Source organism: Cryptotermes secundus, unplaced genomic scaffold (genome assembly GCF_002891405.2).
Source record: "Cryptotermes secundus unplaced genomic scaffold, Csec_1.0 scaffold859, whole genome shotgun sequence".
Classification (NCBI taxonomy): domain Eukaryota; kingdom Metazoa; phylum Arthropoda; class Insecta; order Blattodea; family Kalotermitidae; genus Cryptotermes; species Cryptotermes secundus.
The window spans coordinates 1,876,743-2,020,921 of NW_019723915.1; the positions used below are offsets into that span (position 1 = coordinate 1,876,743).

Sequence of the window (144,179 nt, forward strand, 5' to 3'; positions counted from 1 at the left end):
CCCACCCCACTAACAATAAAAAAGGTACTTACTTACTTATGGAGTTGAACCCTTTTTGAGGAGAAGTCAAATCTGCAGCTACTCAAGAATTTTCCAGCATTTTATGGAACCCGAAGCTTTATTACCATATTCAAAAGAGCCCTCCACTGGTCCCTATTCTGAGCCAGATCGATCCAATCCATACCATCCCATCGTAACTCTCGAATATCCATTTTAATATTGTTCACCCACCTACGCCTTGGTCTTCGGCTACAATTAATAATAATTGAATAGGTCACGACAGTACTCTTAAATTAAACGTTTCCAAACACGTGTTTATATGGACTTTCTTTCTCCTTTTTGCATGTGGAACTCTTACCCAAAGTTTTCCCTCATCTTTCAGTTACATCGTCTATAAATTATATCTAAGAAAACTGCTTAATTATGCTCCATAAAAGGGATGTATTTGAAAAGTACGTTAAGATAATAAAATATTTAACATTCTAAGGAAGTCTGAATTAAAACACGCATATTAGTTTTGTGTTTTCTTAACCATAATTGCGTTCTAGAATCCGTCGTTTATAATCAGTTTGAAAATATACTGAGTTCCTGGCTACAGATTCATAGGTCCGGGTTCGATTCCCGGGGCTACCAGATTTTCTGAGAAGTAGTGGGTCTGGAACGGGGTCCACTTAGCCCCACGAGGATAATTGAGGAGCTATTTAAAGGAAATAGCGGCTCCGGTCTAGAAAACCGAAATTAAGGGCCGTGAAGATTCGTTACGCTGACCACGCGACACCCTCTAGCCGCTGAAGTTGGCATTAACTTCGCCGACAAGCAGCGGTCGCTAGGTCGGTATAGTTCGCTTGCGGACTAAAACCACGGAGTATGTTTGTTTCTTTATCTTCTCTCTTTAATTATCTCGAAAATTTGATTTCTACGGAGACTGCTCCTGCATGTAAGATGAGTGGTTCCTTTTTCTCTGCAGTGTCTGACCGAGATTTTTTTCCACCTAGGAATATTTAGCGAGATGCTTTGCAGAAACACGTGTAGATCTTCATGTCAAGTCGTGGCTAAGTCCAGATTTGAAAATTGACAGAGCTCAACGCGTTTTCGAAAAATTCTTAAATTCATCAAGCAATTTTCGAATTCAAACATACGGGCAAGCAGAGACACACACAAATACGTCTACGCTTACATGCGTTCATTTCATGCAAGATATAAAAGAAATGAGTAAAAAAGAAAAATGTTTATGTAATATTCATTAAATCATTACATATTTCTTCATTTCTCTTATACCTAAGAAAGGAACAATTTTTGTTGCAAGAAATAATCAAACCTAGTTAAAAAAAATAACGGTCTGTGTATGCCTGTTCCTTACAATAACTTAATTAATTGCTTTCGACATAAAAATACTTAAAATATTTGTTTTCCCTTTTTTATTGTCATTTTTGCCAGTATAATAATACGAATATTCCTTAAATAAAATTGTTCTCTCATAACGAGGCGTCATTTTATCTTCTGTGCTAATTTTGACAAGACCTGCGGAAATAAGATCAAGTCCAAGAAGTTGCGTATTTTAAATCTTAAAATAAAGCTTACGGAGACTCCTGGATCCATAACTATACGTGCGGAAAAGCAAACGGCAGGAAAAGAGCAATTCAGGTCTTTCTATATTATGTCTTTAATATTTTCTTATAACAATAAGTGTCCTGAGATATACGAAACACAAAAGTAACAAATAAGAAATGCTACTCGTGGTCTGTGTTTATTGGAGCCTAAATAACCATTAATGTGGGGCAGCCACAATAAATGGGGACCAATATGTCGGAGAGGAAAAGAGGTGCTTAATATGCTGACCGCATACAAGTCATCCAAAGGCAATTCTCACGCGAGAAGACCGTCCCAGAAAATGTATTTCCTTCTTCACTATGATGTCTCCATTTTAGTTTAGTCACAGGGTAAGAAGAATTCACCTTGAATATCATCTCTATTTCTCGACAAGTTACTATCAGTTTCATCAGTAACTGGCTACAAAGAGCCGAAATTTACCTGGTTTAAAATTATATGAATTTACAGTTTCGTATTGATATTTAACTTTATTACATGGACTGAAAAAATATTTAATTGAAATCGGATACATATTTTGGAAATTTCATATATATTTTTTATTGAAAGCTGAACAGGATGGGATAAATTGCTTCTTATTAATGTGACCAAGGTAAAATATTTCTTCCGTCGTTCTGTTTCGTGTGTTGTTCGGGTGGCTGTTTAGTGAGCGAGATAACCAGTCGCTGAATTAGTCGCAGTCGTGAAGGAAATGAGTCTGTTAATATCCTTGTCAGCAAGCCAGTTTGGTTTTTAATTAAGTCATTCATACAAGTAAATCAGTGTATTGGACAGTTCTTTAGTCACTGAGACACGTATTTCAGTGTCGTTTAGTCGCTCAGTCATTCTGTAACAAGTCTGTCAATTATTCATTCCTCAGTTTATTAAGAAGTTTTTAATTTGAAGAAAGTTGTCTTCTGGGTTTAGGCGCCGTGTATTCTTCGTTTTGGCCGACGTTTCGGAGGAACGTGTCGCCTCCATCTTCAGAGCAGTTGAATGGCTTGGAATGCAGAGAGCAGTATCTACTGCTACTACACAGCTACTACTCTCTGTATTCCAAGCCATTCAACTGCTCTGAAGATGGAGGCGACACGTTCCTCCGAAACGTCGGCCAAAACGAAGAATACACGGCGCCTAAACCAAGAAGACGACTTTCTTCATAGTCATCGCCGTGAAAACCTCAAAACTTACAAAGTTATTTATTTATTTGTTTATTTGATGAATGTGTTATGATGTTCATTAGCGAGTTAGTGGGTCGCTCAAAAAATATGATCACACTATCATGCAGTTAGTTATGCAGCCATTTCTTTGGAATAAGTGAGTTATTGACTCAACAAGTCAGTTGTTTAGTCTGTGAGTTAATAAATTGTTCTTTAACTCAGCCAGCGTTTCTCAGTAATTCTGATCATGCCAGAATCAAGAGCGGTTATCTCATTTTGAGCGGTTCAGACTGTACGCCTCTCTCTTCTCGTATTCGCCCTGCACTCAGGCAAAACAAACAGTAGCAGAAGAATGTGTCTTTGGTAATTACAATGAGTTTTACTGCCTTAAAGACACACTCGGCTTACCAAGTAGGGACGCTTCTAAAGACAATAGCGTCGCGACAGCCCACTGCGGAAACCCTTTTAACAATTCACTTGTTACTCGGAAGAACCCATACAACGCGGAGTGAATTATTTTATTCAGAAATGCGTACGAAAAACTTGCTTTTTGAGAATTTAACTTCGTTGTGTAATGGGATGGTATTCCTTGTCCTTCACAAATACTGGATTCGATCACAGTCCTAATTAATTGATGTTTTAATGTTCATCTTCAGTCCCTTCACCAAATTTCCTCAACAATCTCTTAGACTGAGACGTATCTACTTCACCCCATGCCTTCAAAACCGACGTTTCCAGCGCTGTTCAGAAGCGCTTTGCTTCTTGGTTGAATAAAGTGCACTAAAGCCACTTCAGTTAGCCCTTTAAAGAGAGCTTTTACTGTATTTACCACTTACTTCAACAGCAAGAAATTCTACATTTTTTCATGGAGTCTATCTGTCGATCACCCTGAGAGCTATGCCGGCAGTAGTGTAGCTACTGGTAGGGTCACCAACGCCGGACAGGTCAAGGGGTAGGAGCCAGACGAAGAGGGATACCCTGGTCCTCCAGGTTGGGAGGTTGAGCGTGAGGCTAACAACCAGACATTCAGTCTCGGATCAACGGACTGAACGGAAATCGACATAAGCGGAGGAGCTGAAATGGCTGAGGATGTACATGATCTCGGTAGAAATGAAAGTGAAAGGATTGGGAAGAACAGAGAAGAACAGCGAAGAATGGAGGCAGAGTATTTAGAAGGCCAAAGCTCGCCCTGAGCTATAGTGCCGAGGGGAATCGATCTATCGATCTCATGTGATTATCATGTTAAACATTGACACTTCCTCTATAAATAAATAATCTATTGACCTCTTAATTCGAATAAAATATGTTTCCTATGATATAAAATTGAATTTTTAAATTTTATTTAAACTGGAGAATGTGAAATGTTTTAAATATTTGGATAGCTTGTTAACAGATGATGGAAGATGTACTAGTGAAATTAAATCCAGGATTGCCATGGCAAAAGCTGCATTTAGCAAGAAGAAGAATCTTTTTACCAGCAAATTGGACTTAAATTTGAGGAAGAAACTAGTGAAATGCTACATTTGGAGCATAGCTCTGTATGGGGCTGAAACATGGACACTTAGGGCAGTAGATCAGAAACATCTGGAAAGTTTCGAAATGTGGTGTTGGAGAAGGATGGAGAAGATCAGTTGGACCGATTATGTGAGAAATGAAGAAGTGTTAATTAGAGTCAGTGAGCAGAGGAATATCCTACACGAAATAAGAAAACGGAAGGCTAATTGGATCGGTCATGTTTTACGCAGAAACTGCCTTCTAAAAAAAGTTATTGAAGGAAAGACAGAGGGGCGGATAGAAGTGACCAGAAGACGAGGAAGAAGACGTAAGAAGATGCTGGATGACCTTGGGGACAGAAGAGGATACTGTCATTTGAAGGAGAAAGCTCTAGATCGCATCAAGTGGAGGAACTGTTTTGGAAGAGACTGTGGACCTGTCGTCTGACAGATTACTGATGATGATGATTTAAACTAATTTTGTGTAACTCTCAACGTCTCACAACCCTATGGGCCTTCACGGCATGTTACAGGGATAACTTTACATTTACTTCCTTTTTTTTACTTACTAATTTTGTGCTTCAAAATGTTAAATCCACTTTAATATAGTATATATTGGATCAAAAAACAAGCTACTAATGTTGACATTTTTGTTGATTTATTGAATACAGTGACGTAATAATAACAAAATGAGAAGCAGTCCAAGGGAACTCATTATTATTATTATTTACAATTTAATTTAGACAGAGACAACGATATCATAACAACTGAGGTTAAGAGACAAAAGAGAAACAAGACGCATACCCAGACATTTCGTGGCAACTCAGAAATAGTTCAGTAAGAACAAAGAAGTGTTACTTCGGGTTCGTAGAAGTGATTATGGTTGCGCCATGAGCTACTCTAGAACTGAATCCAACTGGCCAGAGAGGCACGCCGCCAGCTAAACTCGTATATTATTTAACAGAGGAATTTAATTTCCAGGGAACGCGACTGTTTTACAAGTAACCGTGAAAGAGTACTTATAAAGTAGTCAACCTCCATTTAAAAAAAAATGTTGGGGATGAAAAGTTTAATTTTTCATTTTCCGCGTCGTGGATTTCGTATGTACACAGAACAGAAGCACAAAGGAGCTAATTTTCTTCCCTTAATGCTCGCAGAAGCTTCAGAGGAGAACTCGTGAGCAGATAACTGGCCGCGCGGACCCTCGACTTCCTGTCATTGGCTGTCATACTCACGGTTGCTTGAATTTAGGGTTAGATAATCACAACTGGAACATGTGAATTGTGTATGATGTTTGGTTGAAAATGCCCAGCTGTAGCACTCAATCCTGCAGTGACGCATATAAATACTGCAATATAAATATATTCGAACACCCCTATCCTATCTTAACTCAACATAAGATGTTTCAGGAAAACTGTCATTTTCGTTTAAAGGCTTCTGTGTATATGCAAATGCTACCATGGATTTGAATTTAGTAGTTATGAAACATATTGTAACGAAATATGATCATTTGCTATGCAACGCTCGGTAAACACCACCTTAAAGCCGGAATAGTGAAGCCAGACACGAAATTATCCATTTGCTAGGCAACGGTGCATGCACGTTTCAGGGACAACGCGTTCATGAAGGGCAGTAGTGGAACCCTTGGAGACAATGATCTCATTCTGTTCTCTCGCAGTTATGAAAGGGAGTTCATCCGTGAATTCGAGAGATATTTTCGTAAGAGACTTCAGAAGGCAGTTCGATAGTCGGGTCGTAGGCAGTCACTGATTGTGAGCTGTCAATGTTGATTGTAATAGTAGAGAAATGCCAATGAACCCAATTATAAAATGTAGAAACCATTATTATTAGTCTGATCTGGCTCAGGATAGGGACCAGTGGGGGGCTCTTGTGAACGCGGTAATGAACCTTCAGGTTCCATAAAATGCTGAGAATTTCTTGAGTAGCTGCAGAATTGGCAGGTCCTCCAGAAGGACTCAGTTCCATGAGAGAGTAAGTAAGTAAGTTTTCTCTTTCTGGTGTCTGTATTATCACCCAGTATTTCCACATCATCAGTTTAGATCAGCAGTTAATGTGTCCCACTTAATTTACCTCGAACTTACCAGACGAAATTTTGCAGTTTCGGACAGGCACAATATTTGCACGTTTTAACTTATTGTCACGTGTTAGTGACTAGACACGAGGTTTGGAATAGTACTTGAATTTATTGAACACTTCTGAATCTTACCTGCGATTAGTCATAGCGGTCTCGCCAATTCACGCACTCGACTTTTCTTCTTATGCCTTCTCCAGTCATTGCCTAGTAACGGATTCCAACAATGACCTCTTCTGTTCACGTCGTCACCGACTGACAACTATCTCACAACTGACTGCCTCAACTGTCGCATCTAAATTCATGGCTTACTGACTGGCTGGTAAATAGCTGTTGACCTCCTCCAGCACACTGTTTACTGGTTGAGAGTCCCGTGGAACTTATCCAAGTACTTACTTTATTGTCTGACGTCTCTAGGAGCCTCAAGAGTCCCTCCACTTCGAGCTCATGACCGACGGCTTCTACTTACATAGCCTCCGCATGGAACTCCTAGAAAACACCGTTTCCAACACTTCTTCTATTTTTGCGTGAGTATCCTTTACCGCCGACATGTGTTTACCCCGCCGTTACCACGTAACGAATGAGTTCTTCTGGCTCCATTATTCCGGCTTTCAGGTGTCATATCATGTACAGAATTTGTACGTAGTATTGTTACCAATTTCTATATCAAATTCCTTACGATGAGTTAGAGTTGTTAATTGATTAAGCACCATTTATATCAACGTAAATTCTCAACATAGGGTTCATGTGATTGTCGCATTGTTTTGGGATCTACAGAGACATGAGTTTCCCCATCCCTTACTCTTTTATTTCTCTTATAAACCTTCTACTTCCCATATTTCTTCTCATTTCGTCTTTCTTTTTTTGAGTCATTTCATTCTTTTCTATTCTTCTTCATCCATTCATTTTTCTTTCGTTTTTATCTTCTTGCTTTTCAGATTTTTCTTCTGCCTACTCTCGTTTTCGTTTTACATTCCCTTCCATTTATTTTCCTCTTCTTCTATTCCTCTCATATTCCTCATACACGTTTAATTTCTTCTTATGATCATCTTCATCCACTCTCTCTTCTCTTCTGTTCTCTCGCCTTTTACTACATTTCTCCCTTTTTAGACATCTTTCATTTCTTCTTTCTTCGACTTTGTTGCCTTTTTATGCTAGCACGATTTCTTCTACTTCTTTCTCGTCCTATTACACTCCTGCGTTTCCTCCTCCGTCCATTTTACTTCCTATCTCTCTTGTTATTCCTCTTCTTCTCCCCCCGCCCCGGAACCCTGCACTGCCGCACAGTCAGCAATTTACAAATATTTGAATGCCTGACATGTCACAAAGCAATTTGAAAATTTCCGCGCAATTAACGCCTGCAATAAACACACTCCACGGTGTGAAGCTGATGAGTATGGCTGACGAGCGAACCGTGGTAAACGTCAGTTTTTAAATAAAACCTCATTCTGGAACAAATAATTTCGAAATTTTATCGCCTGAGGATCAAGGGTCTCCGGGTATTTCATATGCTCACAGTACTCGATTGAGGACTGTAAATACCCACATGTTAGGGGAAACAATTTTCAGTTTTTTTATTACGTAATATTGTGTCCATCAGCAATACCAGTGATCCTCAACATATTAGAGCCATGAGACAACACATTTGGTGGCGAAAACTTTATAAAAAAAAAACTTTTCGCGAGAAATTACGATTTCGAGCGAGGGAGGCTTACTGATAACATTCGCCAACAAAATTTGTTTCTCACATACCTTCTTAGGAGATACTCGTATTTATATCTATTTTTTTTTTCTTGTAACCAAAATGGAAACAGAATTTTTCTGTCATCCACAGTTTTTGAGTGACGTGTGTGTTTATATTAGAAGAGAAAGGAGCCTGTCAAATGCTTCTCCTTTGACCTGTAAGATTCTGCACGCCACTGCTTTCGTGTTCATGTTTAGAACCCTTCCATGCTTTTTCGGTCTTTCCAAACATCTTGTATATTCTGGGATTTGATATTCTCAAAACGGTGGTTGTATAGATTACTATATTCTGCGTTAAAACGTTGTGCAGTCCGATGAAAGTCAAAAGAGGTTTCGGAGAAAAATATCGCTTCCATCTTCAGGATGGAAAATCATATTGACAGAAGAGCAGCTCTGCTTGCTACTTGTTTTCACGTTGGTTTCTTGCTTGGCTTATTCTTCGGCCGTGAAGAAGGAGGCGACATACTTCTTCAAGGGCTATAAGGCTATGTAGTCCGCTGACTTTCACCGGACTACATAGCCTTATAGCCCAGAAGACAATACTCTTCATCTTGCTTATTGACTTCAATTTGTTAGTTAAGCGATTTCGCTGTGAACCTCGCGTTATTTTAATCTGAAATTCTCATAGAAGTAATTAAGTAGAGCGCTATCTTCGATGATATCATGCCGTGGAACTCGGTAGAAGTTCGTCGACGTTTCGAAGTAACATACTGCCTCAATATTCAGGGTTTAAAAGTAAGCCAATCAAGAAATGGCCATGCCATTGCTCAAGCGGTTAGTCACTGGCTTCCCACTGCCAGCGCCACTGCCCCAGCGCCACTTTGTCCACCACAAATTCCACTTGACCAGACACGGGTTAAGTGGGATTTGTGGTGGACAAAGTGGCGCTGAGGCAGGTTTTCTCCAAGTACTTCGGTTTCCCCTGCCAATCTTCATTCCACCAAATTCTCCATCATCATAGTCAGCCGGGGCAGGTACAACAGGCCAATCAGTGGCCGATGTGCCGAGTGGACCCAGCTGGACTCCACCCCCAACTTTTTCCCCCCCTTGGCACTATAGCCCCAGTTGGCCTAGGCCTACCTCTATGAACTTCTCCGTTAAGTTCGGTTTTTCTAGATCTTAGACATACGGTAGGACTCCTTGGGCGGGTGATCAGCTCGTCGCAAGGCCTCTACCTGTACACAAACACAGAAAAACGCACACAAACATCCATGCCCTGAGTAGGATTCGAACCCACGATCCCGGCTTCCGAGCGAGCGAAGACAATGCACGCCTTAGACCGCTCGGCTACCGTGAACGGCCCACCCCCAACTATGCGAATTAAAAAAAATCAAGAGACTAACAAGAAACAGGAAGAAAATTCTCAGAAAAGTCGATGAACTTATATCGATCTGTAGAGCGTTACGTCCCAGAAGATAATAGTCCTCGTATAATTCATTGCTCTCTCCTTTAATTGCTTGCACCTGGTGAATATTCCTTATAAATCTTTGTGAGTACGCACCGCTTCATGCTGCAGTGCCGCTTTAGGCTGAAAACCCACTGACGCAACAAGCCGCGCGCGGCCGTTATTTGTATTGCTTTTATGAGCCGCGCGCGGTTAAGTTTTGGAACGCGGCACACAGGCGGCAGAGCTGTCGCGCGCCTAATATGTACAACTAACGGACGCGCGCGACAAAGAGCGGCTAGCCGCTCGCGACTAGCCGCGTTAGTGGGTTTTCAGCTTAAGTGTGTCAAATACCCAAAGAGTTTCTTTCATTTGTGTGAAGACTTAAACTTTTAAATCTCAAAAACGAAATTTCACGCATCTTTAAAAAGGAACCAAAATAATTTTATTTTGGTTGCAAAACAGGGGATCAACAGAAGAGGGTAATGTCTCACATACACTGCATTACAATTTTAAGAGCTCTGAGAGTCTGATAAAATGGTCTCGTCATACTATTTTGTTCATTGTTCCCATCATATCGCGAGAAAGACGAAAAACAAATAAAATTATTATTATTTCTGTTCAACACATATAAACGGTTACTGAAAATCTAAAAGTATGGCGCAGTATCTAAACTTAAACATCAGGAATAAATATTGTTGTGCACAGTGAAGAGTTTCCGCTAGCGAAGCAGCTCAGATCGTAGAGTCTAAAAGATTGAAATGAAAGCGAACAAAATTGTAATAACGAAATTCAATGTGGTTTGTTAAGAGAAATTATTATACGATGACAATCCACTGTTTGAACCGTATTATTCAAAAACAGAGTCGCCTATTCGGTTTTCTCATTTTCTTCAAGCAAATGTTGATGTACATTGATGAAATAGGCCAAGACCTTTCCCAAATCCATCCCAAATTATAATTCATGCTCTGACCCACATAACTTCGAGGTTGATACAGCATTCTTAAATCAATAAAAGTCCAACTACAGAAAACTTCAGTGCATCTTCAGCTTCACAGTTATGGAGTCCAGGGTTAGATTCTTGTGAACAATATTAGAGAGTGTGAGATTTCGTTTTATACTTTCCAAATATTTCAAGAAATTGCTTTAATTGCCTGCAATGAAGTCAGATATTTTGGTCTTTTCTTATACGCGAAAAATTACACGATTTTGTTTACACGCCAGAATTATACGTAAGTACAGGAAAACTAATGACCTCACTGTACGAATTTTTCATTTATCACCTCATACGTGCCTGAAATCCAGTGATCACTTGAAATCGGGGATAACATGGTGTTTTGAATTTGTCTAAACAGCGTCGTGCACAGTTCACAGTTACGACTAACACTGCACATGACAGCTGTTATCATCACTCGAGCACACAGGCGGCCGATGTAAAAACCATACCAGAAAGTGCATACTGTCCGTTGTCACAGTTATAAGTATTACGTATGTACACAGATGAATAACTTTCCAGCTTACTTTCCTGTCCCAACAAAGTATAGCATCATCCCCTTTCAGGTTCTGAACAAACTGCCAGATTCTCATAGAATTTGGTATGTACGTTATCACTGATATCCACACCAAATCTGTGCTGTTTTTAAGATCCTACATACATAAATAACAATATGACAGACACACAAATGTGTGAGACAGGAACATTAGTAAGGTACGGTATTGAGTACTGAGTACAAATATGGGAGGGAGACAACTTCCGTTCACCCGAAGCACCCAGAAGACCTCAACTGGGTCATCGATTTCTCACCAATGTGGCTAGGGATTTTTCAGGCTCTCAGCAATACGCAAAGACAAAACCCGTCAGACGTAGCTCCTCTAAATATCCACTGTTTCTACTCATGCATACTCGGAGGATGTACATCAGTCAAATCAAGCTAGATGTGATAGACCCGTTGCTTGGCAACGACCGCGAATCAAGCAACTATATTAGACATTGCTAAGTAACGGCTCCGCAAACAAGCGTGTTTCCACGGCAACGAGAGAACACAACAGTAATGGATGAGTCTTTTCCATCGCGGTTCATACCGCCATGTCACTTCAGTTGCTGTCAGTTAAGAACTGTTGGGTTTCAGTCGTTGTGAGCTGTTGCTCTTAGAAGTTGATAGCTGAGGACGGGGAGGGTTCGGGAACCCAGAGACACAGGATCGTTGAAGACTGGCAGAATTGATCAACCCCTCCGGTTTACGAAGCATGTTACCTTAGATGGACAGAGAAAGACGTTGATAAATAGGCCTATAGTGGACAAATTTTCATCACTTTTCAAGAAGATTGCGCTGTGCTCAACGCTATAGTTTCCATCTGTGAATCCAGCATATTGTTCAACAATGGCAAAGGACCAAAACAGTACCTAGAGAACGATTAATGTATCCACGTACGCATCCGAAATTCACTGCACATATATAGGAACCAAAGTTTACGCAAATACTCACTTGTAACGTTTGACTCTCTTGATTATGACCAGTACTTACGTGGGAGCTAATGAGATATTACACTCCTTGTTACAGAGTATGAGATAACCATTTTTAAACAAATTAGATGGTTAGTATATCCAACTTGACGTGGTAACACATTCACTTCGCTGAATTTCTGAGGATATTGACTTAGTCCATCGTCCGTTATTCTAAAAGGTAAGAGAACACAATATTCGGAGGCTTGATCTGTCTCCATCCTCAGGTCATGGGGAGACACGTACTCTGTTGGGTCCTTGAAAACAGTTAATTTCGATCACTGGACAACATAAATTTTAGAATACCGGACGCTGGACAAAGTCCTAGAACAGTAGTTCTGAGTGTTATGCACCATCGACAGAACCGTTTAGAATCTTCACTTCTGATGACTCCAACTGAACCGTTACCGTCATAAGGCCGAAGCGGGAAGGCATCCTCTAACACGGACACCTCTCAATTCCGAATGTTCAATTCTGAGACCGAGGCTTTTTTCTTTAAATTCGCTAGTGGGGGGTGGAATCCTGCTGGGTCCACTCTGCACGGCAGCCACTGAGAGACCGAGGCTTACTTCAGCAAGGATTTTCTTACGTTGTTGGAAGATAACGCGGCACATTCACGAAAAGTTGGCATTTAGCTGATGTTTCGGTACTGCGTGGCAAAATTCTACATTTCCATTCTGTCAGTTATATTCTTTCTACAAAGACTCTATACCCCCCTGTTATGGTCTCTTCTACTATTAAAGGCATTTAAATCCTACAGTACAAAATGACTCTACACTGTCTCCCGCGAGTCCTCAATTGTTCGCCGTTAAAACGCATGCCTTATCTTCCTTTTTCTACTGTTGTAGACGAACCTGGAAAGCTCGTGCACTTAATTTCGAAGCGAGGACGCCAAGTACGTGATGTACTGTAATGAATGAATCGAATCATGGAAATGAGGACGTACTATCTAGGAGAACAATTTCAGTTCCGTTCGTTTTGATCATTTAAATTGGTTCTATGATGTTAAATTCTGCTCTTGTATGCTTCGGCGATACGAGCAATGGCATGGCAACAGGTTTCCCCCGCTACTGTTGCGACAGCACAATGCAATAAATGTACGCGTTATCGGAAACTGCCTGACAGGAGCCGGGAGGGGGCCGTGTGTGACCTGTAATGTGTGCGTTAGCTTCCGATCCAATTGTGGATAAAGTTAACGGCAAATCTGTGATGACAAACGCTTTAAAATTATAAATCAATTATTTAAGTTGCCACTGTTTGTAAATCAAATTACGAAATAAATTGTAATCGAAAGAGAGATCAAACGTTAGCATCAGGCCAGTACATATAATTGTGCATGAGAGAAGTTAGATAACATTGAAAATAGAACAGTCTTTGTCTGTAATTAGGTTTATAAGAGACTGGTAGAATTACAAGTAGTTACTATAGGATTCTGACGATGGTGTATAACACACTGATAAATTGGGTTTTTGGACTTTATCCATCGTCCTGGTTTTTAAGATACCTAATAAAAACACGACGTTTCGGAAACTGGATCTGTTTCCAGTGATTGAGGCTAGCTCTTTCTAACGGACCCAACAGAATAGGTGTTTTCCCTCACCTGAGGACGGAAACAGATCCAGTTTCCGAAACGTCGTGTTTTATTAGTTATCTTAAAAACCAGGACGATGGATAAAGTCCAAAAACCCAATATATCAGTGTGGTAGAATTACGTTTGTTAAAAATGTGCATCAACCAAGAAGTTTTCAGTTTGTAACACGATGCAATATTTGGCAGCACTGGAACTGATATGAGAGACAATGCGACAATGATGTCCACTTGAAATTTCAAGTGCATCCATGAAGAGTGTCCTGAAGTAGTTTACATGTAATTTTATGCATTTTGGTATAATTTTTGTCCGTTTTGAAAACGTGGTACCCAGCAGAGGTATGTGCGATACCTGCTCAGAGCATTGTGAATCTAGGTTTCATCACTAAATTATCTTGTTACTCTTAGCAAAGAAGGTTATATGCCGATGACAGCACATCTTAGAGAAACAAAATTTCACTGCGGATTAAGACGGCGTAACAGGCGGGCCAAGATGTTGATGCGAACTCTGAACATATAATTAGATTTCTGTCAGATATGAAGAATGCCGTCTTCTTGGATGTGACGCCGTATAGATCTTGTGTGAAGCGAAATTTTGGAGAAAAGTATCTCCACCTGCTCATGCTTGTTCCTCTCTCGCGAACTTTTTTACCCTGAAGATGGAGGCGATAAATTCCTCCGAAACGTCGGTTTACACACTATCTATACAGCGCCACATCCTAAAAGATGGTATTCTTCCTAGCTACCGCCGTGAAGACCTCAAATCTTACGTCTGCCTGATATTATCTTTCAAACTCTAATGATTGATAATGTTATTTTTGTCGAAGCCTGTCAAAATGTATTGTCGGTTTTCAAGATTTTGCCAGTTTTATTTACTAATGATTAAAAGAATAAGCCAGATAGAATTTTAATAACAATAATAGGCCTATATTCTATGGTTACAATTACTTTCTGTCATGCATACCATAATCCAGAAGATATTGTATTCGTATCTCACGTCTGCCCTACCGCACCTGCAACTGTGCCACAAGCGTGGGGCAGCTGTATACATTCATCACATCTGAACTGCATTACATTTTCTCTGATTGTTTAGTTATTTTTACAATCGAGGCTTCAACTTGAAGAATACCAACGAAAGAAGGTGACTGTGGATCTTACTCGTCCTAGCTTCCGGGCGCAGCTGACGAATGAATGCGTGCTGCTACCTCAGTTTATTAGAAACTTAGTTTCCTGCTGAAACATTGCGTACCCACCTGTGAAGTTAAGCAGTCTTTAATCAGCTCAGTCACAATTATTAAATTGGCGGTAGCGTATTTACCTTCCCTCATTATAATCTACTAAAATAGGCCACGGTCTCATCAATATTATTCAACTTCTATCATTGAAAGTGTGTTCGCATTCATTTAATCTTACATACAATTTCCTACACGAAATAAGAAAACTGAAGGCTAATTGGATTGGTCATATCTTACGCGGTAACTGCCTTCTAAAAGATGTTATTGAAGGAAAGATAGGGGGTGGATGGAAGTGACAAGAAGACGAGGAAGAAGCCGTAAGAAGATGCTGGATGACCTTGGAGACAGAAGAGGATATTTTCATTTGAAGGGGAAAGCTCTAGATCGCATTAAGTGGAGGAATTGCTTTGGAAGAGACTGTGGACGAATGAACAATACTTCAGTTGATAGAACTTCATGAAATAAACAACAAATTCAAGAAAATAAATTTCATAGTGAGGTTGTTAGCTAGCACCTCAGTTATGCTGAGGAAGTGGGCTATCAGCTTCTGGTCTCGACCAGAGAGCCGGCTATGCTGAAATGTGCCGTGGCTATGTTCAGCTCCCTACATATCAAGTCCTTCGTAATAATTCTTTCGTAATTTTCCTATCACTCAGTAGTCCCCTGCATTTTCAATTCAGGTGACATAGCGTTGTTATATAAAGTAAGAACATATCATTGAATAGGCCCAAATACTTTAACTCGATAATTAAGACATATTTCTCTATTTTTGTAAAATACTGTTAACATGCTGTACTGAAAAAAAAAATCGAATCCAACTTTGTCGCTAAGTAACTGCCAATATATCAACCAGTGGCAGAAAAAAACGTCAGTGAGATGTGAAGTCGGGATTGCAGTCCCAAACTCTGCCGGAGGACTTTGTCTAGCAGCACGGCTTGTTCTAGCAAAACAGCACCACGTATTTAGTCAAGCTTTGTTTTTCATAACTCGTAGAGTTCACAGCACATGCATTCAGCGACATGGTGATTTCAAACTGTCTCTTAGTGGTTATAATATATAGAAGTTAACAATGCTAGTGTTATCTGTTCCCCCCCCCCTTGGCACTACAGCCCCAGTGGGCCTAGGCCTACCTCCATGAACTTCTCCGTTCACTTCGGTTTTTCTATATCATACACATTCGGTAGGACTCCTTGGGCGGGTGATCAGCTCGTCGCAAGGCCTCTACCTGTACACAAACACAGAAGAACGCACACACACAAACTAAACATCCATGCCCTGAGTGGGATTCGAACTCACGATCCCGGTTTCCAAGCGAGCGAAGACAGTACATGCCTTAGACAGCTCGGCTACCGTGACCGGCAGAATTATCTGTTATTAAAGGTAAATTTGTCCCTGTGCTTAACTAATTAAGTACTATGTCATGAGGGTGTATGGGGGAGTTGATGTATAGATCCACATTTTCTTGACCTCGGCAATAGTTAGAGGTAAGTGGTCAGGTTCACACCCCTACTGCTTTACCCCCGGGGAAAGAGCTCCGTTGCACACTCCACAGGAGGATGGGTGGGCCCCAGAACCGGTCTGGACGAGATGGAGAAGTGAGAATTCTTGACCCTACCGGAACTCGAACTCCGACCCCTCGGTCGCCCAGCCCGTAGCCAGTCGCTATACCGACCGCGCTATCCCAGCCCCTAAAGATCAGAATTCTAAGATTTTAGGTTTTCACAGCAGCGACTATGAAGAATGCCGTCTTCTGGGATGTGACGCCGTGTAGATGTGTGAATCGACGTCCCTACGGCAGAAGACGGCATTCTTCAAAGATAAGAATGGTTCAGATTCTAATTTGGGATTTCAGTGGGCTTTATGACAGTGTTCAAAATAAAATCTATAGTGAGCAGGCTCGTAAGATTTGCATGCCATTTTCTATAGGACCTGTACAGACATAAAAGTTTGAATAATAAGTAGTCTGTAATATAAGTTGTGTGCAGAAGCTGATATTTCCTAGAAGCTAATATATTTGCACTGCTTAATGACGGTCTCCTTTTACATTTTAATACATATTTTAATTTGCATAGACTATCCTATGTCCACACAGGGTGCTGAGGTGAATGTTTGGACCGAAGAGAGATGAAGTGACAGGAGGCTGGAGAAAACTGCATAATGAGGAGCTTCATAACTTGTACTCTTCCTCAAGTATAATTAGAATGAACAATTCAAGGAAGATGAGATGAGTAGGGTATGTAGCACGAATGGGAAAGAGGAGAAATGCATATAGGATATTGGTGGCAAAGCCAGAAAGAAAGAGGCCACTAGGAAGGCCAAGACGTACGTCGATGTACAATATTAAAATGGATCTTAGAGACGTAGGATGAATGGTATGGATTGGATAGATCTGACTCATGATAGTGACCAGCGGAAGGCTCTTGTGAACGCTGTAATGCACATTTGGGTTCCATAAAATGTTGGAAAACTCTTGAGTAGCTGCGCAATTGGGGGCTTCTCAGGAAGGGCTCAGCCTGTGAGTGAATGCTTCTATGTCCACATGACCTTCGGAAAGACATCAACATGGTGTACGGTGTTCCGAGTCTCTTAGTGATGTGGCGTCCTTTGTTGTGGAGGAAATGCCATGACGCAACCAATTCCAGATAGCCACCTCATGGCACAGACTATTATTATTATAGAAGACAATGCCATGGCGGTATGATCGTTAGGCCTATATCTGTAGGGGAGAAAGCACCAAATTATGGCTGTAAAAACATTGAATTTAATGCGGATTTATGATCACAGCGATCCACTTATAGCACCTCACAGAATCCAAAACAATGAAATCAGTCTTTCAACAAGCAATTGCAAACAGGACCTACTGGTTTCTCAAGAATGACTCAGATCCATGGAGTTAGTCAGTTTTTAGTTGATTGGTTGGTCGGTCGGTCGGTATGTCTGTAGGTCGGTTGGCTTTTTTTTTTTTATTATTATTGCTAGTGGTGTGGGACTAAGTCCCTTGTACTGCGGCCACTTCTGGCCTATTGTACCAGCCCCAGATGATAGGTGAGGGTGATTGTGGAGCAATTGCGGGAATGAAGATTGGTAGAGGAAACGGAAGCACTCGGAGAAAACCTGCCCCAGCGCCATTTGTCCACCACAAATCCCACTTTACCAGACCCTGGATCGAACCCGGGCCGCCGCGGTGGGAAGCCAGCGACTAACCGCTTGAGCTATGGCGCGGCCTGATCGGTTGGTTAGTTGGTTAGTTGGTCCCTAACCTAAACAGTAGAACTGTAATAAAAATCGAATTCATTTAAGGAAGTTGTTCTAAAACGTAAAATGAATTCCCACCAGAGATAGTCGAAATGGCCGCCTTTAATGCCAGCTGTAACAAGGCTTGTATTTTGCTTCCCTCCGAGTTTCCCTCTAAGGGATAGGCACTGTAGCATTTCAACCTCAAGACTACAGAAGCGCCTGCATTCTGCAGTAATTTCTCATCCTTCCCGCTGTAATGGAAGCATTTTAAATTGTATCATGGTTCGTGCACAAAGTCTAACCGAATAGAGTGTTTTATTTTCTGCCTACAGAAATTATGTTTTTGTTATAATAATAAGCGTACTAAAAAAAGTTAATGAGAAAGAAGTAGACAGGTCCCCACATTCATTTCTTTTAAAATTAAAACTAATAAACGAACCGGAAGATCCCTGGAGGATGAATTCATATTTTATCATATTTTGGCACATGAACATAACCCCCCTGACCTGTTTGCCATCTTGCTTTGTACTGCGCATAACGTATTCAAAAATTAATCTCAACTGGTGCCATCTGCCAGTCGGAATGCCGTGATGACGTCAGCACAAGCATCCTCTCCTCTTCTTCCTGACAGCGTGAGATTGGGAACAGGTAGAATGTTGCCCATTGGTCACTGCAACACGCCTGCGTCACCCTGACAGCCAATAGTAAGAGTTGGGAGGTCACAGCAAATACTCTTATTCCTCTTTCATCCTCTTTTTTTTCTGTCAACAAAAATAAATTTCATATTTCATGACTGCAGGAACTGCTAATATTCAAAGTGCTGCTCCAGTTTCACGAAAAATGATAAGATGGCTGCAGCGATTTCTTGACTTATTCTTTCTTCCTTTACATCGAACCACCTGCCTTCACTAGATTTGTATTTCCTGTTTTCTCGCTGGCGCTAACCATCGGCAGACTGTGACACAACTCGCCCCAATCACAGCCTCTGCAGTGCCTTGTAGCAGCCGGAAACACTCTCACGGAACATCTCTTGAAATTGTCCTCATTTTCCCTTCTGTACTATACAACTTCCTCTTAATTCTCTCGTAAATTCTTCCCTCTGCTCTTGTTTCTCCAATTCTTGCGCCTTCATATTCTCTTCTGTTTGTTCTTGATTTCCAACCCCCCCCCCTAATCTTTCCCTATGTATGTATGTGCACTTTCTTCTCCTTCTACTCTTTCTCCGTTCCTTACCCTTGGACTTTCGACTTCTCCTTGTCTTCATCATAATAGTTTTCTTTTCCCTCCTTTCAGTACTTCTAATCCTCCTACTTTCGTCCTCTCTTCTCCGGCTTCTCCTCCCATTCCCTTTCTTCCTGCTATTCCTTATTCCATTCTTCGTTTCTTCCACCTTCACATCTTTCTCATCTTCTCTCCTTCTGTCCGCTTCTTTCTTCCCTTCTTTTTTTATCGTCGGCCTCCTTCCACTCTTTCTTCTCATACTCCTGCTCTTTCACCTCCTCTTCATAGATTTACTCATCTTCTCTTCTCTTCTTCCGTATCTTCTTTTGCTTTTTCGCCTTTACCTCCTCTTACTCCTCCAGTTTTCTCTTTTCTCCCTCCTTTCTTCTCCTGCCAATATCCTTTCTCTTGTCTTTTCTGTTCGTTGGTTTCTCTTACTCGTTTCTTTTCTCTTAAAATTAAACGTTTTTCGCTTTCGTCTCTTCTTTCTCCCCCTTTCCTTCTAATGATCATTTTCTCTCTCTTTCACTCTTCTTTCTCCTCTTTCGGTTACTTTTATTTTCCTTCTTAATTTTGTTCCTTTCATCATCTCGCAGGAACCCATAAACCTTCCGAAGGAAGAGAGACTTGCCTTTCCTTTGACAAGACCTGCAGCATTTGGTGTCATGAATACAACCTGCCAAATGCTTCTCTAAGCTAAGCACAAGCTGACAATAGGAATGTATCTTAGTAACATAAATATTCCTTGATATTCCTAAAGGAATTGTTTATTTCATATTCCTTCACCACCCGTGTTTCTTTCCCTTGCCTCTCGCATTCCTTCATCTCATTTTCTCCTTTCTTTGATAAAACATGCAATTAATCTACATCTTTTTTCGATATGTCACAGTTTCGAACATAGAGCTGCCATTTATGCATATATATACACGTACACATAGAAAATAATTTATGACTTTATGTGAGCGTCATCTGACTGCATATGTGTCATTCTCACCGAGAGGTATTTTTACATATTTCAAAATGTCAGAGTTTTGCCTATGTCAATTCGACATGGCCCGTGCTTTATTGAAGCGCCAATCCAGATTCATGGCAGACCACAAAAATATACCTCTCAATCATCATCATCAGTAATCTGTCAAGACGATAGGTCCACAGTCTCTTCCAAAACAATTCCTCCACTTGATGCGATCTAGAGCTTTCTCCTTCAAATGACAGTATCCTCTTCTCTCCCCAAGGTCATCCAGCATCTTCTTACGTCTTCTTCCTCGTCTTCTGGTCACTTCTATCCGCCCATCTATCTTTCCTTCGATAGCTTCTTTTAGAATGCAGTTTCTACGTAAAACATGACCAATCCAATTAGCTTTCCGTTTTCTTATTTCATGTAGGATATTCCTCTGCTCACTGACTCTAATTAACACTTCTTCATTTCTCACATAATCGGTCCAACTGATCTTCTCCATCCTTCTCCAACACCACATTTCGAAGCTTTCCAGGTGTTTCTGATCTACTGCCCTAAGTACCTCTCAATATATGGATTAAAAAGTTTTATAACGATTAGTGAAATCTAAGAAATTATTCAGTTCCGGGTTATCCTTGCATCGAGTTGTCCATCGTTGGCTGAAAGTAAGTGAAGCGGTAGGTCACGAAGGAGCTAGTAGTCTTTCGTCTCTCATAATTAACTACTTCCTCTGGATTCAGATAGTCAACAGAAATAAGATTTCTCTATTAATGTTTCCAATTTATCGTTGATTTCAACGAGCTGTTTTCGAATACACACACTTCGCATATGCAACAGAACACGATCTACTGTGATGTCCATGCACACCTCCTGGCACCATTATTCACATCAGTGACACACCTTTCTGGGAAACATAAAAGAATATGTTGCATGTCACTTGAAAGTGTTCTAGGAAATATGGCCCAGAGGGGCGCCTCTATAGAACGCGGTTCATCAAGAAATTTCTTCGGTAGTATGTCTCCCTCTTTATTTGCTCAATATGATTAATTAAATACTAATGTACTCTTTACCGACGATTACGTCATCAGTGATGCAATGCCCGTGAACTAACGCGCATTAGTCGCATCCCTGTTTACTATGACAAGCCTCTAAACGTTTCTTTTTATCCCAAATAATTCCCTGCTTTAGTGTAATTTTATTTCTTCGAATAGGGAATGCTATCCTTTAGAATCAGGTAGCATGTAACAAATAGTATTCCTGTATTAATATTTTCACGCGTTGAGTGTCTATAGACAGGGTTTGGATTGGTAATACGAACACGTGGACTCTTAAAACTCATAACTACAAGTAACTCCAGCGCTGCCACCAATTCACACACTCATCAAATCGCTACAACTCGCATTAATTCTTCTGAGTCTGCTGCGTGTTCACTGGTTCCCTGGTGACGACTTCCATACCCATAGATTCCTCAGCTTCCGTGTTCAGCGGCTTCTATCTTCGTTGGCTGGTGGCCATCTCACCTATTAACTAGACGCGCCGAGTCACAGTCTTCTAACAAGTCCAAGTCCAAGTCGCATTGCGGCTGACGGTCAGTCAGTCAGTAAGTCTTGGTATCGAGCACCCTCTTGGGGCTCATGACCAGATATTTATTGCTCCTCGACTGTTACCGTCTTGTTTCTGTGGGGCGCCCTCTCTGACGAGAGGACTGGTCTGGCTTTTGCATATGCTGCTGGTCCTTGCCAGCGCAGTGTTTCTCGGGTCCTAGTCCCTTGGGACTTGCGACCATATTTTACTGTCTCACATTTGAGACTTCCNACACTCATCAAATCGCTACAACTCGCATTAATTCTTCTGAGTCTGCTGCGTGTTCACTGGTTCCCTGGTGACGACTTCCATACCCATAGATTCCTCAGCTTCCGTGTTCAGCGGCTTCTATCTTCGTTGGCTGGTGGCCATCTCACCTATCAACTAGACGCGCCGAGTCACAGTCTTCTAACAAGAGCTATTCCTCACGTCTTCACGGTTCGCGGGTACGGACCCAGCAGAAAACACGTTTTCTTACAGCTGCTATGTTAGTTGCGACGGATCCGCAGAAAACCACTTCCCGGAATTGCTTCATATTGTCCTGTCGCGGAGACGCGTTTACTGTTGCATTGCCTAGCAACGTGCCTAGGCTTTCAGCAAATGCAGTACATCACAACACTTTCAGTTTGCCTTGATTTCAGTGAGCCGCTCTCTAATTATACAAAATTTTATAGGCCTACATGATATAAAATGTAGATGTTATCCAATTAGATCCCTAACTTGTATTTCAAATATTTTCTATGTTTTATATTTAGCAGGGTGCAAGCAAATGAAGTGTATCCCTCGGGATTAATGAGTTTTGAACTCTGTCTATTGACTGGAATTCTACAGAATACGATGTTTCGGAAACTGATTCTGTTTCCGTCCACAGGACAGGGAGCGGGAGACACCTGCTCTGTTGGTTCCTTTAGGAAAAGCTAACATCAATGGCTGGATGAACTTCAGTTTTCCAAGAAGTTGTACTTCTCAGAATACCTGACGATAACCAATGTCCAAAATCCCAGTAATTCCGAATGTTATACATCATAAAATATTTAAATCTGATAATAACATTTATAGTTGTGCTTGTAACACTGTACAGCGTACTAATTATAGTAGGAACTTAAGAATATGAAGTGCAGTAAGAAAAGGGAGGTGGAAGAAAGGAAGGAAAGAAGAAGAAATGGAAGGAAACACATGTTGCAGTGAAGAAAGCAGTGTTCTGGGATTTGGCACCGTGTATATGTGGTGTTAACCGACGTTTCGGAGGAACGTATCGCCTCCATCTTCAGGGTAGAAGAAAAAATATAAGAAATCTGCAAAGCGAAGAGACCATGAGCACACAGTCTGCTTTTACCGGTTCTCACGGTCTCTTCGCTTTGCAGATTTCTTATATTTTTCTTCTACCCTGAAGATGGAGGCGATACGTTCCTCCGAAACGTCCGTTAACACCACATATACACGGTGCCAAATCCCAGAAGACTGCTTTCTTCATAGTCACCGCCGTGAAAGCCTCAAATCTTACACATGTTGTAGTGCTTGTAATCTTAATTAGCTGTATTAACTGTAGGTTTATATGAAAATGAGCATAAAAAGTATGTGGATTATGGCAAAATAAGATGGAATGCATTTGAGTGTACCTTTCCCTAGTTTTGTAACTTACGGAAGTAAGTTTCCATAGAAATTACTTTATAGCTTATATTTCTCTTACATAATTAGCCAACTGAAAATTCGTCAGAGAGAAAATTATTTTCAAGGTGTTCATGAAATATATCATTAAATATCGTGCATGCGACAGCAGTATAATAAGCGAAAACGGTTTTAGCAGCAGTTTCATATCACTCGCAATTCTGATTGGAGCGCCTGAAGTTAGTTTTCAAGTTACACGCTAAACAGTGTAGTAAGAGAAATTGCCTATGTGGCACGGCGATTCAACCAATCTGTGAGATTCTTAGTACTACGTACCAGGCATGTTTGTAGTAATAAAAAGCGGTAATAAAATTCTGCAGTGAAAAGTGATATAAAAGGTGGAATGGAGATTAAAATGTTATTAAACTTATAAATGATTCTAATTGTAAGGAGCAGGATACACCTCAGCTGTGACGTCAATGCCTACCTCAGTCAGCATATTCAAGAAATTTGCGTTGGTATAAACGCGATTCTTGCTAGCACACGTCCCTTGTATCATAACCAGACACACTCATGGAACTAGATTGATTCACGAATCGAATTTCTTCTTGAAAAGCCAATAGTCGCTCAGCTGCTCAAGAAATTGCCAGAGTTTTAAGGAACCTGGAAGCTCACAAGAGCATATCACTGGTCCCTAATCTCAGTCAAATGAACTCAATCCACATTCTCACACTTTAACTGAGTATAGGAAAATTCAACGTTTATTTATAAAATAATTGGGAGCACGCGGTAGCGTAGTTTGTTGAGGCACTATGGTACAAACCGGAAGGTCGCAGGATCGAATCTCGATGAGGTGGATTTTTTCAATTTACCTAATCCTCCCATCCGCACTATGGCCCTGGAGTCGACTCAGCCTCTAACAGAAATGAGTACCAGGAATATTCTTTGGGGTTATAGGGCGGCCGGTGCGTAAGGCTGACAACTTTACTGCCATCTGTGAGCCGATTGTCTAGAAAATGTGGGAGCCTCAACATCTCGCAAACTTATGGGCCTCCACGGCCTGTTACAGGGATAGCTTTAATTTATTCTTCATAAAATAATTAATACCCACGGAAATATGAATGTGATTATTGAGAATGATGTTGGCTTATATACTGTTATGTAATAATTGTGGTTGTAAAATACAATGTGATATACTCATAATGTAAGACACAAATAACTCCTAGAAGTAATTTCTCTAAGCAAATGCTTCTTTCTTTAACTTCTACTTGTTGTATGTTAAACTATATACGTAGGTTTCTACTGTTCTGAACAAATATTAGCTCTTCAAACATGCATTGATTCCTGTAAGTTTTGAGGTTTTCACGGCGATGACTATGAAGAAAGTCGTCTTTCTTCATATGCAATGATTCATTCAGATTTTGTTCGTTTTTGTCATAATAAATACGTAATTTATGTTTATTATGAAAGAAGTTGTATCTCAAATTGTAGCCTAGCCATTCAAAATCACTTCAAAACAGATGCAAGTGATTCTGGACATATATTGAGTAAACGTATGCTTATAGTTTATGCATGATAATGTAAACTAGCGGAACTTACAATTAAAAACAATACACCTGCGGCAGTCTTCTCTTGAAGAGTGCATTTCATAACTGGCTACTGTCCTTATACGCCTCCTTTCTCTCCTTCTTCTGACTCTGCTGTTTCACATTCTTATTCCTCTTCCTGTTTTTAAATATTCGCATGACTCGATTTCACTGCTGAGAAATCTTTGCTGATCCATCTCTTTCTGTCTTTTACACCTCAGTCTCCAGTAGGAAGGTTCATTTGTTCAGATGTCTAGGTCACTACTACAAGTCCATCACTGACTATAGATATGATGTCTGTAACTGTAATAGCTACAGTTAGTCCACTAACAGACTCTGTACTGAGATAGTTGTCCCATGTGAGTACACTGACCGACTGTGTCCCGTATAGTCTATTAATTTTGGAGAGGGGATCTCCAGTGGCCCAAAGCATTCAGACGACTATTAGGTGCGTTTCGCAGCCCTGTTCTTGATCTAGCCCTTCAGAGAGTCTCGACCGTAGATCTTGAGTAAACTCCATTCCTACTCTCTGTGAAATCTAATCACGTAGAGCTAGTAATCTCTGTTCTGTGCTCGAAAAGAACTGGGCATTGACAAAATGTTCTCTTCTCTTGGCCTACTGACAGCGAGGTATTTCAGCTTCCGCCTCTATTCACCGACAGAAACAGCAGAATGCTCAACACAGGTCTCAGCTAGGCACGCAACCGCTGTCCAGCTGCAATCTTCCATTCTCTGAAAGGAATAGCAAAGTCCACAACACAGGTCTCAGCTAGGCCCGCAACCGCTGTCCAGCTGCAGTCTTCCATTCTCTGAAAGGAATAGCAAAGTCCACAACACTGGTTCCAGCTGGGCCGGCAATCAAGGTCCAACCGAAAACTCAGCTTCTTTGACCAAAGTTTCTATATTACTGACCCGCTTCCTGTTAGCCAGTAAGATTATTCTTGTCGGTGGTCAAGTTACCTAGAGCAAGAGACCTCTTTCAGTCTCCTCGCCAGGGCCTCAGAGATATTGTAGCTGCTTCTCCACGTCAGCAGAGGACCCCGCAATTGAGGCATTCAATGCAGGGTTAGGAGGGCGCCAGAAAAAATACCACGGGCGCCGCGTTGGGCAGGGCTGATCTAGGTACTTCTTCAGGAACAAGAGACAGGTTACATCAACAGAAATTGATACTGTAGAGTACTTCCCGCTGTAACTATTCGCTTGGCTCACAAGAGCCCGCCTGTATTGAGCCCACCTTTGGGAGAACATGTAATGTTGAGGACTTTCGTCTCACTAACACTTATGGAGCAATCTAGTACACGCCGATCCTTGTATAGGTTGTATATTCTTCGATTGCTCTCCCATAATATTAAAGAAGAGGCTGAAACAGTCTGTCTATAGTGAACCTGTCATCTCTCAGTGATTTTCCTTGTGCAAATTTGTTTCCTAAGAGTGGCAGGATTCTGACACCCGTTCCCTTCAGCATGCGCCTGATGCACTCAAATTCCACGGTCTGTCTGTTTCTCAAGAAAACACAACTATCGTCACATCCAACACATCTTCTATATCACGAGGCATGTTGCTTAATAGAAACAATAAAATGTTACTGTACTTCATCTCTCTTGCCTCTTGTTCTTGCGTAATTCTCTTCGTGTACGTTTGTGAGATTCTAGTCGCTATAGTGTCCTTATCTTTGTCCGTTTCAAATATCAGTAAAATAACAATTTGTACTATATACCTTAAAGCAGCAGAACTCTTCATTTCGACCATACAATATATTTATGGGCTTCGTTTGGTTCTCACGATAAATGGCATTTCTTTCAATAAATATTGTGACATGTCAACGCATTGCCAGGCAACGGCGCGATAAACACCTCGCTTAAGGTCACGCAACAATATGACGAATGTTTATGGCTAGTTGCTAGGCAACAGTCAGCGCGCCATTGGACTCGCTACATTGTTATCACGTGACTTGTTTTCTGTGTTGTCTGCGCTACGCAGCATAGAGATGTGTTTTCTATGCATGGTCCGTGCCGAGAGGATATGAGAGAATACGGAAATGGGAATTGACTTCATTTGAGTTCCGAAATACCAAGGGAACAGAAATGTGGCCAAAAGAAGAATTAGCGTTTGGCTGTGGTTACAATAATCTTGAGAGTGTAAGAAATTATTGTAGTTATGACTAGTGAAGATCCAATAAACCGATTCACCAATCTGAACCGACGTCTTAGTCACTGAAACACGTGACAATATTTTAGAGTAACCTTTGTAACAGAATTGCGGCGTATTTTCTCCTAGGTATAGTTTGAAGTTTTTAATAATACTTATCTATAAATGTGGACCTTCGTGTCACAACATGAATACTATGGTCAAATTATCTTATTTGCAGCTACGAATGAATGACCCACTGTACCTTAATTATATGCAGGTCGGAGGTCGGCACACACAAGACGGATACCAAAATCCCATTTAATTTACAGCATCCACGAATGTTTCGACAGGTAATCTGCATATAAGCCTCATCTCCTGCAGGGGGCCTACACCCATTTTGTCATACGCTAATGCCAACCCACCCCCTACCATGTTTTATTCTGTGTACATTGCGCCTAATCTGGCCAGCGCAGCAACACTCCCCACCTGTGACGCGATAACAGTCTAATTTATTATATTTAGCATTCATTTTGAAACCTTAGTTACTACAGCACAGCTACAGGGTGATTAAACACTCATTCTGCTCCCAACATTAATTTCAAATAACTGAAGAAAAATCGTTAAAATTGCATAAAGAAAAGTTTAAAATTGTGCATTTTTCATGTAATACTATAGGGTAATTAAATATGGAACAATGAAATTGAGAGGACAGTGCTGATACAAAAGGATATATTTTTACAAATGTTTTATACGAAAACCTAAAAAAAAAAAAAAGACTCTGCCGATGTGTATACATAAAGAGATGTATAGAAAAATTTCCGGTCTAGGTCAAAAAAGAAATGCTGGCTTAACTTACTCAAGTTTGGTTGTCATCTCCTTCAAAATAGTCTCTTTGGGAACATATACAGCAATCCCATGGTTTTTTCCACGCTTCGAAAGCACCGTGGAAATAATTTTTCTTAATGCTATTGAGTACCGCTTGCTAGTCCCTTTGGATGTCAGACTCTGTTTCAAAACGTCATCCCTTCAGTTTTATTTTCAATTTGGGAAACAAAGCGAAAACACAGGGGGTTAAGTCCGGCGAGTAGGGAAGATGGGGAATGTTGTTGTTAGTAAAAAACTCTGTGGTTTCGGGGACGTCTAGGCGGGCGCGTTGTCGTGACGAAGGAGGCAGTTGTGGTCGCGTCAAAATTCTTGTCTTTTTCGTCTCTCGTTTTCTCTCAAGCGTCCCAAAACGTCACAGTAGAGGTCAGAGTTGACCGTAGTGTCAGGAGGAACAAATTCACTGTGAACGTCGCAAAAACACCTTGAAGAAGTTGTTTCCATTAGAAGGCGGAACAGGTTGTGGCCTAATCCATGCATGCAAAAGACGAGTAAGAAGAACGAGTGTTTCAATGAAGAACTTTATAGCACTATCAATCCGATAAAAGGAGAAAGCTTTCTAACCAGCTGTCCAACTATCAGCTGCTCAACGAAGAACCCACACTGCGCAGTAAAGTCTCTCAGTACGCTGTATTTCGGCTACAGAAACCTCTCAAAAAGTCTTTTAGGATCTCTAACCCTGTGTTTCCCGAATAGACGTAAGAAGCGTTAGCAGTAAATCTCCCTGTCCGAAATTTTCATGGATGTCGATAAATTTGAAAATATTAGGACAAGTGTAACAATTATTCTCTTTCCTTGCAGTAAACAACGATAAAATTACATCGCTCAGGAAGTCACTCAGGTCGCAGGAACGAATACCGATCTGCCGAAAACCATTTGGGGCTCAAAATTAGGACTAAAAATTAAGAATGGCTTACTTATCTGCTACACAACATTCAGTGTCTCATGAGATCATCGTAGCCTATAGTTAACAAATATTCGACAAAATAATTTACTCGTCTTTTTAATGAGAAATAAACAACATAAATAATATTACGATGGTACCATTTCAAATAAATTGGGACTGTTAGGTTGGCAGGCTTGTTCATATATCTATTTTCGCTTAGTGGGGGGTGGAGTGGAGTCCAACTGGGTCCACTCGGGGATGGTGGCCACTGATTGGCCTATTGTAGCCTACCCCGGGTGATTATGATGATGGAGAATTTGGTGCAATGAAGATTGGCAGGGAAAACCGAAGTACTCGGAGAAAACCCGCCCCAGCGCCACTTTGTCCACCACAAATCCCACTTGAACCAGACCAGGGATCGAACCCGTGCCGCCGAGGTGGGAAGCCAGCGACTAATCTCATATCCATCTCCCTCTTTGACTGCATCCCTATTGCTGTGGAAACGTGGCGCGGTCCTCATGGAAAGACAGTCTCTCGTGCTGTCCGTGCTGTTCCCTAGCAATAAACGTTTCTTCTGGCTCCAGAATTCTTACTCTGAGTTAGTATACCACAATATATTCATACATGGTAGTTGACGATAATGGAGTTAGAGTAGTAAACTTGGCATGTGCAAAAATATAATTGTCACCAGTAAAGTCATCCTGAATCACAACATTAGAAAGCGCACTTCCACTTTTCCTGGTAGAAATGCACACAATCAAATTCAACACATTTTAATATATGGGGGCATACAATATTTTCTCTATGTCCGAGCTTTGAGAGGAGCTGAATGTGTCATCGATCATTATATGGTAGTTGTGAAAGTTACGGAAAGACAATGCAAACGATTGACACGGAAAGATGGCTTCATCTAATTATATATTTCGTGCAAAGGGGATCACAAATATACAGATTGTGGGAATTCTTTTCTATTTAGCAGTTACATAAATGGTTACGTTGAGAAGTGTTGAGTTTATATGGGAATTTATATCGGTGATAATTATGCATAAAATGTATCACTAAATTATGCAATAAATGTACATATATTTCTTCAGTGTGTATAATTGTTCCTTACGTACAGTTCTATACTTAAGAATTTTGAAGAGAATAAATTTCGTCCGTTCTTCCCTGGCGCTCCTCTCTTTATATCCTCTTCATTTCAGTATATGCGTGCTACATGTCCGTCGCGTTCTCTCGCTTTTGTTTAAGTGTATCGAAATCTGTAAGACTTGCGGAAATTGTTCTTTGAACATAAAATGTTTCACTTTGCTCTGCAACGTTTGTTCACGTCATATTTTGCTCAGATTTATTTAGTGAGTTATTCTCGAGACGTTTAAAGGAAAACGTATTTGTTTTCATATAAAATATCTGTTCTTATTTTTAGATTTTAACTACAATCGGAATGTATCAACAGATTTTTAGTAAAGCTCACCAAAGTCAAATTTAATTAAATTCCATTCACCTGTCCTCCGGTCGTTATATGCTAGCTAACGGGCAAACAAGCAGACAGACAAATGGACGTAACTAAGTTAACACGCGCATGTTTGAAAACGTGCCGCAAAGGACAAATTTGGCTGTCCTCCAGCTTCAAGATTAGAGACTAGGTCAAGTGAGTAATCAGTAGGGAGTAGACTGACCCCAACCCAGAAAATGGGGGCCGTATGTTCTGCCAGAACATTGGTGAACTTCTTCTGGAGGACAGTGTCAAGTCCCAGAGGACAGTATTCTGCATAGGCACTGCTGTGTGAACGTTAAATCCAGCTTATTTTTCTTTATTGATAGTGGGGTGAGACTAAGTCCCTTGTACTGCGGCCACTACTGGCCTATTGTACCAGCCCCAGGTGATAGGTGAGGGTGAGTGTGGAGCAATTGCTAGAATGAAGATTGGCAGGGGAAACCGAAGTACTCGGAGAAAAGCTGCCCCAGCGCCACTTTGTCCACCACAGATCCCACTTGACCGAACCTGGGCCGCCGCGGTGGGAAGCCAGCGACTAACCGCTTGAGCTATGGCGCAGCCTACTTACTTACTTATGTACTTACTCATGGAGCTGAGCCCCTCTTGAGGAGCTGCCAATTCTGCAGCTACTCAGAATTTCACAGCATTTTATGGAACCCAAAGGTTCATCACCATGTTCACAAGAACCCTCCACTGGTCCCTGTCCTGAGCCAGATTTATCCAGTCCACACCATCCCATCCTACCTCTCTAAGATCCATTTTAATATTGTCCACCCACCTACACCTTGATCTTCCCAGTGGTCTCTTTCCTTCTGGCTTCCCAACCAATATCCTATATGCATTCTTCTTCTCGCCCATTCGTGCTACATGCACTGCCCGCCTCATCCTCCTCAAATTCAATATTACTTTAATTTATTTTTGGATATAAGGTGAAATGTTATTGTTACAGGAAACGTATTAAGATAATATTCCATAATAATTGTAGCATAATTACATATTTTGAAGGGGAACAATCAAGGCTGGCACTGATTTTATCCACTTTTACTTCAATGAACACTTGGTGTTATGATTCAGTTATTTCCTGACTTCTAATAATCCCATCTGTCTAAATTTATTTGTAATGAATAGGTCCCCCCCCCATTTCAGAACTGTAACGTCTGAAAATGTATAGCAGTGTGGGTATGGACATGGGTCTTGTGCAGTAACACTTCCATCAGTGTGTAACCCATGTGGTATTTTGGGCCCAAAAGTAACATGAATTACTGATTGTTTTAATACACTGGCAGGGTTTGGGACTATAGCCAACAGGTGCACTACCATACTTAAAACAGTCTGCCAGAGAGAGAGAGAGAGAGAGAGGAGGGTGCGCGCGCGCGCGTGTGTGTGTGTGTGTGTGTGTGTGAGCGTGCGCATGTGGGAATTTGCCTTCAATAAGAAAATCCCATAAAAAACTGAGGCACAGTGAAATCCCCATGTAAAGTTTGCTTTGGGATGTGGATCTATGTACCATTACTTCAAATAAAAATATCATAAACAGGGGTTATGCAGAATTCAATCATAAAATGAGACCCATTGTTAATTATAAATACGAGTATTTGCTTTATTGTAACAGTAAATGGGCAATACATATGTTTGAAAACAATTACCAATGATGCAAGTAACTGATAGGCAATTGGTATTTAAAAGTCTATATCTTTCTTTTTATGACCATGTTCTAAATGTAGAAGTAGAACTGTAACAAGTAAGAGTGTTACTATAGATGGGATTTGGATAAGTAATTTGATTTATTGAACACTTATAGATCTTTTTTTTCCCCCTTTGCACTACAGCCCCAGTGGGCCTAGGCCTACCTCCATCAATTTCTCCATTCACTTCGGTTTTTCTAGATCTTACACATTCAGTAGGACTCCTTGGGGGGTGATCACAAGGCCTCTACCTGTACATAAACATAGAAAAATGCACACACACAAACTAAACATCCATGCCCTCAGTGGGATTCGAACCCACGATCCCGGTTTCCAAGCGAGCGAAGACAGTACATACCTTAGACCACTCGGCTACAGTGACCAGCTGACTTATAGATCATATCTACAAGTAACTATAGCGCTATCGCTAATTCACACACTCTACAGTTCACTACAGCACCTACTAAGTCTTCTCAGTCTGTCTTCACCAGTTGTTGTCTCATAACAGCCTCCAACTCCATAGTTCCTCAACTTCTATGTTCATTTCCTTACTACCCAATGACTGTCTCACAACTAACTAAACTCTAGTCTTGTCCTACTTATAACACCTCGACATCGACCATACAGAAAACACCTCTTCTAGCAGCTCTTCTATTGTTGCATCACATAGCTGTCTCATGGACTGCACAGAGAACACCACTTCCCAATTAGTCCATTGGTGTGTGTTAGGAATTTGTTGTGGCCATTATCTAGCAACAGCCACTGTTTACAGAGCATTTTCTTAGCAAAAGATTGCATGCTACAATATGTACAGTATGTACACAATTAAATGTAAATTACTCAAATTTCAACAGAAAAAAACTTCATACAAAGTACTTGTGAGTAAGGCCTAAATTACCAATGCAGCTACCCTGAATATCCAATATACATGTAACACTTGTGTTACTTCTGCTACTTTTGCATGCATCCTTTCAAGACAAAAAAGATGGTATGTAGACTTCAAGGTCTCTTTGATTGAACAGCAATGGTATGATATAGTGTATTTGCTTAACTGGAAGACAGCTATGAATCGAACACAGTCCCCACTAAGAAATATAATTGCACAAGAAATATGATTTTATGTATTAATTTCATACACTTACTACAAGCATACGTGTGAAGGATACTAGATATCTGAAAATATATTATGCATTAAGTACCTCCCTTGTTCCCATATATTCTTACTTAAACATACTCAATTTCATGACCTGCACTGTAATCTCTCTTTTGGGGCAATTATTGTTGTTTTCATCATCACTGTTGCAGGAGTCATGAACATTATTTATATTCTTGATTCTCTATGTAAATTGCATCAAAGAAAAACTGAAACTATTGATGTAAAAGAGCTCTTAGCTATTTTTCTGGTTAATGTGTCATAAATGCCATTTCTAATTACCTTTCACTATCAAACTTTCAGTACTATTATATGGTTAGATATTACTCATAAATATTCATTCTGCCAGATATGAAAATTAAATCTAAAGATTTTCAAATGATCTGTCCAGAAGTGTGTAAAATATAAAGATGCAAACTGTAATTCATGCAAAGTGAGACATGTTGTATAACTGACTTCATGGAGCTGGCCCTTTCTTGAGAAGCTGCCAGTTATACAGCTACTCAAGAACTTCCCAATATTTCATGGAACCCAAAGGTTCATTACTGTGTTCACAAGATCTCCACCACTGGTCCCTAACCTAAGCCAGATCAATTCGGTTCATACCACCCTATCCTGTCTCTCTAAGATCCATTTTACTATTATCCACCCACCTACATCTTGGTCTACATAGTGGTCTCTTTCCTTCTGGCTTTCCCACTGATATCCCATATTATAATTGATGAAGATTACAAGTTATGAAGCTCTTCATTATGTAATTTTCTCCATCACCTGTCACTTCATCTCAAACACCCTCACTCTGTGTTCCTCTCTTAATGTCAGAGACCAAGTTTCACACGCACACAGAACCATGGGCAAAATTATTCTAATGATTATGTTTTTGGACAGCAGACGAGAAGACAGAAGGTTCTCGACTGTATAGTAGCAAGCATTACCCGAGTTCAATCTCCTTTTAATTTCCTCCTCAATCAGGATTTGATTTCTTATTGTCGTTCCCAAATATCTGAACTGTGCCACATTATCAAAACATCTGTTTCCTATCTTTATGTCATAATTTTGCCCTGCATTTTGGTGACGAGACAGCAACATATACTTAATTTTCTCTGTGTTTGCTTCTAGACCAACCTCCTTACTTGCGTCAATTAAAGTTTGAATGTTTTTCTTTATGGTATTTGTATCATCACCCAGTAGATTCACATCATCAGCACAGACCGACAGCTGATGCTTCCCATTTAATTTCAGTTCCACCTGGTTTTCCTGGACCTTCCTAATGGCATATTCCAGGGCAAAATTGAAGAGGAGTGGCGATAAAGCATCTCCTTGTCTTAGACCATTCTGGATAGGTAAATTACGAGATAAATGTTTACCTATACAGACTTTAAACACATTTTAATCAGCCTAATTTCATGGGTACCCCACAGTCTATCATAATATTGTATAATACTTTCCTCCTAACTGGATCAATAATAGGCTTTCTTGAAGTCAACAAACAGCTGATGTACTTTCTCATTGTACTCCAATTTTTTCTCCAATATCTGACAAATTCTAAAGATCTAATCAGTAGTTGATCTGTTACATTGTAACCCACACTGATGAACCTCAATAATTTCATCTATGTGTGCACTTAACCTTGAGAGAAGAATAGTTGATAAAATTTTGCATGAAGTTGATAGCAGTGATATTCCCCAATAATTACTACAGTCAGTTTTATCGCCCTTCTTATGAACTGGTACAATAATAGACTGCTTCCACTATCAGGCAAATTTTCCTTATTCCAGATAGAATTAATTAGGTTATGGATCTTAGAACATAATATTTTGCTCTTTCTTGAATAAGTTCTGCCGGAATTTGATCACTACCTGGCAATTTATACCTTTAATTTTGTAATTGCAATTTCAGACTCAAAAAGGCTAGGATCAGGTACCAACGTCTCAGCTGTATGCATTTCTATCTGCCTAACATCAATGACTATGTACATTCAATAACTGAGAGAAGTAGTTCTTTCACCTATTCAAAATGTTGTGGGAATCTGCAAGCAGATCACCATTCTCATCCTTCACATAGTTACTGCTAGGTTGGTAACCCCTCTTAAAGTCATCTGTTCCTCTATACAGGTCTCTAATGTTCTTGTTCTTACTGTTCATTGCAAGCTCATCAATTTTGTCTTTCGGATATTTCTTCTTTATATTCCTGAAATACCTGCTGATTTCATGTCTTACATTGTTCAGCTTATCCTCATTTAACTCGCTTGGATCCTGTAACCACTGATATTTGGCTTGTTTACCTTGGTCTAATCATTTTGAGCATTCTTTATCGAATTATGGTATATGCTTCTTCAGTTCGTAATAACCTAGACTCACTTTGGCAGAAGTTTTTATATTTTCTCTAATGTAGTTTCCCAAGCTTTATTAACATCCTCCTCAGCATCTAAGCTTTCCAAAGCCACGAACCTATTTGAGATTTCAACACAATATTGCTCTTTTCCTTCTACCTTGTTTAATTTCTTGAGATTGAACCTCTCCATATGAACTCTGTGCGTTGTTTGCTTACTCATTGCCAGCCTTTCCCTAACCTTTGCTACCACCAGATAGTGGTCTGCCCTGATTGATCAGACATCAAATATACTTGAATTCCTTCTCCTATCCATCAAAATTTGGCCAATTTAATGGTGTATCTTCACAACAGAGAGTGACGTCCAAGTAAATGTATAAATGTTATGATGGGGGAACATTGTACTTTTGACAGTAAGATTTTTTGATGTGGTAAAGTTTACTACTGTAACACCATTATCATTACTAATTTTGAGCAAACTCTCATTTCCACATCACTGATTTGAAAATATTTTCACTCCCTACTTTGGCATTGAAATCTCATAACAAAATTTTCATGTGGCACTTCGGGAATTTCTCTAATACATGTTGAATTCCTTCACAGAACCTGTCCTTTATATCAATTTCATCTTCTCTTTGGATATGAACATTCAGAACAACGATATCACACCAGAGACTTCTTGGTATTATGTATGAAATCCTATCACTAATGAACTCTACCCTCTTAACTGCTGATACAGTTCTCTTATGTTTGAAAAGGCCTGTACCTAATTCATGATTTTCATTCCCCTTTCCATTGAAAACTGTATATTCACCTGCTGGTTTGGTGCCACCTCTGTCCCATCTGACCTCCTGTCCTCCCACTAAATCTAGTTAGAAGTTCCAAATTTCTTGGAAAACATTCGGCAGCTACATACAATACCATCAACTGAAAATAGTGACGAACACACCTTCCTAACTGCAAGTGTGATAAATTGGTTTTAACTTTCGTGTATACCCCACTGTTTACCCCAATCATGACTGAAGCTTTATCAGTTACAATAGCTAAACATTTCTAGAAATTGAGCTCTTTCCTCATAACACAACTCTTTAACACTTTGCAAATACTATCACCTGTACAGCTTGTGGGCTCCATCAAATCCAAATATGTAACTACTATGCACTTTCTACTCCGTGAATAATATCTAATAACAGTACCCGTAAGTTTTGTTACAGAAATATTACTGCCTTCATCTATGAGCAAGCTGTACTCCCTACTACCGAAATCTTCTAAGATTTGTTTTTCAAAATGTGGTCCCCAAATATTATGCGCATTTGCAGTACATTTCATTCAATGCAATTTAAGATTAAAAGTTCCCATATTATAGGGGAAACATGGCTTACATAACTCAGAAAAATGATCAGTAACTTTTAATGAACAATATTCTGCAATAGAAAGCCTGTCTTCCATTCCACTGCATTGTTTCGTTACAGTTTTGGGTGGCATTTCTTGTTGACACCCAGAACTGAATGACCATCTTTTTTTGTTTATTTATTTATTTATTTCGTCTCTATAATCAGTGTTACATGATACAGGACAAGTCAGTTACTGTACATTGGCTGATTACAATAAGAGAATAAAGTTACAATACTCAAAATTGTTTACAGTAGATTACAATAGTTAAGATTTCATACAGTGTGAGGTGGAATCCATATTAGGTCCCCTCGGCACATCGGCTTCCATATGTCCTATTGTACCTGTACTGGTGATAATGCTTATGGAGAATTTGATGGAATGATGATGGGCAGGGGAAACCAAAGTACTTGGGGAAAACCTGCCCCAGCGCCACTTTGTCCATGACAAATCCCACTTGACTAGGCCGCAGCAGTGGGAAGCCAGTGACTAACCGCTTAAGCTATGGCGTGGCCTTTGAGATAATATTGGTGAATTTGGTGATAGCACTGGTATAACGTTTCACTGTAGACTCTACACTGCAACATCTCATTACATCTGTTCTCCCTTCCTGGTGCAGCTTCTTGGCATCTGCAATCTCTCCAGAGTAGCCCATTCAGGTATATCTCTGTCTGTGTTATCTTTGTTGCTGGAAGAAAGAAAGGAAAACTGTGCAATAGGGATTCCCAAAACCGATTATTCATGAATTATGTGATTATAATTGATTAGTGTTTGTCTCACACAAGAGAAACTCATCCACTTTATAAAAACAATGATCAAGTAGGTACGTTTTCAAAGCGTTTTTGAACTTATATAGTACCGGTATTTCTTTAATATATCGTGGCAGATTATTTAGCAGTCAAAATCCTACATTGTTAAAGTTGTTCTTGCATAGACTTGTATTACATGGGACGATATGCAAGTTGTCTTTTTTCCTTGTGTTGTATGAGTGTAATCCTGAGTTGGTTGTGAAATCGTTCGAATTGGATTTTATGTATATTAGAGTTTTGTATATGTACAAAGATGGTAGAGGTAATATATGTAATGATTTTAAAAACTGTTTACAATTAGTCGTTTTTGGGACCTGGGTCATAGCTCTTATAGCTCTCTTCTGTAATTTAAAGATCAATTTTGCATTTAACGAGTTTCCGCAAAATATCAGTCCGTATAATAACAAAGATTGGAAATGAGCATAATGTAACGTGCGGACAGTCTCTAGTCCAGTTACTCTTCTAACTACCCTTAGGCCAAAACATACTTTACATAAGTTGTTCGCTAGCTTTTGCGTATGATAATCCATCTTAGATGCTTATCTAGCCAGGCTCCCAGAAATTTTGAGTGATCTGTGTAGCTGATAACTGTGTCATAAATCTTTATTGGAGGGCATTCAAGTTGTAGTTTTTGAGGATGATGGAAGGCTATTGCTATTGTTTTCTCTTTATTAATAGTTAATCAATTCCTCTCAAACCACTCTGTGATTTTTTTGTTGTTTCATTTGTTTTCCTTTGAATTTCGTTAACGCTATTTCCTGCTATAAAAATGCTAATATCATCGGCAAAGAACGCAGCTTTCCCATGTTCTATGCTGGCCTCCAGGTCGTTTATGTATAACAGAAACAACACTGGTCCCAGAACGGAACTTTGTGGGACACCATAGCTGATAGGTCTCTTTCGAGATAGGTAATTAATGTTACGGTTAGTTTTTTTTGCATCTGTATGTAATTTCTACTGCTTGTTCTCTGTTTTCTAAGTATGTTTGGAACCACCTTAGTGTCACCCCTCATATTCCCATTCTTTCCATCTTACTTAGCAATATATCATGGATCTACTAGGTCAAACGTTTTTGATAAATCCAAAAATATCCCTATACTCGTTTCTTTTGCATCTAGTGCTTTGTAAACCCTTTTTGTAAATTTTGTGATTGCTGTGTGTGTTGATTTTCCTTTGCAGAATCCATGCTGTTTATTGTTGATTATGCTGTACTTCTTTATGAATGATAAAAGTCTATTGTGCATAATTATTTTGATTGTTTTACAAAAAACCTGAATTAATGACACTGGCCTGTAGTTCCCAACATCTGCAGTACAACCTTTCTTATACAAGGGTTTCACTTTTGCTATGTTTAGTTGGTCGGGGAAATAACCAGATGAAAATGACAGATTTATGATGTATGTTAGAGCATTTACTAGCTGAGGATGACATTTTTTAATAATGAACTCTGGAATATCGTCAGTGCCCATTGATTTTTTGTTACCCAGTGTTTTAATTATGTCTACCACCTCCCTTTCAGTGGTTGGGGTTAAGAACATGCTATTGCTGTTGTATTTTATTGTGTTGATCCTGCCTTTATTGTTATGTTCTGTCTGATTGTTACTCCGATGTGCTGGGCAATGTTAGTATAGTATTCATTAAAAACAATGGCTATAACTTTTGGATCTTGTATAGTTGTTCCATTCACTCCTACTTCAATGTTCTTTGGAACTTTTCGCTGACTGCCTAATTCTTCTTTGATTAAACTCCACATGGCTTTTGATTTGTTCCCGGATGATCATATTCGCAAGTTGTTGCTTAGTTTTTAGCCTCACCGATAATTTTGTTGTATATCTTTTTGTACGGGTTATAGTATTTTTTAAGTTCTTCAGATGTCTTTCCTTCTTTAATTAAGCTACGAAGAGTCCTAAGTCTGTTTCCTGATACCCTTATGCCTAATGTAATCCATTTTTTTTGCTGCTTAATTTTTACCCATTTTTTAGGCATAGCTATTTTGTGATAGTACTGAAGGATGCCTAAAAATTCATTGTATGCATGATTTGCCTCATTTTGTTTAAGAACAGGCTCCCAGGTCTCTTTTCCTAGTAAATAGTTTAGATATTGTACATTTTCCTCACTATAAGATCTAGCTAATCTGAACTCTTCAGTTATTCTACCTTGCCCTTTTTGTTCTTATAACGCATTTGTACTTGTAGTACTTGGGCATTATGGTCAGAGAGCTCTGTTTCCACCACTTGAAAGTTGTATTCCCATAAGCCCTTGTTTAGTATTATTTGGTCTATGGCTGTTTGGCTTTTAGGTCCTATTCTTGTTGGGACATCAACTTTTGCCTGCAAGCCATATGAGTCTAGCTTTGTCTGTAGTTGTGGATTAACACTTAATTTTAGAAAATCTACACTGAGATCTCCAGCTATAATAATGTTCTTTCCTTTATTGGTCAGATTGCTAAGTATTGTGTCCAAGTTTTTTATAAATATGTTGATATTGCTCTTAGGGGTTCTATATATACAGATTATGATAGTATTAAATTGTATAAGTTCAATTATGCTGGCCTCAAAGTGTTCTTCTTGATTTACGCTTTCAAACAGGTTACAGGTTTTGCATCTAGATTTGTTTTAACATAAAGGCATGGACCCTCCACGCAATTTATTTTTCCTACAGAATTTTGATATCAAGGAATAGTTTTCAGAGTTATAATAATGTATTTCTCTTTCATCCAACCAATGTTCAGTAAGCTCTTGCTGACCTGAGACACCAGTTTTATCACCATTTTCATGAAAATCACCATAATTTCAAAAACTTTTAAAATAAAAAATTTGGCACCAGATATCTTATTAAACACCCGATCTGGAGACAATCACCAGATTGCGAACTCTTTAACGGGATTTTGCCCGGGGACGGTCCTTTTTACAACTGATTGTTTACCCTGATTCTTGGCGGGAGAAGGCAGACAATGGTCAGATAAGTAGCATGGATGAATGAGGTTGATAAATGTGTTAGGGCTTGTTCAAAATGCCTATCTTTTATATACTGTGGAAAAAAAGTATTTTCAAATTAATTTTCAGTAACAATTTTCGTACTATTTTTTGTAACATTCAATGTACCCTTACCATGTGAGTACTAATCGTAGTGCCCTTGGAACCATTCGCCCCTCAGCGGTCGTGGTCACAGACGTCACAGAATACCTGTTGTTTGGTCTACGGGTGGTAGCCTTGAAGGCCATGAAAGCAGGTGATTAAAATCACATTTGGTAAGCGTGTGAATATCGGCGGATAGGCGGTTTTGGTTTGTCTGTCCGTAGTTTTGATTATTGTATTGGTTTGTTTTTTCTTCTGCTGGTTTCTTTATATTAGTAAGTTGCACATGTAGAATTTCATAAGTTTTGTATCTGATATATGACATAGACACGTAATACTGTTATTCAGCGGTCTGAAAACACGCTGATCAGAAGCTAACTTTTATTTTTGGATTCGTTTTTGCCCTTACGATAGTTCAGCGTTTGAATAGTAGTTATAACAGTAGGGTATTTTTTTAAATTAGCCATAGGTTTTGAGTAATGTTGTCGGCAGGTTTTTACAGATACACAAGTGTGGCGCCTGAACACGTGGGATAAGTGTTGGGCCACGAACATGTTCTTACACTTACAACCTGACTTCCGCTGTGAAGTCTGTAGCTGTAATTTATACGTAACCCATCATTACAGATGCAGTGTTGCCCTTATTGCTCGTTCTTAACCTCTTTTTTGTGTTTAGTAAGTTTATATATTTTTTGATAATTGATGGAGAGGCAGCACCTGTATCCATACACAGATATTCAGTCTTTTTTTTTTATATTTCCGGATTTTTGCCGTTCCTTACAACCAAGTACATTTGATTTACAGTTACATTAAGTAATGGCTTGTAGTGTTCATGATTCTAACCTGGTAGCAGTTAAAACGTCTTTTGGTGGAACGCGCTTCCTCAAGCTTTAGGATGGATATGAAGAGAGTCAGTGTTAACGCTCTGTAAAATATCTCTTGCTTCCATAACCTGGTCTTAAGAATATTTGAAGTTCATATCTTTACAAGTTGGTAACAGATGTTGATGGCACCAAAGAAGTTGTAGCAGATATTTTTATTGTGTTTGGTCGTACTCTGTTTCTGGGAATATTAACTTGGACTGCCCCTTAAATCATGAATGATTGGTTTTCACAACTTGCTCACACAAGTTCTGTATTGCAGCATACCGTTATGTTAATGATATTATGTACACCATTTTTTGTACCCATCATTCAGTGACATCTTTTTGATTGTGGTTTCATTAATTGACCACAGTGGCACTGGATATTGTGATGCTTTCAGTACAGCATATTTCAGTCATTATTTTAATTGTCAAGTACCTTTATTGTTTTATTTTTCAAGCTGGTGCACTGTGAGCTTCATAATTGTGGAAGTTAGTAATAAAGTTAAAATTCCCAAATTCAGAATCTTTTAAAATAAAAATTAGTGCTCCTTTCTTCATTAGGGTCAGAGTTCAAAGACTGTTGTTTTTTATATATTTATTCTGTTTAACTGTACTTTGTTTTCGTACTGATCGAAGTTTTCAATTTTGGTTCTCTGTTATCATTTTGTGTGTGTGTGTTTTTGCTGTAGAGTGTATGAGAGAAAATATCACTAGACTGTTGCATTCAGAAAGCTGTATACATATTACCATTGTTCATACAAAGTATATTTATAAGGTTGGATAGGAGTCCAGTTTTAGGAGTTACTATAAGGATGCAAAAGGTCTGTTATAAATTTAACTTATGGTGGTGTACCTACACAGGAAGCAGTGCTACTCCACAAACAGTGTGCATTAGAATAATAATATGCACTAAGCAGTGTTGCAGTCTAGAGAAAATGTTTTTGGCCGATTGTCTACAGAAAAAAGACTTTATCAGAAATACGTGCCCTTTCTTGTTCCTCATCTGGCAACAGAATATCATAATTATCATAGTCCAGCTCACCACTGTAAAACAGAGATCCTTTACTTTAGTTGACCAAAAGTAGTAGTGAATGGTTGGGTGATTTAGCTGTCAAAGACAAAGCAAACACTGACACACTATATTTTTCACTAATGCAGGTATTTTTACATACCTCCAAATGCACCATTTTTCCCATTTACTTTTTGGAGTTTTTCCCCTTTTAATTATATGCAGTCGTGTTATGTCAGTAGTTTCTTGCCTTCCCACATTGAAGAAGGTAGGCTCCTCTCCTTGATTTAGTAACTGAATCTGTAGGCCATGCCATAGCTGAAGCGGTTAGTCGCTGACTTCCCACCGCTGCGGCCCAGGTTCGATCCCGGGTCTGGTCAAGTGGGATTTGTGATGGAAAAAATGGCGCTGGGGCCGGTTTTCCCCTTAAGTTTCCCCTGCCAATCTTCATTCCACCAAATTCTCCATCATCATAATCACCCTGGGCAGGCTACAATAGGCCAATCAGTTGCCGCCTTCCCGAGTGGACCCAGTTGGACTTCACCCTTCACTAAGTGAAAAAAAATTAATCTGTAGTACCCTACCTCTAGAATTTGTCACACAGCTCAGTGGGAGTTAGAATTGCATCCCAGAACTAGGGCCAGGCACCTTTCCCTGCAATAATTAATGACTTCATCATCTGCTTAGACAGTGGAGGATCCACTGAGTCACAGTGCAACAATGCTGAACACACCACAACCATTCTGCTATGGCCTTAAATGTCTCAAGGACTGCCACCACATCCATGCTACAGAGAAGTGGAATTGGTGTAGCATCTATACCTGAGGGGTAGAAACACATCCTGGATTATTCTGCAGAGGTGCAGTAAAACAGTGAACCTTGACAGCCTTCTAAACTTTTTATCCTGCTTCTAAAGGCCCATGGTGCCTGTATTAGGGTATATTTGTGTGTTCCACAGTTAGCCTTCCACTCAGTACGTAAGTAGGCACTTCGCTCCATTGCAAATAACCTGCAGAAAGAAAAGTCGCATACCTGTATTCATATGAGATGCTCTTACTTACTTACTCATGGAGCTGAGCCCTTCTTGAGGAGCCACCAATTCTGCAGCTACTCAAGAATTTCCCAGCATTTTATGTAACCCGAAGGTCCCAGTGGCCCCTTTCCTTCTGGCTTTCCCACCAATATCCTATACACATTCCTCGTCTCCCCCATTCGTGCTACATGACCTGCCCACCTCATCCTCCTTGACTTGATCATTCTAATTATACTTGGAGAATAGCACAAATTATGAAGCTCCTCATTATGTAGTTTTCTCCAATCTCCTGTCACTTCATCCCTCTTCGGTCCAAATATTCTCCTCAACACCCTGTTCTCAAACACCCTCAGTCTATGTTCCTCCCTTAATGTCAGAGACCAAGTTTATGAGATGCCCTAGCCTCCTTTTTTATCCATCCAGTTGAAATGCTACCTTTGCATTTTGTAAAATGACTTGAAATTCTGAGCTGTGAGAACTTTGACCGAGGCGTCATTCATTCCCAGGGCAAGCCAGATCCCTCCCTTAGCAAATGGACCTGTTACTCTTGATCTTGGGTGCCTTCTCTTGGCTTACTTGTGGCAGAGCATCCAGCTGCCTTCATCTACCAATACAGACAGGCAAACCTCCACTACTGGTCCCAGCTGGCCTCATGGCATGCTNTTAGAGCTTTAGATTTGTCCCATTCTTTAGCTCTTTGTTAGGCACATATAATATGTACCACCCCTTCTGACAGAAAAGTGCCAAGGAAGATAGGGACAGCTTCCCCTTCCACAGTCATGTTGAGCTCGATGCCAACACTCCAGCAGCTGGTGAAGTCCCTCAACAGTGGTGCCTGCTTGCAGATATCCTCCATCTGTGATTGGCACTTTCAGCAAGCTCTAATTTCCTGTATATAGCAAATGGACCTGTTACTCTTGATCTTGGGTGCCTTCTCTTGGCTTACTTGTGGCAGAGCATCCAGCTGCCTTCATCTACCAATACAGACAGGCAAACCTCCACTACTGGTCCCAGCTGGCCTCATGGCATGCTACTACCTCTCTCTTCAGGACAGGCACTGAAGATGGGGCAGTTGATTCCTTTGAAATATTGATAACCACTTGCAGAACTATACCTATAGTGTTATAACTCAGAATCTTCTTTCGGTAAGGATAGATGGCAGCTTCAAACTAGAGTTAGGCACTTCCTGAATATAAGTGAGAAGCATTGCCACTTGAATACAAGTGGATTGGTGTAGCAGTAATGCTTTGAACTTGCCTTCAGTAGGTGCTCAGTTCAGATCTCAGCCAGAACTCCAACTGAGGCTTTTCATGGCTTTCCCAGTACCTCCAGGCAAATGCTAGGATAGTACCTTGATTAGGCTACAGTTACTTCCTTTCAGATCCTTTCCAATTTTTAAGTTGATATAGCGTAGATTCTGACAGGATCATGAAATAAGAAGGAAATGCACTTGAATCAGCATGCTCCTCTGTTTTTGTTGTTGCTGCTAATGTATGAATTAAAGCGTTCTGTGCTTACTGCTTTTATATTCACATTTCAAGAACTGCACTTCTCTGTACACAATGGCAAAACATTCTGTACTTCAGCATGAAGCTCCAGACTGGGACCCAATGAGTACTGATTATTATTTTATGTTCACATTTCAGGAACTGCACTTCTCTGTACACAATGGCAAAACGTTCTGTACTTCAGCATGAAGCTCCAGACTGGGACCCAATGAGTACTGATTATTATTTTATGTTCACATTTCAGGAACTGCACTTCTCTGTACACAATGGCAAAACGTTCTGTACTTCAGCATGAAGCTCCAGACTGGGACCCAATGAGTACTGATTATTATTTTATGTTCACATTTCAGGAACTGCGCTTCTCTGTACACAATGGCAAAACGTTCTCTACTTCAGGATGAAGCTCCAGACTGGGACCCAATGAGTACTGATTATTATTTTATGTTCACATTTCAGGAACTGCGCATCTCTGTACACAATGGCAAAACGTTCTCTACTTCAGCATGAAGCTCCAGACTGGGACCCAATGAGTACTGATTATTATGATCCCAATTTTAATAATTATGCTCATGGTCCAGGTTCAAGACTGGATCGCCAATTGCAACCTTGCTACACCAGGTACATATGTACAGGCTTAGGTTTCATGCTGCCATAAGATGATTCTGATTATTTGGTCTGGTTAGCCTATGTCACAGTATCTGGATGAAACATTTGGGTAAACTTTGTACTATACAGCACTTAAAGGTTAATTGAAAATCATTTGGTCACTGAGGAGTGAGAGGCAGATGACCCTTGCTTCAGTTTGGACCATGCAGATTTGTGCTGATAAAGAGTGAATATGAAACAAGTTTGTATATGCATTTCACTTTCTCTTCATGGTTGCCCGAAGAAGTTGCTGAGCAATTACTGTGAAGCAGACTGATGAGTTACATGTCTGCTAGCCATAATCTTAGGCATTATTGCATCAGTCATGTTATTCTTATATAAAGATGCCTTGTGCAAGATGCATACTGGGACAAGTACTGATATATGATGCCTGTGTGAAAAGTAGTTGTGTAGGAGTAAGAGGAAGATTGTGGCATAATTTTCAGGATGTTACAGATCCAAATAGAAAAATCTTCTAGTCATGAATAAGTAAAAACATACAGAGTCATTACAGGACAGAAGGTGAGGAGTATTTCTGCCTGATATATGGGGGAAATCATCATCTGATGAATGTTCATAAGAACATTCTGCCAAAAAAATGTCCCCTGAAGACTCCGATATCAGGCCTTTCATTTGCTTTGCCACACTGAGTGCCATTATCTTTGTGGCTTATAGTCAGTAGTCGTAATTGTTTCTGTTCACATTTGATGTGACAGTAAAGGCAATTCATGTTTATGTTTACAGTTACTTTAACCTGTAAGCTAGACTCCTTTTTCTTCATGATATATTTTATTCTCAGTTAGTTGAAAATTGGTTTAAAAGCTATCTTCTGACACATTGCTTAGCTACCGTATTTACGCATGTATAGGCCGCGTGCGTGTATAGGCCGCAGCACAATTTTCGGACAGAAATTATAGAAAAAATAATTTTCTTGGAATATTATTTCAGGAGTAGAAATTATTATAGTGTGACATGTTGACCCCTCCCTCCCCAGCTGCACGTAGCGGTAACGTAGCGCTCGAGTAATAGGCGAGTAATCACCCCGCATTCTGGTAGCTATGCAACGCACAACGCGCGGTGACATCACGAGCGGAGCCGAAGTGAGCCGAGCAGAGCCGACGTTAGCTGAGTCCCCGCGACCTTGAAGCTATGCAAAGCGAATCAACAGCGGTGACGTCACCGAGGGATATCGCGGTTGCTAGGCAGCAGTCAACAACTCCGGACAGCGTGGCTAGCAACATGGCACCAGACGACAATTGTCCGATCAAGGCTACATAAGGAGCAGCGAAGGCTGTTCATGGCCAGTCAGTCAGTTAGTCCTGGAGTCCTGGAGCTACCGCCGAGTGAGTCCTCGAGCTACCTCCGAGTTAGTTCCGAGTTAGCCAGCAACTAGTCGGTTGTCTTGTGGCATTTGGAGTGCACTATTTGTGATACTGCAGATAGCAGTAATCGTAAATCTGTAATTTGGGTGATTGTAGGTGCGAATGTGAAATAAAATTCGCTATATAAAATACGGCGTGAAGTTGTTTGTCGCGATATACGCCCAATACGCGACAATACTAATTATGAACATAATTTTTTTTTAAATGAAGTGTGATTTTGAACATAAGCCGCACCCCAGTTTTCCTCTTGAATTTTTGGCAAAAAATGTGCGGCCTATACATGCGTAAATACGGTAATTAAAGGTTAGAGTGCATGAGTTGAAATGTTCCTGCTAGAGTAGCATATATCTACACTAGAGGAGCTCTGACCTTTGTACACTTTGGTTAAAAGCAATATGGTTGTCATTTGTTTGGTTCTGACAAAAAGTTCAGATATATAGTATAGGTTCATTCTGAATATGGTTTAATGAACTTTTTGTTCTGTTTTGACATTATGTGTAATTCATTTTGAAGAGTGCTCTAATCTTGAGATATACCATTTGGGAGTTTCTGTAGATATGCCCACAGAGCATTCTCTCCAGTGGGTGCTGAGAGCTGTATTCTAGGTGTAAAACAGCAGGAGGCATGAAGCTGTCCAGTCACTCCCATCTGGTGCTCAGGTTAAAAATACTTGGAGCTGTGCCTCCACTCTCATCCATTTTTATGGCATGTGCTTAATCAAGCACAGGCAGCTATACTTTAAGCTGTCCTTGTCTGAAGCACATGAGTTGTAATATGATTTCACAGAGAAAAGTCAGGATCATCACTTTTGAGGTGGTTCACATAAATACGTTAAGAGACCCAACTCCTCGAACACCAGCAAGTTTAGCACTTAATTTATGTCATTTAAAATGCTAAAGCTTGATGCTGAGAGAAAGTATTTTTCAAGTATTTACATTTTCGATAAGGTTTTATTGTTTTGCTGCATTACTCACAGAAGGAGAAGACCATTTTAATTTCAGACTTTTAATGTGTTACTGATATATTAGAAGCAGAGAGTTAAGTCATGATGTTTGTACTATGAACTTCCTTAATGGCTTAATCAGGTCACTGACAATAGGAAGAGTAAACAGCTGTAAATTCAGTTATGATTGTTTTCAATTTATTGTCAAAGGGTGTTCTTATTTTCAGATTGGAAAGAGAAAATTCCGTGTTCAAATTACATGTAATGAACATTCCTGCCCAGTTATCTGAGGTAATTGAATTTCAGCTTTCATCCATATTTTATCAAGAAACTAGAGAACAGCCTGTTGAAATCACTGGTAAAATGAAAATACTAGTACAAGAATTCTATCTGTTATAAGCTTCATGATTCCAAAGAAAGTCATTCCTTATTAGAAGTAATATAAACACAACTTCAAATATAATTATTTAGAAGAGAGTGAAATTTAGAGTTGTTTGTGGAGGGGGGGCATGAGTCATGTGCATTTAGACTGTAACATTGTTTCTGTACAAAAGAAACTTATGGCATTGCATCACTAATTAAGGAAATGTCAGGAAAGATGGCATTGTTGATTCTACGCTTTTCATCAATATATCAATTTTGTGCCCTGGAAGTAATGGTGTCAGTGAAGAAGAACTTAACAGTGCAGGCAGACATATTTTACTGAACTAGTCTGTATGCAGAAAGCAGTCTTCTGGGATTTGGCACCGTGTATATGTGGTGTTAACCGACGTTTCGGAGGAACGTATCGCCCCCATCTTCAGGGTAGAAGACTGCTTTACTGCAGTCTGCTTTACCGTTTCTCACGGTGTTGTCGCTTGCAGATTTCTTATACTTTTTCTTCTACCCTGAAGATGGGGGCGATACGTTCCTCCGAAACATCGGTTAACACCACATATACACGGTGCCAAATCCCAGAAGACTGCTTTCTTCATAGTCACCGCCGTGAAAGCCTCAAATCTTACATAGTCTGTATGGACATCCTCGCTTTGTTTTGAGTAGAAAGGAAACCTTCCATATCTTTATAAGTAAATTCTACATTGTTGTAGCCTGTCGCATGTGGTTTAACCATTTAATTGTTGGTTCTGTCTTTTACACCACTCTTGCAGTGATTTAGTTCTAAACGGTTGTGATGATAGCATGTAATATGACAAATTATAGTTTGGTTGTTTGGGTAGAATTGTATTCCTCTGAAGTTTGTTTTGAATGCAACAATTGGAACTCCACTTCTCAGACCACCAGTTTGGACTCAAGGCAGTATTCTAAACTGATGTGGATTCATAATTAACTGTAAGTAAAAAGTAAAGGTATCCCTGTAACAGGTCATGGAGGCCCATAGGGTTGTGAAATGTTGAGGTTCCCACATTTTCTAGACATTCAGCTCACAGATGGCAGTAAGGTTATCAGCCCTACGCGCTGGCCACCCTTTACCCCCAAGAATATTCCTAGTACTCATTTCTATTAGAGGCTGAGTCAACCCCAGGGCCATAGTGTGGCTGGAAGGATTAGGTAAATTGAAAAGATCCACCTCAGTGGGATTTGATTCCACAACCTTCTGGCTTGTAGCATAGTGCCTCAACCAACTACATTGCCCACTGGCTAATACACCACAACTAATGATAACTTCAAAGTCACATTGCTACTAACGGTCGTTCAGTCTGTCAGTCTTGGTATCGAGCCCAATCTGAGGCTTATGACCAGATATTTATTACTATTTGACAGTTTCGGTCTTGTTATTGTGGGGCGCCCTCTCTAATGAGAGGACGGGAGTGTCCTTTGTCAGAATCATTGTCTGCAGTAGCAAGTCACTTGTCATAATATAAAGGATATTTACAGTTTACATGTTAAACATGTTAATGAGCTCCAGTTATCCTGCTTATAACATCTTTGCACGGACCATGTAAGAAACATTGTTTTCAGCAGTTTCTCTATTGTTGCCATGGGAACATGTTTGTTTGTGAAGGCGAAGTATCTGGAGTTCTGTTATTATACTGCTTGGATATGCTTTCTGTACCTGGTGTCATCCTGTTCGGTATATCTTAATGGACAGTTTAGGTGCAATAATTTGTATACTCATACATTGCCAAAACATATTAAAGAACATTTCTTACCTCAAAAGTAATCTTCTAAACGGTTAATACTTTAACCTACTGGGAGATAAGACGGTCAATCCCATCCTTGAAAAAGCTTGTGGGCTGTCTGCGGAACCACATTTTTACCCAACCACACACATCTTTGTCCAATGCAAACTGATGTCCACAAATGTCTCTCTTCAGGTCTCCAAAAATGTGAAAATCACATGGGAAGAGATCTGGACTGTAAGGGGGATGTTGAAGCACTTCCCAACCAAATCTCTGTAGCGTATTCCTCACAGAGTTGGCAGTGTAGGGACGCTCATTATAATGAAGAAGAATAATGCCGCTCGATAGCATTCCAGGGCATTTTGACTTTATTGGCACCTCTCAGTTTCTGCAAAGTTTCTTCATAGTGCTGTGCACTGATTCTGGCCCCATGCTTGAGAAATTTGACAAGCAAAGGCCCTTGCAGTCGAAGAAGAACATCATCACTTTACGAGAACTTGTGTGTACAGCTTTGGATTTCTTCAGTAGCGGAGAATTCATGTGTTTCCACTGTTGGCTCTGCCATTTGCTCTCAGGTTGAAAATGGTGGCACCAAGTTTCGTCCCAAGTGGCAATACAGGACAGAAAAGCATATTCTTCCTCATGGTATCATTGCAAGTGACCCAGTGATGCAGCCATTCTGTGAGTCTTCTGTTCCTCCATGAGTTGATGTGGAACCCACTGCACGCAGATTTTGCGGTACAGCAGGTGTTTTGTCACAGTGGCGTGTACGGAACCGTGGCTTATTCCCATCAAAATTCTAATTTCTTCCACAGTGATCCATCAGTTTGCTCGGAGATGACCATCCAATGCAGCAATAACATCAGGAGTGATGACACGGTGAGCCTGTCCTGGGCGAGCATCATCTTGCAGTGACACATGTCCCTCCCAGAATCTCTTATGCCACGCCAGCACACACGAAAGTGACATTCTGTGTTCGCCATAAACAACAAACATGCAACGATGAATTTATAGTCCTCCTACTCCTTCAGCAGTCAAAAAGCGCACCACACTTGGTTGTTCTTCTTTGCCCACCTCCATTACTGATGTTGGACGACCACACATAGTGCAAACCTTACTTCCAGCACAGTAAACAGACAACTAGTATGCAATGGCACGTCACTGTGCTTTCGTAAGTCCCCACCAGATGTTCATACCATAAGCAAATTCCAGTGTTACCAACTTGCGTGCGATGTGAGTTATACGTGGTGACCTGTTTTCATTTGACTGCCCCTTATAAAATATTTCCTGTTGTTTTTCATGTGAAATGCTGTTTTTATGTTTGCAACTTGAAACAGTATTGTCAATGTCCTCATTTCTTTTTCTTTGTATTTGGCCTACTTTGTTTTTTGAGTGTTGATGTTTGTTTGTGGTGAGAGATCTTTCTGGGAGATTTATGACTTGGCCATGTCTGTATTAGTTATTATATAAAATGTTGTTTGTAGTTTTCATCTTTGTTAGTTTTGCTGTTTTGTATATTATATAGTGTGTAGTCTGTTAATAAGTTAATGTGTGATAGTTTAGGTTTGTATAGGTGGCTGGAGTTATTATGTCTGGGTTTTCAATATATTGTCACACATATGAGTGACTACAAACAGGTTTTGGATTGGTGATTGAATTTATTAGACTCTTTGATGCAGCACATGACTACACGCAGCAGTTCACTATTACACGCACGTGAGCACGCATGCACAGACACACACACACACCCATGTTACCAGTCCTGTCTTCTTGCCACAGCTGGCTCACAGCTTGCCATGGCAGATGTTCCCCTTCTTCTAGGTTCTGAAACTATCCCTGGCCTCAACTAGCAGCTGTTAACACCAATAGCTCACAATTACCAAACCTCAGCAGTTCTTGAGCTGACTGACTGACTGACCAACTCAGTCACTCACCAACTAACTCAACTTAGCTGACTCTCACTAACTGTCCTGCTGATAACATATCACCACGGACCGCAAAGAAAACACCATTCCATTATTGCTGTGCCATTCTTCCCATGGAAACTGCTTGTTTGCGAAGCTCTTACTTAGCCACTGCTGTTGTATGTGGTCTGTCCAAAAAGAAACTGAACTTGTTAAATGTTGGCCAATGAACCAACACAGGTGACTCGCAACAGTGGCGCTGTGTAGCAGTGACCTTAAGCTTTAACCTGACACCTGCCTGATCACGCCACATCAGTTAGTCATCGAGTACATGCAGTAGAGTGAACCTGTCTCTTGTGCCTTTTGCGATTTTTGCAAGTTGAAAGATGAAGGACCTTGAAGAGCAATGTGTTTGTGTGGAATTCTGTTTCAAATTGGCAAAAAGTTTTACAGAAACTTTTCAGATGTTGAAGCAAGCTTATGGAGAGGATTGTTTAAGCTGTACACAATTTAGCAAATGGTACCAAAGTTTCAGATCTGGTAGCACGTCCACCGAAAACGATTCCAAACCTGGACAGCCTTCCACATCAACGGACAATGATCATGTTGAGAAAGTGCGTGCTGTGATTCGTGAAAATCGCCGCCTAACTGTCCGTGAAGTTTCTGAAGAAGTAGGCTTCAGTAAAAGTTCATGCCACACAATTTTGACTGTAAAACTGGAGATGCATTGTGTTGCTGCGAAATTTGTGCCACATCTTTTGATAGATGAGCAAAAAGTGAACCATGTCACGGTCAGCTGTTTGATCAATCAAATGCTGCCAAAAAGTTTCTGAAAAATGTAGCAGGTGATGAAACATGGGTGTATGGGTACCATATCAAAACAAAAGCTCAATTGTCACGGTGGGTGGAAAAATTGTCACTGCAACAAAAAAAAAAGCAAACATGGAGGTGGTGTTGATCTTTTTATTATTATTATTATTATTATTATNGAAGAAAATTGCAAAATGCGTTCCAGAATTGGAAAAAACGTTCGAAGCAGTGTATAGACAGTGGAGGGGAGTCCTTTGAAGGAGACAAGTCTTATTAAGTTGTAAACTTATCAATAAATGTTTTAAAAAGAAAGTTCGGTTTTTTTTTTTTTGGACAGACCACGTATAGCTGCTTCTTTCATGGTCATTGCCTAGCAGCAGGTCTACATATCACATATCCACAACAAAATATAACCAGTACTCACAGAATATACACAGTACTGCTCACACATGTCTAACTTGTGATCATATACAGAGTTACTGCGTGACAATTCTTTGCTATGATAGCCTGAAACTAATTTCATAGCTTTTATCTCGCCAATACAACACTTTTCTGCGTGTGGAATGATATAGACATATGGTATTAGCATTTCAATGTGTCTTTCCCATCCAATAACTTTCCTGGTAGATTTCATGGTATTTTATATGAACAGCATGCCATTAAAGGCCATCTCTCTCCCCTTGTGTATTGAATGCCCGTGGCCATGCATACTGCTGAAGTTTGAGGATGACATTAGCTATGGTAATGACATGGTACTGAAATTTTTTTGGCAACAGAGTTCAGAAAATTTACTGTTTTTAAGGTAAATTTTGTATAAATGTAATGCATGGTGGCCATTTGTAACATGCTAAATAATAAATATAACTCTTAGATTCTGCATGACTCCCCACCCCATGTTAACAATTTGAAACACATTGAAGGTGTGCAGATTAATGTTTTTGGAATCTGTGTAATTTTAAATTGTGCACAGAAATTAATCATCAATTTCTGTTATTTAAGATCATGGTCTCGTGGGCTGTGTATAGTTTTGTAGGTGGGTACCAATGTCTTGGAGGAGCATGCTCCCTCCATCTTCAGGGCTGAAGTCTATAGGTTCAGAAATAGGCTTAGTTATATAAGGATGCTACAAGGAAGGTGATAATGAAACCAAAGGAGAGAGAGTAAAGAAAAGGAACTTGCTCTTAGCCAGTGGGGAGAAATGGATACAAAATGGCCCTTATAAGGGATACGCTGTGGAGACAGATGGACATTGCAATTTTGGGTACTGTTATAATTACTGATTGTAATGTATTATAATGTAATGTAATTAGTACTGCATTATGTTTCTTTCCTTCCAGAATGGTATTATAAATGTTTTCCTGAATTTTGGAGATCCATTGGATGTATACAGGCATCCTCCAGGTTATGGTCCTGGTTGGGCATTTGTTTCATATGCAACTCAGAGGTAACATAAATAAATTACATAACAGTGCACGTATACCTATTTTGACTGTTGCAGTATTGCAGTCCTGGAAGATATATATATATATATATAAAGCTTTTTTTTTATCTGGCTATATTTGTATTACTTAGTGATAATTTTCTTTGGTAAACTTAACTAATCATGATGAAATATTAAGGCAAATACCATTTTAACGCCATTGAAAAGGCATGTGAATATGTAGATATGACTTATCCCAGTCCTGTATACGTGATACCTTGAAAGCAATTAGAAATCCGTTCAGTTAATTGCTAGCTGAAGAGTAAAGAGTCTCTGTTTCTTTTCATTTTACCCAGTACTGACATAACAGTTATCCTGCTGTAATTTGGGTATTAGAGCATCGGCAGTGAAAATAGCATGTCTCAGTGTTTGAAGCTTGGCAGGGGCAACCTGCTCAGTGTAGAAGTTACAGACTGCTAGCCATAAAGAACTTTGAAAGAAACACTGCAAGTGCAGTTGGTACAGATGGAAGGGAGAACCACAAGGGCAGATGTGAATACACGTTATATTTGAGGTTCTCACAGTGGTGAGTATGAAGAGTAGTTGCTGCTCTGATAAATGGAGGAAATAGATTACTGTTTCTTGGGGGTTAATATCTTTTGGAATATGTTGCCATGTTGTCTGGTAGAAGTGTATGCCATCATATTCCTGGAGAGTACTGGAATATTTTATTTCCACTGTCTGACCAAACTCAGGTATTGCACTTTTCTGATTCTCTGTTTTGTGTTGCACCATCTCCACATACTTCATAGGTTTAACTTTAAAGTGTGAAATTTAAGAATGTGTTTTGTTCTAAGTCACATTTTAACTGCACTTAAAGCCAGTTTCCCAAAAATGGAGTTGATTGACAAAGTGCATCCCATTACTCAGGTTACAACTTATTCACTGCATCAAGGAAGGACGCTCATAAATACTTCTACTGTACTGTATATCAAATGTTTTGTATTTGTTTCATTTTCTAGGGAGGCAGAACTTGCTATCCGAGAACTGAACAATGCACCACCATTTTACTTTAGAGTGCAGTTTGCCCGCAGTGCAGCTGAGAAAGAACGCATTCGTAAAGAACGAGAAGATGATGAATTATTGAGAAGAGTTTTGGATTCAGAACCTTATCCAGTGCAGTCTGAAAGAATTCCATTTGTTCCCTTCAACAGGTAATGTAAATACCTATCCTTGCACTTTTCTAGTTATGATCCCGCTAGGAAACCTTGTATGATTGTGTTTGTTGTTTTGCTGACACTCACCTCTTTGATTTGGTGTTCACTTAAGTACTAAGGATATTGAATTTTTTTGTTCTTTTCATGGAGGTAGTGCATGTACAGGAGACTCTCTTTATCTGATCTGTGAATCTGATTAGCAGATTTTTACTAAATTTGATGCTGGAGAAGTTAGCGCTGTAATTTAGTTTGCTTCATATCAACCCAGTATAACTCCTGCTTTGTATGAAGCTCAAATTGAATTGTACTGATTTGTAAAAAATGGTTCATCATGCAAAGAATTCAGAGCATGACATAAAATTGAGATCTGTTGAAGATTACAAATTCCAGTAGAAATTTTTTTCGGATATTTAACTTCACAGATGCTAGCTTTAATTCCTACACCTCTGTAAAGTTGAAGATTTTCACACCAGGCACTTTTAGGGCTTACAAACTACAAAAGAAAATAATTTCTGGCTGTTGAGTGTTGTATCTGTAGTGTGTTTAGTCTTTAAATAGTACATTTGTGTTTACAATAATGAACATCAAGGCCAGTGGGGCATTTAAAAATGCTAGGTGCACATTTGAAAGGTATGTGTATTCCGTAGGAATACAGCTTGACACTCTTGTTGAATATTCATATGAAAAATATGTTGATTGGAGTTTTGTATTTGTACCATTCCGAAAGGGTTCCATTTGTCCTTGTCAAACATGTACTCGAAATATGTAAGCATACCCTGTGATTGATCACCTGAATATCTGTCTACTTATCAGAAACAGCTTTACAGTGTATAATGTACTTAGTTTATTCATTTATAGTGTCTCAAGTAGATTTCTTTTAAATGAAATGTTGAAAGGATGTAATAGAAGTAGGAGCAGCCTGTTAGCATATGCTGCCAACAATTTCCTTGAGGAATGAGCACACCCTTGACATAGTTGGCCTCTGCGTTACGAATTGAACACGATCTCCCAAAGGTGAAGTAGGAGCGCTAAACACTGAAGCTTCAAACTTCAGTTTTACCCTGTATAGTTGTCATTTAATTAGGTAATGTCCTTCGAACTTGCCATGCTGATGAAATGAGGATTAGATATATTTTTCAAAAAGGTAATTCCTTTACCAACTTTGCTTGTATTTCATTGTTCAGTGATTGCTTTCTCTTCACGATACCAGATACCATCGGTTCTCTGTAATAAAATCATAGAATATGGCTTACAGCCAAAAAGGAAGGACACATCACAGACACAGTACATACAGAAAGGACTCCCATAGTGGATGAACCATACTATACGCAAGTTTGAATTTAGACATATAAATGAAAAATCTTAAGTTTTAGTATATACAAATTTTATTATAGTTGACGAATAATGTACTTTCTAAATAATTTTATGAAAGACACAAGATGGCAAACAATGTAATAACTTAGCATAAATAATGAACCCAAAGATGGCACTATGTTGCCGAAACATGTAGTAAGAAGCGACATATGAAATTGAGTGCACTACAAGACGGCCATTACATATGTATCATAGAATATGATCGGGGCTGCAAGATCAGTTTTGGCCTTCATTTATATTAATAATAAAGTTTAACCTGGATTAACTGGAAACTTTTCTTGATCAAAAGTGTCAAGTTCTGTTAATATTGAAATAATGTTAGTGTAAAATTATGCCTGAAAAGCAGATACTGTTTAGCATAAAGGTAGAAAAGAAAAAGGAGTTCAACAGAAAATGAAATGATTTAACATTTATTTTCTTCTCATTTAGTTTTGTTTCCTGCTGTTATTCCTGTAATTTATCTGTAATAACAGTGTTCCTCTTACAAATTAGAAAGAAGGAAGTATAACTGCTGGCAAAATTTGTGCATAATTCTTTAATGCACTCCTGAAAAAGGTACAGTAAACAACTGAAAATACTGAAAATATGTATTGCTCAGTGACAGCCTAATGTATATATGCAGCATTTATTTGTGACTTGTGATTTGGATCAGACAGATGAGGTGTGTATTGTGCACTGTTTTTTTATATGAAAGGAAGTGCGTACTCTGTGTGTCCAGGATCCATTAGAACTCTTTTCTTTTCTTTTTTAATTTTGCCCTACAATGCCATCTGTTGGCAAGTTGTGGCGTTAAGTTTCAGCTGTGGCTGTCAATAATTTCAAAGTGCAAACATCACTGCATCATGTGTTCTGACCTTGAATGTAACAGTACTGTTCTGAAGCTCGTCAGAAAATGGCGGTTGGACAGAGAGCCAACATCAGATTTTGTTTGAAGATAGGCAAAATAGCCAGAGAAGCATACAAAATGATGAAAAGTGTGTACTGCAGTGATTGTTTGAGTCGCTTGAACATTTTCGATGGTATGCTGCATTTCGTGATGGCAGGGAGGACCTTGAGGACACTCCACGTGCATCAAAGCCAAGAACAAGTCGCACTGAAGAAAATGTGAAAAAGTGACCAAAATCCTTGCATTAGACAGATATGTTTCTGTAAGACTCATCGAGGAGCTTTTGGGAATACCAAAAGTACTGTGCGTCAAATTTTGACCAAGGATTTAGGCAAATGGAAGGTCTGCACGGTTTGTACCGCACGTGTTGTCAGGCAATGAAAAACATGCCAGAGTGGAACACTGCAAAGACGTTATGGTTGGCCCAAAGTGAGAGAAAATTTACAAGATCGATTGTTACTGGTGACGAGACATGGCGTTTTCAATATGAGCCTCTCACAAAGCGGTAGAGTGCAGCATGGTTGAGCCCAAAGAAGCTGAAACCATGCAAAGGATTCGAGTAAAGACACTGCTAACGTGTTTTCTTCAATTCCAAAGGAATCATTCACAAGGAATTTCTGCCAGAAGGTCAAACAGTGAATTCTGATTATTATCTCGGAGTCCTCAATCGTTTGTGGGCGAGAATTCTTCAAATTCAACCTCAATATCAAGAGCAAGGTTCCTGGTCACTCCTCCACAACAATGCCCCACCCCACACATCGAAGATCATGTGCAATTTTTTGGCCGGAAAAGGGATCGCAGTCCTTGATCATCCTCTGTATTCACCAGATTTGGCTCCAGCAGATTTCTGGTTGTTCCCAAAAGTTAAGTTGGCGATGAAAGGAGACCATCACAACACCATCCAGGATATCCAAAAGGAATCTACTGCAGTTTTAAATGTGATTCCACAAAAGGAGTACAGTGACTGTTTTTGAAAACTTCAATCAGTTCAAACTATGTATTGATTCAAAAGGAGACTATTTTGAATAAAAAGAGTGAAATTTTGAAAATAATTCATGTCTTATATTTTTAATGAACACAGAACCTGGACACACTGTGTATATTAAACATACACCTGCCTGAAACACAAAATGTTCAGATCTCTTGGGATTCTGTATGTATTTTCAGGGGCCTTGGGCGAGGTCGTGGAATTCCATTGCCACGGCAAATGGGAGCCGGGTGTCGTCCAGGAAAGTTTGAACAACTCGTTTTGCACAGTGATGACTCCTTGAATGGGGAGGATGCCGATGAAAATATGAGTTACTTCTCACCCCATGTGCCTGGAATGTATGATGAAACAAACAGGTATATAATGATGTTTGTGTAGGAGGGTTGTGTAATTGTATATTTCTTAATTTATAAACAGGTAACCCTTGCTGTCATTCACTGGAATCAGTGTAACGAGTAATATTTTATATCTGCCGAAGAAGAGCGTCTTCTGCCACCAGGCAGCATTACCAATCTATTAACACAATGAAGACCAACAGGGATAGAGATTTGGTCCATTACTAGACATTTTGTTAGTTTCTTCTGCTTCTTCTTCTTCTTCTTACATTTCCATATCCCTGATATAGTATATATATGTATGTAAATATAATTAGCTTATGGGTTTGAGCTGCATTATGCATTGCATTCAACAAATAATATTCAAACCCGAAAGCTGCTATTGTATAAAAAGTATTGGGTTGTAAATTTCCAGATTTTAAAGCCCAAATATGAGACATATACTACACTTTCCAAAGAGGAGAGCAGATATAAATGTGTAGTAGCACTTTGGACAGAAGCTGTAGTTACGCAGTTATCATGATGAATATAAACAATGATAATGTATAATAGTATCTTGTGTAATTTGAGAACTGTGTACTATATTTTCTCGAATACCGTGCACCATCGAATAAGCAACACACCCAATTTTTAAAATAAAAAAATAAAAAAAAACATTTAAAACTTAAATGTTAAGCATTATTAAGCGTTTTTATTTTTTCTGAATTGGTACTCATTCAAAAAAAGTGCTTAGCAGTGATGTAGCCTGTCACAGGATGTGTCAGTTCATTAGTGTTGATTAGCTTTTACAGACTCATATGCAATACTGTGTTCTAAGTGTTTCACGACATCTTTTACGTTTCATTCACAGGATGATTATGCAGAAAGGAGGAAACCTTGTTGCAAATTCTCCAAATGGTCGACGTTGGGTTTCCATGGGTCGTGGATATTTTCCAGCAAGGTAGTATACGTATCAAATTTTTTGAGGTCTTAGAAACATTAGATTATTGCTTGTTGCAGTGTTTAGGGGTTGCATAGAAATATGCTTTCTGATCTTTAACTTGTAGGTTTGTTTCTACATATGTTATCTGCAACAGTGTTTTATAAAATGCATCACTGTTTTTCAAACTATGTTCCTCGAAGGTGATGTAAGGGGTTTCACAAGAAAAGTCTAATGGTGGCAAACAAATTTTTGCATTGCCCATGCTTTCATACTGATATAGTCAGCTTTGTTCTTGCTTTATCACTCTTCAGGCATGCTATACTTGTTTGAGGAAACGAAAGTATCAGACATTGTTGAGTGTAGTCTTAATGCGACAATGTATGTTCGATCAGTTTGATGGCAAGTGCTTTTGGTATGCATATGGTATATTTTTTTGCTGTTAAAGTTGGTGACAGTGTAACTCCTGAGTCTGCAACTGAAATATTCAGACTCTTTGCACCTAATGTTCATATGGTCTAGACTTATAGTACTGTGGTGTTATTTGTTGATCAGGTTTAGTGCTATTAGTTATAACTGTCTTGACAGAATGGCTGCAGTCCTGAAACTGCAGATTCTTGGAATCACAGAAATGTCACAGGATTAATCATTGCTGTATGTCATGGTAAAACATGTATCTGCCCCAATGAATACACTCACAATAGTCAGGTAGAAGTTGGAGCCAGTGTTGTGTAGTCAGTCTGCAACAAGTCTTTATACAGAGATCCTGCGAGCTAACAACCAGGGAGTCTGTGACAGCTTAACACTGAAGAAGGAGAGTGTGAGGACAACACCAAGGATCCAAGCAAGAGAAGTCTATGAAACTCTGTGAATACCTGTAAACTGTTACAGTAATTTTCAAACAAGGGAAATAGTGCCAAAAAGTATGGCCCAAGGTCATCTTCATATTATCAGTGAAAGGAGCTATAGGTACTTAAGATATGGGATTACAAAGGAGATATAAATAAAAAACTATCCCTGTAACAGTTTATGGGGCTCATGGCATTGTGAGACATCGAGGTGTCCACATTTTCTACACAGTCAACTGACAGATATCAGTGAGGTTTTTAACCCTACATGCTGGCTGCTATTTACCCCCAAGAAGATTCCTGGTACTCATTTCTGTTAGAGGCCAGGGCCATAGTGCGGCTGGAAGGATTAGGTCAATCAAAAAATCAGTGACCTCATTGGGAATCAAACCCGCTTGTAGCATAGTGCCTCAACCAGTTGTGCTACCGCATACCCCAAGGGAAACAAGAATGACAGCTATCTCCAGTTCCAATGTACATGTACTGGTGATTCTAATGTACCTGACTCTCTGTATGTATTATGAAACTTTGGCATTCTGTACTGTGATTTCAGCAAAATTACAAAGACACTTTGATACAAACCATGCTTATTGCATGCTTATTTTTAAACCCAAATGTGAAGAAACTAAACCGTTCTCAAAATAACCTGACATGTGGCATTAAAGGTGAAAGAAGTGGTGCAGAGCATCCCACAATGTTGCAGTGAGGTCCATATGTTTGCTGAAAATCTTTAACAGATGTGCTTTCTCCATATGCAAGAACATTATCAACCTAGTTCTGCTTTCAGATTTCACAGTTTCAAGAAGTAAGGACGTGGGCTTTCATGCCGAATATGAGTTGCTTAAGCATATTAAAAAGAGGGGGGAGTTTTGCTTGGCAGGTTGAAGAATTCTCTGACATTGATGATCTTCGTTTTTCCTACATTTTTGAGATGGACATAATAAGTTGAAGTTTATGTGCAAACCTTTATCTGTTCATATTACTGGAAAATTTAATTTCATGCCAATTGACTGGTACATGACTGAAAATGTGTTACACAGATGGAAAGATGGACAAGTGAAGAAACTGGTAAGGAGGGGCTTTGGGAAGACCAAGATGGATGTAAAGGTTTGGTTACTTGATAGTCCAATTAAAGAAGAAATGTCCCATGTTCTGGACATCACAATTTTACTGATTAGGCATGATTTCATTTCTTCAGTTATGTCAATGGCCAGAACAGCTATGTTTGGTCAGCAACTAATCCACATGAGATCAAGGATACACCATTACACAATAAGAAGGTTGAATTGTGGTGTGCCATATGACAAAACTGGATAATCAGCCCCTATTCTTTGATGACACTGTTGACTCAGAATATTATTGTCCAGTGATTCTTTACAACTTCATTGGACATTTAAATGAGGACGTATTTGCCAACAGGTTGGTGCTACTGCACACACACAGCTCATGTTTCCATGATGCTACTGTGCAGTTTGTTGGGGGACAATAAATTTCATGGTTGCCCAATCTTACACACCCTCCTTATCATTCATAGAGGCAATGAAAGGCTCAGTTTACAAAGACAGCCATCACACTGTCCATGAACTGCAGGAAACCATTGCAAATTTTATTAGGAACATCCTCTGATTGAATTGTTGTGTCTTTGCAAACAAGATAAGATGTGTAGATGCATGTCTACACACATTTCCTCTATTTATTGTGACTTAAGTAAGTGTGAGAAATGTATCTGTACTAACGTACAGGGCCTCAGAATATACTCATTGTCTACAGTAGATGCACAAGGACTTCTGACTCACCCTGTGTAACATACCAGTATCTGATGTTATGACACATACAGGGCGTTCAATGATAGAGGAAACCTGGCAGCAGTGTAGAGCAAACACAACATTTCTTACAGATTGCTGCTGTAACCTCCGATAGCAGCATGAGTCATTAGCGCTGATAAACGTGCGCCATCAGGTGGTCTGATCTTGTCACTGCAGTAAGTTTCATCAATACAGCCGTAGAGGAAACCTAACAGCAGTGTAGAGCGGATTGAATGTTTCTCCACGACTACTGTGCCATTCCCCACTAGCGAGAGTGCAGTCATGTCACTGATTCCTTCACATGCACACATTTATAAGAATACTGTAAAAAAACACACACTTATCATGCTTTATAACAGGTGCTGAAAGTGAGTCCTTTCTGCTTGAAGATGTGCCTCACATCACATAAATAAATTATGCGACACTTTCTGAAGTTGGTCCATGGTAATTGAACCAGTTATGCTTGTTATTTTATTCTGCAGAGCTACAGTACTACAGGGATTGTTCTTGTAGACTTTTCCCCAAAGATAAAAATCACAAAAACTGAGATCTGGGGATCAGGGAGGCCACAGTCCTCTGCTTATTATTCAGTCTTCAAGTACTTTCCGTATTGTGGCCATGTTTTCCTTAGCCGTATGTGCTGTACTGTTGTCTTGCCGAAAATATGAATATTGTCTTTCTTCAGCAGTCAGCTGATTGAAGAACAGATACAGTATGACATACATACATTACATTCTGTAGATCCAAAGTAAGTCAGAATGACTGTAGGATGTAGAACAAGTCATACAAATACAAAAGCCATAAATACAGTACAGGTGAGACACAACAAAAAAATACCTCCACATATATAAGTCAGTACTGTCAACTTATGCTACGTACATGACCTTTTAAAAGGACGAGTCATTTTTAGACAGTAGGAATTCATCAACAGAGTAGAATGAGTGTGTGATTAAGTATCGTTTCAGTGCTAATTTAAATTGCGCCTTTTCATTCAGTAAACTTTTGAGACTAGATGGTAGATTGTTGAAAATTTTAATGTCAGAATAATATGCGCTTTTCTGAAAACATGCGAGGTTAGCAGCCGGTCTGTGGAGATGGTGCTTGTTTCTCGTGTTAACACTGTGTACATCCAAACTGGTCTGAAAACGTTCTTGGTTATTTATAATGAAGCTTAATAATGAAAATATATATTCACATGGAAGAGTTAAAATCTGTAATCTCTTAAATAACTCTCTACAAGAATTTTGAGGTTTTACACCCACCATTATTTTAACAATTTTTTGTTTTAAATGTAAATACCATTTTGCTGTCAGATGAGTAGGCAAAATAAACTGATTTCAGTGTATCAATTTTGCTGACATGTAGTAAAGCTCTTACTGCATAACATGCCCCACTTAACTTCAGAACCAACTGATCGATATGGTATTTCCAGTTTAAGTGGTTATCAATTTGTAAGCCAAGGAATGTTGTGTGTACTGACTCTTCTATATATATTTATTATTATATTCAATGCTTAATGGATATTGAGGTGTATTATTTGTTATAAATTTTATTATATTTGTTTTATCTAGATTCAGGACCAGTTTGTTAGCAGCAAACCATATACTCATATGAGAGAGAACACTGTTCAGTGACATACAGAAATCATCTAAATTCTTACTAGAAATTATTACACTAGTGTCATTAGCAGTAGCAGTCAGAGTTCACGTTTTCATGAAAAAATAAAGAAGCCGATGATTCGCCAAGGACTTTACAGCACACCACACCCCGACCTTTTCACTATGTAATGGAACTTGCTTTATAGCATGAGGATTTTCATCGCTCCATGTTCTTACATTTTGTGCATGGCTACTAATGTGAAACCACACTTCATCAGTCACGAACAGAAGCTGTGGATCCGCTATGCCATCATGCACATTTTGCAGCAGCCAGTTTCAAAAGCGAATTCTTGCTGCATAATCTGGTTGTTTCAGCTCATGCACAACAGTTACATTATACAGACAAATTTTGATTAATTTTTTGGCTGTGAAAGGAGATTCTAGCAAAACATCGGTTTCCTGTGCTAAGCGTCTTAACAAATTTCGAGGACTGATCTGTAGTTGTGCCTCAATATCCCGAAACCTTTCTTCAGTCAGCACAATCCTCTTTGATTGCTTCTTTATGTCACACACTGAACCTGTGGCCTGCCACTTTTTTCACAAGCTTGGATACACACAATTTTGTGGGAACTGGTGAGTCAGGATATTTACGACAAAACTTACGGATACATTTTCTGTAAGTTTCTTTCCTTGCAAAAGTTTATGCAATAAACATGCTGTTCAGTAATGAAGTTCGGTATAAATGTCGACCACCTATTGACACCTCTAACAAAGACTGACTATTAATGTGACTTGCTGCAGTGACAAGCTCAGACAACCTGATGGCACATATTTATCAGCACTAATGACTTATTCTGCTAGCAGCAATTTATGAGAAATGTTATGTCCGCTCTACACTGCTGCCAGGTTTCCTCTATCATTGAATGCATTGTGTATTTGATATCTGTTGTTCTCTGTGTTACAAGTCAGTTATGCAAGACCTCTCCAAAGTGTCCATACTTTCAGCAGATTCAGTGTCTGGCACTTCTATTAAGTACAACTGCATGACTCAATTTAATGTGTTTTTCAGCCCAAAACACTGATTGGCCTAAATATATGTTTTATACAATATATTTGTATAAAATTCGCTTATTTTGAGAAAATCACAACAGTGTGTTTGAGTATCATCTGAATTGATGTATAGTCTACTGCTGTTGCATTGAAGACTAAAGGCAGTTTTAGTTTACATCTAAAGGGATTTGGCAACACTGAAAAAGGTGGCAGATGTAGATAGAATGAACACTCTCTCATTTGCACTTAGATGGTTTTCATTTTTGTGGTTAGTGGAGGCACAACATGGCAGCCCCATTGATATAATGCGCCAAAACACAGCTGTCAGTGGTCCCTTTTGTGTGTGCATGTGCACTTGTGTGTGTGTTAATCATAGTATCCAAGAGACGTGGACTAGTATTGATGGAATGAAGCAATGCAGGAATGGTTTATGGCCCAACCATAAATATTTTTTCTAATAGACTCAGGAAGTTTGTGAACTGTTGAGCAAATGCACTGAAGAGTTGGGTAGTTATTAGAAAAGATACTATGTGATTATTTTGTCAGAAGTAATAATAAACTTACCTAATTTTTAAATTTATATCAACTTGGTATAAGAGCTTATACAGGGTCCCAGGAGGAATGTGCCAGACTTCAGGAGGGTGTTCCTTATGTTAAAGTATGCCGATATAACCCAAAATACCTATGTCCAAAGTTGAACGGTTACTGAGATAATGGCCAGAGAAGTGTGAAACTTTGACAGGTGTTACACACTTGTTGATTACCAAATACATATTAAAAGTGGCAGGAATATGTGGTTTCTATAATGTTAATAATGTACGTAACATCAAACTAACTTGTGAGTGACATGAAGCCATTAAATTGAACTACAAAAAAACTCGCACGCTATGTCAAAGTTGTCGTTAGGGTTCCAAGCACTATACATGACACATGAATGGCAAGCTCTGACGTAACATTGCTGACTGCGCGTTCTGGTATGCGAGTGTGGGGGGCTAAAGTGAGCCATCATCACCACACTAAAGGACAAACATCGATAAGACTAGTCAGCTGACAGGTAAAGTGCGTGGACCCACCAGAAGACCACACTTTAACATGAGAAACACCCTCCTGAAGTCTGGCACCCTGGGACACACTGTATATAGCAGACAAATGTTATGTGTTAACAGAACATATCTTTTTTAATGCAATTTTGAGGATTCATTTGTCCATTCTTGTCTTGTCACTGGGTATTTCTTCCTTGCATATCTTAGGATGGTGGAGCCACATCCTGTTCCATTCATCTACAGTCCTTTGATCCCCCACCAGACATGGGAGAGGTGTGTATGGGTGTGGAATTGCATGCTTAGCTCAAGCAGTTGTGTTGGTGTTGTGGATGCATGGATGTGTGTTCCTTTTAGACATGACATGTATATGAGGGTTGTTCCAGAAGAACTGTCACCATATCATTTCCATGTGTCTTTCATGGTAAAACTGTTAATCCTTTTTATGCTGAATGTTTTAAAAGTGTTCCTTCCATATCATGGCAGTTTGCTTGTATTAGCCAGGCAGTTTACAGCAGGAGCTACTGCAGTGTGTATTCTGCATACTAAATAACATAAAGTCTCTAGCAGATTTTTGTCCCATTTTGAGTGTTCATCTTGCTAGAAGATGAGTAGTGTTTGAGGGCGTGGTATCTCATGAAACATTTCCCTTTGTATAAGGATACCTGCTTCCTGGTCTGGCATAATACTCAGAAAATTTTAGTTTTTTTTTTCTTCTTTCTTTTGGTGTATTATTGTCTTTATTGGGGGAGGTCTTTATACCAATCAACAGCATGTAGATCCACCAGCTGTTTACATCAATAAAGACTCTATAACTGGAAAGCCTCTTGAATTAAGTAAAAACAAGTTTAATAAAATACTGTGTAAAATGTGATTTTCATAAAACTTTGTAGAGCAGTGTTTGGGGAAAGAATTAACCATTCATGTTTTTGAAATTGCTGTCAGAATGATAAGACTTGAAAATTTTCTCTCCTGCTCTTCCCAGTTTTTAAAAATATAATACACCTGCATAGTATCTGCAAATTTGTATTTGACATATATCATTCCCCCCACTTTTTCTCATCTCCTCCCCCCCCATCTTTATTCAAACAGTAATATTTGTTGAAGTGATTAAGTAGAGGAAAACCTATCCAGAATGAATTATTAAGAGAAACCTTTAAGTTATTCCTTTTTGCTTCATGCATGTTCTCCTTAATTTAAGTTTTTTAACTTTGATCCATGCTGGAAATCTGCAAAAATTGGTATCCAGATTTAAGTTTTCTTTTTTACTGCATGTTTTATGGACATGTTTTTAATTATTACTATTTTAATTGTTGTATTCTCAGGAATTTGGGAAGTGGGAAAGATAGATACAGAAGTCCCCATTTAATGTTTCTCTGGGGAGAAAGTGGGTTTATGCACTGAATTCAGGAATACCATATATGAAGAAAGATTCACACATGTTGATTTCTTCTTTGACAGTACTTCTTAAAACTACATGCATCGATGGACATCAAATGTTAGGCTTATATATTGTAACATATTTACGTTACTGAATACGCCGTAGAGATCGTTAATTGGTTTATTCAACAATCTACAAGTAACGGCTACAATTAATGATAACAATGTTACGGGTTTCCACAGTTTGCAAACCCTACAACAAAATCTCTTCACACTATCTTGAAGAGTCTTCACGTATTAATAACGCGGGAGCTATACAAGTCTCCCTGAATTACACACTTTCACTCATAACACGCCGCTGGCTAGATTCCAACTCTGCTCGCAAGATGCTGCCTTGAGAACTGTTGATAACACACTGCTCGTAGGCTTGCTCGGAACTATCTTCGGCGATGGCCACGTTACAACTCTACTCGGCGACTGTTACTTTACAACTCTGCCGTAGCCACATAACAACTAACTCGTAGCTGCTGTGCAGTTCCCTTATATAGCCGCAGTGGTGCCTGTTGCCACGTCACAGTAGGAAGCGGTGACGCGTCACCGTGTTTGCATATATCCTAGCAGCGCTGTCCGGAGTTGTTGACTGCTGCCTAGCAACCGCGATATCCCTTCGTGACGTCACCGCGGAGGGGAGTGGTGGGGCGGGAACTCGCCTATTACCGTAGTAACGCGAGCGCTACGTTACCGCCACGTACCGCTGGGGAGGTAGGGGTGATCCATAGCTCAACATGTCACAATATGAATGTTCATTTGGAAAGACTGCAGAAATTCTGTTAAGCTTTCCTCCATGTGAAACATTTAAACCAAGAACCTTCCAGTTATGAAGTAGGAGGGCTAACAATGTGACTGCAGTGTTTAGTTAACTTCGCACTGAGATACTGTTGTTAGGAGTGCAGAAAGTTTAGAGCTCTGACAGTAAAAACAACTGAGGTTTCCATTCCTTCTCTTAATACATTTCCTCTTGCATTATGTGCAGTGTCTTGTGGTAGGTTTCGCTTTTCTTCGGTGCCTTTTTTTATACCAAAGAAAGGGAGTGGCATGTTGCTATATGGGCAGCTCTCTCTCTCTGTCTGTATTAATGGTTCTTTGTCATGGAGAGACTCAACTCTTATTGTATTTCTGTTTTTCAGACTATGGATATTAAACTGCATTGTGAGTAATAAAAAAAAGTAAAGTAAAGCTATCCCTCTACCAGGACATGAAGGCCCATAGGGCTGTGAGACGTTGAGGGTCCTACATTATCTAGACAGTCGGCTCAAAGATGATTGATTGTTGATAAACATTCATATAGAGTACTCAGTGAAACTGAGAACCTTGCTGGATGCATGCCAGTTAAAATGGGGGGAAGCTCTGAGTGGACCTCTTGTGAATACTGCAGAGGATAACAAAGCAAAGTTTGTAAAGGTCTAGGTAGGAAGCTGCTTTTTAGTGCTCTTTCTGGCATGTACACGGTAACACTGAATGAACTTGAGGCTATCCTGAAGGTGGGTGCAGAGGCAGAACAAAGTGGTGTAGTGAACAAAACCCGAGTGAAATCGACAGCCCAAGGTGATGACTTCCGAGAAGCAAAGAGATGCAAGAGGCATATCACAAATGATATCTCACAGACAGCGAAGATATCAACTAAACCAGCCCCGGCATCTGCAGCTGTTAGCTGCCTCCAAAATTAGTGTTAACTCGCAACCTCTTCGCACCTCAGAACTACTGACATGAACATGGAAACTACTGGAGCAGAGCAGGAAGCTCGCAGAAAACCAGGTGGGCTGCCGTCAGTAATGACGACTTCTACCACAAACATCATTGGACTCCAAAGTGACTTAAGAGACCATGTTAAAGAGAATACAAGTTCTCAAATACATGAAAAGGAACCTGTATCATAACAAAAGAAATGGCAGACTATTCAGCCATGAAATCCTACCTGGAGAAAAATAATCTTCACTGTTTTACCTTCTTACCAAATTCCAAAAGCCTATCAAGGCAGTAATCCATCACCTTTCCCCAGACACACCAGCGGAAGATATTTCCAACAGCGTTGTGAACTTGGGCTTCAACATCATAAACATGAGGCAAATGACTACAATTCAAAGAGCACCCAGCGGACAAACACAAGCTGAATAGCCTTAACCATATTATCATCAAGGTAGTTACACAGTGCTTAGACTGGCCTTATGCAGTGCTGCAACTCCAAAACGTTGGTGATGTTTGAGCCAATTGCAAGCGACCTCCTCAATGTTTGTAGTGCAGTGGGGGCCACCTCCATGGTTAATGGCCTGGAAAGACAAATACAGAAAATATGCCGAGCTGCTTCAGTTGCACTTAGTAGAAGGAGAGGAACCTTATCCAGCATCCAGCCTTGCAAAATGAGAAGAGCACAATGATCTCCCAACTCTTTACAGTTTTGTCTTTTCTTATAAAAATTTTGTGCTGTGATTAACCAGGGAACTGTGTTTGTTCATGTCATATTGACTTATTCATCTTGAAAGACTCATTTTCCAGCACATCACTGTATATCACACGCTGCTGTCATCATTAATAGCTGTTGAGGTAAAGCATTACTACATAATTCCTCTTGATACTTCTTTTCCTTCCATGTCTTTAGTGCCCCCCCCTCCATAATCACTGTACAGTTAGGCTATAAAAATACACACATAAGAGTTATATATTTAGTCATGAAAACACAGGGAAGTAACCTGTATACTGTACTGAGGCAGTCTGTCGATGCACATGTTAAGTGCCAACAAATGACTTGGTTATGAATCATACAAATGGAAACTTAACTCTGCAATGTGCATTAAGGTGTGAAGTAGAATATGGAAGGGCAGTTCTAAAATCAGTACTAGGGCGCCATTGTGTCTTGCATGGTGACAAGGAAGATGGCTCTAGCTTAATTGAAATGGTAGATGTGACAACAAATGATATATTCTAATCACCGCTATGAAGACCACCATGGAAGTTGTAAATAAATGCATGAAAGCACATGGATTGTTGTGTAATATCATTAACTGCAGTACACAAATATTGCACAAAAATTACATCATACCCAAATACACCATTAAAGCAATTGCACAACAAAGAATTCATATGCAATGAATCTGGATATTAGTTTATATCCCACATGGTTCCATGTTTATCGCCTTTATTAAGCTTCATTTATTGATGTGAAAATTAAAGTGAGTTTGTTATGTCCACAGCACAGCTGAATGTTCTCCATGACCCACAGGTTGACAACCACTGATCTAAATCCACAATTTATTATGTGTTAACCTTTATCGCCACAGCACCTACACACTTTCATGGCTACCCCTTTTACCATTATTTCAGACTTCAGGGTTTGTAGCAAGTAGAATAACTAATTGAGACATTAACATAAGTTTTATCACTTAATCGTTGCTTTTCTGTGCCTCTTTTTTGAGTTGTGTCTCATCCATTTGAGTTCTGACATCTGATATCACGTTTGGAATGTTTTATGCTTGTGAACATGTCTTTTGTTTCAGTGAAAGACCTTCAGTAGAAACACGTTATGAGATTGAGATTAAGACCTATACAAAAGATGAGAGGCATTTGCTAGCAGAATCAATAGAACGGATGTATGAACGAGAGTATAATGTAAGTACACAGACTGATGTATGTCTTCATTTGGCATTCGTATCTACCAAAACCGATCAGTACATGAATGCTTTGCTCTGAATATTAATCTTTGTTATAATTAGCATGTGATTATTACTGTGCAGGGCTGGTATGAGTATGGTCAGATGGTGGACATGACTGGGAAATATGGAAAATGTTCACACTGTGAAAGGAAGACAACCCAATACTGCCAGCGTTGTTGTGAGTGGTATTGTAGTCGGGAATGTCAGGTGAAGGACTGGCCACGCCACAAGACAAATTGCGTTCCAAGATCGTAAGTAATGATTTTATTGTTTGTAATGTTCACTAAATTACTGCCTGCAAATTTTGAATTATTTCGTAAAGTACAAAACTGTGTGGTAAAAATACGTGTATTTGATCCGTTATTTTATTTTTGCCCATTTTCCTGTGCAGTCTGTGGGCTGGAATATCAGGTTCAAGTCCTATCTTGAGCGGAGATTTTTCACTTTGGCACCTCATGTAGACCATATCTGGAGTACAATCATCCTATCCAAAAAGTGATGTGGGCTTATTCCTTAGGGATAAAGCACCCGGGGCATAAAACTGATCATTTGCTTCTATCTATTGGTGATGTCTTATAATATTTTTCAGTAGAATTGGTAGGTGAAGTGTGCATGAAGCTTATGTCCTATGGCCTGGAAGCAAGGAGAAACAGTGGTGCCAAATATAATATCGTGGAATGTTGGTTTTCAGTAAATGCCTGAATTAGGAATTAACAGAAACTACCTGCTTCATTTTATGCTCTGAAGGCTGCACCTAGAGATGAATGAATGAATGAATGTATGAGGGGTAGGCCTTCTCGGCCCTTGCACCGTGACCTACAGTGGTCTATTGTGCTTCTCCTTTTGATTATCCCCTCAGCAATCCCGCGCTCTGAATGAAGGGCAGGATTTTGTAGATGGGGGCGTCAAAATAGTCACTTGGTTCCATAAAGTATTGACCCAAGTGATATAGTCTAAAATAAGCTAAGGCCTCACATTCACACAGGATGTGTGTGGCTGTTTCGTTTTCTTCTTGACACCTCTCACAAGTGGGACTGTCACTTAGTCCCAGTTTGAATAGGCGTCCTTTGAGGTGACAGTGTCCTATAAGTAGTCCTACCACCCATCGTATTGGAAAATTCCTCTTCATCGCAGGATTCTAAATTACCTGCAGAGGAGCTACCATTTTGTAGATTGACCATTACTGGGTCCTGAATGATGTTACATAGCTATTTGCTCCTGAAATCTTGATCTTGAAGATTTTGTGTGTGCTTAACACATGACTGCCAAACCGTTTTCATAATGTCAGTGGCAGTGTTCATTGAAATTTCTGTACCTGAAACCCTGAGTATAGTGTTTGTCAGCCACCTCACATTTTACTTGAATGCATACCAATTCTTTAATGTTGTAATGGCGGTGGTATGGCATCAGTCTCCCAACAGTATGACTGTAAGCATGAGCTATAGCATCAAGTTCATACCAGAGAATTTTCCTCCTTGTGAATCACACCGATCCCATTAGTCCAGCTTGAGTCTTATTTGGATCATATGTAATGTTCTTAACTGATGACCCCACTACTTTGCTGACATTTGTAGTGTTTCAAGCCTGGGCATTGTTCAGAGTTATAGAATTGTAACTAGTGTTAACCATCACAATCACAGCTTTCTCATTATATGGTTCTTTTAATTTCTTTAAGAACATCCAATGGGTACTGGAAGCTCTTTCTCCGCGGGTAAAGCAGCCGGGGCATGAAGCTGACCACTCACCTCCAGCTAGTGCTGAGGTCAATAAAATGTGGATCTATACATCCATTCCCCCATACCCTTCATGGTGCTTAATTAGTTAAGCACAGGGACAACTTTGTCTTTACTAATGAAATCAGTTCTTTAAAATGTGACATTCTTGTCAGTGTGGTAATTATGATTTGAGGATTTTTTTCTGGGACCAAGAGGCTAATTTTCGTCCTTTGAGAAAGCCCATTTCAGATTATCTGACAGGGCAGCCAGTTATTCTTCCATGTTTCCTTAATGGCGCGATCCTTATCGTTAGAAACTTGTGATCTGCATGGAGAATGGTTCTGGTTAAGTAATGTTTCATCCAAATAAAAAAAAGTAATGGGGTCCATTGCCTGTGGATGTCTGATGTGCATTGCTGCAGAGAAGTGACTCTGGTGATTACAATATCTTCCCTTTGGTTGACGTCTTAAATCTAAACCTTGTTGATTTTAATATCCTCCATACTGAACTAAGAAATATATGAAATTCCAGTTCTGCCTTAATTTTGTAGTGCTGAATGGTCTTTTTTGCATATGAATCAGATACTTCATATTAAATTTCTGTCCAAAGAATGAAGTCTGAAGTCCTTGACAATACAAGCAATGTAGATCCACATTTTTTGACAATATGGTGACTCTTGTAGTATCCTTTGGATGGATATTAGAGTTAATTTTACCGACCACACAACACATTTTTTATTTACTGTCACAGTGACAGTAAATAAAAAACATGTTGTGTGGTCGGTAAAATTAACTCTAATATTCATTTAATACACAACAGGATGCAAGGAACAATTAAATCCTTTGGATGGTTTGCTGTCCAATACCATCTGCTGTAACAACTCAATTCTCTGTTCTCTGTACTTTGTTTTCATCTTCTCCTGTAAAGTACTTTAAATATTATGTATTAATTCATGAGCTTGGCTACCCAAATCCAGAGGTTTCTCCATCAGGAAACAAGGTTATAACAATGAAGAAAGCAGTCTTCTGGGATTTGGCACTGTGTATATGTGGTGTTAACCCCACATATACACGGTGCCAAATCCCAGAAGACTGCTTTCTTCATTGTCACTGCCGTAAAAGCCTCAAATCTTACAAGGTTATAACACTATCAAGAAACAGTTGCACACTTGCAGCATTGTGGCTCACTGCGTGAATGCTTTTGAACAGATTGTGCTTCTGCTTATCAGCAGACCATCTTTACACTGATTGATCAATCACTCACAATGAACAAAGTTTGACTCAACTGCCAGTTCTAGTGAATGACACTGTATGTTGTGTCAGGCTTTACCTCCAGGCCACTAGTACTTAAGCCTACAACTTATTTTTCTTTGAAATATGAGTTGTCTGCATATCTTTTTCTTCTGACATTAATGCCAAATGTATGTTTTCAGATCTGTGAGTGATTTTCCAAAATTGCCTGGCTCACAGGAGAATTATGGTTCAGCCAAATTCTCTGAAAGAAAACAAAGACAGGAGAGAAATGATACACACCAGGACAGTGAGCAGAGTGGACACAATATTTCTGGTGGTGTTGGATGTAGTGACAGTCAGACCCAGACACATTTTTGCAGAGAAGAACAAAGCAGGACAAGTTCCAAGAAGAGTCACTCTAAACATCATCACGATGGGCAGAATGTAAATGAGCATCGTAATAGTCCATTCACCAGTAATAATAAAGACAGGCTGAGATCAAGTAATAGCTGTATTGAGGCTCAGACTGTAGCTGGAGAAGGAAAGAAGAAAAGTGTGAATGAAAGACTTCGTATTGGACCTCAGATGGAAAAAAGTGGAATCTCTCCCAAGGTATGGCGTGAGCTATTAGTATATGTTACCAAAATCTTATAATTTAATCATTTAAGGATACATTTTCTCAACTTAAGGGTTTCCCTTATTAAGGCTTATTTTTAGTGAGGCTGTGTTATTAATTTCACTGTAATTAATTGCATGGTACAAAATTGTTCTTCAACAGTAATAATTTTTCTGTTTATGAAGAAATTGGTAAAAGTTTGTGGTTCTCATGTGGTTTTCCTGATGCTTAGATCAGGTCTGTTGGAATTCAGTCAGTATGGCAGTTTCTGTTTTTAAAGTTTTCAACAGCAATTTTGTCTTACCATAGCTATAAATATGTTGCTTATAGCTCATCAGTATATATTTAAGTTTTTCTAACTTCAGTAATTGCTTGTATACTTACACATGGTAGTGTAGTTGGTTGAGACACTATGGTACAAGCCGGAAGGTCGCATGTTCAACTCCCGATGAGTTCATTGTTTTTTTCAGTTTACCTAATTCTTCCGGCCACACTATGGTCCTGGGGTTGACTCGGCCTCTAACAGACATGAGTACCAAGAATATTCTTGGGGGTAAGGGCAGCCGGCACATAGGGCTGACAACCTTGCCACCATCTATTAGCTGGTTGTCTAGGGAATGTAGAACCTCAACATCTCACAACCTTATGAGCCACCACGGCCTGTTACAGGAATACCTCTACTTTTTTACTTACTTTACTTAGTAGGTAGTTGAAGTAACTTTCTGCCTTTGATCTAACCAGATGCATCAAGATTCTGGAGTTGTCGCCTCATCTGTAGATACTGGACCAGTACAAAAAACAATTGAACCACTGGCAGAAAGCAGATCGAAGATATCAGTTGTCAGTAAAGACACTGTCCCTGCAAGAGCAGGTGATGCTGTTGCCGTGAAAACTCCAGGTGCTGAAGTGTCGAGGGCTGTTAGCAAGACAGAGGCTTCAGATTTAAGAGATTCCACTGTCATTGGCAGCAGCAAGTGTGAGGAGCTGTCAAAAGACAGATTTACAAAGGTGAGTGATTCTGACTACTGTCAGTATAGTGCATCGTTGATCATCATCATCAGTAATCTGTCAAGACGACAGGTCCACAGTCTCTTCCAAAACAATTCCTCCACTTAATGCGATCTAGAGCTTTCTCCTTCAAATGACAGTATCCTCTTCTCTCCCCAAGGTCATCCAGCATCTTCTTACATCTTCTTCCTCGTCTACTTGTCACTTCTATCCGCCCATCTATCTTTCCTTCGATAACTTCTTTTAGAAGGCAGTTTCTGCGTAAAACATGACCAATCCAATTAGCCTTCTGTTTTCTTATTTCGTGTAGGATATTCCTCTGCTCACTGACTCTAATTAACACTTCTTCATTTCTCACATAATCGGTCCAACTGATCTTCTCCATCCTTCTCCAACACCACATTTCAAAACTTTCCAGATGTTTCTGATCTACTGCCCTAAGTGTCCATGTTTCAGCCCCATACAGAGCTATGCTCCAAATGTAGCATTTCACTAGTTTCTTCCTCAAATTTAAGTCCAATTTGCTGGTAAAAATATTCTTCTTCTTGCTAAATGCAGCTTTTGCCATGGCAATCCTGGATTTAATTTCACTAGTACACCTTCCATCATCTGTTAACAAGCTACCCAAATATTTAAAACATTTCACATTCTCCAGTTGTTTTTGGTCTATCTTAATTGTGACTGGGGTTGGTTGTCATCGTTGATATGCAGGGCTATTTTACATGATTTTGGTGGTAAGAAATTAGCGTATTTTTGAAACAGTTGCAGATACACACATGAAGCAACTTTAGAAAAGCATGGAAATATATGAAGCTTTTCTCAAGGTACACAGTATGTGCTCCAGTAATTACTCTGCAGAAGTAAACAGGATATTAAAATTTTTCCCATATATACTGCAACTGTGATGCATCAGTATTGGCCATGGAATGTGGAATCTTCTCTCAAAGGGACTGTGGGATCAGAGGCTGGTATACCTGGTTTCTTAGATATTCCCATGGGTACTAGTCTGAGGATCTAGTGGGCCAATAAGTGCATCCTGTTCATCCTATTGTGCCTTTTGCACTTTGATAGTGATTGAAATTCCATACAGTCAGTGTTGGCAACAAAAACTTAATGAGTTTCCTTGCTGTTTTAAAGTTCTTTCAAGTTTGTATGCATACCCATTCAGAAAATACAATATTTCTTACCACCCTAATAATTTATAGTATCCCAATATTGTGGCATGTATAACCGTCCCTTCCACTGATGACCGCTGGCTGTTTTTGGCTACTTACTGTAGCTAGGGTCACCTTGGTCATGATGATCCTCACCTCTCACTGCTGCTACCTCCAGGTCTCTTCTTCTTAACACTCCAGCAACCTTCCGCAAGCTCATTGTGGAACAGGTATGTCACTTTGGGAAGGCTGGGAGTGAAATTTGGGCGCCAGTAAGCTTACGACTGGAAGGATAACCGGGCAGGTGAGTATCGAGTCCGTCCGGCTTTCTCAGGTATAGATGGACTCCGTCTTAGGGTGTATTGGGCCTCACTCCAGCAGTATGGGAAGAAGATGGTGTTCACCAGTTTCACGAACACTTCAGTTACACCACTATGTTTAATTATTTCTTTATTGAACTTGTAATCTTGACAATGTTTTGGTAAACTGATGATGCCAAGACACCTTTTTGCATCCGTATCACTCAGAATCTTGGAGACAACTGCCATGGGGAATGGGCCTCATGTGAGTTGAACACAAAAATGCATATGAATCAAAGTTTATTGTGTAAGCTGTGGGTAAACCCTTAAAGCAAAAAAAATAATAAAAATATACCTAGTATGTGGGTTCCTTAAATTGGGGTTTCACTGTACAGTATTTTAGCCTTTAGTTTATATTTCCATCCATTTTAGGGGGTTGGCCTTTTCCAGGTCTCCCCCTCCCAGGCCATTCAGTCTTGATAAATAACCCCAGTAGTCTAGAAGGTGCTGCTAATCTGGTATATTCTCTGCTCCCCAGGTGAGGGTGACGGTCAGTGTTGGACCTACGGAATACTGGGTGCAAACTGTGGACTCAGAGGCAAAATTTGTGGACATCATGAAAGTTTTGTATGAAGCACATGAAATGTTCCCATGTGACCTTCAAGTTGGTGCCATGTGTGCAGCATCTTATGAAGGTCTTTGGTATGTGTAACATCAGTTTGTGAACCCCCCCTCCAAAGTCTGGTTTCATGTTCGATTCTAGACCAATCATCAGTTCATGACTGCTTTATGTTCATTTTGATACTGATGCAAACAGCAAATTCCACTTCAACATGGTGTTATAGCCAGGTGACTGCAATGAACAAAAGTGTATGATATCAGATTTGTTGAGAAGATATCTTATAGTTTTCTCAGTTTCTCATATATCTTGTAGTTTTCTCATTTCTCTTGCATGATCCCTTCACACGTATTCTGATGGTTTCCCCCCAAAGTTGGGGCATTGCACTATGATGTCATGAACTTATGAATTCTGAAAGAAAAGATTTACTAATAAACTAGTTCTGACCATATCCTGATTCTGTTGCTGTCAGTATTATACACCAAGTGATCTGTTTTTGTGTAACTTGGTGTAAACATCATGATGCGCTTAATGTTTTTAACTACAGCAGACTGAATTATGCATATGAAGATTATCCACTTTGTGGACTAAATATGGGCATTTTAGGACTCCTTAGGTATTATTATAATTTAAGTGTTGCCCATTTAAATACAGGTGGTGCATGAAGTGATCCAGCAATTGATTTAGTATTAAATATTCAACCGAGCAGTGAATGATGTTCTGTAACATGGTAACACTTACAGTAGATCATGGAGATTAGTTTTTACTCTTCCCCAGTGCACTAGTTTCTGTAGGCAGACAGCCCTGCTCATGCCGCATTTTCCACAAGATGGCTCACAAAGGAAGACTGACTGTAGAACAATGCATAAAAACAGTGTTCTTTAGTGAAACAAGGAAGTGTTGTGGTCACACAAAGGAGGTTTCGTGCCCATTTTCAAGCACGATGGGCACCTTCATTCAAAATCATCCATGAACTTTATAATCAGTTTAATAATGATGGTTCAGCATTGGAGAGGAGACATCACCAGCCTTGATCTGTGGATTCTCAGGAGAACATTGATGTTCTCAGAGTGTAACTGCAAAGAAAGCCCAGTAAATCAACAAGGAAGGCTGCAGCACAACTGGAGATAACCAGACGATCAGTGCAACGAATATTGAAAAGTGATTTGAATTTGTATCCATACAAAATGTTCAAAAGAAACATCAAAGAATGGCATTTCCTGAATAGGCTCAGAATAATGAGGTATCATTCAACAATATGTGGTTTTCTAATGAGGCATACTTCCACTTGGATGGTGTGGCTAATAAAAAAAATGTGTGATTTTGGGCATCAGAGAATCCACATGTGATTCATAAGAAGGTGCATCATGCACCAAGAATTACAGTGTGGGTCACCATCTCAAGGCATGGACTACTGGACCCAATTTTCTTCTAAGAGACAGTGAACAGTGAACGCTATTTGAGCATGTTGTGCAATACTTTTGTGCCTCACCTTGCTACAGGTTTGCTATTACAAACTCAGTGGCTCATGCAGAATGGAGCCAGGCCGCACACAGAAAATGTTGTTTTGGACTTTCTGCATGACACTTTTGACTCGCCTGTCATCACAAACTGATTTTGTCATTGTTTCATATGTGGACAGAACTGGCCCCCAAATAGTCCTTATTTAATCCTGTGTGACTACTTTCTTTGGAGATTCCATAAGGGAAAGATTTTTCCAAAAGAGCCACAAACAGTAATAAAATTGAAAGCACTAATCATTCAGACCTGCAGCGAGGTAACTGAGGATATGTGCTGTCAAGTAATCAACACTATCACAGTTCATGCTGAAGTTGCCAGATGTAATGGTGATCATAGTGAACACTTAATTCACAAAGGATAAATCTCCATTAAAGAGTGTTTTTGTATTGTCACATGTTGGGTGTTTGTAACGTGACAAATAACTTCACATCATTCTGGATCTTAGCGAATTTATTCCACACTCACTCTTACACTTACACAGTTCACAGTTTCATTGTCCCAATTATTTCTTCTGCTGTTGTCACTTCCATTCAATTGATACAACTCGTCTTGTAGCTGCTGGACTTCAACTCATACTAGTAACTGGCTCTCTCTGGTTCAACACTGACGAACACTCCTCGTTATATAGCTTCCTGACTGACAACACAGAAAACAGTTACGTGATAGCTACCACTGTTGCGTGACATCATGTTTACCGATTGCTAGCAATAGTCTGCATGGACTCCCCTGTTGCATGATGTCACAGCCTAGCGGGGAGGGGTGTTTACTGAGCGTTGCGTAGTTATGGGATGAGTGGGGTGTGTGATGTCACTCGCACTTCATGTTCACAGAGTTATCACCTAGCAACGAACCGATACAATCCTCAACTCTCACGTTGCGTGCATGCCCCGAGGCCTCTGTGGCTCAACAGTTCCTGCATAGAGCCAATATGCCACAGTATGTTAGTTTCTAGTACTGTAATTGAAATAAAGGTTTTATTGATAGATCAAATACTGAATCATTTTGTGTGCCACCCCATAGAATCTGTAATTTATAACTCTTCTCACAGTAGCATTACTACATATTGCAGGACAAAATTATTGGGGGGGGGGAGTTATTCTGAGTTTGTGAAGGGTGCATTACTCTGTTCAACACAGATGTTCCTGCAGTGAAGGTCACAACATCTGTACGAGGGGGTACCCAAAAGAAACCGAACTTATTTTTTTTTAACTTATTTATTCAAATTTTAAGCACAAACCTTCAATCCCCTTGAAAGTACTCTTCACTTACACTAATACACTTGTCTAATCTTTTATTCCATTTTTCAAAACATTGTCTAAATTCATCTTTTGAGTAGCTTGACAGTGCCTCCATCGTTTTTTCCTTTCATGTCTCTTTTCATTCAAGGAAACAAAAAAAAAGTTGCACGGGGCAAGGTCGGGTGAGTATGGAGGGTGAGGAACAGGGGTCATACCATTTTTGGTCAAGAATTGTCGTACAGACAGGGCTGTGTGAGCAGGGGCATTGTCATGATGGAAAAACCAGTCACCCAACTGCCACAAATCTGGCCGCTGAGCTCCAATTCACTTCCGACAGCTCCACAATTTCTTCAATGGTCCGTCGTCGATCTTCCTTGATGATTTCATGAATTTTTTCAACATTTTCATGTGTTCGGGCCATGGAAGGACGACCAGAACGAGGTCTGTCATCAATTGACATTTCACCATTTTTGAAACGGGAAAACCACTCAAACACTTGAGTTTTCCCCATAGCATCGTCCTTGTATGCCGTTTTTAACATTTCAAGAGATTCTGTTCCACTTTTCCCGAGCAAAAAGCAGAATTTCACCGCCGCACGCTGTTCACGAAAATTAGCCATTGCAAAAACGACGATCACACAAAACAGTTGTCACTATAAACTTTGCCGAAACTAGTCCTTACCTTCTGAAGCAACTGTAGTCGGCTTATCGACTCAGGAATGTTAGCTCTATGCGCTCATAGCGGCAAAACGCGGTACTACAAAAGCTCTGCCCACAAAAAAATTAGTTTGGTTTCTTTTGGGTACCCCATCGTATGAGGCTGGGCAGTAGGTGTGGGTGCACTCTGATGTCATTTGTGCACTTAATAGCCAAACTTGCACTTGTATTGAAATAAGGAGGTGTCTAAATATAAAATGTGTATGATCATAATCATGTTAACCTAACCAGTACTGAGCAAGGGATTCCCAGTACTTATAGCCTTCTGTGTTGCAGGTACCGAGGCAAAGTGACAAGTGTAAAACCTGAATTAAAGGTATTCTACATTGACTTTGGGAATGAAGAAGTATGCACTCCTGATGAAGTGAAGGCCTTGCCTCCACCAATCATGGATATTCCTCCTCTGGTAACTGTTTCTCCGTTGTTCATATCTTTTGTAACTGATCTAAGAGCTTGATCAAAACAGTGTACAAAATTTGTTATAAACATGTTACCATCATCACTCAAAGATTTCCATTTGGTGGGTCTATACTATCAATACTATCTCCATTCTCCCAAAAGAGTTCCTCTTGTATCTCATATTCACTTTCCCATAATCTGTTATGCATATATTTCCCCATTCCCCCCAACTTATCCTGCCTCACTAGTGGTCATCCATTTGCCATCTTCATCTTTTATGCTATCAACATGTCATATTGCAGTCCATATATATATGAAACACATATCACTACATACATAACTTATATTTGTTTATTTTTCAATTATACTTATATTTTAATCATTTCACTTGTGTTTATACCTGATGTTTTGGTACTGGATTTTTATCCATTACTACCAACCTAAAATAAAAGAGTATGTACCTGGAATCTCTGGGGGTCTTGTGGTAGCATAAATGGTTGAAGCACTATGCTGCAAGCCGGAAGGTCGTGGGATCGAATCCCGATGAGGTAATTATTTCAATTTACCTAATCCTTCCAGCCCCACTGTGGCCCTGGGGTTGACTCAGCCTCTAACAGAAGTGAATACCAGGAATCTTCCTGGGGGATAAAGGGCGGCCAGTGTGTAAGGCTTGACAGACTCATTGCCACATGCGAGCCGATTGTCTAGAAAATGTGGGAGCCTCAACATCTAACAACCTTATGAGCCTTCACAGCCTTTTACAGTGATAGCTCCAAGACTGCATGGATTAGAAAAGTACAAACTGCTGAAGTGATTCACTGAATAAAGAACCACTTCATACAATTATGTAATATCAAATTAATTTCTAAAATAATTAATGATATAAGAAATAAACATTGAAATAGCTTTAGTCAAGAATTAAAGCAGCTATGATGCCAAAAGTGGTGTAGTTTGGTGTGTGTCAATATGACATCACTTATTGAAGATAATGACGTATGGATGGTTTGTGGTAACAGTTTCTGGCAGAGAACAAGTAAGAATATTGTAAGATTTGAGGCTTTCACGGCGGTGACTATGAAGAAAGCAGTCTTCTGGGCTTTGGCGCCGTGTATATGNTCATTATTCACGAAATTCAAATTCATTAAGTCTGGGAATATAATGCATTGATTATATCATAACTAGGCATGCAAAGTCTAGAATTTTCAAGATCAAATCGTTGAAAATTTCTTGATCTTGATTCAGGTGTTTATATTTAGAGAATTGTCTGATACATGCTTTTATTTTGTATGCAGGGGTCATTTCACACAATCTGCTGTTCACTGCAGCATGTATGAATTCTTCTCAGTCTGCTCTATCTTCACCAGTTGTCACCTGATAATGGCTTCCAATGCCATAGCTTCCCCAGCTTCCATGTTCACATCCTTACTGACAGGTGCCTGTCTCATTTCCACCTGCTCTTCTAACTGTGATCTCAAGACTATCATAATCATAACTGGTACTCATTATATGGCCTTGGCATGGACCACATAGAAAACACGTCTTTCAACAGCTCTTCTGTTGTGTCACATAGCTATTGCACAGACTGTGTAGCGAACACCACTTCCCAGTTTGCAGAGCCATTCCCTAGAAACAACTGCCCCTTCTGGCTTCACAGCACTTGCCTTTAGCAAATATACCGCAATATTTTGTGTTTGACTAAAGTACTGTTTATCAAGCTTCCATAAATAAACTGCAGAGAATGCAGTTGGCAGTTTTGTGTACTATAATATATAATATTGGTACACTGGTGTGCAAAAAGACAGTTTTAAGCTGATGGGGTCCATGAGACTGATTGTGATATTAAGAGACCAGCCTTACAAAAATAATCATACTTCATAATTTAAACAATAAGCAGCAGTTTATGTTACTCTGTTAATTAATTGAACAGTAGATTTGTGATTCAAGATGTTAAGAGAGGTAATATCTGTCTCTTCCTTACAAGGGACTGAGAATCAAGCTTGCTGAAGGAACGTCAGAAAAATACAGAATGCTGAAAGTAGATGACATGATTTTTATAAAGCCTGTGGAAGAGGTATGTTAATTATTTATTTGTTTGCTAACCTATTTGCTTTGGTGGAGTAGATTGCATTTATTCAGTGCTTTTCAGTGTGTGCCCATAAGGCTTTGCCATGTTTTAGAACTAGTTTGAAGCGTGTTAGTTCATACTTTGAACTCCTTATGTTACATGAACATGCGTTTGTGCCTAACATCCCTTTTGTTATTTATATCATGGCATCTATGTCACATATGGAATATCTCATATGTGAAAATATTTCAGACTCAATTGAGGAATTGGATTCAGATGCCACTTCTTGTGATGGAGATAGTGAATCTGAATATATATGTGATTCCTCTGACAGAAATATGAAACTATCTGAAGAAGGTTCAGTGCTTGCTGACCATGACAGTGAAGTACACTCAACTCTCGATTATCCGGGGGCAGATAAACCAGTTTGCGGCTTAACTGGGGCTACCGGGCCTTTTTTGAGGCTTGTATGTTTAATATTCATTCACTTTTGTTTCACATGGTGAGTTGTAACACTATTTTTGCACTAGTGTGAACCAAGCTCTGCATTTTTGGTCCCTTTATGCTAACACAATGTTCTAGGGTAGGGGTGAAAGAATGCAAGGATTTGTGGAAAGTTTCAAGGACAGATACACCGCCCCAATTAGTCTCTCTGTATCGATCTTCAAGTGTGTTGGCAAAATGTCAGGGTGTAAAAGGAAGCATGTTGTGTTAAGTATTCAACAGAAATGAAAATAAATTAGCTTTATTTTTCCCCCCAGACTTCCGATGGTGCTATTCTGGTTCATGTTGAGGGAGAATTATACAAGCCTGTTGCTGCACCTCTGCTGCAAATTTCAACACCACCTGTTGATTCTGTACAGTTGAAAGATGCCCAGGAAAAAGGTCCTTTACCACAACCAAAGCAGGATATAGAAATCGTTCACGTTAAGGGGCACAAACCTAGGTAAATGTGTTTAATAAAATACAGTAGTATGTCAGTATATTGAACATGTATCATACAAATCTCCTTCTGAGGGAGTGTGTAAAATTTGTAATGAAACATTCATGGTCTTGTTAAATTTCTGTCATCATATGGGACTCCTCTATTCAGGTTGATGTCACTTGCTTAATTAAGTTGGGAAGGTGATCCACTGGGAATGATGTGCCTTTCAAGACCAGCCACAACTTAACTGTACTGTGACGAGGGACAAAGAACAAAAGGAAGGCTGTGAGGTGTAATGAAACACACTACCTAGCATGACTGGCAAGGTGTTGCTGACTCCCTATAGCCTGCTTACACTTCCTGTACCATGTTTTGCCCATTCAAAATTGATTGCTTCCTTCTCTCAGTTGTTTGGCTGTAGTGGCGTTGATTGAGGTTTCCAGGTAACATGATTGAGGCCAAGGTTTTTAAACCAGATCAGATCGGGCTGATGATATCTCACGACCATGGCAGTGTTAGGAGGGTGAGCTTGTATGTCCAGAGGATTGAAAATGGGGCTATGTGGAGAAGGAAAACTTGCTGTTTTCAACTAAATAAATTACACATTGCTGTCTAGTAGATTTTAACAGACTTATTGTTTATGCAGAACAGTGCTGCAAAGCTAGAGCCGAGGGCTGGTGTGTTGTGACGGTGTGTCGTGTAGAACGTGTTATAATATCAAAGAAGAAATTTAAAAATGGATGATCTCAACTTGGCGTTATTAATATTTTCGGAAGATGAACAGTCATTAGAAGACGATATGGAACGTTTGGAGGCAAGTGACATTTTCAAAAGGCATGCTAAAGAAGGTGCATATGAAATTTTAGTGCGTCGTCATCTGCACTGCAATGAAGACAAATTCAGGGAATATTTTCGTTTAACACCACATTAACCGATTTCACACCACGGATTTTGTTTCAGCCGGGCTTGTCTGTAGTCTTTGCTCTTCGCATTATGTACCATCTCATGATTCTTCATCTTCTTCACTACTCCAGCATGTCATTCTAAACAAAAAGTTCACCATACCATACAAAAACGTCGTTAGAACTGTTTGTCACCACACTCACCGCCATCATACAAATGGTGGCACTGCTATTTTACGTGGCAATGGTGGTCAACGCTTTCTTGGAAACCATGTTCCTTTGTTTCTGTGGTAACATTTTAGTGACGTCATTCACCGTCATATCACAGCCGCTGGATTACGGTACCGCTACCCGAGGAAACCAAAGCTTTAGGTATTGATGAGCAGCTGGGCTGGAAAAGCACATTCCTAACTGACTGCCTTCTCATCTTGAGGGTACATTGTCAATTTGAGGAGCAGAGCTTCAAATATAACCAGAAAATTAATAAAAGCCGTGAATGTTTCATTACAAAACTCTCCACCAGAAGCATGTGATGGGTGCAAAATGCCCATTAGAAGCATTTGAGGTGAACTCAGTGTTCTGTCCTCAAAATATTCACAGGCATGATCTTAATACTTAGACCTAATGAATAATGAGGGGAAATCTCTGCTCTGTGAAGTTGGGGTAATGCAGACAAACCCATTACAGTGTAAAAAATTGTTATGAACTTAATAAAAATAAGTTTCATTTTGCAGCTTCTTTATAGCACATTCATTTGCAAAATTTAATTCTTGAAATATGAAAAGACAGAAACAAAATACAAAAACAGACTAAAGGTTAGAGCCCTTCTCTTTTATAATTGTGAATATATGGCATATTTATTTTTAAATTTTTGTAGCGAAGCAATATGTTGATCTTGTATCCTTGTTTAACATGTGTATTTTATTATTACTTATGTATGGTCTGCTTGATTAAGCTTGATGTGTAAGAATTTTATTACTGGTTCGATGAACATTTTTCAAGTGTGAAAATGTTCTGTGGCCATACTGAATTGGACAACACTGCCTGTGTTCTGATTCGAGGAGTGTTTCCTTTAGTTAAGGAGAGGACAGACCCTGGAAATGTGGGATAACGTCTGATATTTTAGGTGCCATGTAGTGTGTTTAAAAATATGGTATTGGAAATACTGCATGCAAGGATGGTGGAAGTGGTTAGGAAAATGAAACAATTCAGTTTTGTTTTCATGTCTGTTTGCCAAGGTGTTAGTTGGTAACAGTTGTGTGTACTTGCTTATTACACATCTGTTGCCTAGCAGTGAATGTCATTTCGTTGTTTGTTTCAAGTCATTGCCCAGTAACGGGTCTATATACTACAGTACAATTACCTTCTGTTTTTCAATTGAAAGTAAAAGTAGAAAAGTCTTGTTATGACCAAGTATTTGTGGTGTACTTCCCTGGGACAAGAAAATGTTAATGTTAAATGTGGTAAACAGGAATCCTACATTGACTTTTTTTTTCTTCAAAATTTGGGAAGATAGAGAAAATCTGTGTAAATGCATTTCATGTTCCTAGAACCTGTGTGTTCTGTACAAATCTGAAAATTTCCTTTACAGTGATTTAGTTCTTTTTCAGCTTTGCAGTTGATGGTTTGAAAGTGAAAACACAAGGTGGTGGCCAGTTCATACAGCACCTGATTGGTGGAGATTTTACTGCTACAATTGTGTATCCTGAAATCAAAGAGAAGTTTGTCAAGTTATTTGGAGAGCTGCAAAAGGCATGTGAGAGTGCTCCAGTAGATAAGAACTACAAGTGAGTAAGCAGTGACGCTCCTTACACCCAAACACTGGTCTCTTTCATACAAGAACATGAAAGGAGGTGTAGTAGCAACAGTTATGTTGGTTGTTGAGTGATTTCAAAATACCTGTTTTTCCTCATGCATAATTTGAATATATAATTTTATTGAATTGTTATGCTCTAATTCACTTAACATATTCAAAGCCACTGTAATCATTTGTTTTTTAAACTTCATTCAGCAGAAAAGAAGGGAAAGTGTGGTGGATACAGGTAAATGTCATTGTCCCCCCTCCCCCCATCCACGAATACATATTCATGAAATTCATTTCACTATCTGTGTTTATGACTATGATGAACATAATGAGATGAGACCTGAGACAGATAATATACTCGTAGATCCTATCTACAAATGTTATGTCGAGGGCTATGTTCATTACAAGTATGGTAACTTTTTAATGTGTCCATTTCATTTAGGTTATAGCACTGAACAGCTGTGGGTTCATGTACAGTTTGTGTGTCACACCATAGCATGTATTTTACAGTTAAGTACATGTAATGGCTGTTTCACAATCATGTCTTGTGTATTATCACAGCTGTTTATGATGTATGTAAGTAAATAGTAATAAGGTGAGAAGAAATTTTCCATGAAGAGCTTATGCCCCACATTTTCAATGCTTGTGGTCACCTCTGTCATAGTTCCTTATGTGGCTGTTATTGTTGCACTTATATGTTTCCTGCCCTTGCCTAAATACGTGTCCATATTGTATGTATATCCCTTAGAATCACTTACCCTATAGACTTTCATCCAAAACTTTTTGTTTCTTAGTGTGTACTGCCTTTAATGAGAGCACTGGTCTCATCAACTGCTAAAATTTTGGTTATGTTGTAATATTTAGCATATGCATCATTGAGCTTGTCACGTATAGTTCTTGTTTTTCATAATTGGTCATAATTTACATCAGTTTTATCAACTTTGATCATGTTGTCCCTGAAATGTAGAGATCTCAGTGTATGAAAGAATCTGTCTTTTGTCATTGTTTTTCTGTAAAATACTGTTATAGTGAGGACCGATATACTTTCACTGTTTCTCTGATCACAATAATAGGTTGACACTAGTACACTTCCTGGATAGTCATGTCAGGCAGAGGGGCTTGCCCTCTGTTGAGCATGCCCAAATATTGATGGTAATATCCGTTAGTGTCTTCCACCAGCAGCTGCATAATTTCAGAGAAAAAGAACATGACAGTGTTCATTGGTGAAGTCTTTCATAATATGAGGTGCCTCATTTTGCCTTGAACTACTGGACCCCCCCAGTAAAGCCGTGGATTCCAGATACAAAAGGTTGGGTTTGTGTACTGTCCATTGTGTGTCTGTAAAGTGTTTCTGTCACTTACAGAAGGATATAAGTCTTTTTCTTCAGCCAGTGGTTAATCAGGATCATTTCTTATGCTGTGTCTTGTTCCTAAAGTCTTCTCATGGTAGCTGTGACTTGCCCTCGGAAGGAAGTGAATGACCTGTGTTGTAACTGTGTTCTGCAGATAGCCTCAGCAAAGGCCAATTGCCTGCCTATGCTGGGAACAGTATGTTTCTCGCTGTGTGTTGAATGTGACTCGCTAAGTCACTGAGTAGAAGATGAACAGAAAGGTTTGAAATTATAATACACAAAACTTCTACATAAGGTCTACATACATGGAACAACACCACCCCAGGCAGGAGGCATGCATGATAACATCAATATTTAGAGAGAGACATACACACAAACACCCATGCCACAGTGCAAGTAATTCAAACAAAGAAAATCTACACAATGAAAAATTTTAACTAGACTTTATTGATTTTTTATTAATCTTATAGAGTCCATTATTTTAAATTAGGACATATTGCATTCATATGTGATATAGCACACTGTGAAACAGTTTTTGGAAGAAACATGTTGTTAAAGTGAAAAGGAGAAGGAGAAAATAAATAAATTGCATTTTGGACAGAGGTATAGAGTGAAGAACTTCAATGTAAATTCATAAAATTGAAAAATAAGGGCATATCAGTATTTATGCAATCGTTTGTATCAATTCTTGATTGCGATTATCGATCACGAAATAAAAACAGTGACAGTATAGAGGTTTGGTTTTAACTGTCATGGGGGAATTTAAAAACAACTCTTTTTTGCACTGAGCTGATCTACAAATGTGGCTAGCAAGTGGTCGGGGTTATGAGATTATGTTACAGTCCCTACTTCTAAGGACAGCAAACAAAGGTACCTCTCATCAGTTGAAGTATTTATGTAATGTAGAACCATAGGACCAATAAGTTGTTGACCTATCTACAACTTTTCTTCCCGTTCAGTCATCATCTTTCATTTTCTCTTTGTACATACACATTTTCAGTTTCTGTCATTGAATTGGGAAATGAGGCTATAGAAAGTTAATATTACTGGATTGGCCCACCAATTGTGGTTAGCTCTTTCTAATGGACCACACAGGGTAGGTGCTTTCCACCCCTGAGGGTGGGAACTAATCCAGTTTCCAAACCATTGTGTTCTCTAAATATTAGAGAATAGACAAAGTCCAAAAAGTTACTAATTCTGGGACACTTTTTTTCCAGACCTAATGTTGGAGATATGGTTGGAGCTTTTGCCAAAGTTGGAGTTACAGAAGAAGATAATACATGGAATAGAGCTTACATTCTGTCTTTTGGTAGTTCTGGCCACTACCAGGTCAGTTTCTGTGATGTGGGATGTATAGGCAATGTGAAAACTGTGAAGAAACTGCCTGAAGATTTGGCATCGATTCCAGAATTTGCAGCTAGATGCAGTGTTATTAGCTGTACGAAACCCACGGAGAAACTGTGGTCTCCCGTAAGTAGAAAATAGTACAATTCTGAATTTGTTGATAAATTATCTTTTCCTTCCCATTCTCCTTGATTTATTTAATGATGTTTCATTAACTACATAAGTTACTGTGTCTGTAGCTGCTCTTAAGGTTTTTTGGTCGTTTGCCAGTTTATTTGGTGATGGAGGTTAAGGCCAGAGCCTTGGCTGACAGGCTGTGGGTTATCTAGGATGAATGGGAGGTCTGAGGTGGGTGTGTGTACATGGATGTGCATGGGGGGAGCTGAGGGCAGAGACAAGGTTACTTTTTCCACTTGGTTTACATGCCACAGTGTTCAGGTAGGTATTTTTGCAATTTGAATATACAGGTATAAAGAAGTGTACTGGATGGGTCTGTACAGGTGAACACATTATATATGCTCAAATATCCAAGCATCTTTACACTTAAGGCGTGAGGGTGAGGAAGTGTGTGAGGGAATCAGTGGCGTGCCGTGAATGGAAGCAAGAAGCAATGCTTCCGTAGTTAAGAAATGAAAAGAAAAGGAGTCGTATACAAATAATTCAATTTGAATAAAAATGACGTGAATATTGTCACTTAGTGCGTGTTCCTTCTCAAGGCCACATGCCTCCTCCCTTCCCCTGCTTGGTGGGATGGACCAAGTTTCCTTTCGTTAACCTTCATAATAATTTGTCTAATCTCAAGGGGCCAAGGGAAGCAAATTTTGGTTTGCTGGCTAATCCAGCAAAGGAATGTGCTCTTTTGATAGTTATTTGAAAATGAACTGCATATATGTGTTTTCAGTCTTGTTAGGTGTTATAGGTAGCTTTAAGTGTTATTAAAATATTGTAACTGTATATTTAGATGGTGTAAGATTGTATTTGTGATCATATTTTGAGGCATCAGAAAGAAGCTATCTGCGTTTAAGGGAAGCAAGTCTGATATTGTGGTACAAGGGCGGGGGCGTGATTAGACCACATCCACAGGCAACAGCTAATATGAATGCTGACAGAACGCAACTGTGACTCTGCAATCGAAAACCTTTTAAAATGGGAGTTTAATAGCAGGGACTTTTCAGAAAAGAAAATAATTATAGAAAGAGGACAACTGACATGCAAGTTGCCAGCACTTAAGGCACAAACCAAATTATATGCGAGGATATTTAATTTGGAACAGTATTCTAAAACAGATTAGCTATCCGGTTGCGGTAATATAGGAAAATTGTTTTGTTGGTCATGCCTATTGTTTCTCATTGAAAAAAATGTATGGAACAAGACTGGATTTGGTGATATCAACAATCTTCATAAAGCACTGAAACGTCATGAGAACTCTCAAGGCACATTATTTCAACAGTGCAACTTGTTATGTTCGAGAAATCTCAAATGTGAAAGAAAATAGAGAAATAATGAAACAATTGATATCATGTGCCATTTAGGAAAGAGGCAACTTGCCATCTGTGGTCATGACGAAAGCATGGATTCTATCGACCAAGGTAATTATGTGGAATTAGTTCACTTGTTGAGGACATATGATCATAAACTCAGTGTTCACCTTGAGAACAGTACAGTATTTACAGGTTTATCGAACAGAATACAAAACGACCTTATTGACTCAATAAGTGACGTAAATTTTGGTGAGTTGATTGCTATCAGTTCGTTTATTAGATACCACTGCTTCCCTTACCAAAACATAGTACCGCACGCCACTGGTGGGAATGTCAACAAGCAATTTATGCCATCTTGTTCACAAGTTTGCACTCTCCTGGATTCCTGTGTCAGTGAAATTCAGGATACTGAGAATATTGTAGCATATACACCTGTTGCTGGGTAATGATCACGAAACAACACCCATTGCTAGGGCAGCAGATTCTTAATAAACAGGTGTTATGAACTCGTTTCTGGGCAACAGCTCGATAAACACATTCCCATGGCAACGAATACACACACACAACGATAGAGGAATTGTATTGTCTGTGTGGCCCATGTCGAAAAGTTATAACTAGGACAGAGAAATGAGTGAAGTTCTGCAAGGGAGGCTGAGAAGAGATGGTGCTATAATTAAGCTGACAGTTCATTTATGGGATATTCACCAGACATTAGTGACATGAGCACAGAAGCTGAAGAATCTCCATTGTTGAGAGCTGTTACCAAGGACCGACTAGTGAAGACACTGCAGGCTGGAGGAGGTGTAGCTTGTAAAGTGTGGAAATCAGCAATAGTTTTACAGTTATTTGTAGCTATGACCTATAAATGGTCAGTAAATCTATTCACCAATCCATACACCGTCTGTAGTCACACATACACATGACCATATGGTTGTCTTCAGTCACAATAGTTTAAATAGTCCATTCCTCAAGCCTGAACCAGCAGTTTCATATGCACCACGTGGTGATTGATTCAAAGTTAAGGAAGGGCTGAAGGGGAGGAGCTCATTGTGGTATTATAATCTATAAGTTATTTAACAAGATATTGGGATATTTCAGGCGTTGTTGGCTTACAGGTAAATTTTAGCTGAGCTTATGTTAGGAAACAGGAAGTTACAGTGTTGTGGATTTTCTCCGAGTAGAGTTATATAACTGATAAAAGATGGTGCAAGTTTTAAAATTGATAGAAAAGGGAAGTCTGTTTTGCCTGCCTTGTCCACGGGATTAACAGCAATTCCATTTCTAATTGGGCCAGTCACTGCATGCTGGCACCATCAGTTTTAAATTAATTTAGGTACTGTTGCATCATCTTGAAACCAGCAGCTACCTCCCAAAATGTTGGAACAGATTGCTGCTCTTCTGTGTCTTCTTCATTCACCTCAGTGTCCTTGTGTATATTTATATGCTTATAAACATGTTAAAGCATACAGTGCAGGTAATGTTACTGAACAGCACAAGACTGGCAGCAAAGAAGTTGAAGTTTGAACACAGAAAATTTTCCTTCAGTAATAATTTGAGGTTCAAATGCTATGTAAGAATAAGACTTTCTCTCATAAAGTGTGGGTAAATTCTTAAATTAGAAAACACTGAATCAAGGAACATAGTATGTTATATGGAGCTTCAGCCAGGACCACAAAACTTTTCCCCAAATGCAGGAATATAAAATTATTTATTATAATTTATTTCCATTTACCTTCAAGGATCATGTCTCAATAACCACCAAAAGATTTTACTGTGTTTCAGTATATTGTAGAAAATGAAACTTTCATTGACATAAACATCCCTGAAGATAAAATTCTGCCAAACCACATAGAATGAAGTGCCAATGTAATTATACAAATTTAAATATGTAGTCATTCATACTGCATGGTTTTATTAAGTTGTCATATCAGTGACAGATGCAGCAGTAACCATGATGCCTTTGAAATTGTCCTTTGATAGTACCTTCAAGGAGGCCATGACCACCTCCTTTCATATCCTTGCTTACTGACTTCTTCATCACTTTGCCAACTCATTTAGTGCCTTATAAGCTATGCATTTGAAACATTGTCATAAAATAACCCAAGAAATAGTATCTGCCATCCCAAATTTCCTTCATCATTTCAGGTACAAATATTTCTCTTGATGATTCCACCCCTTCAGTACCTACTTTTTTTGTTCTTTCCTTAGCCTGACAGGATTAATGGGTTCATTCTTTTCCATCCTTTCATTTATATATCATCAGAAATTTTGGAACTAACCACATTAATATGTTGCAGGAGACCAGGAGGTTCTTGTTCACAGTGGAAAGTGTGAATGAAGTTCAGAAGACAGTGACATGTGTTCTGCAATCAGTTACTGGTGAAGAAATTTGCAAGGCTGTGCTGAGACGTTGGGTTCCAAGTATAGAAGATGAGGGGCTGAAGAGTGTTGAAATAAAGAATAATGATATTGTTGTCCTTCAGGTGTTTTTTAATCAGAAATCGCTATTCATACGTCCTGCATCAAGCAGTGCAAAAGAGGTGTACTCTCAGTTAATTCAGGATGTTGGCCTACACTGCATAAAAGGTATATTTCAGTTTGAAAAATCAGACACCGCTTAATGAATTTATTGACTTTATTGTTATAGAGTATTATTTCTTATTGCTAGTTATTGTAGAGTATTATTTCTTATTGCTGGTTATTTTATTTCCACATCACACCAAGAACAAAGTCTGGGAGACTTAAGATACAACCTAGGATTTGAGATTCTCACAGGGATGTTTATGAAGAATTCTGTCTTCTGAGATATAATGCCATGTAGTCTGTTGGAAGTTAGTGAACGTTTTGGAGAAACATATTGACTCTGTCTTCAGCGTCGAAGATTAGCCAAACAAGAAACCAGCATGAAGCAGTTAAGCAACATGTTCCTCCGAAATGTTGGTTGACTGTTAACAGACTATACATCATTATATCCCAACATTTCTGCTAATCTTGGGTGTTGAGATCATGCCTTTCATCTGGACAGCCGGTTTTTAATTTTGTTCTGAAATTTGGTTTCTAACAGTAGGTGTGTGTAATTTACACAGGCACCCTCTTAATGACTCCCAATGTTAGGCTTCCCATCTGTTAAGGTTCATTGTTAATAATTCTAAGTCAGTTCTTTCATTGTCATGTTTCCACCATTTAACTTTTTACGGGCTGATCCCCCCCCACACACACACACACACATGCACGCGCACGCAAACACATCGGTGTGGTGCTTCTCAGAGGATAGAGCAAGCTCTTGTTGTGTGATACGTAAGGTTTTCATTGATTTAGATTTTTCCTGGGTTAAGGCACAGCATTTCTGCCCAAAAGATGGAGGTAGCATGTACTTCCAAAACATCTTTAAGCATCTACCATATTACACAGTGTCAGAACCCTTGAAACCACACTCTAGAAGAACTGTTTGATGCATTTCAACTTTGTCTTTCTCCAGCACCAGAGTTGGACCACCTGCCTTCCAAAAATGAGATGGTTGCCTGCCAGTTTGCGCCAGATGGGAACTATTACAGGGCCCAAGTCCTTGAAGTCAAAGATGAGGTTGTGGAAGTGACCTATGTTGACTTTGGTAATATGGTTAGTGTTACCAAAGACAAGCTGAAACCTCTTCCTGATGATCTGAAAAGGGTAAGACTAAAGTGAATGCATTCTTTTCACATACTTGGTCTGTGAGACCTTCCAGCCAGTATGCCTGTGATATTGTTAACCTCTAAGGTCTGGGCCATTTAAATTTTAGTGAGGTGGAGCTGGCCAGAGTAAATTTAAATGCCCCCCTGTTTTAGGACATTTAAACTATTTTAGCTTGTCAGTAAAAATGCTGTCATACAATTTTTATGATAAATTCAATTGACTACGTTTTTATCAACAAAAATCATAGTATCACATAATATATGAAAAAAAATGTTATACCTCTTCTGACACCCCCTTTCACTTTCCAACACAATCTCTGTTAGTTTACCACTAAGATATTTCTCTGTTCAGCATCTCATGGTCAAACCTATGAACCCATGCGAAAGGCCTTGAAATGCAGTGCCTGCTTTGTATTGTAGAAGATAGACTCTTGCTCAACCCACGCAAAGCATCTTGAATTGCATTGACTAGCTTAGTATTGTGGAAAAAAGACACTTGCTACTAGCTGATATCTAGTGCATGCCCTGCCTTATTGTGTTCAATGAAAAGGAATAAGGTGACACGATAGCATTAGTTTAGAAGGACATACATCCTATATATATGCTAACAAACATGCACACTTCTCCAGCCGAAGGCAATTTCTATGACTAATGTGGAAATTCCATAAAACCAGAAATTATAGCTGATATGTTGACAAAAGTGACAGGATGACAAACAGTTATTCCATCAGTCATTGGACCTGGAAATGAACAAAGCACCTGTTCTTCTGTTTACTGGCTCTGATGATTCTGAACAGTTTCGTCGTCTTGTCATCCTGTGGTGCAAAAGTATCACATTGAGACTTCCATTTCACCTTTTTGCGAAACGTGCTGGACTATTCTGCAGGGTGTCCCCTCACCTAGAGGAGGCCAATCAGCTTCACTGGCCAACCTCCTCAGCCATGAGAATGAATTGTCGTGTCTGTTCTTTGTGTGGGAAGAGAAGCATCCTCACAAAATTCAAGAAATGTGATATGGGGCTGTGCATTCTCTGGTGCTTCAAAGAGTACCACACAAAGGCAAAATTTAGTTAGGTGACACAAGGGTGAAGCCTGTATATACATCTAGCAGATCAACCAAAAAAGGTATGTACATTGCATTTTACTATATTTAAAAAATAATTATTTTGGATAGTGCATGCACTTCTTCAAGCAGCAGGTGCACACGCTACTACTAGCAGCATTTAAATACCCAAATGCACGAATGACAACTATGCTTTTCATGACATCAGGGGAGCTAACCCTGGGGCAGCATTCTCTGAGGACTTTGGTGTTTGTTGCCACAATTATAAACAAGTTCATCCCAGATCTGGATGCACAACATACCCACACTGTGTTCAAGGATGTGGAGCAGTGTCTGGTACAACTGGGTGAGCAAGAGATGTTGTTATGGCATCTTGGGTTGTGACCTCCTGCATGATAGCTGGTAGCAAATTGGTACCAGCATGATGCCTCAGGGTCATGAATTTGTTGTTGGAGGGCCCTTGGAGGTAGTAGACAGCCTAGTGGGACCAAGTCTGAAGACCATGCTTGAGAAGGAGTATTAAATGAACAGAAAATATGATTCTTGTAGCTGCATGTTCCAGTGTTCTTGAATAGAATTGGTGTTGTATGTTGACAGAGATTTAGAAGTAGCATTTAATAGCCAGCCAAAATATGCAACATATGAAAGAAACTTTTTGAACTGCAGCTGCAGAATAAGCTAAGAGGGACTGAGATGTGTGACATTAATGAAATATTTTCTATAAATTTGTCCAAATGGGAGTGATCTCACCTAGGGCCCATGTTTCAGATTCCATGTCAGGCAGTGAAAGTGACTCTGAAGGATGTTGTTGCTAAACCTCTGACACCAGAAACAAATGACTTCTTATCAAAGTTGATTGGCGGAGAAGTTGAAATGAAACTGGTAAGATGGTGATATATCTGTGTTTCTTAATCTTTTCTTGTTGCCATAAGTGCAAGTCCATTTGACCACAGTAAGTGAGAACCATGTAGTAAATTGGAAATTGTAAGAACAAATGTTTATTTTAGCACATAGCATTTAATTTTTTCTTGTCCTTACAGCTGGGGAATCTTTGGATTTTAAAGTTCAATTGTGCAGTGGGTCATAATCCATATTTGTATTTAACCTTCTAAGCATGGGGCTTTTAAACCACATTTGGTACATGAACAAAATTTGATGTGGTAGTTTTATATTCCATTTTCACCAGTCTAGAAAAAAAATTATGACCATTGTATTTATGAATATCGATAAGAACAAAAATATTAATAATAGAAATAGTGATGTGAAAGGTAGCAGGTTTTGGTTTAATTTAATGGATTTATTTCCACCAGATTTGTGTTATTGTTATTCTAAAAGCCTTAGAAGAAAAATTATAAATTTTACAACATAAACACTTGCATAAAAATTGGATTGTAACCTTCTTTGATGCCTGGCCATGCAACAGTTGCATTCTACTCCATATTCCACATGGTCCATGGTTATGATTCATACATTGCTGCTTGGACCGCAGACCTAGAACTTTGTTCACAAAAGACAGTTTCATTGCTCCACACACAGAGGAAGTGTGTGCTTTGTTTGTCACACCACATGCTCATCAGTGTCAGGCTCATCACAGCCAGTCACAGTTAGGTTTTGGTGTGCCACAGCTTGAAGAAGGGCACAGCACAGACCAAAGTCATATTTCTTGCCGTAATACACTTGCATACTGCCTTTCAGTTCCATCCCCCCACCCTATCCAATTTGATTCTTCATTTGACACACATGACAGCAGCCAGCCAATGCAAGATATGTTATACTTCAGTCAGCTCATTGGATTCTCTGAACTGCACAGTCAACTCCTTTGCACACCACACATTTCAGTATTCCTTTTTATGCAATAAAACAGGTCAGGTGGATCATAATTCAGCCATAGAACTTTTAGACAGTGTATGAATTCAGAATGGAGGTGTCTAATAAGTCCACTTCATGGTTCTCATCTTCATGATGTAGCTGTTTACCATCCTGTTACCAAGTCAACAGAAGACATGGATCTTATAGTTTTCACTGACCAGAGACTTGATAGCTCTCCCACCATGCTTGGAGTTTCCCTCATCTTTTCAGTCATAGATGTATAGGACTGAAAGTGATTTCTTCTTAGTCTATATGGCTTACTGGGTTGCTGTTGTTCATCGAAGCCTCAGAAGAATATTTGCCTTAAGTCCACCTTTCAAAATGCATTGTCTTCATATTGCATAAAGAGTTATGCATATTGTGGTCATATTCAAAGATTGTAAGCTTTAAACTATAGTTTTCAGTGCACAGAGTGTATGAGATTATATTTATAAATAGTCGAGAATTATTCTTTATTTCCAGGACTGTTACAAAGATACTGAAATAGCTTATTCTTGACAATACCCAAACAACTTCTCTTACATTGGAGTTATATACGAGGGTTGGAACTTTAATAATGACAACTGTTTATTTACAGCTGATACAAAATAGATGCATGTTTTGAAGTTTTACTGTCCTTCAATGTAGTCACCAGCATTGTGTACAAGCCGTTGCCAGCAATGTGGAAGTCGTAGGATACCTTTAGCAGCGCCTGTTGTGTTGATAGTTCAAATGGAGTGGTCTACTGCCTGAAGAATCTCTGGAACAGTTCTGAAGCGAATGCCACGAAGTGGTTCCTTCAACTTAGGAATCAAGTTGAAGTCACAAGGGCTTAAGTCCAGGGAGTATGGTGGATGGTACAGCACCTCCTAGCCCCATCGATCAAAGAAATCAGTCACAGCTTGCACTGCATGCGGCCGAGCATTGTCCTGCAAAATGATGGGTGGGTTCTGCAGAAAGTGTGACCGCTTCTTTCTCAAAGCTGGTCGCAGGTTGTGTTCCAAAAATGAACAGCAATACTGTGCATTGACAGTGCTGCCAGGGAACGGTATGCTTTAGGATAACACCATCACAGTTGTACACGAGAATCACCATAACTTTCACATTGCTAGGGTTCTGACAAACTTTTGATTTTCGTGGTGACCTGTAATGACGACATTCGTTCGTTTGGCGTTTCATTTGTGGTTTGTACGATTTGGCCCATGTCTCATCCACCGTAATGATACGGCATAAGAAAGCCTCTCCTTCACGCTCATAGCGCTCCAAGTGGTTACGAGCAGCGTCATATCGTACCCATTTCTGCATTTCTGTCAAATCATGCGGAACCCATTGTGATGCAGTTTTTTTCATGCCCAGGCGTTCCTTCAGATTATGAAGCACAGTGTATGCGCTAATTCTGTCTCTCAGGCCAGCTCACTAATCATATGGCGTCAATCACTCTCCAGTAACACGGAAAGAGTATTCTACTTCTTCACTGACACTAGGATGACCTGGCCGATGCCTATCTGCCACATTTTGGCGTCCCTCGTAGGCTTCTACTCACCTTGCCACTGTTCTGTAAGGCAATGCAGATTCCCTGCAAGCCTCTTGAAGACCTTGATGACACTGTCGTGCTGTACGGCCTCTGGCACATTCAATCTTTATCCAACTCCGTTGTTCCTGTTTCGAAAACATCGTGACAACACTACATTAGACCGCCAGTTAACATGAGGCTCCGTTCTTTTCGTCACTGCGCATGCGCATGATGTGGTGAGGGAGAGTCCATTTGCTCTGAGGTAAGGTAGGTATAAGCGACATTATTTGATTCCATTGCATGGCGTCTCTACAGCAGTGTTGCCACTATTAAAGTTCCAACCCTCTTATATAAATAAATGAATAAATATAAATTTTATATATTTTGTGTAGATTATGGCAGAATCACACAAAGATGGGGTTCAGCTGATCCTTCCAGACAGTTCATGCCTAAATGATGTGATAAACACAATGCTGAAGCCTGATAAAAGTCTCACAGGTAATTTATACTTCACAGTACTGCTTTTCAGGAAGTCTAGCTCATCCAGTGTTGAAAATTACGTGTATATTGTGACTAGTGTTCCCTTAGGAGTGAGCCCACTGTACTTAACAGTAGAACATAGTCAGCAAAGGGGACCTGCATCTTATCGGCTCCAGGCAATGATAGCAGTTTGATATTCCTCATATACACAAAGTTTAATTGTTCTTCTCGGAGATGAAGACAATGGATATCTCTGGTCTTAAAATGGAGACTTTAAACGTGACAGCCCAATAGCAATACCAGTTCTCCTGAAGTACATTGTGTGACTGAAAATTTATGCATTACAGTGCATTCATACATTGTATACTGGAATACATCATTTGCACAAACAGCATAAAATTAACATGTACAATGAAATCCCATATTTGGTGAATATTTTTTTCTGCTCCTAGTTGAACCCAGTATAAACAGTTGACATGTAATTTTTCTTTGTTTGTTGAATTTTAATTTGGAAGATAATCAGACTAGTGTAAAAAACTTTTTTTTTCTTTGTGATTGTGGTCAAAATGACAATTAGTATTCAAGTTTCCTCTCTATCAGAACTTCAACTTATGCAAACAAATGTTTGAGCATTATTGTGTTTAGTATTTTTTTTATTGCTATTAGGGTGGGACTAAGTCCCTTGTACTGATAGGTGAGGATAATTGTGGAGCAATTGCTGGAATGAAGATTGGCAGGGGAAACCGAAGTACTCGGAGAAAACCAGCCCCATTGCCACTTTGTCCACCACAAATCCCACTTGTCCAAACCCGGGACACTGCCGTGGGAAGCCAGCAACTAACCGCTTGAGCTATGGCACGGCCATTGTGTTTAGTAAGTCTTATATAAAATCAAGAACTTTCCTGATATAACTTTGCATAACCTGTATTTGGTCAGAACTTTAATGTAGTGCAGGAAAAGCCATTCCCCAAGATGTTCATTAAATAGGGATTTCACTGTAATTTGTATGAAGGTGACTGGGTTACATGTTGGGCATTGAATTTTGTTTTGATTTTTTAGCATAACACCCACATTACATGAAGCTCAAATCAGCTCAAATTTTTGTTATGAATAACATGTTGTAGAAAGAATTAAATATTTAGTTAAAAGGACAGTTTATATTTGGAACATATTCACTCTGCTGCATGCTTATGAGAATAGAAGAAAAAAATAAATTATGCATGTGGTGTAATTTGCAGTTTTAGGTTTGTGTCTAATGAGTGAAAATGCATTTGGAAAATAAGAGTATGTGTTCTGTGTACATATTTACTGCACATGAAATAAGTACAGAAGTGATAGTCACCTTGCTTTAAGAAATTTATTGTCATTTCATCATATTTTCATTCCAGAATGGAAAATCTTCATGGAAGGTGATATTAAATACTTGGAGTTGCCCATCGGCAAGACCATAGACTTCCTTGTTCTTCATAAAATGAATAGTGTGACTCTCATGGGCTGTGAAGCAAATGAAGAAATTATGGTGTATGTCCATACCACCATGACTAAGGAAATTAACAGTTACTGCAATTCCACTAAAGAGAAATCTTATGTTCCAAGATATTCTGAACTTTGTTTTGCCAGATATGAAGGTAAGTTCTGGGGGTTTTACCCTTCGCATAGGTTCTCCATTCCTGTATTCCATAATTCAGTCATTTCAGTCCCTTTCGTTCATTTTCATTCCTTCCGTCCTGTAATAAACTGCTTTTGATCTCCCCTTTCCATGTTTTGCATTTGATGCCCATTGAATCAGTTGTCTTGGCAAGAAGTTTGCTTATGTCTGCATGTCAGTGTCACCACATTTTATTTTCCATTCTTTGTACATTGTGTATGTGTGTGTGTGTTGATCCTGCCTGGGCCGATTCTCTGTGTCTTTGCACCTACATCTAATTAATCTCTTTTTAAGTAGTCCTTTGTGATCTACTTTGAGGTTTCCCAGTTTTAAGTACACTCTATTCTTGTATTCTCTGTGTGTCAATCATTCTGTTTTATGAATTGCATGTAATTAGTAGGGCTAGGATTTTTATGTAGTATCAACATGCAAAATATGTACATAATTATGTAACAAAAACCTCTGAAATATGCAGTAAAATATGTGGATTAATTAAAATATGTAGCATCACATACACATAATAGTTCATTTTGTAAGCAATCTTTATTTACGGTCTTTTGCCACAGTCATTGATCTTTTTATGCAACGCACACAATTAGAATCTTTTCCATATTTTTTGGGGTCAGTGATTGTCTTTTATATGATAGAATGTGTTTGTAGGCTGAAAAGGATCTTTCTACATAACGTGATGTCACTGGTTGCTATTTTAACAAAGGAATTTTCTCAGGAGCAATGTCTTCACAGTTTCAGAGTGTTCACTATCTTGTTGACACTGCAGGGGACAAGGGTGCATCTAGCACGTGCTGCTTATAAGATTGAACTCAATGTGGGACTTTCAGAAACATATTTTTGTCATCAAAATTAATTTATTCACTTGGGAGAACTTGTCTCTAACCTTCTTGCCAACGTGTTGCAATCCATGAACCAGGCAAGTAAAATAAATCAAATCAGTAAAACACTTTTATCACAGTTGCAGCTTTTAGCATATATGCCATAGCATCTTAATTCAAAATTAGCACCTTCTCATGAACTCCAGCAGTCCACAACATTCATTCGCAAACCTTGCAACAGTGGAATGATCCATATGGTGCAGAACTTTGGAGCAAATCAAATGTGGATTAGAAGGAACTTCAGTGTCTGACTTGCCAGCCACAAGGCTCATGATAAAGCAACCCATGGAATCCATTGTTTCGTCCACAGCAACCCATATAAAGGCAAAACAACACTACTCAGATTCTTACAAAAATCCCAAACCCCCAGGTCACACTAATGAACGAAATTACCTGGAGATTGTAGTTTACTGTGATTTTCAAAAGAGATATTACCTTCCAGATTTCTCTATCATTGTAGAAAGAGTCTTTTGGAAGGGTGGATACCATTAGTAAGGTATTTAACCAGAATACACATAAAAAACTGTAGACACTTTCCACTTCAAAATGCAAGCAAAGAAAAATATCACAGAATATGTAGAATGAAATTCAGCTGTAACAATGCTAATGCTGCAGTTCTTGGAGATTATTACTTTTTGGGCTTCTACATGGTAAGAAATAAAATATGTATTTACATAAAAATGCCAACTCTAACAATTACTGTGTTCTTGTTGTCCCCATTCCATGTTTTCAAGTTATTGTCCATTGAATTAGTATTTTTACCATCAGCATTCTCCCTACATGTCTGTACTGCCACAATTCTTCATCTTTTATCAATTGTTTCTGTATATTTTATTTTTTATACTGTCATGGCAAGTAACTGTAGATGGGTATTGAATTAATAATTTGATTCATTGGACACACAACTGGCAACTTGTGACTACACTGTACAAATCACTATCACACACAGACTAGTCTCAGTCACAGCCTTCACTGCATTGCTTGGTGGCAGCTTCCAATGGCAGACATTCCCTTTCCTCGTGAGTTCCCAAAATGTCTCCAGCTTCTGCAACCCTCAACTGACTGACTAATGGCAGCTGGTTCTTGCTATATTTACCCTCAGCATGGACTGCATAGAAAACGCCATCTTCTGTTGTTGCATTTCTATCTGTTGTGGGGAGCACATGGTCACTACTGAGCCACTGCATAGCAACCGCTGTCTCCGCTGGCTTCACAATTCTGGATTTCAGCAGACATACCATAGTTGGGTCTGTCAATTTCAGTCGCACGTTAGCCGAATCATTCATCTGTATCTCTATAAGGACCTGGGATCAATTTTTCTTAATGGAATATAATAAAATTTACAATAAAAATTGTGAAGCTGTATATGAAGATCCAAAACTAAGATAGAAGGAAGCTTAAATTTAATCCCACAAACTAAACCCAGAAACATTGGTGCCAGGAGAAAAATGAAATTTCAGATAGGCCTAATTTTGTACTTCCTCCAAGAATGGATACTTGCAGTTTCCAAAGTCTTATGTTCATTCAGAATACTGAAAGATGATGGACAAAGTTTCAGAGTCTCAATCACATTTTTCTCACTTTTGAGCGACTGGGAGCACAGAACAAGTAAGTACAAATTGATTTTCAGGGTGTAATGCAGCGTTAATAGTGGTCACAGTGAAACGTCAGTTTCAGATTCTCCAATTCTACATTTTACCTGATTATGTGCACTTTTTCAGTGGTTCTGCCTAGACACCAGTAAGGACAGTGTTAAATTTTGACTGATAACGTTTCACAACCCTATGGGCCTGCATGACCTGTTACAGGGATAGTTTTACTTTTACTTTTTACTTATTGCGTTTTCTCAAATGTATGTTCTTGCTGAATTTGCACTTTATTTGGGAGGGGGGAGCAGTGGGTCTGAATGCTAAGCTGGGGGAAAAATCTTAAGTTTAAGTATTTTGACACAGATAATTGACCTTGGATCATTGAATTTGTGTCTTAAATGAAGGAAAACCTTAAAGCGAGGAACATGAAATGGGTTTTCCACTTTATGAATGCATTGTCATCATTTCTAAAGTAGTCATGATGCTGTTTGTATTTTATAACAACCAGACTTCTGAGAATCTGTTTGTGTAATAATCAGTCATAATAACTGGACATTTTAAGATTATTTTTATTGCTGTGGAAATGTTTAATTATATCAAATGAGATTGTTTTGCTGATAGTTTATTGACTTCTCAGTAATATCAAATAAATATTGGTGTCATGGTGTTTGTGTGATTCAGTTCTGCACATGTTCTTAAGTAAAGTAAGTATAGTAAAGCTATCCTTGTAACAGGCCATGAAGGCCCATAGGGTTGTGAGACGTTGAGGGTCCCACATTATATAGACGATCGGCTCAAAGACGGCGGTAAGGTTGTCAGCCTTACGCGCCAGCTGTGCTTTACTCCCCAGAAAAATTATTTAATTCCTGGTACTCATTTATGTGACAGGCTGAGTGAACCCCAGGGCCATATTGCGGCCAGAAGGATTAGATCAATTGAAAAAATCCAATGACCTCATCAGGATTTGAACCCGCGACCTCCCGACTTGTAGCATAGTTATGTAAATGAATTGTGTGTTGCAGATGGAGTATGGTACCGTGCCATGTGCCTTGAAGAACATTCTTCAAAAGAAAACAATATAATATTCTTAGATTTTGGCAACATGGCTTATATTGACAAGACACGTATTCGTAAGATGGTACCAGAATTTGTTGAAACTCCAGCTGTTGCTCTCTTATGTTCAATGAAAGGTAAATTGTTGGCATAATTTTTATTACTTTCCTTTTTGTTGTTCTTTATGGCTCCAGTAGTGGGACTAACAATGAAAAAAGCATATTTTCCAGAATGTATTTGTTTCTTTATCTCATTTATCTCTTCTCCACTGAGCAGATTCGTGTTCTTCTAGTATATGGGAATTTATGGCAGTAGAGTGTGAAGGTTTACACTGGATTGAAATTATTAGAAGGTGGGGCCCAGTGGTAGAATTTTTTAAACATAAGCTTTTCAGAGAAGAGTGTGCCATTAAACAACTTGTCCCCAAAATGTGAATTTATTGCTAGTTGCATGTTGAGATTATAAATCACCAATGGGCCGAGTAGATTTTAAAATAACAGTAGTATGTATATAAAGAGAGATTAAAATTTGAGAAAATTTACACTTCTCTGATATATATTGAATATGTTTATAGAATGAAGTGGTATTGTTCTCAGGAATTGATAAAAACTCATCTGAGACACTGAAGAAGCGTGTAGATGAGTTGATTCAAGTGAACAAAATATACAAGGCACATGTTGTATCATGCCTTGAACCAGGAAACTACGTCATAGAGTTTCCCCATATTACAGAAGTACTAATCAAGGAAAACCTGCTTCCATCAGGTGAGTCAGACATTGATGAAATGCTGCATCACTTTTTCATCTTATTTGCCCTGTTTTATCTCCCACCTCAAATGTTCGTATGTGACATGTTTGGTATAATTTTAAAGTAGCTTGAACTGTATGTCAAGGACAGAATCCTGTGTATGGTTGTTAGCGGTCCATCTTCGTACCCAGGAGGTATGAGTTCTTGATCTCATTCCAGAGACCAACTTTCATGGTTTTATGGTTTTTGGCAATCTTTTCATGCAGAATCTACAACCCACAGTTGCTTCCATACCAATTCATCATTACCCTTGCAGCAGTTATTTTGTAACCTATGAAGCAAAGGCAAAGTCTCTACATATTTAAAAGCTGCACTATGAAGACAGATGTGGAAGTGAAGGTATAGGTCCATGCATTCTTTAACCTGAGAGGTAGTGGGTAGTGAATTGTCCCCTCTAGACCTTTAGAAAAATTTGTAGCACATATTTAATAGGAGGTTTTATGGGCCACAGATGTGATCTGGATGTATTGTGCCTGGTAGAATCAGTCATTGGTCATCCAGCCTATAGCCTAGTCACAATAGTGACTGAGCCATCCTAGCTCCTTTCTCTGTAACCTGTGTAGTTCTTAAAGCAAAATTACTTTTATGAGTTCTTAGCAAGAAATGCATGAAGAGGTTCCATCCAGTCTTCTCATCTTTCATTTATGTCTGTTTTCTCACTAGGGCTCTAAATTTAGCTCTTCTCTCCCAATTAAGGGGTTTGTTCCCCCTCCCCCATGATCTCAAGAGGACTCGGTTGTATTTCATACGTAATACATAGGTTGGATAAAAAGTAGTTGCAACACCTCTATCGTTCTGAAATGACTTTATTACCTGAGGTAAACACACTTACATTCCTTCAATATAATCGCCCCCCATGTGTACCACCTTCTGCCAAATTTGTGGAAGGCATCGTACACCATCAGCGCATCCACTTCTGTTGTAACATAACCCTTGCAGTGGTTCTTTCATTTCGGCAAAGATATCATAATCGCACGGACTCATATCTGGTGAGTGTGGCGGATGTTGCAGTATCTCCCATCGCCAGCGGCGAAGGAGATCCTTGACAGCGTCAGCAGTATGAGCCCTTTCATTGTCATGAAGGATGATGGGGTTCATTGCCAACAAGTGTCATCGCTTTCTCCTGAGTGTTGGATGAAGAAGATTACGCAGGAAATTGCAGTAGTAGGCAGCGTTTACTGTCTGTCGTTAAGGTACAGTGTGGTGCAGTATCACTCCATCAGTGTCATATACCACAATGAACATCGCCTTCACATTACTCTTTCTCTTTACTCTCGCACTTTCTTTGGACGAGGAGAGCCAGGATGCTTCCATTCATTTGATTGTCGCTTCAAGTGCGGTTCATATGAGCAAGCCCAAGTTTCATCCAGAGTGATGATCCTTCCAAGGAAGTCGTCGCCTTCCTTCTGGTACTGGTCCAACAAGTCTTGTGCAATTGCATAATGTTGCCATTGTTGCACCTCAGACAATGTATGGGGTACCCAGTGCACTGCAATTTTGTGGTATCCAAGAATATCGTGCAGCATGTATAGCACGGTTTTGTGACATATGCCTACCTCAGCAGCTAACTCCCATGCAACCCATCGACGATAGACATCCAGCAAAGAAGCAAAAAGCTGAATTGTGTGGCTGTCAACATGGCGTCATCCTGAATGGCGTCCCTCCCTTCACGGAACAATTTCACCCATCGTGCCACTGTGCAATATGACAAAGCAGCATCACCACATGCTTTTCTCAGTCCCTGATAACAGTTTTGTGCACTATGACCTCGTGCAATTTCAATTTTTATCCAGGAGCCTTGTTCTTGTTTTGTAAACATGTTCTTAGGGCGCTTGAACTGGGCTCCTGCACTTCAAGACATTGCACAATGCAACTAAATGAAGCATGACCAGAGCCACTCACTGCACTACTTCAACTGAATTTCTGCTATCAGCTACAGATATTGCTGGTGCCACCTGAAGCACATCTTTCATGTTACAGCAGTGTTGCCACTACNCCTTCACGGAACAATTTCACCCATCGTGCCACTGTGCAATATGACAAAGCAGCATCACCACATGCTTTTCTCAGTCCCTGATAACAGTTTTGTGCACTATGACCTCGTGCAATTTCAATTTTTATCCAGGAGCCTTGTTCTTGTTTTGTAAACATGTTCTTAGGGCGCTTGAACTGGGCTCCTGCACGTCAAGACATTGCACAATGCAACTAAATGAAGCATGACCAGAGCCACTCACTGCACTACTTCAACTGAATTTCTGCTATCAGCTACAGATATTGCTGGTGCCACCTGAAGCACATCTTTCATGTTACAGCAGTGTTGCCACTACCTTTTATCCAACCCTTGTATGTGTCCATGCAGTGGCGTAGTTCAATGGTGTTGTGGCAGGCTGCATGTTGGATGATCAGGGTTGTATTCATTGTAGAGAAAGGATGTTTTTCTCTTCTCCACAGTGTCTAGATTGATCCTGGGGTCCACCCAGCTTCCTACGCACTAGGTACCACCGAATATTTCCACACAGGTAAAGTGAATGAAACTGACCCCTCACCTCTGTCTAGTGCTGAGGTCAGGTACAGCTTCTTGGCATTGTGCTTAATTAAGCACAGAGACAAATTTACCTTTACCTTACAATGCAACAGTATCCATAATTTTACTATCTTGTAGCGTTCTGCTTTCAGTTCTTGTTAATGTTGTGCTTCAGATTATATTCATTTTTTTACGTTCCTAATTCTGTATCAATTTGCAGTTCCACAACAGAGTGCTGCATTTGAAACTCTTGTACATTTGTTGATTACTGCCAGGGATTAAATGAGGTCATCAGGTGTCTAATCCTGTGATTGGTGTGATTCTTTTTCCAGAAAAGTAAGTGGAAATGGAGGCTGGAAATGATGGAGAGAGAAGGTGGAATCACCCATGCATTGTTGGTCTGTGTGTCTCAGTTTTGTTGTTATATTTTATTAAAATATGTCCCAATCCATTTTAGTCATAGTCTTTAATGACAGTGATAAGGCCTTGACTGATTCTGATTATCTTGTAATAGAAAATGTCTGTACAATATTGATTATTCAAGTCTACATTAATATCTGTTCTCCCCATAAATGAAAATGCTAGTCACTGTCTCATCATTGGTGACAAGTAAATTTGATAATTAGTGTTGCATGTAAACCTAAATGTCACATGCATTGACATGATCTGTCAGAGACATAACAGTTGTTTGTAATTTATACACATTCCATTCTTTAAGTTGTAGAGAGACTGCAGTTTAAATAGTACTGAGTTTGTATTATTATTGTTCCCAGTCTCCCCCCCCCTCCCCAATGTACTGTAACACATTACATCCATACAAGAAATTTCTATCGTTGATAGTTTGTATTATATTATCTGAAATTGACATCTTCATGTTCTGGATGTAGGCCGATACAGTACCATAACATTCTTTCTGTGGATTTTCAGTATTTTATAGTTAGTGATGGGCACGTGAGAGACTAATTATGTGCATATGGTTCTTTCTTTTATAACTGCAGAACTTTGATCTTGTGTGGTATGAAAATAATAATGTTATTTTATGTGTTTCTCTTTAAACTAAAAACATAGCATTCAGAACTATATGCTTGATATTTTCAATATTTGCGTTCAGTTTAGAGTGCAAATGGGCACATAGTTTTGTTGTACTGAATGACATGTGGTCAGAGCTAATGAAGTGCTGTATAATTATCGCTTTCACGCTCATGACAGCATCTTATCAGGGCTGATGTTCTTAGTCAAGCCCAGGTTCGTTCATTTTCCCACACTTTTCTTGTATAAAACAAAGTACATTGATGATATATAATATGTAGGAACTATGCTACCATCTACACAACAAATATTTCAATTATTATTATATTATATATTGTCTGAGAGACACAACAGGATGCAACCAATGAAAAAAAATGCATTGGTGGGTGTTTTTTTATACATTTTGCACCATAAGAGTGTTCTTTTTGCCTACCTCTTTGCATTTTTCCTTTATTATATAAGTAGGCACTATATAGTTCCCTCTTCCCACACTGCAAACAGGATTTAATATGGTAGTGAGTTTTTTCTGATCCTCTTACTCATTTTTCCTTTATTGCGCAAGTAGGTACTATGTAGGTCTCCCTCCCCCTCTGTTTTTTAAATAAATCAAAGAACATCCTCTCCCCCAGACTGCAAGCAAGATTGAATCTGTTACTGACTTATATGAAATCTGGGCTTGACATAAAAGTGCCGAATCTCATTGACCTATTAGTCTTGCAGCAGTGTTCTTTATTGGACATGCACTTTTTGGAAGAGCAGAACGGAAGTCTTGAATGTTGCATTTCTGCTAATATTGTTATTTGTAGAATGTATTGGTATCATACTGGAAAAGTAATGTTCAGCACAGATTCTACATCCATGCCTCAAAGCATGTAGGAATTTTACATCTGATATCTTCATTTTAAAATTAGATGGGATTTGGATTATGTAGGTCTTGTGTTTTCATTTGATGAATGAATCTCTGTGGTAGGATTGTTGGACTACTGTATGGTAAGTGAAAGTATATGTGGAATCTCAAAGTAAAAGTTAGCAGATTAAGTGGTGGATTCTTTTCTGCTTATGACATAATTCATATCTTATCAAGCCATTTCTCTTAGTATACATCTGAGCCGTGTCCCTTGACCCTGTGGGTAAAGAACCCAGTTCTTCTACCCACTTAGACCCGTGAACCCCTGCTCAATATGGGTAAGGGACAGGCTCATAAGAAACGACTTGCTTGTAGCGTGATGCACTATGCCTCCCTAAGGTCGAGTAAGGGATCTCGGGGGAGGAAAACCACTGTCGGCACAAAGGGCCAGGCTGGACGGATCCGCTAGTCAGAAACTGGTATGGAACGTACAGCACAAGTATACATAAACACCACTGGCGTTCTTAAACATATACATAAATATATATTAATAACATATGTATACAGATGGGCCCGCCTGAAGGGCAGTAACCGGTCAGAACATGTGATAAATGAGTGATACAGAACTACGCTGTGCCTAGCCGCACAGAACTCAAGTCAGGCACGCCTCATGGCGTCTCTCTACTTCTCCAGTACAAGCATGTACTTAGGCAAGCCTTGAGGGCACAAGGAAATATAAACAGCTTACATACACGCCTGAGGGGCGATCTGCTGTTTAGCACAACCTTAGACTAAACCAAATTATCCTACGCCAAACGGCGTTCATAATCGAAAGAAAATAATTACTTCAGTAAGTCACTTACTTGTATTGCTGAATTTACAAACTCAAAAATTTACTTCAGGACTTGATCCACCCTTGACCATGTCGTGAGGGCACTCTTCCCCCTTCAACCACTGCTGCGGGCCGAAACCGAATTTCCAGCAAAATCAATTCAACTTTACGAAACCAAATTTAGACGCAGCGATGTTTCCTTTCTGAGGTCAACGGGAAGAGAGAAAGATACATTCACTTGTACTACCGATGAAACCTCTGTCTAAGTCCAGGGGGGGGGGATACAAGGTCAGCTGACCTGACGTCAGCCAAGGACATTAGCCGGAAAGAAGGGAAACGCTCGCATCCTGGCGCTTGGGGGGGGGGACTCCAAGGAACTTGACGAAGAAGAACCGTAGCACGGTTCACATCTTCCAGTGCTTTCCTGTGCCATGGTTGGGTGCATAGCCAATGTTATACTACACATACTTGTCTTTAAGAATCTGGATTCCACTTGAGGGCCACTTTCAAAGAATTCAGAGGTATAATATTCCCTCAGTATGCAGTCTTGTGAGTAATGTGAGCTTGGGAATACATCTAGGAATTACTGAAATATGTAAATATTCATCATTCTGCAAGCAGGCACCCTAGACAACAGTCTACATAAATTTCCACTTAACGACTATCATTAAATCCTGCATCATGAAACTTTAAATATATTGTAATTGTTTAAAATAGAGTTCTTCTGCAGGAAGTGTGTCATGATGCCATTCATGTCCCAGAAAATAGCACGATACTGGTCATTGTTTATTATTATACTTACTACCACACTTATAACAAGCAAAGTCTCACGATGTATAATATAAGCACACAGACTATTTATTCACTTTTAACAAATGAGTTTTTTTGTATGTTCAGTAAATTCATCAATAGAGTAAAAGGAGTTACTTTCACATATTCAGAGGTGGTCAGTGTTACCTGAGGACCCTGCATTGAATACTTTCATCATAAATTTACAATGTATGTTTAGTCATCTAAATACACAACTATTTCAGTTATCTTGTTAAAAATAACTTATTAAAATCATGAAAATGTTCAATTTTTAAAGATTATTCATGTGAACTGATTTATTCCAATATTATATTTAAGCATCCTGTTACACTCGCACAATATATATGAGACAAACTCCGTCTTAAGTGCAACAATTTAATTGTAGTTCTTTCTTCTTTCCTTCCTCCACACTACATGTTTCGGCCCTAAATGGCCATCATCAGGTGTGTATTCTTACGTAGCTGCTACACTGCCATGGCAGATTACCTAACTCTTTCATAGGAGTCCCATCGATACCCAAATCTACATTCGCCACAAACAACTCTCTAGGCTTCATTACTAGGTCGCGGCTTTCTCGGCTTAACCCAATGGGGTTGCGGCTCAGCAGATCTGCAGAGATGTTCTTTATGCCTTTAATATGGACAATTTTCCAAATCATACTCCTGAAGTTGCATTACCCCACGTGTGACTCGGCTAGATGTCATATTACACCGCTTCAGAAATGATTACTGTTCCTTGGTGCTGGGTAATTAAGAATGGCTTGTATCCGATCAGGGTCAGCTGACTCTCCTGTTTGATCGATACAATGGCCCAAGAATTTAACACAACAGTTAGTAGCATTAATAGTGAAGCCTGCCTTAGTAAATTTACCGAGTACGATATCAAGATGCCTTAGATGGTCTTCAGACGTTTTGGAGTGAATCAGAATGTCATCGGTGTAAAACAACATTTTCAAGGTGGTCTCCACCCAGAGCTAATTTAATAGCACCTATAAACATTGGTAGGGAATTTCTAAATCTATACGGTACCCTTTTAAACTGGTACACAGTCAAATCAAATAGGAAGGCTGTGTATTTCCTGGAGTCCTTATGAAGTTCAATTTGTAGGTAAGCAGAACTGAGTTCTAGGGAAGTAAAGTACTGGGCTCCCACAAATCTCTGTAATAGTTCTTGCATTGGTGGCGCTCTCATGATTGGGGACTGTAAATTGGTTCCTCCTTATGGGCATCCATGCATATTCGAATTTTGCCTCCTTCCTTGCCAACTGCTATCAGAGGGTTCAAAATAGGTGAAGTGCTAGTCTCTAGAATGTCATCCTCTAGCATCTGGCTAATTTGCTCCCGGACTGTGAAAGGTATCGGTCTAGAGTACCCTATAATGGGCCTGTCTGTATGTTTACTTGGAACTTATACTGCAACAAACTACACCTCCCAGGCTTAGTCATCATATGGCTCAGGTACTTGATCAAGACTTCACATAGTCTACTTCGCTCTAGGGCTGAAAGGCTTGTCACTTGTTCAACCTAGCTGGACACGTCGGTCTTCCGTAACGACTTGGGATCGGGGGAATGTGATCTAGATTTATGGATGGGCTGACCATGTGGCAGGATTGTTTTTACTGGCTTAATCTCTAACCCGTGCTTGGAGTCGGCAACTCTACTGACAGAGCCTCGGCCCTGGTCATTTCTGTTCTCCACAGTATCTACCTTGACACGCGTAATTTCATTAATGAAATGGTCGTTTCCTGCGACACCAGTAAGGGAAGCACAGTCCCTGTATGCTTCATCTGACCTCTCGGTCTCACTGCAATTGAATTGAGTGCCTTCTTGTGACTCACTGCCAGTCAAAATTGTTTGGTGGGATGGGAATTCAGAACAGCTGTGAACTGCTCCTAGGGGGCGAGTCCTTTCAGGATCAGCTGATGGGTTTGTAGGTCGCTGACCTGAGGAAGAGTGGTTTGAGTAGAGAGATTCCCCTGTCACACTTTGCTCATTACGTCTTACCACCGGACACTTGGCATTAGCTGAAAAAGTCTGTTCTCTCATTACGCTCTCCCAGACATAACTGAATGTCCCAGAGTCGAAATTGATCCTGATGCCATATTTTTTTTCAGAAATTGACAGCCTATAATCGCTTTGTTAGTGAATTGAGAACAGATCATGAAAACACTTTCAATGAAGTCCTCGCCCACTGTAAATTCAATTAGTGCCTGGTGACGTATCCGCCTAGATCGACTGCCAAACGCCGTCACTAGAACCACACTTTCCACCGGTAACACCAGGATTTCCACACTCACTTTAATGAGCTTCTCATACGCTCCCTCTGACAGGAGATTTACTTCACTACCTGAATCTAGTGTGTTAGATGCCCATTTACCTGCTACCTTAACCTCGATCTGTGGACTCTGACCTAGCGCAGCCTCGTTAATAAGTAGTACTACACAATCGGTGGTTTCTCTCACCTCATTCTTCCTAGAACTTCTACCTACCTCGCCCTCTCCTCTAGGCTTGTTAGTTAATTTAGATGCGCTGGGTGGACTTTGAAAATTGCTGTGTTTACAGACATTCGGTCCGTAATGACTCCGTTCATTAGTTTCCCAAATGCTCACCTCAACCAGTGGGTTGCACGTGTTCCTGACTTCCCTGAAAGGGGGGAACGTTGGGGTTAAGATGGTGGGAGCCTGCACCTTGGTAGTCCCTGTCCCTGTATCCGTCGTTGCCTCCATTGCGTCTCCAGTTGTCATTACGGCGGTTCTGGGAGTGTGAATACTGAACCTGCCTAATCTGGGCTTGTGTCTGAACTCTGTTATCTCCCCTAACTGGATGCATACCCTGTCTTACTGCATTGGGGTGTTGCTTTTGTCCCACTTTTGACCCCATTGTTGCTGGTTCCAGCTGCTGCTCTATAGGGTGAGCTGCCACGTAATTCCTGATGCTCGTAGCTGACTCTTCTCCCCTTTATCCCGTCTTTGTCAAGATATTGAGCCGTCATGTTGTCACCCCACCTCCTCTCTAACCATCCTTTTGGCCCCTTTGTTGCTGGTTGCAGCTGCTCCTCTGGCCATTCCCTCTCACCTGTTGTTACTCCAAGTTTGCAGGTTGCTGCTGCATCCTTCTTATCCAGTTCTTCCCTCTTTGTTGTTGTTGTTGTGGATATTTGTTGTTTGCAGGATATGGGTTACATGAATGCTGGGTGCCAGTAAGCTTAGTATAAAGGCTTACTTTTCAGGAAAAAGGGGAGATGAACTGGTAACTACAGGCGATAGGTTCTGCATTCACACTAGAGCGATGAGATTCTGTCTCAGGGTGCATACAGGCCTCGAGTTAGTGGGAAAGATAAGAGTGGTTATAGCTAGGCACTATACAACAGTGTTTAATGAGCACTTTTTGATATTCAGTTAATAACATTTGGCCTTAATCCCTTAAACAAACTTGAAATCGCTCAGACTTTTGCGACCGGATCCCTGGCTAGCTATGTAGCGACTGCTTTTAGTACAACGCGTAGAAGTGATTACACTTTCACTTAAACTTTTAAGCCAAATTAAGATTCACACTAATTTTTGCATCTAATTAATTTTTCCGAGTTATTCAGATATTGTTCCAGTAACACCCTTAAATAATTTTGTTTTTAACTGGGACTTTCGAACCAAGCTGCCAGTGATGCTAATTTTTTGGCTGTACACTTGGAGAGTTGTTCAGAGACTACTTTAGCAGACTGACTCTGCTTTGAAGCAAGAAGCCTTCACAGCTTCAGCTCCGCCTCCAAATTACTACCCTAATTTCGGCTGATTGGAACAATTCGAATTTAGGGAGTTAACTGCAATTCTCACTGTTCCAGTCACCTAGCTGTAGTTTGGGACTTGGACCTTAAAGTCCTAACGTCGTTTTTGACAGCAGCTTGAAAAATTATACCAGTAGTGTGGGTTGCGAACCTTCCAACTTTTGACTTACAGTGTTCAAAACCTGTCAAGTGTAACTTTAACAAAGGATCTCGCCAGTCAACTTTCAAACTCAATTTCCAGGAAAACGCAGCAGGGTGCTTCCTGCCTGGTCTTTGTAGGAGTGAAGCAGACCATATTCTTGAAACCAAGGATCAGGCTAAGTCACCCTTGAATGTACGTTACTACATCCTGTGTGTAATTACTATAAGAAGAAATCTTGATTACAAATAAAGCTGGTGCAATTGTAAAGCAATTCTTGCTTTACTTTATATATGTTGAATCATAAATCATCTCAGTTTTTAATTTTTTCTGCCCTCATCTGATTGGTCAGTAAACCAGTAGCTCGGTGTTTTTTCAGTAAATCACCAAAGAACCGCAACAGAAATTTTAAATGGAGGGAGAATTGTTAAAATGTCCCTGTCAAAATGAAGTAAATCGTTTTTTCTTCTTCTTCCTTCTCCTAAAGAAGACTGTTATGGTTTTCAGGCCAAATAGATGCGGATATGCCATTGGTGGCACAAGCCTCATTCAGACCTTTTTGTAGGATGTCACACCTTGCATGCTGAAATTTTCATTTGAAAAGCTTTGTTTTATGTTTTGTGTCTAGTAATTTATAACTTAACGTTTGCAGAAGATGCAGGTGAAATAAGATAATGCTGCCCATAGCAGGGCTGATTTGTTTCTGCTGGTAATGTCAAACAGGATGCATATGGAAGGTCCAGTTCAGAAGCAGTACATCTCATTCATATCTTGGGAAGTATTGTGAGTAATGCTACAAATAAATAATTGTGAGTTCCCAAAGATTTGTATATTTAAGTTAATGTCAAAGCTAGCAACATTAATATGGCTTGAGCTTCCAATAGTACAGAATGATGTCAATTTATGATCCACTTCTTTCACTGTGTGTTTGTTTAAACAGGAAAGTGTTTTGAAGTTGAAAATTGGTTTGATTGAAATTTTCTTACTTTATTATTGCTGATTGTGTTCTGTTGACATAATAATGAATGTATACCTTGAATTAAGCAGCAGATTATTTTTTGCAATTGTTAATAATTTTGCGTTATCTTGTACTTGAAGAATTTCTTCGTCTGTGTTATGTTACTGATAATGCTTTGCACAGTTAGAAATAGAAACGTTCATGATTTGTTAAACATTTTCATTGCACAGTACCAGTTATTTCATTGGATGTATTTTAATGAAGTCTGTTATAATTGGTCTCTCCCGACTGTTCGTTAATGTGAATGACATGTACTGCTTCCCAGCCATGTTATGGGAAAGTGGTCATTGATCCAACCTACATTTTATTACAATTACTGAGTTTTTTAACATTATTGTCCTGTTTCTTATTTAAAATGACGTTTTGGAGACTGAAATCTGTCTCTGTGTTCAGGTAAAAACTACTCATTTGGGCCCATTCAGTATAGCTAGCCTCCATCTCCAGACACAAGCACCAACACAAGACAGGATGTATAAATTATACGCAACATAAACCATAAGACAAACATTAAAATGCTCCACACATGAGGCCTTGCATGTATGGCCAAAGTCTTTAAAATCAGAGCAGTATCAGAACAGAAACCATCACTAAAGAGGCAAATTCTATGTAGTAGCAACATAAAAACACAGCTTTCCCACATAATGTACAATGGACAGAGCTGAGCTTTTTTACTTCTGCTGTGATAATGGGAGTCCAGATGGAAGAGATGTCCAAACTGGGTTGACTCGTTGGATGAGCTGCCAGAGACATGTGGGTGGACTCCTTGTACTTCCCGGAGGTGGTGTTCAATTCAGCCTACAAGACCTTCGCTTCTTTCCACCATACAAGCATTTTGTGGCCTTCCTATGCAGGTTGGGCTAAGTTTGATTCTTTTGGGCAGACCTTGGGTTAGGTTACATTTATGCTCCATAATGCATACTTCTTCAGGTCTGCTTGTTTTGCTGATGTAATATCTGCCACAATCGCATGGGATACTGTACAAACACTGCTTTGTCTGGTGGGCATCTCTAACCGGTCCAGTTTTCATCATTGTCCATCAGAGTGTGTTTTTAGTTTTGAAAATTGTCCTGTCATTGAAATGGTTCCCAGTGCGTCTGAATATTTCAGAAATTCCCCTAACATACAGGATATTGACCATGCCATGATATATTTTGTCTGGAGGATGGTTACTTCTTGCTGGCTTGATTATGGAGTCAGCGAATTCTTGTGGGTATTCATTAAGCATGAGATCATGTTGTATGTTTTTAATTTCCCTGTTGAAATCTTTCTGATCCTGACGTATGACCTTGGCTCGACTGATCAAGCTATGAATGACTCCTCTTTTCACATGATGTGGGTGGTTGGACTTGAACTGCAGGTATGATCTGTATGAGTAGGTTTCCTGTACACTTTCATGGCCAGTTTATGATCTCTCTTCATAACCAAGATATCCAAGAAAGGAAGAGTATCATTAACTTCCACTTCTATTGTGAATTTGATAGTGAACAAATTGCTTGCAATCTTGCTGGTCCATGTGACCAAACTTGAAAGTGTCATCGACGTATCTAGACCATTTAATTGGTTTTTGGTGTGCTGTATCCAATGCTGTTGCCACAGCTTGTTCCAGAAATATGTTACTGACCACTGGGATTATGCAGTTTTTAAACAGATGCCCAGTAATTCCATTGTGTCTTCAACTTATAAAGAGGAGCATTCTGGGAAATAAGGATCGGTATTAAGTCTACTTTTTTTTACCTGTAAGACTTCCACCAGTATGCTGGTGAACAGACTGATGTGAAAACTTATAAGGCAGTCTTCATTTTGAAGGTTAATCTCTTGTATTAATTTTATGGAGTGTTCTGGGTTCTTCACGAAGAAGTCTGTTTGACCAACTAGAGGGCTCAGGATGTTATGAAGAAACTACTAGGGCATAACAGGGAGAGTTGCTAATGCTAACTCATGGTCTAAGGGGAATGTCAGGTTTGTGCATCTGGAAATCCATAGAGGTGAGGTGGTTTGCTGTGGTAAAGGTGTCAGTTTATGTTTCAAGGCAAGAGGAAGGACAGTTTTATGCTTGGTAAGAAGTTTCCTTATCTTCCTCTCAGTCTGAAACTTGGGATCCTTACGTAGATGTTCATAAACCCATGATTCTGCTTATTTCTTATTTCATTTTTTTCTCAAGATTTCAGTGCCATAGATTCCTTCCTAGTTATAGATATTGTGACGTGTCACGCTAGCTGGACCGCCCCCCCCCCCGGGAGCTGACGCGCCGAGCGGAGCCGAAGCGAGCTGAGTCCCAGCACGCTGGTCACTATGCAACGCAGGTAAACAATGGTTGCAAGAGACAACTCCCGACAGCGTTGCTAGCAACACAGGGCCAGACAACAATGGTGCCTATTACGTGGCTGTTTCCTGTGTTGTCTGCAATGAGGCTACATAAGGAGCAGCGAAGGCTATTCACAGCCAGTTCCGAGCAAGCCTACAAGTTAGTGTGTGATCAACAGTTCTCCATCTAGCCAGCAGAGAGTTCCGAGTAAGCCAGCAGCATTTGCAGTGTAGTATTTGTGATACTGCAAGTNCAGTGAACGAGTGAATGCAGAATAAAATTCGCTATACCCAATACGGCATGAATTTATTTGTCGCGTTCTACACACTAAACACGTGACAATATCAAACGTTTTGAATTTTCTGGCAGAACTCCATGTTTGGATGCAGACTCAGCCACATACTGTGTCCAGAGTAGACAGTGTATTTGTTACCACAAAGTTAAGCCCTCTCTTAAGCACCGATTGTTCTGATTCTGTGAGAACATGCTGTGATAAATTGAGGACAGATTTCTCAGACCCATGAATTGCTTTCTGGGTTGTGGTAGCCTGGTTTAGATCTTTCAGAGCTGAGAATTTTCCAATCTGGGTTTTCTTCTGCTTACAAAAATGATTTTTGAAGGAACTTTTCACTGCTGCCAGGATGCAGCAGCCAGGATGATTTATTGATCTCTGAAGAAAGTTTCCAGATCATTGATTTGTTTGTTCATGATAGAACTAGATCCTGTATCATAGCAGGGCCTTGCTGGCTCATAAAATTACCTTATGCCTAAAAATTCAATAATTGTATTAATATACTATTGTCAGAAACTTTTAAATCTGATTTAGATTTTATTAGAGGTTTGCTGATTTCTGGAAGGTAATGTTAAAATGACGTGAAATTGCCTGTCACCTTGTAATAAAACTTGCCTCCCTCATTGTATGTGCTCTGAAATCTGTGTTAAGGATAACAAAAGGGAAAATGAGACCCCTTTATAAACACACAGACGTGTATCTTCCCACACCCTTTGGCAGAAAATGTTACAAGACAAACGTGCCTTAAGTCTTTTGGACAGGTTTTGATTTTGACCAATAACATTTTGGAGCATTATTGATTTATGTATTAAAGTGTACCTGTGCATACTTTGTGTTCTGCTTGACCAGTCACAGGGTGTATTCCATTTAATCAACAGTTGGGATGTGGAATTCTGAAAAATGTTAAATAAGCTTGTAATTGTTCCTGGAAACACCACAGTACAACAAAAGAATGAACGTGAAGAGATGCACGAAATTATACATGCCTCAACACTGACTCATATTTTCTTCAGAAGCTCCCACCAGAAAGCTGTTCACACATGAAACTCTCAGATTTGATCTCTTCATTCAGTCCTAACAGCCTCAACATTGCTTACCCCAAGGGCTAACCAATCTGAACCAGAAGTCGAAAGAATGTCATTCCTTCCTGAGATGAGAGGCCAATTATAGCATAGTTTTCCAACCCAGGTTTAAATTCTGTGCTGTAAATGTTCACTGGGATGTTCTTATCAATGTTAGTCATTCTTATTTCATGCAACCTGTTCACTCAAATATAACATAATATTGTATTATATTATTGTAATATTGTAATATATTTTCTTGATACCAGTGATGTTTCTATATAGAATGCCATTTCCTTGATGTTGGTTCTTTGTCTAGACAAATTTGAATATTAGAGCTTTTGGCACCTAAGCAGTGACACTGCAAAAGTATGCCTAATGTCTTAATATCTGTCTGTCCTTCCACATACAACAATCCAAGAACCATAGAACGGATTTTCTTCAAATTGTGTGTTATGGAGCTCAACTAGAATGTGTTAATATATTCAACTTTTGCTTAAAATCAGACACTTTATACATGAAGACCTGCATGCGTTTGTCTGTGCCTTTGGAGTGTAACTCAAGTGTTTATTAAAGCAATAAATGTTTGGAGGAAAACTGCGCCAGCCGCCCTTTACCCCCCACGAAGATTCCTGGCACTCATTTGTGTTAGTGTTCGCTAGTTGTAAATACAAATTATTGTAACACTTTCAAGATTGCTGTAACTATAATACACATGCCTGGGCTTCTATGCACTTCCTTATAGGCACTCCACACTAGTCCAGGCTCAGTACAGCAGACTATGCCCTAGCATATCATTACGGATCTAATGAGACTTTTTTGTGGAGGGACAATTTAATGTTAGCGCTCAGTCGCTCACTTTTGACTATGGAGTATTTTATTATTATTATTATTATGTGTGCTCTAGTGCAGTTGGATAGAGAGAGTGTCGAGAGCTCTCCTGAACTCTCATGCTGTCTCTATGAGTGTGTGGTTGGGTGTCTGTGTGTATCTACATATAGCATTTTGGATGTAATTGTGTCTATATGTGTGAGCATTTTCACAGATGTGCATGTACATAAACCAACAACATAAGCAAATAAGAACACAGGTAGACCTACACATACAAATCAAAATATGACTATGACATTCAAACAGACACACTAATACACGTGGGTACACATCCACTGATTCACATATAGCTAGGCATAAAACTTAGACTAACACAGGCCCTTAGTACACAGTAAAACAGACAGGCAGAGATACATACATGGATAAAAAACCAGATGAACTGGCATATGTCCCCCACACACACATATACAGAGAAACAGATGCATACTAGTGGACTAACATAGACACAAAGCGGCCTCCGTAGTCTAGAGGTAACGTTCCTACCTCATGACTCGTAGTATGTGGGTTCAAATACCCAGCAGAGGTCATCAAATTTTTAAGGGCGGAAAAATTCAGGGAACAAGTCCTCCGGGAGGGACTTTAAGCCGTGGGTCCCGTGTCGTAGCTTTACAGCACGTAAAAGAACCTCATATCTCCAAAGGAGGTCACTGAGCCAAATTACGGACATTTCCCGCCCAACAGCAGTCTCTAATACCTCTGGTAGATGGGGGAAGCATTATAGATACCTCTCAGCTAGTAGAGCCGGTCTCGCTGGCTGGGCGGAACTGATGGTAAGCACCAGTACCGGTAGGATATAGAGACTGGTAGAAATCATAGAAGCAAGCACAATGGACCAATACAGGTCTTAGTGCATGGGGAAACCCACCCTCTCCAATAACTAACTAACTAACTAACATAGACACAACTAATGCACATAGAACAGACATGCAACAAAAAATGTATGGAGAGATGTATGCTGCCAAATGGATACACAGACAAGCACCCGTAGACACATGCACACAGTTGTACATGTAGAGACACATATAGGGCACATCACACTCACATACACACAGAAACACCCATAAACCCAGATGATGCACATATTCAGATATGACATACTCGGACAGACTCAAATATGTAAATGCAGACCCAAAGGCATATACATGCACATAGAAACACAGGTGTAAAGGGAAACTCATGCAGACAGTTACAACCCCAGAGACACACACAAGCAGGGATACTCGTACATGGAGAAAGAGACCCATGTATGGACATACTGACGGTCACAAAAACACTCTGACTCACATAGACACACTAGAACAGAGGAATCAATTCATACATAGAAAATGAACAAACATGGACACAGTCATTCAGAAGCTCACGCAAGACCATATGCACATAGGCGCACAGCTAACACAGCACACANGACAGACAGGTTTGTATACTCACAGCTACAAGCAAACAGCACATACATCTAGATGTGAACACAAAGAGACAGACACACATGTATAGACACCCACACAGGAACACACACAAACTCATTTACACCACACTCGTATGTGCCATACACCGGCAAACAACAGATGTTGCCAAATACATGGCTCTACAGCCCTGTGCAGGACCTTGACAGCTTTTTCACTTTCTTAATCCTACATATACAGCTGGTAAGTCTCCTAGGATGGGGGATCAGCGGGGGGGGGGGGAAGCAGGGCAATGGAACAAGCATTGACCCAATAGCCTTGGGGCTAAACTGCCAAGCGTGCATTGATCTGCATAACCTTGCAGATCTAGTGTCATGTTCCGGAGGTTTGTTGATGGAGCAGATGAAAGGCTTCCATGACTTGCTGAGACAAAACCCCACCTCTCTGTTCATGTTGTTGGTATGGAGCTCAATCTCAATGGCCTCCCTAATGATGCGGTCCATGTATTGGGGCTTTGTGGCGAGGATGGACGTATTCTGAAGCTGAATGCCATGTCCCAAGTCGACGCTGTGTTCAGCCACAGCTGACTTGTGTGGATGTTCAAGACAGATGTATAGCTGATGCTCCTTCAACCTTGTGTCCACTGAACGGCCCGTCTGCTCAATGTAGACCTTGCCACACTCACAGGAGACTCTGTATACACCCAGTATCCTTAGTTCCAGGTTATCTCTGATTGGACAGAGGAAACAGACCCACTGATTTAATATTGTGTCAGGGCAGCACTCTGCTGATTCAGTTGAATAAAGTCCCAGCATAGGGAAGGAAGGCAACTGAGTCTGGTTTGTCATTGGGCTGACTGATGTTCAAACAACAGTTGAGGACTCTGGATCTGCCGGTCATTGTCACTGTTCTGCCTGAAAACGTCCCTCAGGAACAACTCCACATATAGGCTCTCTTGATTGCATAGAGCTCTAGCCCTGTGCACCACTGTGGAACAGCTTGCTTGTTGGTGGTGGTGGGACCCTGCATGAAGGTAGAGGTTAGTAGGGATAGGTTTATGGTACACTCTGTGGCCCAAAGAACTGCTGAGTCTCCTGTAAATATCTGCTGAAGAATGGGAGGTGGACCTCAGTTTCAGAGTACATATTTTATTTTTCAGAGCCATGAAACAGTTCATGAACATAGGTGCTAGGGCTCATGTATATGGAATTTTTTTAAGGTTTATATAACTCTTACAGATATCTGTTCTGTGCTTTATTTATTACCTCATGTTATGTCCGGAGACAGGGCAAGCTCTTTTGATTGGGCCCAACTGAGTTAAGTTCAACCTGATGATGGAGACAGATTCGAGTCCATGAAACGTTGTCCATCTTAAATAAAAACAGGATGACAAATAACTTCCAGAAACACAATAATTGTATTAATATACCATCATCACAATCTTATAGATCATAGGTACTGTAGCAACTCCAACAGAAGTTTTATTGTTAACTTTCGAGACGTTAGTGTAGTCCATGATGCCTATCTTACTTGTGATGGCTCTGCTCACCTCGTCCTGCACCTAACATTCATACGGTTTAGCAGTCTCTGACCAGTACAAGGAGTTGAGTTGTGAAATGATGTCAGAACTGTGAAGTGCTAACGGCAGTGGCCAGAGGTTGAGCATCACTGGAGGGAATTTCTCTTGATAAAACTTAGGATGAATGGTCACCCCCTCCCTAATTGGGGCTGTAGATCCCTGTGAAATTCACTGTAGAGCTGCATTAATTCCATCAAACTTTCACTGAAGGGAAGGCTGCAACCCACAAAGTGACTGGTGAGAATGAAAACAATTGGAATTGTCCAGCTAATATCAAAGATCTTTTTGGATTTTCACACCACATCCTCAACTTCATTCCCATCATTTGAGGACTATCATCTCCTCAGACTACTCCATATGAGGTTGAAACAGCTCTTCAAATCAGTCTCTCACATTCTAAGTTTTGTGCATCATCCATCATGTGCTGCACCTCGCTAGGGATGGACTGTAAACTACAGTCGTCATTCACCACTGTATTCCAAATTTTATCCCAACAAATGTGCACCTCTTGGTGCAGAACGCACCAATATATTTTGTATGCACAAAATTTAGAAACGATAAATACACAGAACCAGATGTCGTGGTTACTTGAAATATGCACTTGGCTAGGGATTACTGTACACATTTCCACTCATTTCTATTCATATCCCCTTACAGTTTACAGTCTGGTGTATACTGTGGCACAACCATCAATGAAAATGACTGCCCTTCATACAAATAAAACCAGTATATTGTTCGAAGACAACGAAAAATGTATGTATAAACTATGTGACAGCACTGACAGCAATCCACTTCAGGTACTCGGAGACTCTCGTATAAAGATCTGGAAAGGCTGGTATCACAGCACACCCTGTCACACCAAAACTGACTACTCCAATTAGCACATGACTTCCATCTGGGTCTTCAGTGGTTAGTGGTCCGCCACTGTCCCCCTAAAAATAAACATCCCATACATTTAGTCATGGGTATCTCTTTAAACAGAGTAGGATACAATTCTGTAATTGCACTTCTTGTCAACTTTCAGACTAGCCAACTTTTACATTACATCTGTAGAGCCGGAAACTAAAGTTATTATTTCTTAATAAACAGAAGATATAGACATAAGGAGTAAAAAAGAAAAGGTAAAGTTATCCCTGTAACAGGCCATGGAGACCCAAAGTGTTGTGAGATGATGAGGCTCCCACATTTTCTGTACAATCAGCTCACAGATGGTGGTGATGTTAATCTTATGCACCGGCCGCCCTTAACCCCCCCAAAAAGATTCATATTACTCATTTCTGTTAGAGGCTGAGTTGGCCATGCCATAGCTCAAGCGGTTAGTCGCTGGCTTCTCACCACGGTTGCCCAGGTTCAATCGCAGGTCTGGTCAAATGGGATTTGTGATGGACAAAGTGATGCTGGGGCAGGTTTTCTCCGAGTACTTTGGTTTTCCCTGCCAATCTTCATTCCACCAGTTGCTCCACAATCACCCTCACCTATCATCTAGGGCTGGTACAATAAACCAGAAGTGGCCGCAGTACAAGGGACTTAGTCCCACCCCACTAGCAATAAAAAAAAAATAAAACCCGTGACCTTCTGGCTTGTAGCATAGTACTTCAACTACACTACCGTGTGTCCCAGGCATAAGGAGTAATATTCACAATATTGTGACATAATGCCTGAAAGCTGGAATAGTGAGGTGACAGTAGATGTTCATTACCAGACAAGGGCTCGGTAAACAGGTTCCCGCGGCAATGAATACATAAGCAACAATCGAGGTATTGTTGAGCTATAACAATGGAAACTGTGTTTTCTTTTGGATCCACTCTGAGGCTGTATAATGAGGATCTCAGGCCAGCTAAGGATAGAATTGAGGGAGTCTTGAAATGGCAGTTGAAGATGATTGAGAAGAGAGTGCAAGGAAGGAACTTTCCTGTGCAAAGAAGACTTCATGTGTGCTGCAGTTATAGTGAGACTGATATAGCTACTGTGTTTAAGTCTGTTGCCAGGATAAGACTAGTGAAGACTGAGAACCATAGTGTGTGTGTGTGTGTGTGTGTGTGTGTAATGGTGAACTGTAAAGTGTGCAGATCAGCGATAGCGCCATAGTACTTCTAGTTGAGTCAGCAAGTGCAATAAATCCAATCAGTCAATCCAAACACTGTCTATTAGTCACACCACACTCTCATTACGTGTGCCCTTTCTCTCCTTAATTCCAACCTAAACTTCACAAAGTGTACCTCAAGTGGAAAAATGCTGATCAAATTAACATAAATTTAGTTTAAAGTCTTGATTTGTTTGATAGATTAGTGAAATACATTTTCAGATCTAGATAGGCACCCAATTCCATGACTAGTAAGATGGTCCAGTTCAGCATATAAGAACAAACAAATGGGCAAACACACATTAACTCCTATGTGTAACCATTACGACACAGGTATGGAAATTCGTTCCTACAAATGTAAATTTTAGGAACAATAATTATTTTTCAAGGTACTAGGAATGGCTTTGCTGTAAAAGTACTCTCAAGCCATTTAGATGGCATCTACCTGCATCTATTCCCATTTTCAGCTCTAATTTGGTGTGTTGGCAGGGAAAACTTTAGAGTACAGTGATCTTATTCTGGGGCATTTTTAGCACACATCTCCTGACAAGTTTTGTGTTTTATACTTGCTAGAACCAACACAAGCATAACTCTAAATGGCAAACTGGCTTGAACCATCACTGAATATGGACTTGTTAGATAAATACAGTAATATGATCAAGGTCATGAAAACATTCTGGCTTCATTAGTAAAGTAGGTAACTCCTATGAACATAGAAATGATTAATGAACATCTGGGTTACAAAAAGGCAGGGAATTTCTTGACTAGCTTAGTGACTACTAACTGGCCAGTGGAGATATTTCTTGGCATCTAAAAAACACCATGCAAACAAGGAGTAAGTAGCTAATGGCTGTAAAGTTATACCATTGACCACTGAAACCAACTACTGCAATTGAATAAAATTACAATCCACTAATTAAACATTAAATTTAAGCAGTATTCACTCACAAAGCAGGTTCCCTGTAAGGAAGAAGGAGCAGCACAAAGCATTCCAAGTCCAATTGGTTCCTCTATGATCCGTGAACACTGATAGTTGGACAATGTGTCTACCTCCAGTTTCTGCAGCACTGGACTAGGCTCACCCATCGGAAAAGCAGTGATGCCCCACCCAACAACTTCACTGCGTCTCCCAGTGTACATCTCGCCTGCACAAAGTATGTGTCTTCAACAAAACATATCTAGGGGTGACTGCTAGAGATCTGTTTGGTAGATTCATAGTCGTCATAAGAACTAACCCTCAGGCACTTCCTGCAGCTAATTGCAAAACAGACTGCTACAATTCACAGTTGAACTAGAATGAATATCTGTGGTGATTAAAAACCTGGTTTCTTTTATTTTTCTGGGCTCAGAATATTTTCACTTGGTACTCGATCCCTTTGAATTGGGTTTATACTTTGTTTTGTAATTAACAACCCTGCACCATGTCACAGATTAAAGGTCAATGGGAGCGGCCTCTGTAGTCTAGAGGTAACGTTCCCACCTCATGACTCAAGGTACGCGGGTTCAAACCCGGCGGAGGTCGTGGAATTTTTAAGGGCGGAAAATTTCAGGGAACAAGTCCTCCAGGAGTGACTTTAAGCTGTGGGTCCCGTGTCGTGGCTTTAAGGCACGTAAAAGAACCTCATGCCTCAAGGAGACCTCTGAGCCAAATTATTAAGAACATTTCCTGCCCAACAATAGTCTCTAACGCCCCTGGTAGATGGGGGAAGCATCTAGATACCGCTGAGCCAGTGGAGGCCGAACTCACTGGCTGAGTTGGGACTGATGGCACGCACCAGTATCGGTAGGGTATAGAGACTGGTAGAATATCACAGGGGGATGTACAATAGACCACTGGTCACGGTGCATGGGGAAACCCACCCCCTCCAATAATAATAATAAAGGTCAATGGGAATTTACCAATTCTGATTCAAGAATCAAACCTGAGACTTATTGAATATGAAATGAGTCCAAGTCATTACACTCTAATATTGTTCTATCACTGCCTACCCATCAGCAAATTTTGAACGATGGTCTCTGGTAATCACCAGTGGGTGGTTTTTATTGAACCTTCTTGCTACTGAATAATGACAATGCATACATTTCGCAGTTCCACATGAGAGCACACAATACCCTAGACATTCCTAGCACTTTACCTGGATCTGGAAGGCACACAGGTTGTATGCTACGTGAGAATGCCACCGGTTCATCTAGGTGTAGGAGAGCGATGTCATTGGTCAGTAAGAATGGATGGAAATGTGAATGGAACAGCACAGCCTCTACTCCACGTGTTACATGATCCGTTTCATTGGGCGATGTCAAGTCATGATCACCAAGCTGTACAACCAGGTCCTCAATGGGAGTGTCTCGTCTGCATCCAGGAAGAAGATGTTTAATTGCTGCATCTTAAATTCTATTTACTTCCCTTTCCCCACAGCTTTTCTTTATTTATTTTCTTTATTTATCTTGATTTTTCCAATCTTCTGACATTACCAGTGACATGTGCTATCATTTTCATAACTGAATTTTCACACTGTATCTAAAATCTTCTACTGACTCACAGGATTTTCTCCTTTTCCACGGACAGCATTTAACTTACTTTCATTTGTCAATCCTTCAATTAGCTTTCACCTTGACATCCCTCTTATCCGTTACCTTCCTTCACCTTCCTCTCATTTCACTAATCTCCATTTTATCTCAAATAATTTCCCTTCCCTACATCTGCTTTGCTTTCCATCAAATCCCTAACTTTCACTCATCCTCCATCCATTTCCTTACTCTTCAATTCAGCCCCATTCTTCTAGCCAATCTTCTCTTGTCCTTCCTTTTCTTACACTCCTTCACCTCCCCTGTCTCACCTTGACCTCTGCTCGCTTTCTTGCCCTCCTCATGATCACCTTTCATTCCCAAATACATCCTCTTCCTCCCTTTCCCATGCCTGTCCTAGCATGCTTACAGGAACCTATTGTCAATCAGCCTCTCCTTGCTTACCCTCACATAGCAAATTCATGAAGCCTGGAATGAAGATTATTTATAAACCACAGCCTTTAATAGTTCTTCATGATTTATGTGTATGACTATGAATGGAGTATGGGTTGGTGAATGGATATATTGACCACTTCTACACATCATTCAGAACTTCAGAAGAATACTGAAGTTCAGTATTTTCAGTGCCACTGCTGATCACCACATCACCCACTAAGCCGTTTTCCAGTCTGTTTGCTTTCAACAGTTGTTGTGTAGCAAGGGCCCAAAACAGTTGAGGTTCTTCAGTTTCCCACCCTCGTCATTACAGTCCAGTTAATATCCCGCAACTGAACTCTTGTCAACCGTCAACTAAATTCATCCTTCCTTGCAGGGTTCAACTCAATTGCCAACCCTCAACTGAATTCTCACTCACCAACCACCCACTTCACTTAACTCAATTACCACCCAGGCAAGTCCAAGTTACTTTATGACTGGCAGTTTACCGCCAATCAGTTCATCTTTGCATCAAACCCTCTAAAACTCGAGACCAGAGATATTTCTTTTTTCAATTGACCCATTGTGATCATAGTCCTTATGTAACATCCTCTCTGACGAGAAGGTGGGTTTGTCTCTTATGAATATGCTTGGTCCTACGTCAAGTGTATGTATCACACATATAGCATGTTATTGAAAATTATTCGTTTTGTACTATATACAAGTCCTCTGTCAGTACAGGCTTTGCAGACAGATCATGTCTATCTTACCCAGCTGGCCTGGACTCCTCACTATATCACTATATAGCCTCAGAGCAGACCCAGCAGTTCTGTTGTTGTCATTGGCGTTTGTCTAGCAATAGACCAGATATTGTTCCTTCAGGCACATGCTTACTGATTGCTACCAAGAAACCCATGTTCTTTCTCGCAATCACTGTGTAGCAATGTTACTACATGGCAGTACTATCCCAGAGGGGTTTCAGAGATATCAGGTCAAAAATCGGGCATCGCTCCCTCCCAAAGACACCACATAGGCAGTGCCATGTGGGTTAATCCTCTGCAGTTCAGCAGGTAGGGGGTTCAGAGGCCTCAGCTTGCTGTGAAAGTGTCACGTTAATGGCATCACATATTAACATTGCTCCTTGCATGTGATCTGTAGCAGCACATTCTAACTTTGGTAGTGGGAAGCAGTCCTTGTTTGTAACATCATTCAGTTGTTGGTAGTCAACATAGAAATGAAAGCCTCCATCCTTCTTCCTGATCAGCACAGTGGACAAAGACCAAGGACTATCTGATTCCTGTTACACCTTGTCCTTTCATGTCTTTCAGCATCTCATCCATCTTGTCTATGATGGGGCTGACAGATAGTACAGGCATCACCCTTGTCAGTATGGCAGTAAATTATATCCATTCATCCACATCTGTTGCTCTAAAAGGTAAAATATTTTCCCTGTGCTTAACTATTTAAACACTATGTCATGAAGGTGTATGGGGTAGTGGATGTACAGATCCATGCTCTCTTGACCTCGGCACTAATTTGAGTTGAGTGGTCAGCTTCATTCCTGGCCTCTTTACCCCTGATATCCATTGGATAAGAGGCTGGGTGAGCCCCAGAGCTGGTCTGGGCAAGGTGGAGAGGGGAAAATTCTTGACCCTACCAGAACTTGAACTCTGAACTCTCAGTCATCAAGCCCTTAGCCAGCCCCTAATACTGATTGCGCTATCCCAGATCTGTCACTCTTCATTGCAAAAATTTCCTTGACTTTGGTGATTAACTTCTCTGTCTCCAAGGCTACTCTGGAACTGAGGTTCGGTCTGACACTAGCCACAGCCTCTTTCAGCTGGTCCTTATTCATTAATTACTTTGGATTCATAATCTAAGTTTTATTCATTCTCTGAAGTTTTGCATACTACACATTGTGATATTGACGCAGAACACAAGATTCCTGGCTAATTCTTTCAAGTCTGAGCTGATATACAAGTATATTTTGATATAAAAAAATGACCATATCCTGACAAAGAAAGGGTACTTCTGCTAGTTTAGTCACATACCTTCATATATCTTAGCTTTTTCTTTCAATTTCTGACTACATCTTGGTTTCTTTGCCACCAATTGTAGTTTCCTTGTACCACACTTTCTTTCATTCTCATTATCTCTTGTAGCATTCATTTACTTCCCCTTGCTATTCCTTGCAAATACAATACTCCCTCTCTTTCCTTATTTTTTCTTTCATTTTATTTCATCCCTTTTTTTCCTTCCTGTTTCTAGGCTTTACTTCCCACCAACCTGCCTTAGTGCTTATCAAAATTTATAAAATGCAGTGTTTATTATTATTGTGTTATTATAGGTACCCATTATATGTATATATATAAAACTTACGTCATAAGGCAATGTGCAGCTGTCAGAACAAACTGATCATTAATTAGTGCACCGCCACAGAAGAATAGGTCGTCAAGAAAAATGGCAACTTGCCATGGAAACTCATGAAGCTCTGCATCTGTTCCTCCCACAATGCGTTTTTCAGCCCACTGCTTCAGGACTTTCTGCCTCCTCAAATTCAGAATGTAAGAGCTCTCCTGCTGCAGATGTTTCTTTGTTGTGCCTGCACACAGTTAAGTTTCTTAATGTCAGCAAAGCTGAGACTGACTTTTTGGATAGCTGCTTAGTGCAGAATCAACTGATGTCTCATCACAACATGATATCTTGAAGGAGATGATATGACAGATAGCACTGAGCTGGTTTGTTATCTCCAAGGTAAATGTGATTGTAAGTAACAGAAATTGTTGATGCTGTGTTCTAACAAGTTTTCTTGAGTTGGTTAGTTTCCCTGAAGTTATTTCTGTTTATAAAGTATTTAGGAGTTTTGAGTCTGGATTATGGATAAAAATTATGGTGTTTGATATCATTGAAATGGAAATGGATATATAAATGGCCATTTATGATCTTATTGAAGAAGAAGTTATTGAGTTCTTGAAAGTATTGTCATTTTCTAGTGACTAGTCATAGGGTTTGGATTGCTAATTTTATTTATTGAAGGCTTATACCTCATAACTTCAAATAATTATAGCACTACCACAAATCTACACACTTGACAAATCACTAGTACATGCTTCCTCTGTCTGTTGTAGTCTTCGGTAGTCTTTGCTCGGTTATGGTTCCCAACAAAGGAGATTCTTGTACTCTGGTGCTTACATCATTGGTGGCTAGCTGGCTGTGATCTCAGAACTCACAACTAACTCATTACTCCAACTGTAAACTATCAACTAACATATGTCATCACTAGACATTACTCACTACATCTATTGGCTGTCACTGGCCATCTGCTAATACTGACTACAACTGCTGATGGCAACTCGCTAGATAGCCTTGGTATGAACCATATAGAAACACCACCTCCAACAGATCTTCTACTGGTGCATATTTATTTGTTGTTATTCATTAAGTCATTACCAAGCAATAGCTTTGTTCAGTCATCATGTTACAATATAAAAACTATATTATTTACCCTTGATTCACTTCTCATCTGAAAACTGAAAAGTTATGCATCTGAATATTTGGCCGTTACAGTGGGTAGGTTAGTTAACCTAGATTCTGTCTTCATCCTAATTAATGGGAAATTATGGTTTGGACTGCATAAGTTAAGTCTGAGTAGTTACCCTGAAGACATCTCTGGGCTCCATTATCAGGAAATTATAAATATATTCTCAAAAGTAACTCTCAAACTGGTCATTACCTGCTAACATTGCTGAATTCAATTATTTAGTTCTTAATCTACATTCTAGTAAGTAACTCTGGAATTGGTAGTTACCCTAGATGCATTTATGAGCTTGAAAAATTGAAACATTTTGCATCTGAGTTTTGTCAAATATGAGGGTTGTTTCCTTACCATAATAGAAAGTATTGAAAATGGGTTCTGGGAACTTCCACCATGTGGTGACATCCTGATAATGAGATCCATACTTCTGCCATTTGACATCATACCACATGCTCACCAAGTAAGGGAAGTAAGCAAATATCGTCGGTGAAGCAGATGTTCCTTTTGAATCAAGTTCCTTGTGCCCGCACCTTTCTGGAACTGTCAAGAAAAAAAGTCGCCCAATCATCTTCTTAACTACAATTATTTATTTCATTTGAGAATGTAGTTTAACTGTGAGGCTGTAAATGTTATCGTAATAAAAGAAGAATTTTGTGATGTTACAACTTGCCTCTAAAGTTGCTGAGATCAGAGCACTGCAACTGAATCACTTTGATGTTCCAGTGGTAATAGGCCTCATTCTGTATCAGCAGTGCCAGCTTAATAGGTTCGCTCTGGCCTGGTTCAACTGAAATAGTGGCTGAATCCAACAGAGACAATGACAAATTTGAGAGAATAAATTGAATTACAAGGACCAGTCATGGGAAAGAAATGGAGAAGAAAAATAAAAATAAGGATAACGAAAGGTGCGGTACTTACTACTGTATCCTGAGAGGGGGCCACACTGACCAGTTGTGGGACCATCCAGTGAGTTAAGGATGAAGATCTGATCAATGTCACAGACACCACCCAGCTTCCCAGCCAACTGCACTTTTGTGTACTCGAGCCTATGGGGGGCAGATCAACATCAGTGATCACAAAATCACAGCAACAACAGATTACTGCATCAGAACAAAGTAAAAGTTTCATGAAGTAACAGATAAATCCAAGATCAGTACTTGTACACTAAATTATATGCAGAAATGCATAGTGCACTTATTTCTCACTCCGAATAAAAAAATTAAATCATAGATGTAGCATTTCAGCTGGGAATTGCTTGACCACCCTCCTTACAGCCCTGATCTCACTCTGAGCGACTACCTGAAGATCTGGCTGCGATCACAGTGCTTCAGCAGAGATGAGGGGCTGATAAAAGGTTTCAAAGCATATGTGGCTGAGCTCACGGGTGGCAGACTGCTTTCACACAGACATACAAAAACTTATGCTCTGATGTTACAAATGCCTCAGTTCCTGCGGTGACTACATTGAGAAGTAGTTTAAGTATGCACGTGTTTTTGTATGTAATAATTTTTTCTTTCCTTGTCTGTTTTGTCAGCAGCTCACCGGAGGTTACTCTCCAAATAACCTTCATGTATTACATATAACTGCATTACACACTACTGAGAAACCAGTATCCCAATTGGCTAATGCAGGGATACCAGCAGATGAATCCAGATAAATGTAAAAATATATGTTTTCTCTTCAGTCCATAATAGGAAAGGGAACTGAGAGAATACCGACATGACAGTTGCATTTATATATATATATAAATGCAACTGTGTGGAAAGCCGATTTGAAGAATTTGGGCTTCATGTACAGTATATGTTATAATGGATCAGTAGGAACCAAAATATAATATTCCTGACCTCTTTAAGTGTGTATCTGTGATACTGAATTTCAATGAAATACCTTGAACAGTTTCAGAGATGAGCCAGATGAAGTAATTATGACCTCCATATTTAGCGCTAATTCATGCAAAGAAAGGACGCCAAGAGCATACCTGATCAAGGGATTTACATCGCACAAGCACTGAGAGGCCCTGTCCCCTTACCTCACAGCACATGTGTCATCCCGGACAATGATGTCATAGTCACAGGCCAGCGTGCCCATGGACTGGGCTGGAAACCCGGGTGACTGGAAGTAAGTCACACGTTCTGATGTCGCGTCTCCACATGAGAGTTCAACTGAAAACCATACGTAATCTTAATTTTTGTTTACATCGCAACAGTTTCCTATAAAATCTCTCTGAGAGATATCTGATAGAGATACTCAATGGGCCACCTCCACATATTATGGTCTAGACATACAAAATTATTTCGTAATACCAACTTAAAAATCAGTGTTTGTGTCCTGGCTACAGATCCAGAGGTCCGGGTTCGAATCCCGGCGCTACCAGATTTTTCCCTGAGAAGTAGTGGGTCTGGTACGGGGTCCACTCAGCCTCGTAATGATAATTGAGGAGCTATTTCAAGGAAATAGCGGCTCCGGTCTAGAAAACCTAAATTAACGGCCGTGGGGATTCGTTGCGCTGACCACGCGACACCCTCTATCCGCAAAAGTTGCCACTAAGCTTCGCAGATAAGCGGCGGTCGCTCGGTCGGTATAGTTCGCTTGTGTACTGAAATCACGGAGTTTGTTTTTGTGTGTGTGTGTGTGTGTATAATAATGAATTTTAAAGTGTAGTCACGAGCTGTATCAAGGAGTTCAATAAATCCAAACCCCGTCTACAATCACATTCATACACGTGACAATTATAATATAAATACACGTAAAATCCCACTAAGGCACACTGGGCCCTGAAAGACTTACATGTGCAGCATACAAAGGCGAGATCCTGACAACGGTTGTTGGGTTTCCCTCCACGCTGTTGGCACTCCTTGATACTGTAGCAGAAGCCATCCAGCTCTGTCGAAGCAGAACAGCCCTCCACATGGCTCTTGTTGGAAGACAGAGGATCTGCCATCGATGTCCGATTGTGGCTTCTAAGAACCTTTTCAGTTCTAGACGAATCTGATAAAAGGTTACTTCTTGATATAAAGTGGACTTTACAATGAGGATTCGTCAGTCCCACCCAAAGCCCCAGGCTAGAGGATCACAATTCTCGGCTATCTGTGACTGTTTATTCAATATATTCGCAGCTACCTTTGATATCTGTAGGCCGTCTCCTCCATCTGAAGCCTAAGATGCACCATATCATAGTCATAAGGGAACCACTTAACCTGTAATATTTCTCTAAACTCCAATTTAATATTATCCTCCTGTCTATGCTTTGGTCTCCTAACGGTCTCTTTGCTTTAGGTCCTAGTATTTAAATTTTATTAGCCTTTCTCATCTTTCCCATGCACGCCTCACACTGAACATGTCAAGAGCTCCCTAGATGCAATCACCTTAATATTAGATGATGATTACAAGACACAAAGCCCTTTACTGTGCAATTTTCTCCATCCTCATGTTCGTTCTTCTTACATCCTCGGCATCACTTCGCATCCTTCTACATGTCTACTCTGTCCTTAGCGAAAAATAGCAAAAGATAAAGACAACTGGAAAATTGTATTGCCAATCTAGCACAGATTTACCAAACTGTTCTTTGTCTTTTGCATCCCTCGCTGGTATGTTCCTCTATCAGAACTTACTTTTGTGACTGTTATCATCCCCAGCAGAAAAATAGCAGGACTGTTGCGCCGATGCCACGGGAGAAACCTCGATCCTTGAAAAGTCTTGACGACAGCTACTACAATGGGCACCCATACACCTGTATAATAATTCACAAATATTTATTGAGGGAGATTCAACAAATGTTCCCCTCTAACTGAATTAACTAATAACTGAATAAACTAACATTGTTGTGGTACAACTGCGGGGTTCAGTACCTCGAATACCAAACAATTTTTAATCTGTTCAGTCCAATATATATCTTATAATGTACCTCTATAAGATTCACGTTAATATTAACTTAGCTCTTCGCATTGGTACAAGAGGTTTCACTGCTATTATAATACGAGTACATCCATTTCTTTCCTCCACATTCAAGCTACGTGCCCAAAGCTTGGGATCCCTGGTATTTATAAAGGAAAAGTCGGACACTTCTCGTTAACTTACGCCTGTCACGGGGAGCTGAAGAGGGAAGTGCTTCCTCGTTTTGTTGACAATAAGGAGCAGAAATACGACTAACTCAACAACAAAAGTTAGAACATATATGTAAATTAGTCTAGAGTATGGACAGTGACAAACACGATAGTCATGTTATTAAGATCGAAAATAGGCAAGAAAACTCTGAAAATCATCAAAGGTACGAAGGCCGCGCCATAGCTCAAGCGGTTAGTCGCTGGCTTCCCACTGCGGCGGCCCGGGTTCGATCTCGGGGTCTGGTCAAGTGAGATTTGTGGTGGACAAAGTGGCGCTGGGGCGGGTTTTCTCCGAGTACTTCGGTTTCCCCTGCCAATCTTCATTCCACCAAATTCTCCAGCATCATAATTACCCGGGGCAGGTACAATAATAGGCCAATCAGTTGCCGCCGTGCCTAGTGGACCCAGTTGGACTCCAGCCCTCACTAAGCGAATTTAAAAAATGTAATTTTATCAAAGTTACGAGGATATACGACCATTCAGAAAACGCTCTTACGTAATGCATATTGCGCACTCCTCGGTGACGGGAGCCTTCGAGAGGGATCCTTTATTCGGGAAAATATCCAGGAGTGCATGGCGTGAATCACGGCGTCGATTCGTGTCCACGTTCAATATTTAATTTGTGAATTTCGGCCATACGGCTTGAAATTCCAGTCTTTCTTCGTTTGACTCAAACTGTTGGCCGTGGCACACCACGTTTTGCTGATCATTTCTGCGTCGACTTCTGGAAGGGGGGGGGGGATATCTACCGGTACGGAAGTAGCTGCCCACGTGGTCAAGCGCGTTTTCCTTCGTCCGTTCTCCGGTCCATCCGTGACACTTGAGCGGCGAACGCACGTTTCTTCCAGCTTAGCAATGTCGCTTTTCATGGAACAGCTTTGTTAAATCGTTCACTTGGGCCATTATTTGGTACGTGCACTCACAACCCTATGGGCCTTCTCGGCCTGTTACAGGGATAGCTTTACTTTTTTACTACTAAGAGGAGCACATCGCCTTGCAGGCTTATGCTCTGTTTATCCGATAACGCCTTCATTTTGAAACTAATGCTCCAATTTTATTGCTGTTCAAGAAGGAATCGTCTCCATGGAGTTAATCAGTTAGTTAGTTAGTTAGTTAGTTAGTTTTGGGAATGAATACACAACAATGGACTTAATGAGAGTGCACAACATCTGGTCACATTAGCGACAAAATTATGGTTTGTTACTGATATCTTTTAATCTTTACATTACACATACATCTGCAGTTGAAGTAACAATTTTAATTTAAAGTTCCATCTTGTATCCTGTTTTTAAATAATATATTCTACCATTTTAATGCGACCAGGAGATCCATAACAATATGAAGATTTTTCCGAATATAAATTGTCGTCCATTATTCCGTCTCTTCATGAAAATGTAGGCCATTAATGTCAGATAACTGTATATTAAAGTACGTAGTTAACAATTACAAATACAAACCACTCCGTCCAATGTGACATATAAGTTTTTACTACGTTAAAACTTATCTCCCTTACATGTTTCGGTCCTTACGGGCCATCTTCAGAGGGAACATCATTACAAACTGGAAACTACCATCACAATAGGTGTTTTGATTTAAAATACATACACTTATATCCTATAATGCACAATACGCTTAAAGTCGAACGTTTCACAATCACAGTAGCTTCCTGGTGTTGTAAAGTTTTTAAAAGTTTCTAGATGTTATTTAAAAAAAACCTTTATTGTCGATAGTTAAAATTTTTTAAACCACGTAGGTTCGTGTCCGTATTCCTATCGCCCTTCTTGTATGGGGCAGATTTTGTGCCGCCTGTCTATCTTGATGAGGAGGTTCTTCATGTCGTCCAGGGTTTTTCCGTGGCTTGCTGTGTTGTTTTCACTCAGTTAGCTTTACAGCGTTACTTGTCCCTTTTAAGTTTAGGTTGGCATGATATTTTTGTTTTGACAAGTTTGATTGAACCATATATGTGCATATCAATTTTACGTAGTTAACCATAACGCAAGATGATGTCAAGATCGGAATTTCCTAACATACATGTGTCCTTCAACAATTCCGGCGAGCTCTATAATGAGTAGAATCAGAAGGCTTCTGAATGATAAAAAGGAGGCTTTTTTTTATTAGGAAACAGTTTCTTTCTCAACAGATTGTCCGCGTTTTAATAACTGTCATATAAAACGCAGCGTTCCATGACAAGTGGGTCTCCTGATACCAGAGCATGGCGCGTCCCAGAGTTCCGATGGAAGAGACGGCTTCCAGATACTAAGGATGGCTGCGAATATACTGAGTGAACAGTCGCGGACAGCCAACAAAAAGTGTTCATTGAACTTGGAAGTTGGGGTGGGCTGACAGGTCCTCATTGTAAAATCCAGCGTGCTACGAATATTTGTGCGTATTCTTTGGAACGACCAAAGCAAAGAACAATGGACATAAGTTTTGGCACAGGGAACGATCACTGACAGTAACTACAAGAGAAATGGCAACAGATAAGTTATATTACAGTGGGAGTACAGGAGGTCAGATGGAACAAGGGTGGCACTGAACCAGAAATAGGAATGAGAAATATGAATTAGGGGCAGGATTGTTCATACTTATGGAATCTTATCAGCAATTAAGACGACAGAATTTGTTAGCTATAGTATCTTGTACACGATAGTGTAGAGGTTGCTGGTGTGATATTTTTGTTCTGAGTGTCCACGCTCCAAGATGTGATAACACTGACAACACAAAGGACAGATTCTCTGAGGGACTAGAACGTATATATGACGAAATCCTGGAGTTCCCATGAAAATGGTACTGTGAGATTTCAATACCAAAGTAGGCAGATATTTGCAAACCAACGGTTGGGAAGAAGAATTTACAACTAACTGGTCGTAATAATGGCGTTAAAATAGTAAATTTTACCAAATCCAAAAATTCTAATTACGAACAACACAATGTTCCGACATCGCAACATTCACATATTTACTTTGACATCTCTTCACGGCAAGAGACACATTCGAATCGACGATATTTTGACAGATAGAAAGCGGTGTTCAAATGCATCTCATGGCAGACCTTTCTGGGGAGTGGACTGTGATACAGATCACTATCGTGTTATTGCAAATGTTAAGAAGAAGGTGGCAAGTAAGTAAACGAGCAAAGCAAGAAATATTATACTAAACATGCAATCTCATGAAACTGAACGAGGTAGAAGGCAGAGAATAGTATCAGGTTAAAATCTCAAACAGTTTCGCAGGTTTGGAAACTTAGATGATGCAAGTTGCATCATATGAGGCAATGCTTCTAGAGACGCTTCTGCGTCGGGTGTTTGCGATACATGATTCTGTTAACTTGGCACGCGGGGCACTGTGATGCATAGAATGTGACACCCAAACCTGCAGTAACATATATGCCTTCCAATGAAACAGATAAATTCTCACGAAACTTATCGCAATGCATTTGTTTAGCACCAAAAACATCGGATCAGGCACTGAACAGATTATAATATCAGGTTTTGCAGAAAGCGTGAAGTGGCTAAAACTACACCTCGCTATTATTCACATGAAACTGACAATTGGAGAACGTCATTGTTATACGATAACTTAACAGCCAATACTGCGGTGTATGAAAAGGTGGGGGGACATTGATTCTGCAATTCACACCGTGTACCTGAGAATGCGTTATTAAACAAGTGTACTCACATAATAGCTACCAGCAACAGAAAGTTCGTCATTTGTATCCTGAAGTTCACGTTTTGTTTCTCTATAGAAACTCTTCCATGTTGTTTACCATGACACCAATTCTAGAATATCGCATTTGATTTGTAATACTTCCTCAGCCAATTATAAGACGTAATTCCATGACTATAAATCTATTGATGTGCTTACACCAATCTCGAAAGCACAGACAATGCACGCATTTTGTGGGCCACTGTTCATCACTGTTTCTAGTGTGTGGATATTATTTCACAAAGGCGAGGACATTTCTTACGCTCTAATTGCAGGTAACAATCGTGCTTTTAACGCGCGGTGACTCTACCGTGGTCTAGCGTTGTGCTCGTTTTTCAACTGGAAGCTGTAACTGAAAAATTAAAGCTATTAACCAGCTTCGTGTCCCGAAAAGAAAGTAACATCAAGAAAATCGCTTGAATGACAAGTCCAGCAGAGATGTTAGTGGAGTTCTGAGGTTACAGGGTGACTGAAAAAGAATGGGTGGTGGTGGTGGAGGTGGCCGCGGAGTGGTGGCGGCGGCGGCGGCGGCGGCGGCGCCGACGTATTGGTTGTGGAGGCGTGATGGTTTTGGCGGCTTTTCCGTGGTGCAGCGTTTCTCAAACTTTTTTGAAGTGGGGACCACTTTTATAAGTCAGAACAGTTCTGCAGACCGCCCTACTCTTGTTCCCTTCGAAAGAAAATTTATCATTTTTTAGCATATTTTAATACTTCATTGACTTTGATGTTAAATTATTTCTCATACAAATCTATTGCCTCAAAATTAATCATATTTCAGATATCACATTGCACAGAGTAAGATATTATATTCCCTTGCATCGTGCTAATGTTTGCCGAAGAGAAAAATATTTAAAATAGAAGACTGCCTACCCTCTGAGAGCCAAACGTGAAAGTTCGGGACTTGTAATGTCAAAATCCTCCATTGATCATGATTTTGATCCTGTTCCATCTGTCTCCCAGCCCCGAAACCTATCTTCATATACATATCTTAATATGATCCTTCCATTTCTTTGGTTTGCCACGTGGTAACTTTAAAGGAGGTCTCCCTACCAAACATCCTTAACTTTATCATTAGTATAGTGACCGAAGAACATAAACATGTGTCCGTTCACTTTACTTGGATTAATGAAAGAAACATTTTACCAAAATATGAGTGATCAACTAAGTATCGAAGGAGGGGCATTTAATGTATGAGTAGCATTGGAATTGAAATGGAGATTATTTAGCTCAGAATTGTAACATAATAACATAAATAAGTTATAATTAAAATTAATTTCCAAAAGCTTTAATAAAAGACAAAATTCTTCTTCCTTCGATGCACTAGACACCTGACCTCTTCCCAATTAAATTTTATCTAAAACTATGTATCTTACAGACAGTTGGTAGGACCCTTCGGAAGGGGGATCGGCCCATCGCAAGATCGTTACCTACACAAGATAACACAAACACAGGAAAAAAAACATAGGCACACATCCATGTTCCGAGTGCGATTCGAACCCACGATTTCTGTGTTCGAGCGGGCGAAGGCATTTCTTGCTGCAAGGCCATTGTTACTGACTAACACAAAACTATTTCAGTAAACGTGAATATTACAAACCATGTGCGCAATAAATTGTAGACAAATACATCTGTACCGCCTCTGTCGTCTAATGGTCAGAGATCCTGCCTACACATTCAGAGGTCCCGGATTCGATTCCAGGCGCTACCATATTTTCTCAGAAATAGTGGGTCTGTAACGGGGTCCACTTAGCCTCGTGAGGATAATTGAGGAGCTATTTCAAGGAAATAGCGGCTCCGGTCTAGAAAACCGAGATTAACGGCCGTGGAGATCCGTTGTGCTGACCACGCGATACCCTCTATCCGCTAAAGTTGGCACTAACTTCGCCGACAAGCGGCGGTCGCTTGGTCGGTATACTTCGCTTGCAGAGAAAGACCACGTAGTTTTTTCTTCAAATAGATCTGAATTAGTTTCTCCCCGTGAAGGTGAACTGTTTCGAACACTCGTGAGTTCTCTGGGCAATCACGTGATCATAGTTAAGTTCGATAAGTAATTATTCGATTAGTTACTTCAGCTGCAAGTCACAATTGCCTTGTGATCATTAAGGGTCTATTAATGAGGCCTATACTATAATGACTATGTAACACTCCACTCGAGGAAGGATGGCATTTATTATTTCCACACATACACTACGCATACTACAATAGTCTACTTACTTACAAACAGGGTACATATGTACTGATTCGGGAACATACTCAAGCTTTCAACCCGTTTTTAATTTCTCGGTCAGTCTAGTTATTTGGCTACTAGCTAACCGACTGAGATATAGAGGGTCGATTCACGGCACCGGAAAAAGTGTTTTCTCTTCTCCACGTCCTCCAACTAACTCTAGAGCCTACCAATCCTCNTATTAGTTCCACACACACATACTACGCATACTACAATAGTCTACTTACTTACTAATAGGGTACATACATACTGATTCGGGAACATACTCAACCTTTCAATCCGTTTTTAATTTATCGGTCAGTCTAGTTACTTGGCTATTACCTAATAGACCGAGAAATAGAGGGTCGATTCACGGTATCGGAAAAAGTGTTTTCTCTTCTCCACGTCGTCCAGATGGCTCTATGGCCAACTCATCCTCCCATTAAGTTTGCGCCGAGACTCAGAATGCGTGGAGCTTATCCCCATTTCCTTGCATGTGTTAACTGTTTGAGCTTAAAAAGACATAAGTTAAATCTGTTCGTGTGCTCA

At 39.7% G+C, this 144,179-nt stretch overlaps 2 protein-coding genes across 3 annotated transcripts; one reads left to right on the plus strand and one right to left on the minus strand.

The window, feature by feature from the left end:
• Positions 1-40,986: 40,986 nt before the first annotated feature.
• Positions 40,987-109,821, plus strand: LOC111862163 (tudor domain-containing protein 1). Of its 2 annotated transcripts, XM_023847346.2 has the most exons (26): positions 40,987-41,093; positions 45,689-45,850; positions 48,430-48,493; positions 54,374-54,480; positions 55,479-55,670; positions 59,101-59,277; positions 60,107-60,196; positions 66,727-66,792; positions 71,448-71,559; positions 71,685-71,854; positions 74,751-75,162; positions 75,908-76,174; positions 78,166-78,329; positions 81,998-82,127; positions 84,102-84,191; positions 84,947-85,131; positions 87,623-87,799; positions 90,386-90,638; positions 94,291-94,579; positions 95,472-95,662; positions 97,495-97,608; positions 100,480-100,585; positions 101,956-102,195; positions 105,717-105,884; positions 106,344-106,511; positions 109,411-109,821. In XM_023847346.2, the coding sequence occupies exons 2-26, from the start codon at positions 45,711-45,713 to the stop codon at positions 109,416-109,418; spliced, it is 4,080 nt and encodes a 1,359-aa protein (XP_023703114.1). In that variant the 5' UTR covers positions 40,987-41,093; positions 45,689-45,710; the 3' UTR covers positions 109,419-109,821. The 2 variants fall into 2 exon arrangements, with proteins under 2 accessions (XP_023703114.1, XP_023703115.1); XM_023847347.2 differs by lacking the exon at positions 66,727-66,792 and having other exon boundaries at positions 40,988-41,093.
• A 14,900-nt stretch (positions 109,822-124,721) lies between these two features.
• On the minus strand, positions 124,722-136,558 carry LOC111862161 (prothrombin). Its single transcript, XM_033750577.1, has 9 exons — positions 136,405-136,558; positions 135,647-135,779; positions 134,536-134,663; positions 134,279-134,416; positions 133,969-134,157; positions 132,462-132,684; positions 129,278-129,492; positions 128,091-128,287; positions 124,722-125,991 (listed from the first exon to the last, which is right to left on the minus strand). The coding sequence occupies exons 1-9, from the start codon at positions 136,556-136,558 to the stop codon at positions 125,824-125,826; spliced, it is 1,545 nt and encodes a 514-aa protein (XP_033606468.1). The 3' UTR covers positions 124,722-125,823.
• Between the last annotated feature and the right edge of the window lie 7,621 nt (positions 136,559-144,179).

What these genes read in the sequence shown, in the direction of transcription:
- LOC111862163 (XM_023847346.2), top strand. Translation starts at nt 45,711, where the DNA reads ATGGCAAAACGTTCTCTACTTCAGCATGAAGCTCCAGACTGGGACCCA. An exon ending in TGTATGAACGAGAGTATAAT is followed by an intron (nt 71,560 to 71,684) that starts GTAAGTACACAG and finishes ATTACTGTGCAG; the next exon opens with GGCTGGTATGAGTATGGTCA. An exon ending in TTGTTTTGCCAGATATGAAG is followed by an intron (nt 102,196 to 105,716) that starts GTAAGTTCTGGG and finishes TGTGTGTTGCAG; the next exon opens with ATGGAGTATGGTACCGTGCC.
- LOC111862161 (XM_033750577.1), bottom strand. Translation starts at nt 136,558, where the DNA reads ATGGCAGATCCTCTGTCTTCCAACAAGAGCCATGTGGAGGGCTGTTCT. An exon ending in TTTCAATACTTTCTATTATG is followed by an intron (nt 132,685 to 133,968) that starts GTAAGGAAACAA and finishes AACTGTGTGCAG; the next exon opens with GCACAACAAAGAAACATCTG. An exon ending in CCTTACAGGGAACCTGCTTT is followed by an intron (nt 125,992 to 128,090) that starts GTGAGTGAATAC and finishes GTTTATTTTTAG; the next exon opens with GGGGACAGTGGCGGACCACT.